This window comes from Python bivittatus, unplaced genomic scaffold (assembly GCF_059951505.1).
Source record: "Python bivittatus isolate LINGU-HERP-01145 unplaced genomic scaffold, Pbiv_v1 ctg000610_np1212, whole genome shotgun sequence".
Taxonomy (NCBI): domain Eukaryota; kingdom Metazoa; phylum Chordata; class Lepidosauria; order Squamata; family Pythonidae; genus Python; species Python bivittatus.
The window spans coordinates 48,982,755-49,126,933 of record NW_028277088.1 but is presented as its reverse complement, the minus strand read 5'-3'; the positions used below and the strand labels follow the sequence as shown (position 1 = coordinate 49,126,933).

Here is a 144,179-nt window from a genome sequence, read left to right as displayed (position 1 = left end):
ATCCAACTCAGGTGAATGGTGTAGGAATTACAACAGTTTGCATATGTGCCTCCCACTTGTTAAGGGACCAAAAGTAATGGGACAGAATAATAATCATAAATCAAACTTTCCCTTTTTAATACTTGGTTGCAAATCCATTGCAGTCAATCACAGTCTGAAGCCTGGAACGCATAGACATCACCAGACTCTGGGTTTCGTCCCTGGTGATGCTCTGCCAGGCCTCTACTGCAACTGTCTTCAGTTCCTGCTTGTTCTTGGGGCATTTTCCCTTCAGTTTTGTCTTCAGCAAGTGAAATGCATGCTCAATGGGATTCAGGTCAGGTGATTGACTTGGCCATTGCATAACATTCCACTTCTGTCCCTTCAAAAACTCTTTGGTTGCTTTTGCAGTATGCTTTGGTCATTGTCCATCTGTACTGTGAAGCACCGTCCAATGAGTTCTGCAGCATTTGGCTGAATGTGAGCAGATAATATTGCCCGAAACACTGCAGAATTCATCCTGCTGCTTTTGTCAGCAGTCACATCATCAATAAATACAAGAGAACCAGTTCCATTGGCAGCCATACATGCCCATGCCATGACACTACCACCACCATGCTTCACTGATGAGGTGGTATGCTTAGGATCATGAGCAGTTCCTTTCCTTCTCCAAACTCTTCTCTTCCCATCACTCTGGTACAAGTTGATCTTGGTCTCATCTGTCCATAGGATGTTGTTCCAGAACTGTGAAGGCTTTTTTAGATGTCGCTTGGCAAACTCTAATCTGGCCTTCCTGTTTTTGAGGCTCACCAATGGTTTACATCTTGTGGTGAACCCTCTGTATTCACTCTGGTGAAGTCTTCTTTTGATTGTTGACTTTGACACACATACACCTACCTCCTGGAGAGTGTTCTTGATCTGGCCAACTGTTGTGAAGGGTGTTTTCTTCACCAGGGAAAGGATTCTTCGGTCATCCACCACAGTTGTTTTCCATTGTCTCCTGGGTCTTTTGGTGTTGCTGAGCTCACCGGTGCGTTCCTTCTTTTTGAGAATGTTCCAAACAGTTGTTTTGGCCACGCCTAATGTTCTTGCTATCTCTCTGATGGGTTTGTTTTGTTTCTTCAGCCTAATGATGGCTTGCTTCACTGATAGTGACAGCTCTTTGGATCTCATCTTGAGAGTTGACAGCAACAGATTCCAAATGCAAATAGCACACTTGAAATGAACTCTGGGCCTTTTATCTGCACATTGTAATTGGGGTACTGAGGGAATATCACACACCTGGCCATGGAACAGCTGAGAAGCCAATTGTCCCATTACTTTTGGTCCCTTAACAAGTGGGAGGCACATATGCAAACTGTTGTACTTCCTACACCGTTCACCTGAGTTGGATGTACATACCCTCAAATTAAAGCTGACACTCTGCAGTTAAGGCACATTGTGTTTGTTTCATTCCAAATCCATTGTGGTGGTGTATAGAGCCAAAGATGTTAGAATTGTGTCGATGTCCCAATATTTCTGGACCTGACTGTACTCACTAATCACCATTCTCATGCATTCTTGGCTTTCCAAATGGCCCAGTCACTTTTTATGTTCTTTCTCAGCTTGTTCCCACCCACTTATTCATTTCACTAAACTGAATAATTTTTCCCCCTTTGGATCTCATTCATTAAGAATATTGCACAATTTCCCCAAACCTTCTCTGTTTCTTCCATTATCATCATACACTGAAGAGTAACATGCAACTATCACCAGCTTAGGGATTCCTAGTTTCCACAGCAATTTAGATAACAGCAATTTATACTTTCTCTCTACATTTGAGACTTTTCATTGATGATTAAACCTGCACCTTCACTAGCTCTATACCCCTGCAAGTATTCATCAATTCCACTCCAATATCTTCATTCAGACAGTTCCAGTCAGTTTTGGTACATTTTGGCCACTATGCCACGAGCACAACCAAAGCTCAGTTTTACTCAAAGCATGCTCATTGTGCAAACTAATAGTTCTAATGCAGGTTCAAATCCAGTGTATCACTGCATATATTTGCATGAAAGAGCTACTCTAGAAAAAGCAGATGCCTTTGTGCCTCACTAAGACCCTGTCCCTCCCAGTGGATTATTACCTTGACGTGATGGAAAGGCTCAGTAACTTCTGTGACCCTGGAAGTAATGCTGTCAAGACCATGAGCTCCTGGTAGGGTTGTCTTTGCCTATGAAGTCAAAAGGGTGAAGCTAAGAGTAATCCAAAGCAGGGATGAGAGCTTGTGGGGGTCTGCAGGCATGAGGAAACCCAACCTATCTAGGAGACAGCACACCAAAATCAAACACAAAAGGTGTTTACAAACAACATCTGTATTGTTGGTAAGAAAACTAAATGACTGAAACTTTTAGACAAGTCTGAGTGATGGATGAGGAGATCTCTAGGTTGGGAGGCACTCTTCTAATTACTTTGGAAGAACACTAAACTGTCACAAGGAGATCCAGAAATAATGAACTGGCTAGTCCAAAGCTGTAAAGAACTCTGGTCATACTGTATATTTTGGCAGTACTGAAAAAGGAACTCCTTGTTTTACAAAGACACAAATAACTGGAACCCTGGAATGTGGAAAGCATGAACCAAGAAAAACTTGAAGTGTAAAATGAAGTGTACTAAATTGGATGTTTTAGGAATACTGTAAGTAGATTTAGGTGGACTGGAATGGGCCATTTTAAATCAGGTGATTCAGGGCATAGAACAAAGGAGTCAAGTGTCATAGGTATTGCTCAGCCTACTTGGCAATAGCTCAATAAACAACATGTTAATATCTATTAGAATTACTGGATAACCAGTGAATGTCAATAGAACCGTTGTGCCAACAAGATTTGATATGGAGGACATACAGTCAGAATATAAGAGCAATGTAAAGAACAGATTAAATGTACTTAACTAATGTGAAAAACAACCTGAGAATCTATGAGAAGAGGTAAGAAGCATCAAGAAAATCAAACCACCAAAACACACACACACACACAGAGAAAAAGATCCAAGTGACTTTCAGAACATGTTATCATAATAGCCAGATAAACACAGAGGATGAATGCCAAGTTAACAGGGACAAACTTGCAAGTAAAGTAAGAAAGATGTATCAGTCAAGAATATCAACAAATAAAGAAAAATTGCAAGAAATCAGAGGTATTTTTATGAAGGTTAGAGAAATAACAGGTAAAATCACTTAAGGTAGCAATATTCAAGGTAATTGTGGAAGAGATCTAATAGAGGCAAGTGAGACTAAAGGAAGGTGGAAAAAATATTGAAACCTTTTACAAATGAGATTATAGGTGACAGAAGCATCTGGAGAAAGACAATGTTTTCAGAAACCAACTCCACTAGAAAGTAAAGAATATAGGAATAGATCATATGTCAAAGGAAAGCGCCAGGCATAGATGAAACACTCACTAAAATAGTTAAAGCTGCAGGATTCGAGGAAAAGACGCAGCTCAAACTGCTGCCCACTCAAAATGATTCTGTGTGGTGAACAGATGCTATGTTTATGCCCCTGTATGCTCCAAAGCACTTTTTCCTAACCATTCCCAAAATGTTCCATAGCCCTAATGGCTAACATCAAATAGTGGAGAAAACAAGAAAATATCAGAAGGTTTACCTTTGTTGGCTGAAGACTTAGAAGGGTAATGATGAAAGTAAGAAAATAAAGAATCTAGATTTATCTGGAGAAGTAGATTAATCCTAAGGGAGAAAGCAATTATAAACTTAGAAAAGTGTGTGAAGGATCAATGAGAAGAAAGATCAAAATACTTAAAGCAGTATTTCCAGCAGAAATATAGTACATGAGCTGTGAAAGTGGGACATAGAGAAGGGAGGAAAAAAAAGAAGGATATCTCTAAATTATGGCTCTGGAGGAAGTTATTAAGAATACCATAGATTGCAAGAAAAATCAACTAATCAATCTTTGACCAGATAAAGACTGACAGCTCCCTTGAGGCAATTATTAGCAAACAGAAACTTTCATACTTTGGACATCTGACACAAGCAGATGATGCATTAGAAGAAGTGACCATGCTTGGCAGGGTTGAAAGAAATAGGAGAATGGATACAATAAATGGATACAATAGATGAATTTTCATAAATGGCTACAATAGATGAACAGGATGAAATAAATTACAGGATTGTCCCTGGATGAGCTACATTTCTAGAGGTATGTTAAAAGATAGCAAGCATTCTTCACACAGTCATCAGGAGTTGAGCCTGTCTTGATGACACCTAGGTAACTAAGGGCTTCCTAGAAACCTCTGATAGGTCACTATGGGAAGCAAGAAATTGTCCTAGGTTCAATAGAGGTGAATATGTGTAGCTCAGGGTTGAACTGTGGAGTCCTTGGGATTCTCTGAGCTTGGTTCTTTTCTTGCAAATGTTTCATTATCCAGCTAGGTAACATCTTCAGTGCTAAAATGGGATGGGGTTTGCTCTCTCTTTATGTGCTGTGGCCTGCCTTGCCAGTGCTGGTAAGGGTGGGGGTTTTGTTTTGCTCCTCTGGTAGTTCTTTGTCCTAGGTTCTTCTGAACTTCAACACCCATCAGTTCCAGCCTACATGGCCAATGGAAGGGATTGCTGGAATTGTGGTTTAAAATATCAACTTGCCTACCTCAGAAGCACATGGACCTTTCATGTGATCCAGCAAGATATTTCTTCTGATCATATATTTTAAATATACAGTAAATATACAGTTTCCAAGTTACAATCTCATATTAAGTTAGGAAGTGTCTCCTAATAATAAACAAATCTATTTGTATATTTTTAAAGCCCTAACACTGATTCTTTTTCCTGTTCTTAGTAGATAAGAAAAACAATTGTTTTTCCAATTTTATTTTCATTGACTTTAAAATAAAAGACAACAAAGCACTTCTTTAAAAAAATATAAGAAAAAGGTGGACTCCATGGGTCTATGATCTGTGTATATACACACCCATACATACAGTACATACACAAACACATAAATGATATATATTTCATAGACAATGGAATAGAAATGTGGACACAACACGACATAGAAAAGAAAGCTATCATTAGCTTCTAGACATGGTGACTGTTTATCACTTCCAATAGCAAAGGCAATATATTCCTGAATATTAGTTGCTGGAGAGTATGGATAAGAAGGAAATATTGCCCTAATGTCCTCTTGTGAGCATGCTTTGGCATCAGGTAGGTCGCTATGAAAACAGGATGCTGAACTACAGTAGATGGTTGATCCAGTATGGTGCATTTTTATGGCTTTTTGTTTAGAAGCAAGTTTCATTATTAGCAATTCAAGAGTATTTCATAGTTAAGCTGGCACCTGGCAACAGTTTTATGCATATATTAATCAAAATATCAATCTGTTATATGTAGAATTCTTTTTCCAATTGCCTCTGGGCTATATAGTTTGGCTATTTTATCTAGACGTGATAACTGCAGATGACAAACAAGTGTTTTAATTCTATTGCTGTTTTTCGTCTTCCAAATACGCACTTGCTAAGTGAATTGAACATCTCTCCCTCCCTCCTTCTTTCTCTCCCAGTCTGTTCCTTGTCAATTCACATCAGTTTAAGGTCAAGAAAACTAATAGGGAACAAGGCGCTACAAGATTGGAACTCAACCTTGCTTCCCAGAGGAACGCAACTGACAATTAGCACAAGGATCAGCATCAAAAAAGAGCAACCCAGCATGAAGTCTGTCTAATTAGTCATATGAACGGAAAGCTTTCCCTCCACTTCCTCAAGGAGCACATGCCTGTCAGATCTTATATGGTAGAGGCTGCTTTCTCCCATAAGGCCAAGGAAGCTGAGAACAGGTAATGCGTGTTAAAGAATTTCATTAAACTTTTGCTTAGCATAGAATTTGGCTTACTTGCTTCTGATACATTTCCTCAACCTTGCTTTATAAAAAAGGTAAAATATATGGCAGAGAATGACAAATCTGAAAAATAAGTATTCCTCTATATCACATCTTCTCTAAGTAACCCTTCGTGTATTAACAGACAAAAGGAATAGATGAATTATTGAAGATGAAAGCTGTGCCAGATCACATAATTTCCATCTCAGTTCAAGAAAGCTTACGCATATCTGAGAGAGAGAAAGAGTGAGATTAGCGTGACAGTGGGAGTGAATAACACACTTCTCTGTACTTTGAACATTTCCATTTTCACCATTGGAGACCACATTTTACAAATTGTGGCTAAATTATTCTGGCTAAAGGCCTGGCTACAAACAACAGCATAGCTGGAGAGGCAAAGATATCATGTGTGGATTATTTAAGAAGCCATTTCTTTCAGCGACAAAATGCAAGCAACATGGCACTCCTAGAGATGTTTGACATCTTTAAACATATTATTTTACTCATTGAATGCACATTCCATGCATCTGCCCAAAAATGAGACATACATTTATGAAGGTATTATTTGATCACCTATGAAACAGTTGAGATAGGCTAGGTTGAAAGGAAGTGACTTCCCTAAGCCTGGCAGGAAAACATCCATTGGAGTTTGGCAGCTAATAAATTTGAATAAAATCATCCTCATCATCATCTTGGCAGAGCTTAAAGGAGAAACTTTGTGACCCAAATCCTAAATTTCTGAAGTTTTTTTCAGAGCACCCTGTTTAAAGCGGGGCATTTTTACTATTTCATTCCACATGGAATTAAATTATCCCTGATGTCCTGCCAAACTCCAGCATCGTGTTTAGCCTCATCACTGTTGTGTTAGATACTACCTGATGTGTAATGATATATATTGTCCACACTAGATTTTTAACAAGGGGGAAAGTATCAGTTGACAGCCAATGGAGAATATTACCAAAATATGATATTCTGTCTGATCAACAAGAGGTTGATAACTACTTCCACACCAGGCCACAATTATCTGTGGTGATTCTTATGGCAGAGGTAAACTCTGAGGTAACATATGCATACACATTGATAATTTAATCAGTCTTGGGAGAATTGTGAGATTTGTGCTCCTTGTCCATAAAAAAATATATGAAGAGAAAAATATATTACTGGTTTAAATTGCTAGGTCTGGTGGCAATTAACCTGAACAACTGGTAGTTTTCTTCGTATCATAATAAATGATTTAAAAGTTTGCACTGATACAGCAAAAAATAATCTAGGCCCACTAAAATTGCTACCCGTGAAGAGTTCACTACATGTGAGTACTCTATCCGTGCTGTGATTTCAATATGTATGCCAGCTGAAAACTTTCCAAAGGATAATATATCAAAGGGATATATAAATAATGAAGAAATATAAGGACAATCAGAGCTTAGGGCTTATAATGGCATTGGGCATATGCAACCTAATAATCAGTTTCCAATGGAAAGAGTAATTTATCAGTTCAATTATCCATTCACATTATTCCATTAATTAGAAAAAAAAATCCCTCTCTACAAAAAACCAGCAAGGAATGACATTCCTAGCAAATTTGCTGCTGAAAAGACAGCTGTCTAAATTGCCACTGGCTTTGTAGCTGTTCAGGATCCAGGCTTAAAAGTGATGATAAGGATGCCTTATCTCAATGCTCATGTGGTTTGGGAGACACTGGTGTTTTCTGCCAGCATCAGCAGTTCAAAGCAAAGCAAAGTGAGATGCAGACATTGATGGCTATATATGGAGTGAATTAAAGTGGAATGAAAGGCCAAGCGCAGTTGAGCAATATAAAGACTTGTTGAGCTTTATGGAGATTCTTTGGAATAATATAACCCATTGATTAATGGGGGAAGGACTTCAAAATAAGGAACTTATTGGTGTCCATTGGGTGTCTCATTGTTCTGATCAACATCAGTGTTACTGTCAGTGGCACATGGTTAATGGAGTTTTTTTCCCAGCATTTCCACAAGACGTTCAGGGCGATATACAGTACTCAGCACTCTGAATTATAGTTATCCACTAAAAGCCACAATGATATCATGAGTCACATAGTCATCATGCAAAGGACAAATTATATCATTTATTATATAATTATATAATTTATATCAACTGCATCATTTCTCATTTGTGTCATTTGCCCAGTGATGTCACTTCCCCCATCATCCATAGACACCCAGGATCCCAACAAGCATCAAGGGAAGTGATCATTTTGGTATAAATAGGACAATATGTAGCATCAATCCCACTGTAAAGAGAGACAGCATGCCATATAAACCACAGTAGATTTCTGGATCTGTTATGTATCTTGTGTGTGTGTGCATACACACACACACACACACACACACATGCATACACACACATACGCGCACACACATGTATGTATGATCTTGTATGCATGTATACATATACTGTCACACATATACATGATTACACAAAGAGACACATGGTTAAGTTGTGGTGGGTTGGGCTCAAAATTACAGTTATGGTAGGTCTGATATACATGCTCCTAGACAAAAAAAAAAAAAAAAGTTCATCGGTAGATCTGCAGGGAAACTATTTTTGGCTCAGTTTTCTAAAGGTTAGGTTTCCAAATTATAGAGCACAACATCCTAGGGTCTTGTAGAAGCCTATGAAAGAATTAGACATGATGGTCCAGCAGTGATCCACAGCTCCTAAAAGACAAGCACTGATTTCTTCCAAATAACTTTTCCTTTCCTTTCCTTTCCTTTCCTTTCCTTTCCTTTCCTTTCCTTTCCTTTCCTTTCCTTTCCTTTCCTTTCCTTTCCTTTCCTTTCCCCTCCCTCCCTCTCTTTCTCTCTCTCTTTCTTTCCTTTCTCTTTCTTTCTTTCCTTTCTCTTTCGTTCTTTCTTTCTCTCTCAAATTTATATAGTCATTCATCTCATCAGAAATGACTATGGGTGGCATACAACAATCAAATAAAACCATAATACAAAAACAATAAATCATTATAAAAATAAACAATCATTATTAAAAAATGTAAAATCCTTAAAAAATTAAAGGTTAATTAAAAATTAACCAATGGAGGGAGAAGTATAACAACCATGTATCACCCACAATAGGGGAGCCACCTTAAAATGCCGCTGGTTCCCTGGGACCCCCAAGCCTGGTGACATAACCAGGTCTTGAGCGACTTCCTGAACATTAACTGGGATGGAGTTAACCTAACTTTGGGGGGGAGAACACCATAACGTGGGTGCCATGGCAGAGAAGGTCTGCCTCCGAGGACCCATCACATGTAGGTCCCTCGCAGATGGAATCCGAAGCCTGCCCTCTCAGCCGGATCTAATGGGATGGGCTTTTTCTTTATTTTTTCTTTCCTATCCAGCAACTCTTTTTCCCATCTTCAGAATCCTTGTTTTTGCTTTTCTGACTTCAGGCATGAATTCTGCAAGCAGCAACAGCAAAGCCAAGATGCGACACACATAAACAACAGAGCTTTAATTGCACTGTAGTGGCCACCACTTTGAGTTGTTTTGACCATATCATGTGATCACCCCTAAGCGGGAGCCAAGAACAACAAAGTGAGAGTCATGACCAGATGCCAGAATATAGATCCCAGGATTAAAGGCAAAGGTAGAGCTCTACTCTTAAATGAAATTGGATGTAAACAAACAAACAAAAAATCAATGTCCAGGCATGTTCTGTAAGGTTTAAATAGTCCAAAACCCCCAAAAAGGCAATGCCTTTATTAGAATCAATGCAAGTGTCACACAACAGTTGAAAAGTTGTTACATTTCAGTAAAATGTTCAAGAAGAGATTCTAGCACACATAAACTTGACACCTGGATTCAACAAGAACAGTGTCTAGTTCACTATTCATCTTGTGATAAAACATACTGGTCATCCTGCTTTGCCAATTTGTTATCAGTGTAGAGAAGAACCATATGTTCTTTTGACTGGATCTTGGTTTCATTTATTTTCTGCATAGCGATATTACAAACTGTATGGCTTTCTGGACTCAATGTGCAAATACATCTCTTTCTTCTGTCTGCATTCAGTGTATACAGATATATACTTGTCTATGCTTCTGGAGGTTTCTGGGGGCTATACCCAAGACAGCTGGAGGGCCATATGTAGCTGTCAAGCCTTTTGAGGCAGACCAGACTTGAGCACCAAAATTATGAATACTAAAGCTACTTTCATTATAGGGATTCAGTAACAGAATCTTGCAACTCTGAATGTGCCTACCCCCTCTCTGCCCTAAAACTAGGGAGGATCATCTCTGAGATGCTTACTCAAATTACATTCCTCCTTTGGACTCATATTTCTCTTATCTGACTGCTACCTTGGCTGCAGCTCTTCTTGTTGTTCCTCAAGGTTGTTCTCACAGCCCATTACAGTAACTCTGTAGGCTACTATGTATCTTTGATAGGATTATCATATCTGGACTGCAATGGTAGCCCTACCTCTGGTATAAAAGATATACCTATTTACCAAATTTACCACCTTAGGCATATAAACCAGTCTTCCCCAGCTTGATGCCTTCCTGATATTTTGAGACTTTTATTCTAAAATTCCCTGGCATAGGCTCTAGTGAATAATCTAGTGGTTATTCTGGCAAATGATCTAGTGAAGAAAAAATGGTTTTGTTTTTAAAGTGCCACAAAAACTTGTTTTTGCTATAATAAATAGCAGTCTTCCACATTTCTAGACTTCAGTTTCCAGAATTCTCAATAATGACCATGTTTACTTATTGGCTGGGAGGGGTCTGTTGGAAAAAGTTGTTCTAGACATTGTAATTTCTGTTAAATTTTACTCCAGATCCATAATAATATAACTTGCATAAAACTGTAAATCAACATTGTGCCAGGAGGAAGTATGGTATATAAAGTAACTAAAAGATGGGTCATAGTAGTGATAGGAAGGGCTAAATATGTATATGTTAAATATGTATATGTATGTTAAATATGGTTAAATAAATGAATTAATAAAGGAGGAGGAAGAGGAAGAGGAGAACAAGCAAACATGACATTGTCACCCACCAAAATTGAGGAAGGAAATAAGTTACCAAAGTTAGAGTAAATTCAGATGGGAAGCCTGTATTCTGAAAGAAATATTACTAAACCCAAACAAAATGGCTGTGATTACATTTGTTACTTGTCTTATTTAGTTTGGATTTTTGAGTGAAATAAATAAAGTGAAGATGGAGCTTGTGCAAGGAACAGATAGGGTTATCACTGAGATTTACTATCAAATCCTGCTTGCCTAGCACTGCATTTCCCCCTTTCTTTACCTTGGGTTTCCAGTGTAAAGTTGCTTGCGAATTGGAACTCTGCCTATTTTGGGGACTCTTGGGATAAAAATACTGTTATCTAGCTTTTAAAGTGCTTGTTTCACTTTTACCATGTGTTTCATGAATCCAAGTAATTTATATGAGCAAAGCTAACAAAATATTCCATTTCTTGTACTCAGGAAGTCTTTAAGCTAGAAACACTAATTGTAGCAGTGAGGATGGTGCTACATTTTGTAAAAAACCTGTTTTTGGAAAGGTTTTAGGCCAACCCTTACATTGCCAATGTGAATTGTGAGCAATCTGTGCCCATTGCAGGCAATAATTGTGACCCAAGTAGAATGTTGTCAAAGAATGCAACTACAAAATTAAAACTGGGGAACAAAAGTACATAATTGCAGAGGGTTGGAGCTTCCTTTGATAAATCTGAACATTAATTCATCCATGTTGGTCCTGTTAATCCATTCCAATTATAAGCAGTTAATATATTAGTCAGCACAAGCCTTGCATAAATTGTGTTTATTGCCCAACGTTATGATGTCATTCATATAAATGGACTACTCAGGAATCGCTGTATGCATCAAGTGACAGTGAATACTATGGCTATTCTTCCATGTATACATAATGTTTACAGAAGAAAGTGTATTTAAAAAAGAAACTTGATTGCAGATTGAAATGTGTCTTCTTTAAAGGATGTGTGTGTTTGTGTGTGCACCATGCAAGGTTGTCCTTGCCTAGGATTCTTGAGGGGCTTGATAAAACTTTGCTTTGGTGAAATGCATGTGGATACACACTTTGAAAAAACAAACAAACAAGATCTTTCTCAGTACTCATGGAGCTTGGACTTTATTTTCAGAACAAACTTACTTCCATACTGAGATGAAGAATGAAGAACTGTTCATGTGCCCAAATCTGGTGCACAAAGATTGGTTTTCATTCCAGTCAGATATTAAAGCTGTTTCACTAAGTGATCTCTCAGAAAAGAGAAACTGTCTTATGGGAGCCTTGCCTTCACTCAAGGTTTTGCCAGGTGTAACTTACTCAATGAATTATTCTTTGAAAAGCCAGACAATGAATTGACTGAAATTTTCATCAATTGATGGCCTTAATTGCAAGACCAGATTAATTAAAAAAATGTTTATCCTATACAGATTAAGGGAGTGGAGGCTATAAGTTCTGAACAAGTTCCTCTCATGCCCATCTATGTTTCTACAATTTTAAAACTTGTTCATTTGTTTGCTAGATAAATAAAGGCATACTTCCTATGGGACTTTTTTTTTTTTTTTGGCAACATTACATTTGCAGTCCACCTCAATGAAATTAATTGCCAACATCCCATTCAACATAGTGGTCCTGCATATTTAAATTATATATATATATATATATATATATATATATATATATATATATATATATATAGGTGAAGGGCCATAATTCAGCATCAGAGGGCACACACAGAAAACAAACGTTCTAGATTTAACCCTTCCTATCTTCAAGCAGGGGTCAGAAAAGATTCTGCCTGAAATCATGTACAAACCAGCCTTCTCCATTGGACACTAACTCCAGTCATGCCCATCAGCACGGCCACTAGCTGGAGAAAATGGGAATATAATCCAATCTGACATGTGCAGAGACCGATCATGAGCAAGTTTGGAGTGCTCAGCTAGATGCACCAATGATCTGAGGAAAAGGTAGCAGTTACAAACAAGGTATGACCAGGTCAGTGGCAGCACCTAAGCCAATATTGGCTGATCTTGAAAAGCTAAGCAGGATCAACTGTGGTTAGTAGCAAAGTGTGGAACCATCAAGAAATATCAACGATTGTAGACTGAGCTGAGAATTCAAAAAGACAATGGCAAATCATGTTCTCTGTCTGCTAAGAAAGCTACCTGAACATATCCAAGATTTCACCAGGTTTTAAGTGCAATTTAGTCTTTATCCTTCTCTACCTATAAGCTTCTAGGACTGAGTCTCTAGAGCGTTTAAGTGGATCTAGCTAAAAGTTGGGCTGTCTCATATAACCCTGCCGTACAGTGGCTGCAAAGGCTCGGGCGACCACTAGATGGCAGGAAAGGGACACAGAACAGTCCCTTTGCTGCCATCTAATTGCCATTTAGTAGTTTTTGCAGCCCAGAATGAGTAGCAAATGGCAATAATCCAAGTGGCTCCGCAGCGTACTTCCAGCAAACGGCAGCAGCCAGCCTGAGCAGCGGCGGCTTTCGGAGGTTACAAAGAGCACGCTGGGAAAACTGTCTGCCTGTTTGGGCCCTGGGTTCGGACTTCCTAATGGGAGTAAAGCTCCTCTGGCGCCATCCTCCAAGCCCCTCCTGATAATGAGACTGATTAAACAACACAGTCAATGGGAAGGAAGGAGGAGGGAGGAAGTAGGCGCTCCACAAGCTGACATCGCAGCTGCCCAATCGCCCTGCCAACAAACCAGACGAGAACTCTGGACGCTACTGCGGCTGCGCGGCCAAATGAAAGTCGGCAGGCTGCTCCCCGCGCGCTGATTGGCTGCGGAGGCTCCCCTCTCAAGCACAATAGAAGTCACCGGCTTCCGGAAGGAACGACGCTTGCAACCGTGTGGGCGTGGATTAGAATTGGAGGGTTTCTGGGGCTACGCCGAGAAGATTTTATTCCGAAGAATGAGGAGGGGAGAAGACCCCCGTTCTTTCCCCCCACGAATGAAGCTGCTTTGGGTTTAAACAGAAATCAAGAGGGCACAACGCTCCTTTTTCCCACCCCAAAATCCTTGGAAATGCGAGTGTGTAAAAGCTTAGTCGCTCGATCTCCGATCGAGCGCAGTCAAAAATTGCGACCGTTGCTTTGCGTGAGAATAAACGCTTCGGTGGTCTCATCTTTGCTAGCGGCAGGACTTGTCGCTTAAGAATCGGTGTGTCTATTGTCGCCTTGGGATCGATTTTGGGAATGGACACTCTTTAAAATAGTGTTGTTGGTCCGTGTGCCTTAAAAATGCCATTTCTAAGGCTTTCGCTTCTTCCCTCAGACCTGTAGATGTTAAATCCATTGGGAGGAAGAGGCAGCTGCCGTCTGATTTTTGTACACTTTTAACAGCCCATGTTGATGATCTACCTGCCTTTAAAAATAAAACCTCCAATAAGTAGTTGCTACAAATTACAAATCTCCTTTTGTAATCCTGCCTTTCCCAACCCGATGGCCTTCAGGAGCATTGGGTTGCAACTTCCATTAATCCCCAACTGAGATAGGTTCAATTTGACAAAAGCAAATGTCAGTGTATTTTGCTTCCAAATAACTGTACCAGTAATTGCATCTTCCTTTAAAAAAAACACAGGCCATCCAAATAAAGATAATTTGCTTGCTTTCCCAAGGTGTATAGATCCATACATTCCTATTATATTTCCCAGGACTGAGCAGAAAGTAGATCTCAGGGGGACAAATGATAGATCACCAAAGACTTCTGATTTCTAACTGTAACAAAGTTTTCCTCACCCCCCAAATTAGATTGCTGAAAAATGACACTTGATACCAGGAATCAGTTTTGATGGGAAAGGATTTGGGAATGTGAGGAGTACCAGGCGCCAACTTACGTTGGCACCTGAGCTAGTAGTGTAAAATATAGTAAAAAATAAATGACCAAGTTTCTTCCATCAGGGACCACGCATGCAATGACAGCTGCTCCCTTCCTGAGATGCGACCATTGCATCTGCAAGGACAGAGAACCCAATCACGTTATTGGCTGCTCAGCTATCTGATCCTGGAGCACCTGCTTGCAGATGCCAATGAGCTGATGCTCCATGTGGATAAATGTGTATTAAGCATTGGCCAGTGCCAGCACTAACCCAGAACTTGAAGAGGGCCTTGACATTTCTAGAGGTGCTGGTGCTATCACATAGATCCATGCCACAGGCCCACATGAAACAATGGTGGCCAAGATGAATCACAGCTTTTATGGTTCTTGGCAACCTGCAATTGTATATCCCTGTCAAGATACATAATGTTCTGTTCAGAATTTCTCATATAGCCCCTCATTTAGAAGATGGCTCACCTAGTATGACTTGGAGGACAATGTCTTCCTCATAGACTGCAGTCCAGATCTCAGTAAGTAAATTTGAAAAAGCCATCCAGGAGCCAAGCAGAACATTGCCATCCAAAAATCAACCCAGAAACCAGCCATTAACTCCTACAAAACCAGGTACATAAGTTGTGCAAAATGTACCCACACACACACATACGCACTGGAAAATGAAATCAATCCCCCCTCCCCCATCCCAACAGAACAAGAAGGAGGAATCCATTAGGAGATTTGAACTGTCACTCCACGCCAGCAGAAGGGGGTGCGGGGGGGGGGGGAGAATCCATCCAAGAGAAATCCTTAAAAAACAAAGTAGGGAAGTTAAAACGGGGGTAAACGAGGTACTCAGAAAGAAATCCCCGCTTAACCCTTTTTTATGAGCAAAGGCAAGCTAGACCCCTGACTTTAAGAAACCACCCCATGTGTGCACACCCCACTCATCCCTCATCCCAACAGAACAGGTTCCAAATCTGGCAGAAAACCTAAAACAAACAATGTAGGAAAGTTAAACCCAAAAGAAGCAAAACACACAAAAAGCAATTTCCCCCACATACCCCCCTACCTTTTTTTGGTAGCAAAGACAAGCTAGCGCCACTGAATTTGAAAAAGCCCCACAGACTGCTCAGGGTTCCCACCTTCACCTTCCTTGGCTGGCTGGCTGGCAGAAGCCCCCAGGAACTGGCAAAGTGTGAATAATTTTCAGGGTGGCATTCACTCTGTGCAGAAGCTTTTAGCATGTTATCCACCAGCTATTGCACTATACTATAATCTAATTGTCAGCCTTCAAGTTTTAATTGAGCTTTTTCTATTTTCCACCCTCGGATTTGCATTGGAGAGATGCATAATGGGTTTAGCAATGCTTTTCTTTTTGCTGCAAGGGGAAGTGACATTGAAGATGGGTTGATGGTGAAGCTGGACACAGGATCTCCAAGGATCCTCTATTCAGGGTAACCTTTCAGAATCAGCACAGAGTCTGGATCTCTTAGATTCAAGAGTAGATAAGGACTGGGCAAGAGGCAAGCTTCTGCAAAGATCCCATTGAAAACAATGGAGGCTATGCTGGAAAGTTACTGCTGCATTGCCATTGGAGAGCTCGCATGTGATTGTCCCTCCCCAGGGCATGAGCAAATGAAGTTGTGCTTCTCATCATGCACACCTTTCAATAGTTTGACATCCGTCTTTGCCCTGAACTCACATTGGGACTATCTACAGACAGCATAACAAGTGGGACCTGCAAAAAATGTTGGCACATATTTCCACCACTTTGCAGGAGTATCCCTTTTCTGGGTGCCAGCCAGCTGGCCATGCCCTCCTCCAGCAAGCCATTCCATCCCCTCCCCAATGATTATTATCTTCCAACTATCTCTCAGGATTCTTTGGCTATCAAGCATGGCAGGCCTTCCTTTCTTCAGTTGCCTCATTAATTTAATTGCTAAGTGGCATGTTGCTTGCTTTTTTATTTCCATTTCTAATAATGTTATTAGCCTTTTAAGTCCCATTTTCTAGAAAACATGAGAAAATATTTTAGCCAAATGGAAGGGGGGAAAAAAAAAGAAAATCCAAAAAGTGAAAGTCTTGCATTTATGCTACAGATGTGTTGTCTTTCAGTGGAATCCCCGTTTGAAATAAAACACTTGTTTGCAGCTGATAGTGTATGCAGATATAAGGGGAGCGGGCTGTTTCTCTTCTCTTTCCCTTACAGTACAAGCTCAGGGCAGGAGCAAGGTGAAATGGAGGGAGAAGAGTCTGGAAGGCAGGCGCCCCTGTTTCCCCAGGGCGCTGAGACATGGCAGATAACAGAATTGGAGGACAGAGTGCTAGGAAACCCCAAAAGATGCAACTTGCTTCCAAACGGAGGAAAGAAAAATATTTCATGGACAGCCTTGTTTTCTTCTGCTAATGCAGCCAGCTACATCAGGCAACAACTTCCATCATCCTTAGCTATGCACGCTTGAGGATGATGGGAATTGCTGCCTAATGATACAGGTTAAGAACCTAATACTGACCAGATGCCAATGTCTTCCCTGTGGGGCAGTTCATCTGTGACTGGCCAGGTAGATTTGCAGCCAAGGGACTGCAGAGGTCAGTCTGTCCTCAAATTGGTCTTCTCTTCTTGGTCTTCTCTTGGTCTTCTCTTTTTGCATCCTGCTTGAAAAGGTACTGTGGGAAAAGTCATGTGAGACCGAGCCCTGTGTGTTGTCCTGAAGTTGGCCATCCAGGCATCAGCTAACAAGTAGGAGGAAGCTCCAGCCAGCCCCTACCCCAGTTTTTTTCCCTGCAATGTGTCAGCATAAGCAAATCTACCTTGAATGAGTCACTTGGAAAAATCCCATTTAAAGAGGAGGACACACAAATCTCAGTTTCCATGATTCCTGGCCAGTATTGCCAGTTACTGGGATTGATAGAACTTGTTGTCCAGCTATATTTAGTAGAGCTTGGATGAGGTGGACTTCATCTCCCAGATTTCCTGGCTAACATGGAGGGAGAGAAAAGTGGGAGATATTTTTCATTTACTGTACTTGTTTGTTTGTTTCAAGGCCTATAGAGGGAGGACATGGATATGATCTGAAGCAGTTCACAAAAATATGTCTCTCTAACCTTTTGGTTTTTCAAATCCCAAAGTTTAACATCTTGATAAGAAAATAAGGTCTCAGACACTTTCAACAGATTCTCTCTAATCCTGTTTCTTTGCTTTCTTTCTGTGATAACGGACATCACCAGACACAGAAACAGTCATGGTTGAATAAGAGGAGGTAACTGGATGGTTGGCAATAATGAAAAAGTGGAAGGGGCACCTGGTCAATAAATCAAATAAAGAATCAGATCCTGTGAAATTCAGAATAGTAAAACAGGAAAAACATTTAACAGGGAAAAAGGAGGATCATTATTGCATCAGTTTCTGCTTCACCTTGGTGTGTTCACATATTCTCCATCTGCTCGTTGCTATCTGTGTTTAAAATAAAGAACATGGACATACTCGTCTGGCACTTTTATCTGGTATATTCTGCCTGACCTTTTGGGTTCCCATTGAACTATAAGCTAACTACAAGACTGGGCTGGGTTCTCACAACAGCCTAGGTCAGTGTTGTCCAAACTTGGCCACTTTAAGATGAGTGGACTTCAACTCCCAGAATACCCCAGCCAGCCATGCTGGCTGGGGAATTCTGGGAGTTGAAGTCCACTCATCTTAAAGTGGCCAAGTTTGGACAACACTGGTCTAGGTTAAATGGCAATTTGTTGTTCAGTATGTTGTAAGAAACCAGACAATGCCCTGAAGACTGCAGACATATAACAATCTTAATGGGAATGTAAAGGGGCAAAAAAAATTGAGAGTTCCTTCCTGTTTAATGTGTAGATGGTGGGTGGGAAAGTGGGAAGTTTAGCAAAGGTATAGCATTTCAAGTTGTACCCAACTGGTATCCCTCCAAGATGTTTAGATGATAGTTGCAACATGGTCAGTTGCTGGCTGGGGATCCTGGGAACTGTAGTCCAAATATATGGGGAAGACTCCAGTCTTAAGCAAGATACCTTTTGCACACCTATTAAAAGGCTAAAGCCCACTGCTCAGTGGCATTTGGTGATCCTGCCCAAACTGTGATGTTTTCAGAATAGCAAAGGTAATATTTGTCCCATTATTTCTGTCCATGTAATGGATTAAATGCAGGTCCAGAAACATCCCCATTTGGGACACAATAATTTTGGGTTAAGTGTTGCAGACTGCCACAATACTGATCCCATCAAATTGCATTGGAGAATGTGATTCTTACCCACTGAACAGGACATATCAAGCATCCCTGAAGAACTCCTGCCACCCAGATGAACTAACTTCTCCAACTAGCTGGACATGCGCAATTGGCCAGAGACCTTCCATTTCTGCCACTGACCTCTTCAAAGGATTGGGGATGAAATGCAAGAGGCTGGCTGGCTGCAATTCTTCCTGAGGGGGCAAGGGGGGGCTTTATCCTAGTTTTCCTCCTCCAGAGGCCTTCCTGCCCATATAAGGAAAGTCAAAGATGCCTGAACAAGGGGAGTTCTGGCAGATCCTACTTCATACCAGAATTTAACTTTTGGTGATCTGTTTACTAAAGCCAGTAAGCCTGGCATTATTCTGACAAGTGAGATCCGCCTCCTGCTTGGCTCTGAAAGGGAAGCTCCATTGTGAGGTCTGTGTAATCTGAAAGGAACCAACTCCACCAGGCTGAATTAAGGCTGCAGCCATCTACCAGTGCAGGGGGACTTTGCGCAACTCTTAAAGACCAGCCTGATGCATTTTGTTGCCTGAGGCAGAGCAATAAATAGCTCATCCACCCAACTCAGTGCATTGTATCCAAAGCCCAGCCTGCTACTTTGGCAAGGTGAAGTGCCAAGGCAGATAATCTATAAATCTTGCAAGGGCTTTCACCCAAACCTGGTGGTAAAGTATAAAATGAATAACAAACAATGCATGTGCCTTTCCTTGCACTCAGAGTCTGAGTTAGCTGCCTTGTGCTATTCAAAGGATGGCCCACTCATTTCAGTGGGTGAGATTTGCAGGATTTTAGCCCTATTTCACTGGCAAAAAAATAAAAAAAATAAAATCCCTCATTGGTGGGTTCACACCACTATAATGTGGTTCAGCAGATTCAATGGTTGAACACAGCCATTGTATTTTACAAACCATAGTTTTAGAACTTAATATATGTGAATCTAGTCAAATATTTAGTCAACAAACCAGGATTAAAGGAAATCACTGGTTACAATGATGTGTGAACACAGTCGATGTGTTTGATGGACTTCCTCTTACGTAGGCATTGGCTTGCAGTCATAAAACACATGCTTCCTAATTAAGTGAATAGGATTTTTAAAAACTGCTTTAACTGAGAGAGGTCGATTCAAGCTATTGGTGAAAGCCAGTTTCCTTGCGAGTACTCAGGCTGAAGTGCATCATCAAGGCATTTGTAATTTGCAAGGGTGGGTTTCCCTTACTGAAAAGGAAATGTGGCCCCCGAAATCTCTAAGCTTTCTTGCTAGGTCTTTCAAGCCCGGCCACTGGAGACTGAGCGCCCTAGAAGTAAGCACCTTGAGAGAGTGATTCCTGTGGAAGTCAAAACGACACAGATTTGAGACAATTCATCCTTGGAAACCTCTAGTTTCTCCGGGGAGAAAGGAAGAACCGGTCGATTTCAGTCCGTGTCTCCTTTCCTCTCTTCCAAGGGCTAAATAACAAGCCCGATTCATGGCAATTAAAACATTTTGCTTTTAGACTTCATTCTGCAGGTAGAGGATTCCCCTCCATCCGGGGACCCTTTGCAATGAAAGGCAGTCCCTGTGGCTGCAGATGCCCCATTACGGAAGGCGGAGCGATTCCGAGAAGTCAGGTTGAGGCTGAAGTCCCATTAAAAGGGCCAGTTAGGAAGCAGTCTCCGTGAGCCTTTAATGCTGGATTGCTTGGGAGTAATTTAGCGCCCCAAGACAACTTGGCTAATTCATGCTTTGAACGGGTCGGACTGGAAAATACAAGTGGGAAACAAGGACAGATGCGCGGCAGTTGCGAACACAGCTGTAATTCCTTGAAATCCAAGGCATAGGGCATGACTGCTGCGTGGATCCGTTTAGCAGACAGAGACGCAGGGAGCTGCAACTCACCGGGTTTCGGGGCAAAAGAGAGGTGGTCCCATTTTCCAGAGATATTTCGAGGCACGCAGTTCAGGAAAGGAGGGAGCGCTGCTGTTCGTTGAAGGGGAGAGGGCGGTTGCGGGGAAGAGGGAGCACTTTCATTTCTCCGGATGCAACGCGTCGGGCTCTTGAGCCATTATTCTTAGCAAGGGAAGCATTCGAGCCAGCTGGGAATAGACTCAAAACTAGCATAGGGACAGTCCAGGCAGAGAAATTATATTGGTGACCGTTGTACTTTCAAGCAACACGGCAATCCTAAAACAGGCATGGGGCCGATCCCAGCGAAATTTATAGAAGGGGAACCCATTAGCTGGGCTTCGTTACTTATTAATTGAACTACGGTTTACTCGACTCACTTTTCTGCTTCGGAAGACACACCGTCCCTTTGTAGCGTATCACTGGCAAAAAAGTGGTGTGCTCATTTGAGATTCAGGGTGTCCTAGGGTGTTCTTCTAAACCGCATGCCTACGATTCCCCCACAACTTAAACAGCCCATTTCCCCGTTCTCTCCTTGGAAGTAAGTCTACTGAGTTCATTGGGTTGCTAATTCGAATAAATGTGCAAAGGATTGCAATTTAAACAGCTTGGGAGCTAGGACTGGAGTTACGTACAACTTCGGAAGTTAGTTAGATTGAAACCAAAGGGGCTTAAAAATAGTTTATTATACCAGATATAACTCAGTTAGCTGTCTTAGAAATCGCAGAATAACATCCTTTTCTAACAATTGATTTAGGAATAAGAGCCTTCTATGAAATCAAGGTCCGTATCCTGTCTAGTAGCACAGTAGAAAGTCACATTTTATTTAGTTCCTTTTCAGAACATGAGTGTTGATCACCCAAGAAGCACTTTGTTTTTGTTTAATTTATGAGTTCATTAAAAAAAATTTAAAAATGGTGATGAGGAACAATTGGCTCTTCCAATAGTCACACGTTGCTTTTTTTTTTTTTAATAAGCTAAAGCTACAGTTCAATTGTACCTTAAACTTCTGAGTATGCAGACATGATGGCCACATAGTTGGTGGTGGGAATCGAACAGAAAACATGGAGTGTTTACTTACTCTTACAGACTCGTGAAATCATATAACCCCCCCCCGCCCCCCCCCCCAAAACTCTACAGGGGGAAATTGAATCCATTTTTCTCTTTTGAAGCCAAGGACAGTACATACTTTAGGAAAAGCTTTCATTCCAATTTGGATAAGGAGTAGGGACACCACCTTGGGCAATTACTCCTGGGCTGAGTTTATGCTGCTTGTATTTCTACCCACCATAGCTAACTTAACCATGGTTAAATATGGAGTGCCAACATAACCAGGGCATTGGTAAGATTGACTCCATTCCCTTCCATAGCTGGCTTCTCACAACACTATAGGCTATGCATGGTTGTTCAGTTGGCCTAATGTGTGCTGCAAACTCCAGCATTGGTTAATTCCATAAACCAGGACTAGCATGTGTATTTGGTGCAAAGGCATCTTAGGGGAGGAAGAAGCCCTCCAAAAATGAGATCTTCAGACTGAAATCTTGGTTACTTCTTAGGCAGGAGTGGGGCATCCTTGGTTTCCATGGAAGGAGATGCAGTTTAGATCTGGCCTAAGAACTCCCGCCTTTAGGGTATGTGCGAGGTAGCAAGATCAGTCAAGAAGATGACTTGATTCTGCAAACCTCGAGCCCAGGCGCTCTTGGGCTGGAGCAAGCTGGTGGGGCTGCTTTGCATGAACAAGTTGGTTTCAGGCGCCTTCGTCAATGGAGTTCGTTCGATGGGATCCAAACAAAGCAAGTCCCAAGAGTTAATTATAGCGCAGAGTAGATTGCAGTCTTGTTGAGGAAGAGAGCAGTTAACTGAAAAGCCCCGTCCTTGCAGGAAGTCAAGTAGATTTCTGTAAAGTAGCTCTGGAACACCAGATCCACCTCTTGTCTCCAGCACGACACTAGTGGCTGACCAGACACTCTGGTCCAAAAGACCTCGCTCCACAAGCCAGTTTCGTTGCAACCAGAGCCGAGCTGAGAGCGCTCCGGCCCTCTCCCCCTCCCCTTCTGGTGGGATCAGGGAGCCCTGACGTGGCCAGGCTCTGATTGGCTGGCAGCCGATAGGATCTAGGCGGCCAGCAAATTAAGCCCAAGGAGCGAGGGGGGCCGCTCGCACTGGCTGCCCCGCTGAGTTGTCTCCAGCGCTCTTCGCCGCCGCTTCGATCCCACGCTCCGGGGCAGGATGAGCACCGCGTAACCTGCCCGCCCTCCGCCTGTCCGGCCCTCGAGGCTCGCCCCTTCGAGTGCTGCCTTTTCCGCGGGCCGGCTTTGCTCTCCTCCCTCTTGCCGGGGCTGACGCCGCACCGTCGCGGGAGAAAGGAGAAACGCTCGGGCGGGAGCTTGGCTCGGTTTTGTGGTTCTAGGCACCGCGGCCTCGGAGAGATGGAGTACACTGTGTCACCCAAACCTCAGCTGTCCTCCCGGGCGAACGCCTTCTCCATCGCGGCGCTCATGTCAAGCGGGAATCCCAAAGAGAAAGAAAGCTCCGAGAACACCATCAAGCCTCTGGGTAAGTCCAGCCTCGGGATCGCCCGGCGATCAGGGAGGGGGCGATGTGCGAGGGATTTCTGCGGGATCCAGAGGGGCTTGCTGCTGCAGAGCCCGCGGCTTTGATTGAGACCAGCTGGACGTTATTAGCTTGGCTTTTAAAGAGGGAGGATCAGAACTCCGATTGGCATCCTTATCCTAATTATGTTTGGAGCAGACCTAGAGAACCTGTGCCCCCTTAAAGACGATCTTGGACTCACTCCCATTAGACCCAGTAATATGGAGTGATGGGAGGGCTGCTTCGGTTTCTTCCCCTAATTTAGAATTTCAGATCCCCACCAACAAGCAGAATTTTAGCGAGTAGCTATTGATCCTAGCACAAACTTTCCTGAATTACATCCAAGAGATACAGATTGAGGAAAATAAATCCTATTGAACTGAAGAATTCACCTGCCCTTGATTTTAATTGTGCTAGGTACACGCAAAGGTATTTCATTTTTAAGGGCAACATTCAAAGCTTTTGTTGTTTGTATGAGTTTATTAAAATCAAAACAAAAGTTTTTATCTTTCAAAACCCAACCTAATCCTAAAACGGAGACGAGAGACCCTTGCGGGGACCCTCCTTAAGACTGATGGGAAATAAACCTTATCTACACTATGTGAAGGGGCTCCAAGCCCATACAGGCACCACTGCCACAGCAGCCAAAGAAAATAGGGTAAAAAGCAGTTTTCTTTGTCCATTTCCTTTGTAGTTCGTGCCAAGAGTCCTTATAAAATTAACCAAAGTTGGTTAATTTTGTTCTGTCCCACTGAGACTCACTGCTTATAGGATCTTATGAACTGGAAGGATGATAGTGATCCACACAACCTCCTAGATGTAGTTGTTGGGCATTCAACAGAAATGTACAACGCTGGAGTTTGGGGATCGGTGACTCCGCCATAAAAATGGCATAATCTATCCATACTTGTCTGGAATACAGTTTGATATTCCCTGGTCAACTGGTGGTGTGGGACTTAGAATGACACTGTAAATCCCATTTAAATTAGTCTTGTTACCAAATATGAAGGCACAGGATCGGACCATAATTTGACATCCGGAATAAACAAGATTTGCCCCCAGTCAGTGCCGTGACAACAAGCATCCCTGATTTCAATGGGACTAATTTCCAGCTAATTACTGGAGCTCCATTTGCGCTCTGTGTTGGTGATGGAAGAACTGAGCCCCATAGAACGAATTGGTGCGTTCATTTCTCTTGAGAAAGTGAAGCTAAGATAATTGGATTGATTCTGAACTGCAAACAATCCTGGCTGAATTCAAGGGGATTTCCTACCTAATAAACAGTTCTGGATTGGAGTTTTATATTTGCCAGTAACTACCAGATCCTTAAAGTTTTCGTTTGGAAATGCTCCCATGACTTTACGAGAAGTTGTTGCAAATCTTGAAACTTGGTGTGCAAAACTTTTAAACTTGGTGTGCACGAACTTTTAAAGAGTGGCTGAAGCTGAGCCTCAATTGCGTATGACTTTTCATAGCCAGTGTACAGAGTATTATGCATTCGCAACCTTTAATAGGTCCCTGCCCCTGAGAGATTACCTAAAGAAAAGCAACATTTCCACTAGTTATTTCCTTTAAACAATTCTTTGTCATTTTCTTTTTGAAAGCTTGCAAAAAATAAAGCCAGTTTTCTGACATAGCAGCCTTGTTTCTTTAGAGCTGTTCAAAAACATTAATGAGCAAAGAAACGATTCCTAACCTTTATTAGAAATTCTCTTCTCTGCTTCCGTTAGCCACCTCTTAACCATTACTGGAAATAATTCATTTTAGCCAAATTAAACACATTTTTCCAAAGAGAAGCAGAATTTTTTTCCTCTAAGTCTTGTGTTAAAAACTGATCATATAAACTAAATCTCTGCCCCCGTTATTTTAATGAAGAGTACAGAAGAAAAAATCTCCCTAAGCTGCCTTTCTTTTGCATTCTTGGAAATGAAGTTTTGGGAAAGTTTCTTCTCTTTTGAGGTTTGAGCTGTGACAAGTGCAGGACGGAGAGGAAACTTTGTAGTTCTTTTAGCTATAAAGGAGTGCAATCGCATGGCTGCCTTTTCTTCTGGCTCATAAGAGAAAAGTGGATCTCTTCCTTTCATCCCAGTCTTCAAATGAAAAATCAGGCGAACTTCAGAGCCAAGTTAGAACAGCCTCATTAGAGCCAAGTTATTCAGATCTACTTTAAGATCTACTACTAGACTTCATAAAAGGATCACTGGGATATGAGGTGGGATGTTCTGCTTTATTTGGGGAAGAAGCTAAGTACCGTTGAAGTCGATGGGGCTCTTGTCTGTATCCCATCCTACTTGGTCTGGGTGCGCACGATCCTTTTTTAGCTGTCGGCTTCCTCTTATTGAAAGAATTAGGCTCCACTTCGTTGTGGTTGGTCCCTTTCCCACTCTGGCATCCGGGGAATCTTGTTGGGCCAGCAGCTGATAATAGCCCAACGTTGAGATATATTGGGCCCCGCTTCCCAATGGATGTCCATTGACATCCATCCACCCAAGTTGCTCCTGTCCTATGAAGCCAAATAGACCACCGGGGCTTTATCACATTTATTTGATGGGCATGAAGTAAGTTATTTACCGCATTTCTCTAATGGGGCAACAAACGTTTCTGTCCTTTGGATCTAAGTGGCTCGGTGGCCTGATCCATTTCCTTCAACTGTTGTTAGGAGCGCTGACTGCTGAATGTCTTCAGGGTGGCACACCCGCGCAAATGCAGATCCAGTGCTGCTAGATCTTATTTAGTTTTACAATTGCTCGGGCTACCTGCAGAAGCTTTCTAGCATAACTTCTGGGTTTCTGGGTTAGAAATAGATTTCTGCTTTTCAGACTCCATCGCAATTAAGAAAGATGTGCAATTAAGGCTGAGCTGCAGGCTTGAGGAGGTCAGGAAGGTCCTGTTATTGGCTGAGTTGGGGGCGGAAGTGGGGCTCAAGAGAAGAATGTAATTTTCTTTTAAAAATCGGCCAGGGTAGCCTGCTAGAGTTCCAGAAAAATGGGCCAGGTTCATATATTAACCATTAGTTTCCTTGTGGGAGATCAGAATTATTTTTTGTTCCTGATAAATAGCAATATGGAGGGAATGTAATTTCACTCTGGATTGATTCAGACACGCTGATTTCAGGCTGTCAAAAGTGGTTCTTCGAATCGGAGGAATCTCATCCTAAGTAAAATCCTGCACAAATTGATCTGTTCAACAGCAGGGAGGCTCTGTTGCCCAGGGAAAATTGCCGCTGCCTCTCTCGTCCCTTTCAAAGCCATCCTGCCATTAAACTGTCCCGCCCTCGGCGAATCCAGCGTTTACACGGACTTGGCCAGTGAGGCGAGTTCGTATTCCAGCCGCCTGGGATTCAGTGGGCTGTTTACTCCGCAGGAGCGCAGCCCTGCGGAAATCCGGCTAAGAGTTCAGGATTGTCTTCAGCCTTGGGGACTCCCGAAAAAATCAGCCAGCCTCGGTTAGTCATTGGTCTGCTTAATCGGTGTCACAGTCTCTCTCGAAGCCCTTTATAGCGGGCCGGACGTTTTGCGGGCACTGGACATTTCCAGACTGCTGCCTGATGTGCATCTACTTGAGAAAAAGTCCCCTCAGTCTCAGCTAAATTTGCTGGGTGCTGAGAGCTGATCGTAATTTATAGCGTCGCCCAACCATTGCGTCCAGCTGAAGCTGTAAATCACTCATGAGAAAATGCCGAGGATTTTCTTGCACATTTCACCCATTTGCTTTTCTGATTCCCATGATCTAGAAACCCACGCATCTCGCGCAATGTGTTGTTAGCCAGCATGGATCCCGTTAGTCCAGGAGCCACTTTCGCTCCTCTTCTACTGCGGGGTCCCCTTCTCAGGTCCTTGCCGTTCTTGGGGAGCCCTCGAGAAATTTCTAGTTTTAAGGATGACGCTCGCCTGACAATTGGACGGTTTCCGGCGCTCTGATTTAGGTGGGCCGCCTTCTCAGCATCTGGACAATTGTTGTGGTGTTCGTATTGATTAACTCTCTCCCACCGCCCCAATTCTTTTTCTTTTAAATTGCATTTGTAGCCTGCCTTTCTTTCGGGGAGCTTGAGGCGAAGTGCGTGGTTTTCTCTCTCTGTTCCCTTTTTATCTTGATAATTCTGAAAAATAGCTTGGGCTGAAAACTAGTGACTGGTCTCCAGGTCAACTTCTGAGATTCGTGGCAGAGCCAGAATTTGAACCTGGGTTTCTCCAGACCTGGTTTTCCACTTTAAACACTATGCCACGCAGCCTCCTCTTCCTGATGAGGGGGGGGGGGGGTGTCAGCTCAGAGTAAAGTGAAATAAGGTTTTCACGAGTTTGCTTTGACGGGAAGAATGTGTCTGTTTTACTTGGGTTTAATTCTTCTGGGAAACTCAAAACTCTTTCATCTATATCAATTCTGTGAATTTTTCTTTAATGAACTCAGTGCTGGTCAGTATTTTCCATTCTACTTTTCTTTTCCTAACAATCCTGCAAGCAGATTCATGTGAAATCAGCAGCTATTGTGCTGTGTGAACCTACCCACCCTGATTAGTTTATGATTGAGCAGAGTTCCCAGAAAATTGGTCAACTAAGCCAACTGTGGTTAAATTATCAGTGAGTAAGCCTCTTCTGCAAACATAGCCACCTTTGGAGGAAGGTTGGCCACAAATTTAACAGTGCAATCTGCACCACACATTGGAATTAAAAGTCATTGAGTTCAATGGGACTGAATTCTAGAAAAGTGTGTTTAAGATGACTCCCACTGAAATTTAAAGGTTGTTAAAATGGCTTTTGGTTTGGGCTCAGTTGGGTCTGATGACAGGATTGTCTCTGCCCTGTAAAACCTCCTGCCAAATAAACCAGGTTTGCCACATTTCCAACAAGAGGTTCCTAAAGACAAATCCCACTGAATTCAATGGAACTTCTAGCCAAGATTCTGAGGATCCCCAAAATATTATTTAACACCCCCCATACTCCATCAATGAGGGATCAATGATGGCTTATTCTCCCTGTTCATTTGTTTCTCATAAGAGAAGTGGCTGCACACTGCAACTAGCTATGCGTGATCTAAAATCTTTCTGGGCAATTCATATAGGAAAACCTTTGTCTTCAAAATGATAAACCGCTGAAACTGAGTCACATCCAATAGCCATCTTCCCCACTGAAATGATTCTGAGCTCCCAGCAGTTTGTGAAGTGCTCAAACTGCTCTAGGGTTTTGTTACTGAATGCTGACCTGAGTGAATGCTTTAAATGGCAAGTACGTAGACATAGAAAACTGGTACGGTAGCTGCTCTGACAGTGTAGCTTTCTCTGTGCAAGGATAAAAACCAACCAGGAATTGCATCCAAGTACAAATGCTTTTACCTAAAGAGTTAGTGAATAAACCCAGGTTCCTGGATTTTCTGCCAGATTTTGCCAATTGTACTTCACACCCTATTGTACAATACTTTATATTGTACTTTGTACTGTACTTTTATATATAAAAGTACATGTATTTTACTTTTCTGGGGGAAAACTATGAATTCTTCTGTTCACTGGCATTGGCACTTCGCTGTTCAGGGGAATACCGTAAACTGGCCTGTTCTGAAGAAACGGGGAGCATCCCTGCAATTAAACTGATAATAGGCGTAAATATATTTAGAGAGTAGGCTCATTTTCTCCTGAATCAAATCTTGAGGAATCAGAAAAAGAAAGGCAGAATCCTCCAGATGACACGTTTCTTTTCTTTTTCTCCCCTCCTCACCCCCTTTGGTCACTTTTGATTCCCACTGTAGGAGGAGAGCCGCATTAGTCTATGGCGAGAAAAAAATAAGGAGTCTGGCAGCACATTTTCTGACTAACAAATTTTATTAAAAGTTGAGCTCACAAAAACGTATGCTTTTTAATAAAATGTGTTAATTGGAAAAGGTGCTGCGATTATGAGACACGGGAGTGGGTGTTTGTTGACTCGGGGCCCCCCTTCGTTTTCTGCAAAAGGCTAATGCAAAACCCATTTCTTTTAGTTGAGGAGATTCTAACCTAAAATCCGGGAGCACTGAATTTCTGCTTTCTGAAAGGATTGTTAATGGTCTATCATACAGGAAGAAAGGGGAGGGGGGGAGGAACAACATCCGAAGTTGAAGCCTCAATGCTCCAACAAAACTAACTCATCATTTTAGAATTTGTCAGTTTCATTTCTGGAGCTTGAAAGTCATTCCAGGCACTTGTCAGCTTCATTGCCAGTTATTGGCTTTATACAGGAATCAGTCAGTTTCATTTCTGATCCCTCCAGCCACATTCTGGGCTATTTGTTTTGGCTTTATTTAAATAAAAAGATCTATGGAACTTGACTCAAGGGACTACATGGGTAGGCAGATTACATGAGAGCACATTGCTATTAGTTTCTTATGGTAGTTTTGGTCTACTTCACAGTCTAGCCTACAGTCCTGGGATTGCAGCTTTACATGCAACCAGCGGGATCAGTTACCTGTAGCCATTCAGCCACGCAAAACCATGGCTGATCTTCTCATCAGCCTCTTGCTTTTCTTTCTGTCCTCCTTTCAGAGCAATTTGTGGAGAAGTCGTCTTGTTCTCAGCCTCTGAGTGATATGCCAAGCTTGGACACCCATGGGGATTTCAGCAGCAGTAGCAGCCCATCATCCCTCTGCACAGAGCCACTAATCCCCACCACCCCAGTTATCCCCAGTGAGGAGATGGCGAAGATCTCCTGCAGTTTGGAAACCAAGGAGCTTTGGGACAAATTCCATGAACTAGGGACTGAGATGATCATCACAAAATCAGGAAGGTAAGAATTTGGAATATGGTTGGACAGGATTTGGGGCAACCTACCCACAGCTGGTACCCTCCAAATATGTGGATCATTTCCTAAAATGATCTAGCTAGAATGGCCACTGCTGGGATTTCTGGAATTTGTAGTTCCAGCACAGCTTCAGCTAGGACAGGCTGATATACAATAAATAATGTATTTGGTTTATTTCTCTGTTTGCCCTGATACCATGGAATATGCTGCCCCAGAGCTGTGTTTAACCCTCTCACTCCTGGCATTCAGAAGAGCACAGCTTTTTTTTTTTTTTTGTAAATGGGCCTCTGATAGTGTTGAGCAACTAGATTGTTTTTATAATGACCTTGATCTGTACACTGCCTGGAGTCATGTGTTTGGAGCAGTAAAAAAAAAAAAATGGGAATAAATACATTTTTTAAAAAAGTATTATAATCTAGTTCCAAGGGGCAGCACACTCTGATATGCATCAGCTCCAAGGGAAGCATCATCAGGCAAATGGCTAAAGTCAGCTTTGAGTTGAATTTTAATGAAAATTGGACTGGCTTGATTTTATAGGAGAACACATATGCTGAGTTAGAAGTTTGAAAAAGGGTGAATTGGCTATGGACAAGCCTGCAAGGGCAGCTGGAGATTTACCCTTCTAATATTTTAAACATCCAGCCCGTGCTAGAAATCTTCCCAGGCAATGAAGTGGTGCTGATTTGTTCACCTTGTCATTGCTCTGTTACACCATAGCACTGAGTGACACACAGCTGAATGGGTGAATTGCCACCACAGAAAAGTGTTGCATTTGAGGTGTTGTCAGATAACATGATTTTTTTTGTCTGTTTTTGATCTGTGATGTCTGTTTCACACAAGCACTAATAGTCAGTTGATGTCAAAGTCTCACAGTGATAAACATGCATTGGATATTTGCCCTTGTAACCCATAGCAGCCTCTGAAAAGTTACTGTGGCTCATTAATGTATAATGCAAGCCATCAGAAATCATCTCACACTACTTTCTGTTTCAATATGAGAAGAGAGATGGAATCTATACTAAACTGGTATATTAATATGTGGTGCAAACGTTCACTTGAACTTTTATTTGGGGAAATTTTTTAAAAAATAAGGCATTTGAGGGAGAAGAAAAGTACATTTCAACTAAAACATCAAAGTGACTAAAATTAAAATCTTTGTAAAAGTAACCATAATTTTAATGGAACAAATCTAATTTATGAATAAAATTTATAAATTTTAAAAATGGGGAAGGGGAGATTGAGAGAACTTTATCATAAGCAATTTCCAGAGGAGTAGCTTTTTTAGTTTCTTGCAGTCAAAACAACAAAGAGAATTGAGGTGCTTTTGAAGACCAAAACAGCCATCCCAGACTTTAGATATGTTGACCTATTAGTCCTCTCAGCCCCAACTGGTGAGTTCATAGCAACAACCATTGCTTTTAGGATGCATTGGACTAAATAAGTTTGTTATCTGTGAGTGATGGGAATTGTAGTTCAATATGTACTCTATTTACGAACTAGGAAAGCAAGGCCAGCATTACATTTTGGAAAAATAAATTCATCAGGGTCAAGAAGCCTCTGTGTTCTGCATAGAATCATATCCAAAATGTTCATTAAATATTGGTGCCTACAGGAGACTCTGCAACACTGCTTCTACTCTGCCACTAATTATACCCCCCCCCCAAATCTGTATATAAATGGAACAGTTATGACATTGTTTAGGCCAAAATGTATAACATTAAAAAGAATGTTCACATGTTTTGTTAGATTGTTTTCTTGTTTCTGCCATTAGCATCTGCTTCATATAGGAGTCCCATCCAGACCTAAAAGAAATTGGCAGGACAACTTAATGCCCTTGTTTATTTCTCACTAGAACTTCTGCATCAGCTCAGTTTGTAACTTGACTAAGTAGCTAAATACTAGCCATGGTCTTAAATGTGATGGTAAAAACTATAAAGATTACCTTCTTTATAGTGGCCTGGCAAAAAAATAATAAAAATCAACCCATTCTAAATTAGAGACTGATATGAGAGAATGGAGTCATTCTGGGTCTTGGTTCTGTTATTTTCATCCTGCTTTTTGGTACAGTCATCCTTGCAAATCAGTGGGACTAACTAAAGAAAGGCAATCTGATGCTTTCACCTGATGTTATTAATACACCATTTTCCCTCCATGGACTCAGACTAATTCCTAACTCTTTCCTTGTCATTTTATTTTCACAATGAGTCTCCTGTAGTTCAGTTTCCTAATGTTCAACACTGGTAGGGGAAAAACTCTGTTTTTCAATAATTGCTCTGTTTTAAAAGACATTTATAGTAGTCATTAAGCCACACTAAATTAAAAGTGTAAATTACACTGCAGGTGCAAAGGATTTATTTGGTTTCTTTTTTAAAACATTTGGAAGAGGTTGCCTGAAAGATCCTTGTAAAATATTCTGGCACCCCATCCAAGCCTAACCTTGGTCACAAGTTGCTTGAGACAAATGCACCAAGTTTTAGATACTAATTATGGAAGTTCTTCACAGAGTTGTCTGACAGACATTCTTATGGTCTGCAGGAGTCATAAGATGTGTTGGCACTGCCTATTGATAACGGCATAATTCATAACAGACATGAGAACTGTAAGGAAGCCTAAGAGCTAATTAATGAAAAAGGAACATAAAGAAATGGAGTACTGTATGTTGAATTATCACCCTGATCATAAACTCTAAAGGGGGAACTGAGTTTGTGTGTTAAAACAACAGCACTGAATATTATTGTTACAATATAACCTTTAATAGTTTGGATTGCACTTCATAAATGCATCAGGTGATGCAGAGTGTGGAAGAGACAATTGTAAGCAGTGACATCAAGCTGGAGGTAAATAAAATGAAGAAATTGCAGACACAGATAATTACCTTATTAATGGTGGCCATTCTCAAAGTAGTTTGGGATTGATAATTCAAATATCTGCAAATATCTGGTAATGACTGTTGTACTTTTTGCATTTCATGTTTCTCAAATCCAACTGCTTACAATTTCCTACAGTGCCATATATATGTGTGTGTGTGTTTGTGTGTTCTAGGGCAAAATATTCTCAGGACAATATTTTATGGTTCTGATAATGTGGACTCATATTTGGAAGCAAAATTGTTTCTCACTTCCTAGGGCATCTCCAGAATTTTGTAAGACTATTTCACACATTGAACTTTTGTAAGATTATTTCACAGTGTCCAAACTCCTTAAGACACACAGCCAAGCATATCTCTCTGACAGATGTCACAAGCTACAAGAATTCCAGTATTCATACTGGAAAAAAAATGTGATGGATGAAATGACATTAGTGCAAGACAGACTGAATTGTTGCACAACAGATATATGAAATTCAGATAGCTCTTTCAAAATTTACATCTCTGAAGTAGGAAGATTGCACTTTTCAGCATTTAGAGAGCGATGGTTTCGTTATTCAGAAAATTCTAGGTTTCTCAAACAACATCTCTGTTTACTGCTTTCATTGAGGAAACCTGCTTTGTGTTAATATGAGTTGAAAGGGTTTTATGAAAACCCAGCAAATGGTGCACTGAAATTGCAAGTCTCCAATTCTACATCATTTTACTTTTTTTGAAATCTTTATTCAAAGATTTCTCTGTTTTCCCCCTTTAAAATGCTGAAGATTTTAAAAAGTAGAGGGATACACACCAAGAAAGTTGCTTCTCCTCTGCAGTTGTGGGGAAATTAGCAAGATATGAATCAAAACCAATCAATCAGATCAATAAAACATTTTTTAAATATCCAGTGCAAGTATGCTGACTCCCATCTACCTCCTGCTGTAGAAAACCTCCCTTTCATTTCTGAAGTGGAAATCAAGATAATGGGCTACTGGCACCAGATTGTTCCTCACATGTGTGCAGCACTGTGAGGGTAGAATAATTATTTGCTTCAGATGTGGTATGTCATGGAAGCTTAAATGACTTATGCTGCTGCAGTTTCTCCAAGGCCCAGAGTTACAACCATTTCTATATTGTAAGGCTAGATGTGTGGGGAAATACACAACTGATGGCAATGTTAGGCTCTGTGCCTACAAGTTGCTGCTCACCAAAAGTACCCTCTGTGTTTGCACAGTCTCTATTCCAGTGTTTCTCAACCTTGTCCACTTTAAGATGGGTGGACATCAACTCCCAGAATTCCCCTGGCTGAAGTCCACCCATCTAAAGTGGGCAAGGTTGAGAAACACTGCTCTATTCAGTTGATTGCTATATTACCTCTCTTTTGAAAGTGTCTGCAATCCCTGAGGATCCCCATTGTCTTCTGAGATGTTTACCTGCCTCCCCTCTTTTTATTTTGTGCAGTTGGCATGCCAGTAGGACTGGAAGGGACAAAGGCGGACATATGTGTCAATCAAAACACAGTCTGAGCCCATTCCCCTTATATGAATTCAAAATGTTTACAATGAATGGAATGCCTTCAGTCAGTGTATACTGCATGGTGATATGGCTTATTTTAAACATCCCCAAACAGAAAGATTACAGGCACGGTTGGAATTTCCCTCTCTCTCTCTCTGATGGCCATACTACGAGGTCTGTTTTCTTATCGGTTTTAAGGGGGTTCTCTTTTTCTTAAGTTTCTTCTTTACATATTCATTTTCTCATTGGCTTCTTTCTGTTTCAGAAGAATGTTTCCAACCATTAGGGTTTCCTTTTCTGGCGTGGATCCAGAAGCCAAGTTCATTGTGCTCATGGATATAGTTCCAGTGGACAATAAGAGATACAGATACGCCTACCATAGATCTTCCTGGCTGGTTGCTGGCAAAGCAGACCCCCCTCTGCCTGCAAGGTTAGTTCACCTGCACGTAATGTACATGCATGCAGACACACGTGCACACATACACACCTCTGCCATTAATATTTTCTTTGGCTTTAAAAACTCACAGCAGGAGCTCAACAAGCAGGAAAAAAGTGTCTATGGATACCCAATGTATTTCCATTGACATGGAAGTAGATTTTAGTGGAACAGTTGCATATACACTTCTGTCTCTCCTCAGCTATTGAAATACTTAAAATCTCTTGGCATAAGTTAACCGATAAGAAAAAGTCTTACTTCTAATATGTAAACTGAAGTAATGAATTGGTCAACTATTCTGTCCTTTCCTTAATATTTTTGTTGTATTAAAATAAGTGACCAGAAGAAGCAGGGGAAAGCATGATATGCTGTTCTTTCTAGATATTTTCCAGATCACACTTTTTAGTTATCCTTCTATTACTGTTATTTTTTAGTCTCAATTGATATGCATAACTGAGAGGCTGTTGTTTGGGTTAATTTACTGAGGAGTAATCTTTACCGAACAAGGCAGGACTTCATTGTAAAGAAAGTTGCCAGGAACAAGATGTCTTTCACAAATGTCAAAACCTTAACAAACTCTTAATGCCTTTTTCCAGTCTTTGTAGCTGCATTGATCACAGGCTCCATCATAAACACCATGGAGCATTTAGAGGGAAGACTGTTTAGGTATGCATGGTTCTGGAAAAAAAATCTTAGAAATGGTGCCTTCGGATTGCCCTCTGATTGCACTAGCCTTGACTGGTTTTAGTGTGATGTGTTTGCTCCTCCTATAACTTGAGCTTTTTGCAGATTAAACTGAAATTCTCAGTGGCTTAAACTGAAAGAACAGGGCTCTGTCCTTAAGCCCTGGGGGTTTTACATTCACCTTTCCATGATTACCATCTGGGTTCTGAAGCTCTGATTCTAAAACTCTTACTTCCAAATGTATGTTTAAAAGTGTTGAAATAGTGGTGAGCGTGGTTTGCAAATTGGTGAAATTAAATTAATTTGTTGCTCTCAGAAAGACCTGTGCATTCATTTCTTCCATAAGGGATGCTCAGAAAGAGAAAGTCACAGATGTAGGTAAGCTTTGCTGACATGCACAGCCTCGAGCGTTCCCTGCATCATCGACACAGAAATAACTTTCAGCACTACAACTGCCAACTCTGTAATGAATAAGGATTATCCAGCATCACTTGAAAGCATTTCCATTCATAAAACTTCGTCACAGATGACCATTAAATCCTTCTTTTCCTGCTGTCAACATGTGAAACAACTTTGTGTGTGTGTATGCTGTGCAGGCATGAGGTTAAAATTCTTTCAGGGAAAACAAATCTATTGTGAGTCATTGCTTAAATGGCTTTCTTAACCCAACCAAATGTTTGAAAGGCATGCCAGCCTTATAAGTTCTAGCTTGCAGGTATCTCTTCTGTCTTTTGTGACATTTTGTGTTGTAGCTTGAATGCATGTACAGAGTGTTTACTTTTTCCCTGAATGAAGCAAGCAACTCTTTGCTCTTAACAACCCATGGTAAGAGTGTTGTACAGATTGAGCTACTGCTCTGCCAAATAATTATTAGTCAACAGGGGGAAAAAGATAGTCACAACACTTTGCTCCACTTCTTGTTTATGCACTGACTGTATTGCCTATGGTTCTTGCTAGGTTGGCCCCCACCCTGCCCTTTACACCCAGCTTTTCTTTCAGTGAGTGCAAGACAACATTCATGGCTGCCCCCAGTTTGATCTTTGTAAACACCTATGAGGGTTAGAGAATGCAAGTAAGCTTTATAGACTGTCTCCCTTGTCTTTTTCCAATGCTTCTCCCAGTCTTCTTCAACCTATTTTCTCCAAGGGCGACTGGATATTGTCGGTCATAATTGGAAGGCACTTGGAGAAGGCCACTTTAACTCCTGCATCACAATGGAAAATGCTTATGTGATCTATGTGTTGTTATTTCAAGCCCTGAACAGAATAGCTGCAGGGAGAGAGAAACAGTATAGTCTATTTGGACAAAAAGATAGCAGAGAACATGCTTAATATATGGAAACATTAAGCATTCATGATGAGATAAAAATATGTCTGAGCTTCCTAAAGACCCAGGAAATAATAGCCTTAAATAGAAACATTTATTTTTGATGCAGACCAGTAGATGAAGTACTTGGTGAGTCTGTTTTATGTTGGTCATATTTATTTAGAGTTTCCTGTTAATTTCAATGGAATTCACTGGAGGTTGCTGCTCTGCAGCTTCATTTTATCCACAGTGTGCTTGTAAGCAAGCCATGCTGTGTTCAGTGAGGCATCCTCATTTGTATACAGATATGGATCTAGAATTTTATCAGAGCAAAGATATGGAATGAAGTCTTCTCTACACCCTGACCAGGATCAAAACTATGCAAGTAGAAAACACTATACTATTTTACTTCCTGAACCCTGTTTCAATTTACACGATTTCTTCTGGTTGAAAAATCTTGAGCTTTATGCAAAAAAGGCCATCTTTCAATCAGAGTCACAATAACCAGTGGTATTTGGTTTCATAATATTTTTTATGAATAATAATGTATAGATGTTTTATTGTGGATGTTTTAACTTATGTGAGCTTTGAATCAATATTTTTTGGAAATGCAAAGTGCCAGGAGTCCACTGTGAATCTGGTGTATATAAACTCAACCAACCAACCAACCAACCAATCACTGCTGGGATTGTTGGTAAAAGAAATCTGCTTGGATCATCTAATATGAAATTATTCTTCCATGATCATTTCATGAGATTGATGCATAAAGGCCACAGAATTTATATCTTAATAATCAAGTTAATGGAAAAACCATAATAGAATCACACCATAACAGAATTAGTGCTACCTACCTACACACTGCTAGGTTTCCAGATTTATAACAGGAATCTTTCCTGGAGCTTTACTTGGGCATCTTGAGCATAAAAAGAATGTGCTTTAACACTAAGCAGTGGTTGTAATCATTGTTGGAGGCACGTTGGAGGGAAATGTCTTTAATTTCATCAAACACAGGTAACTTCCCCTCTTTTTAAGCGATAATAACATACTGCAAAAAAGATTTATCTTTTCAAATCTCCACCCACCCCTGCAATTCCAAATGTGAACTAGTATTTCCTATCCAGATTAGACAAATCATCACTTGAAATTATTAAAGGATTAGGAAAGATGAGCCACAATGAAAAAGAGTAAGGAAAAATAATAAGCAGAATGCAAAAACCCAAAGAGCCAATGTTCAGAAAACTAAGATGATGATGATGATGATGATAATAATAATAATAATAATAATAGAAAAAAAGGCTATCAGCTCTGTTGTTTTTATTCAGTTCACTTGTTTGGGGCAAATATCTTGCAAAATCCAGTGGTTGAATATTTTCCCCCAGTCCCAACATGTTTCTCCACCTAAAACTAAGTGCCACTTAGATTTACATCTGTTCTTTGGCTATTTTCTTTCTTTTATATGGGATTAGAGAAGAGTCCAAACCTAGTTAGGCAAGCTGAATTAAAGCTTTGAGGGTGATGCCTACTAGTTTAAGTGCTGATGTTTTATGGAATGCATCTACCTATCTCTCTGTCTCTCTATCTGCTTTCTGGACCTTGATGGGCTCTGTTGTCTGGCTTCCCAGGCTGTATGTGCATCCAGATTCTCCATTTACAGGGGAACAATTGCTGAAGCAGATGGTATCCTTTGAAAAAGTGAAGCTAACAAACAATGAACTGGATCAGCATGGTCACGTGAGTACCTGGTCCTGTGGGAAGGGAAAACAGTGCTACACCCTCAGGCTCCTGCTGCTGCACCTGTGGAAATGCCCAAAATGGCAATGGTTGCTCCTATGATTATTAAGTAACCTTTAAGGCTGTAAAATTTCATGGATTGAAAGGAGGGGACAGGGCATGGAACTGTATCTTATACCGCAGAAAAGATTCTAGCATTTATTCTTCTGCTCTGAAACCCCATTTTAAGACCTTCTGCAACACCTAACTTATCAGTTTTCCTCCTATTTAAAGTTTCTTTCCTGAAAATAATTTTCCTGTCTCCTTTTTGTTTGATCTGTTTTGAAGAGTGATAAAATAAGTCTAAATGTTGGAACCTGCTAGTGTGCAAAGCTTGAGAATGCAACCTGCATTTGGCCCACCATAGCTTTGAGTGACAGAAGCAAGGAAGTATTAAATATATTGGGAGCAGTCATATTACATTCAGTTGAGTTTCCATATTTAATTAAACTCAGCCACAATTGTCCTGATCCTGCCCACATGTTGGCGCAGCATGTCATGTGTGACCCTTAGCCCAAAGGTTTTTGCAGCTATGATGTAAAATGCCAATCACTGTATTTTCAATCCAGGATAAATATTGTATGTCTGGTTATATCAAGAATAAATATGAGAAAATGAGAATGACCTTCTAATTTATTTCAATGGGAACTTAAGTAAAAATAATCTTACCTTTTGTTTTGAAGTGTTCTGACACCGGTATCTCTGAGACCTCCAAAACCCTGTTGGGAATCTGCTAGAGTGACAAAAACTAAGGGGGAGAAACTTGTATGCTTTTGGCTCCCCCCATTTAAAAAACCTTTAGCATCCTTCATCTTATTGAACCTAATAGAATGGAATTAATCTTTGGCAACTGGTATAGGTTAGAATGTGCCCAGGGCTGTGACCAGGACCCAACTGATCCATGGTTTCTCCTGATACTAGCCAGGTATCTGGTGTGCCTTCTTTGTCCTCTTCTAATGTAGCAGTTTTGATAGATGAGATGAGATAATTTGCTGATCAAAAGTGACTCTCTGCTTTCTCTCCTTTTCTTCTCTAGATAATATTGAATTCAATGCACAAATATCAACCTAGAGTGCATATCATCAAAAAGAAGGATCATACAGCTTCCTTGCTTAACCTGAAATCTGAAGAATTCAGGACATTTATATTCCCAGAGACAGTGTTTACAGCTGTCACTGCCTACCAAAACCAACTGGTGAGTGTTTTCATCCAGTCCACTAACTATTGTCAATGCTGTTCTTTTGTAAATTCTACCTAACTGAAATACAGAAAGAGAGGCTGAGTCATGCAAACACACTCAGAGTGGGGCAGAAAGGACAAAATGATCCCTATTCCTTTACCCACATATAAACAGAGCAATTGAGTAGGGTCTAATTTAACTAAAAATAGGCCTATAGGCTGATTTAAGGGTACTTCTAGCTTCTGTCCTTCTCCTCTTCTTGTTCCTACATGTCATACCTGACAAAAATAACATGTAGAAATACTTAGCCAGTGCAGAGCTTCAGTTCTGAGGTTCTAATTAAATATGACAGTATTAATTTAAAAAAAATATTATTGACAAGACCTTACTTCAGAATATGCTGCTGAGCTGAATCAAAATGCTACACCAATTTCTTATAAAAAAAAATAATCCCCCTCTCCCCTGCATTTGCAGTAATATTTGGAGACATAATGTTGTGTGGAAAACTGATATAGATCTCTTACACAAATCTGGAGCATGTGTCAGATTAGGGTATCATTTTTTTCTTCAGAATTAAAGTTGGGGTTCTTCTTCAGCTGCTACTGCAATTGACTAACATAAGGTGATTGTGGAGGTCAACACAAAACATTGATCATAACAAAGCCACTCAAGAAGCAGAATAGAGGCTCAGCTTTGGATGGCTATATGTTTCAGCCCTCAGAGTTTCTAACAATCTTGGATTGGAATATGTGTGTGTGTTTAACTACCCCATTTCTGCCAATTCAAGGAGACAAGGAACAGGACTGGTTTATAAAAACCAGCATGTTGTTGAGCTAATTGGAAAAGTCAATCACTTCTGATTATATGCCATAATTGCTTGCTTTCAGAGAAGATGCCTGCTGTAATCTTCCTGGATCACTTTTTGAACTATTCCCTTCCGATCAGGAGACATACCAGATTAGTAACTCCTGCAAGAACACACTAGGTAAAGTCTGCTGAAGGCACTAAAACAGGAATGGAAACCTCTGGTCCTCTTAATTTTGTTAAAATGCAACTTTTATCAACACCTACCAGGAAAACCAATGGCCAGGGATGAACTTGTAGCAACACCTGGAGGCTCACAGGTTGCCCATACATGAATTAAAACTAAATGATTTTTTAGATAGTAGATCAAAGAATGTGCCTCTTAACTGCAATCTAAAATGTGCATTTTTTTTTAAATGGGAAACTTTCTAATTCACATATATTGGCAGTGCCATATATCAGTTCCTCAGAGAAGCACATTTCCTCAGTGAGTGCTTTCAAGATGTTGGGACTGCAGCTCTTGGAATTCTTAACTAGCTGGCAGGGAAATTGGAGTGTTACAGTCCTGACACATTTGGAAATCACCCAGTTGAAGGATATTGCAGAAGACAGTGCTGAAATGTTGAAATGTGTGTAATATACAGTATAGTTCATTTTCTTTCAAATATGGAACTTTAATAACAGTTTACAATGTCTGAAGGTAAAAATCAGAGTAGTATTATTATTATTATTATTATTATTATTATTATTATTATTGCCTTCAAGGCAGTTTTTGACTCCTGGCGACTGCCTGGACAAGCCCCTGCAGTTTTCTTGGCAAGGTTTTTTGGAAGTGGTTTGCCATTGCCTCCTTCCTAGGGCTAAGAAAGAATGATCGGCCCAAGGTCATCCAACTGGCTTCGGGCCTAGGGTGGACTAAAACTCATGGTCTCCCGAGTTCTAGCCTGGTGCCTTAACCACTACACCAAACTGGCTCTCCCTTATATTATTATGCTCCTCAAAAGACCAGCATAGGGCACAAAGGGTAGAATGTTGGAGAATCTCTGTCAGCCACCAAGTTTATTAGATGTAACTTTGGGCCGCTCACCATCTCTCAGGGTGCTTCCACACTGCAACTGCTTCATCTCCTCTCTAAATAGCATTGAAGTGTTCCCTCCATTCGTACAATGTAAAAATGACAATATCTAGTGCTGAATCACTGCCAGCCTGGAGCTGTAAAACTCCCATGATCCCACAAAAGCAGAATAAGATACATTTTGCTATTGCTATTCCCTATACATGCCCTTTTGTTCATGGAATTCAATGGTTTCTTTGGCAGAAAGCTGCAAAACTAATCCATCCCTTTGCTGCATTTAAAAGAAATAGTAGCATTTTACTGTGAAACTGCAGCAGCTGAATTGTGTTTTTCTACAGAAAGAAGGAGGCTGATTTGAGTTCATGAGTCAAAAATTCTCTCCAACAGGAAAATAGACCACCAGAAGCTCAACAAAGCTAGGGCATTGCAAAGAAAACATCAACTTTACTCTGGCTTCAAATAAGCTGCATTGCAGCAACAAAAATCAATTCTTGCTCAATTTCAAAACTAGCCTATATTGTGTGTTTGCATAGGCTGTAGCTGGTTGACAACCAGCACAAATGCTGCCCATCTAACTGATCAACGCCATAGATACTGTTGTGAAATTAAAAGGGAGATGGCCTGAGATTATTTATTATAATTAATCATTTATTATAATTAAATGAATAGCCCGGTAAAATTAAAATTAAAATTATGGGCTCTTCCTAGATTCCAGATTGTAAAATTCCTGAATTCTTCATTTTGATTAATGCCATTTTTCAAAGCCTATTTAGAATTCTCTTCGTTTTCCTTAACATTTTGAATAATTTTCTAGACTGGCCCAGGAAGCAGTTTATCAACAAATATGGGGAATGCCTTCTCTTGAGCTAATTTAACTGAAACCCTCCACAGGCAGGCTTGGAATCAAGGATGTTTTTCTCCTCCCCTCTATTTTGCAAAATCTCAAAATAGATTTCTGACATACTTCCTAAGCTATGTCAGAATAACCCTTCTCTGATCCTGGATGTACTTGCATCCTAGTCATTTGGGGAGGTGTTGTTGGAGAATCACAAGACCACTACTTATATCTGAAAGAGGCAGACTTTTCCAACACCTTGCTAATATAGACAAGTCTGAGCTTTCTGATTACACAGTGAGACAGCATGCATGATCCAGCTGAAGGAGGAGGCGATACCCTGGATTTCCCCAAACCTAAGTCTGGCTTACTGGTGCAGGTAACTAGCATTAGTGAGGTCTTATTGGAAGTGGGAAGCTGTTCCAGAACCTTTCTATATTCTGGGCCTGGCACTCCTCAATATTTTCATTAATGGCTCAGAAGTAATGCTTATCAAATTTGCCACAACTGAGTGAGTTGCCTAAATTCTTTACTTAGGGAAAAGAAATCAGATGCACAAATATAGGATGGAGATACAAGGTTTGCTAATACTACATGTGAATATTTGCCTGGAACTGTAGTTGATCACAAACTGAGCATGAGTTAGCAATGTGACATGGCTATTTTAAAAATTCATAAGTAATGTTTACTATATCAATAGAGAGACTGTTTCCAAATCATCGAAAATAATAGTCCTTCTCTTTTCTACATTGGCCAGAACCCACACTGATGTTAGTTCTAGGATCCATACTTTAGAAAAGGATTTAGAGAAACTGGTGCAAAGAAGAGCATAAGGATGCTCGTGGGATTATAAACCAAATCTTAGTGATAAAACCAAGAAGCAACTGAGCATCTGTGATTTCTAAAGTAGGGATGGCAATCTGATTCTATGAATTGTCTTTGGGTGATTCCTATGCTCTTTTCCCCACCTGATTTTAATTATGTTTAAATATACTTATAATTTAAACAATATAATGGAAGTTAGCATGCACTGAAGGTATACACCAGTTTGTAGCACTAGTTTTATTTCCAAGAACAGATATTGGTCTCACATTGACCCCGTAGTGATTATTTAAACTGCAACTGGCTGCATCTTGGTTGTGGTTCGTTTGGAAATGTGCCCACCTGTCCAGAAAAAAGACAAAGAGAAATTGGGGCTTTATTTGAGATCCTGGGGGATGATAGAGTGCAATATTTTAGGGCAACTAGATTTAGATTGCAAAAATGCTAAAACCACTTATGCAGGGACAAAGAATTTGAGTTTTCTGGATTTCTTTGTTGTCCTCTAGTGATCATCCAGATTTTTGCACCAGATCTAGTGACCCTACCAGGAATGTTGTCTTATCCCAGTTTCAACAGTCCTATCAAATCCAGAGGCAGACATAATCCCTGGTTAGAATACATTTCTGTTTCCACTCCTTATGCCTGAGGTATCATCAATTTTGTTGTGTTTATTCACAGTTAAATCTCATTAAGTACATATATTTCTGCTTCTTTGGATGCCTAAAGGCATCAGGATATAGACTACAAGGAGAGAGGGCAGCGGGTTGGATTAGAAGACCTCCAAGATCCCTTTGAACCCTATGATTCTATGAGAGAGCCCTTCCTGCAAGTTGTGTCTCTTCAAGGCGCTGCCCATTGAAACCAATCCATGTCCTCATTTGTGGCCTTTAGGAAGGCCTTCAAGATTTGTTTCTTTTCCATGGCATTGGCTTTCCCCTGAGTTGTGTTTTTACAAAACTGCTGAAGACTTGGATTGCATTTTTCTTGGGTTGAAATGTTTGTTATCACTACTAGTTTTTATCCAGATTTCCCTGATGCTGATGCATTATTTTAACTTACTGGGTTTTATAACCTCAGCATAAATGTTTGAGATTAAAAGGTGCCTCTTCTAAGATGGTACCTGAGTTGTTGTTGTCTTTTTAAAAAAAACAAACAAGTGCTACAGAAAATGAATAGGTTTTAAATAAATGTAATGCCAGAGTAACAGGAAGCAACCACTTTAGTCTAACTCAGGGAGGATGGAAAACCATGATCCTTCAACTGTTGCTGCACTCGAAATCTTGGCAGCCCTCAACCAGCATGGCAAACATAAGGATGAGAGGTGTTGCAGTTCAGCAAAGTCTGGACTCACCTCCTGGTTGATATACAAATAGGGCTTCTTTATACATACTTACTCAGAAGTAAGCTGTGCCATATTTAGCTGGGGGTCAGTTCTTCTTGATACAATGGTTTTTACTTTTGAGTAAATATGCACTTTATGGTCTGCCTTATGCCACAGGGCTGCACCATTATTCAGGTATTTGAGTTCAGTGGTATCTAGTTACAACTGGATTAAGATAGTTTTCATATCTGAGACAAAGTAAAATATTGTATAATGCTTTCACCTTCAGTTCAAGGTGCAGTTATCCAAAGCCAGTCAATGTCTTTTACATCATGGGGAAAAGAAACAGTAAAATTTGTATATTCTTCCTCCCAGTAAACCCACAATGATAATGCATTAAATACTGAAAAAAATGTGTTCTTTCCTGACTTATGCTGTCCTTTCCTAATGAAGGTTTAGAGAGGACCTTTCTGACAAACTGCTGCCCTTTAGATGTGATGGGAGTATAATTCCCAGAATTCTAGTGGTCATGCTGTAATATTAACATGCCTGAACGGTGTGAGGATGAGAAGAGTAGTTCTGAACATATGGATATGGCCCATTGTTGTATGCAAGCTTTTTTGTACATATCTATAGCATTTGGAAGCCTGATTCAATACTGAAGTCTGTTTCCACATCTGGATTATCTTGGTGGGTTAGGATAATTATATTTTTAATGAGCATTACCTAAAATATTCCATGATTTCAAATATTTTATACACACGGACATGTACTGCTCCAGTTAAAAATGATGGAGTAGCCACTGCTGGTGCATATGCTGGTTCTGCAGAACAGTAGGCATTTGCCTTGATATAGCAGTTTTAAAAGTGCTGTTTTGATTCTGAAGTACATAATGTAAATACTGTTGAATTTCCCAGCGGAACTTCTCTGAAAATCCTGGAGATTGATGCTGTCATAGTATCTATGACTAATGAAGATGGAACCTCTCTTATTTTTACCATTTCTTTCAGTGCTGGTTTTAAAGGGGATGATTACATTTCTGCAGGTTATTAGATAAGGGCTAAATACATTACACTTTCAACAAACTATCTCACATTTAAGATTTAAAGGTCAGGCATTTGTTTAAACAGTCAAGCCACTGCAAGAGAGTTGAATTGTAGGTCAACTTTCATTTTGACAAGCTTTCTTGGAGATGCTTTCATCATTCATTTGGGAACTGATTTTTTTCCCTTTTCCTTTTAAGTGTGGCTTCATAAAATTGTCTGTACATTAGATAAGTGTCTGTACATTATCCAATAGCATTAACCAAACTGCTTCTTTTTCTAAAGGCAAACTGAATTTTACTATAGAATAGAACTGTTAATTTTCCCCAGTAGGTGAATAGGAATTTCTTGTCTGTAATAGCTCATTTACCATCTCTTTTACAGAAATCTCTTAATTTGTATAGCAGTTGTCAATGAACAGTACTGAATTCATGACAGTAATGCAAGCCCATTTTTCATATTATCCCCTACTGGGGAAAATTAACAGTTCTATTCTGACTGGGTGGCTTTTAGAACATTCTACCGTAAGGCCAATGATTTACTTTTATATGACCAGTTATTATGTTAGGAAAATTACGTCTTTACCCCCAAGGGGCTGAGAAATTTCTTCTGTGTATAGTGGCCTTAAAGTGCAGTATATTTCAGGCAATTCCATTCTGTTTTTATTTCACAAGGTATCTCAATCCACCATTTTGTTGACATTCTCTACATGCAAGAGAACAGTTGGTTGAATCTATTAACTTGATCTGATTTCTGGTGCATTCTGGCTATGATAAATGTACCAAGTTCCAGTTATGTTACACTGATTTACAATGGTACAAGAAAGCATACCAAGCCTTTTCACAAATCCTTACTGAAATTTGGGGAGGGCTAGATTTATTGAATTTTAGGTTTCTGTGAAATAGCTTGAATGTTTTGCCTAAACAAAGGCTGCCTTCTATGTTTGCTTTGAATAAAAGTAATTTGAATAGTCTAAGCACATGCAGCATTCCACTAAAATACTTTCCATAAGGGTTGTACATGTTTTGAAAATAATTTAAAGGAAGAAGTTTCAAACTTGTGGAAGCATAGCACAGTGTTTTAGGAATTGCATTAAGAATGGATTCTTTAAAGCAGCAGTATGTTTTTTCAGCCTTCTGCACAAAGCAGCTTTAATAATAGCAGAGGAGTGTTGCACTCATGAAAGATCCAGAGCACATCTTCCAGATAATTGTCAAACTCTGCACAGCCCCAACATTTTCTCATACTTGGCATGCATCTTCTTGAGGAGGAACTCTAACAATTGTTTCAAAATGTGCTTTAAAAACCATATTTATAGAGCAAAATAGAACAAAAACTACAAAACAGTTAAAAAGCTGATACCCTCAAAAACAAGTAAAATCAAAAGAGGAAGACCTCAGCAGAAAATAACCAACTTCCAGTCCTCATCCCTGTAAAGACAACAACCTATTATTTTCCAAAGGCTTAAGGAATAAAACAATGTTTATTGCCTTCCTTGAATGACTTAGAAATAGACCCACTGAAATGCAGATTGTTTTATTCAGGATGAATACTCATAATTGTTTCAAGGGGCTAACTCTAAGCAGGATTAAATAAGAATATATCACTAACTAGCAACAATTTTAGCTCCAGAATGGTGAACCAAATAAGCAAGTTCATTACAATTCTAGCATGAATGAAGATATAATTTGTCAGTCAGTCTCTGTCTAATAATAATCACAATTCTGCTGTAGATGGGTTAGTTTAAATAACATGCTGTAAGCTGTAAGACTTTCTTGTCTCTTTCTGTTTTTAGATAACCAAGCTGAAAATTGACAGCAACCCTTTTGCTAAAGGATTCAGGGATTCTTCCAGACTCACAGATATTGAGAGGTAATGAGGATCTGTTGTATATTTGACAGAGATAAGATCATAGAGTGATGAGCGTGGTGGAGAGTTGTCTTGGAAAATATATTTCTAGTTCCCATGAAGTTGAGCATTTGAAGTGTGCTTTGCTTTTAAGAGGACTTGGAGTCTCTATAAATAGTGCAAAAATGGAGCTATTCTGAATCTTCATTACTCTTTCCAATGTCTATGGTTCTTTCCCTACTTGGACCTCAGCACAGTACAATCATACCTTGGCAACACCTTTTTCTGCTGCATCTCCATGGCATTGCTTTCATCAGATCTCCAGTCCTTGAGTGAAGCAGCCTTATGTCATCTTTGGCTCTGTTGGTGTTAAACTAGTGTTTCTGCCCTAAGCTGATGGTATTTAATGGTGGCTGGGAGAGATATAAGATCAGTTAAATTTTACCAGCAGTTAAACTTGACCACTAGCAAGAAGATCAGAGTGCTGCTAATTCACTGTTTAAAGTTCATGTCGGCATACATCCTCCCCTTCAGTCTTTGCCCTGGTCAGCTTAGTCTGCCATCCCCCAAAGGGCAGCAGTGGCGGCGGCGGCTGCTGCTGCTGCTGCTGCTGTTGTTATTATTATTATTAATATTCCCACCTTTTTTATATATAACTCAAGGCAGAGAACATACCTAATACTCCTGCCTCTTATATTATATACACCTATGAGGTGGGTTGGGCTGAAAGTGAGTGACTGGCCCAAAGTCACTCAGCTGGCTTTCGTGCCTAAAGTGGGACTAGAACTCACAGTCTCCTGCTTTCTAGGCCAATACTTTAACCACAACATCAAAGTGGTTCTTAACAATAGCATGTCAGGGGCCTCTCAGAATTGTTCCATAGCTCTAGGGGGCTCAGCTGCAGTACTGTAAGTGCTTTAACTCTACAGCCCTTATTAGATTAGCACAAGACTGAAATAGTGGAACAACTGGATCTTCCCCTCCCCAATGACTCCTGTTCAAAGGAATCTGGAAATTGGCATTTGTAGCCCATAAAAAGAAAGGAATAGAAAGTGGGAGAAACTCTAAGCAAGCTGATTGTGAGTCTTTGTAAATTGGGTCCATTGTTGTTGGGTTATAACAACATAGGGTGTGGGAGGGGCACAGGGAGAAGTCTAGAGAAGAAAGACAGTGTCCTACAGGCAGATCTGTTCTATTCCTGCTTCAGCCCTGTGATTAGTGGATGTTTTTTCATGCCAGCTGGTGATGGGCTACAGAGGCAGGTAGCAAAACTGGAGAAACAAGCCAATCAATTTGCTTAGCACACACTGCAAAGGCATTCTCAGGACAACACTATTCAGTAATAAGTCAGAAGAGACATAATAGTGGCAGGACAGGAATCAGCAATGTATTTCATGCTGGTATAGTTTTCTGCTGACTCAAGGATGGATGGATAACACTTTAATTCAGCAGTGCAGAAAACCTCTTCGATTACCTCCCACTATTCATCTTGCCTTTGGTTGGTTGTTTATTTACTTTATTTATTTGTCCAATTTATATAGCCACCCATCTCACAAAACAAGTGACTCCGGTAGCGTACAACAAAGCTAAAACAATTCATAAATACCTAAAATTATCATTACTATTATTAAAGATATTAAAAACTATAGAAAACAAAGCTAAGACAAAGAAGGAGTAGGAGAAGGGATTTTAATAATAATGGAGCCACCTGGCTAATTCTCCAGTCCCCTGGGGTCCCCAGGCTTGATGGCAGAACCAGGTCTTGAGGGACCTGTTGAAGATCAGAAGTGATGGAGCCAGCTTACCTCAGGGGGGAGAATATTCCACAATGTGGGCACCACAGTAGAAAAGGCCTATTGCCTAAGGCCCGCCAAATGTAGCTCCTTCAACCCGTAACATGCTGTCTCTGATGGATCTGGGGCAGATGTAATTGGGGGGAGGTGGTCAGGCAACCCAGTCCCATGCCATGTAGGGCTTTAAAGGTCAACAGCAGCACCTTGAATTGGACCCAGAAAGAAACTGGTAATCAGTGCAGCCTGCAAAGCAGAGGTGTAATGTGTGTTCTACCAGAAACACACGTAACTGCGTGTGCCTCTGCATTTTGCACCAGCTGAAGTTTCTGGATACTTTTCAAGGGCAGCCCCATGTAGAGCACATTACAATAGTCCAGCTGGACTAGTCAACCAGAGCATGAGTGATCGTGAATAGGGCCTCTCAATCTTGTTTCTTGTCTAGCTTCCATACTGGCAGGTAATTATGGGGACTGTAGTCCAGAGCAAGGCACAGGACTGGGAAAGACTGCTCCAGATCTGCAACTAAACATATGCCTGATTTTGTAGAAAAATAATATTTTTTGGTTATATTTGAACCACTGATGTGTCTGTCATTTCAGTCCATTTGACCCAAGCTACTGAAATGTTCAACTACTATTATGAATGCTCAGAAAAATCACTTCATGCAGTCTTAATTAGGTACTGCAGACTCAAAATGTGTCTCATACTATAAAGTTTTCATGCACATGGAAAGGTTCTAAAGGGAATACTAAGTTGTCCCTATGTATCATTTCTGGCCTTGGCTTGCCAGCTCCTGTAGGTGTAAATCTTCCAAGTTTTCTCAGGGAACATTTTCAAAGAAATGACATATCAGTGTATGTGCTCAGTAAGTTACAATAGAAAATTGCTGCCATACAGCACTGACAATATGTATTTTCTGTAATGGGATCCTCCATGGTTAGATCAAAGTAATGTGAATGTGTTCACTGATGCATTTTGCTTGACTGCTTTTATGCAATCTGTTTATTTGCATGCATGAATAAAGAGCAGGTGAGGGCAAGCAATTTAATCACATATTTTAGGTGATAAGATTGCTGATGTGTGGTGCTGTGTAAGGTGGCTTGGCTTTGATTCAGTAAGGTGTTTTATGTCATTGAGGAAACAGAATTTTCCTCACTGAAATAAGGCAACAAGCAGTTTGTTATTTTGCATCTTCTTGCCATTCCAAGAGCTGTAAGAGGCTTCCACTCTTCCACTCGTATGTTGTACAAGTGTAGAAGCTTTTTCTGGTAACCAGCTAGAAGCATTGGAAGAAGATGCTTTGTACGCATAGCACCTAGCCAAAAACGTTGAGCTACTGACCTGCCAGAAGATGCCTTGCAGAGAAGCAATACAATGGCTTTCTTTAAGAATTAAAGGGGTGCATTAGTTCATGCAGTAGCTTGGAATGAGTGCTTGACATAAACTTCTCTTAAGCATTGCTGAGACCTTCTGCAATGTGCACATTCATAAAAAGTTCATAATTCTTGGTGTCTTAATTCCAGGAACTAACTAAGAAGTAGTGATTGCTCTTCTTATCGTATAGATTTTAGACCAAAACATAACAATAGTAGAACAAATCCAAATCGTATAAGGTAATGTTCTAATTTCTCAGTTGCATCCCCAAAAGTAAGACATCACAAAACCTTATACTGAGCATTCTTTAAAATGTACAGTGTATATAAAACACGATATTCTTTTGTATTAATCACATTTTTTGGTCATCAGAGAGTAATTTCACATTCTTTAAAATAACTGTTGCTGGTTTACAGAAATAGAACAGTCAAGGACTTTATTTCAATGGCTGCATAAATAGAATCACTTTCACCTACTTCAGCTTCTAGTAAAGATAAATTACTGGCTTAGAAGCGTCTGCTAATTTTTCCAAAATCTTTAATGAGTATGTAATTTTAAAGGTAGCAATGGCATCAGGATTTTTAAAAATGTAGATCAGAAAGGAATAAATTTCCAGTAACTACTTGGAAATAAATCTAACATAGTTTATTTATTTTATTTATTTAGGGTCCAAGACTAAGTCACAGAATTTAAAATACAGTTCACTATTAATACATGCATAAGTAATAGTAGATACATATGTAAAAAGAAGATACCCTATAAAGTTAACATTTCATTGAGGGCACCAAACGGTTTCTATAAGCTAAAGCTATAAATAAAAATTTTGCTACTGCCTTCAAAACACCTGAGTATTGATAATTTAATACCTCAGTCTCCTTGTCATGAGTGGAGTTTTAAAATTCAGCTAAAAAGAAGAGAATATTGAAATTCAGCTAAAAAGATTCTAATGCAAAAATAATCCATAAATCTAGCAAATAGGACACGGTAGGGAAGGTCTTTTCTGTGCATATATTATATGCAGTAACAATTCAATACTTTCTTTGAATGGTGGACCTTGAGGACAACTTGCAAAGCTAATAGTGTCTCAAATGCCATTTACATGACTTGGCAAAGATAGTTGGCAGATTGACTCTCACACTTTGAAAAGTAGATGTTTAAGTTGCCCTTGTAATCAGATAATCCATTTTATGAATAGGCTTCCTAAGGCAAACACACTTTTGTGTTATCAATTTTTTGGGACATTAGTTTGTTCCCTTTGCTATGCAAAACAGCCTGCAGAACTCTTATTCATCATACACAGTGAGTCTTTGGGTTGACCTAAATAGTGTCAATATGGGACAAAGCTTTGTATTTAATTTCCAGATAGTTAAGTCTGCTTTTTTCCCCCTAACTAGCCTTTAGGGAGGGAAGCAAATCAGATCAATTGATCTTTAGAGACCCAAAGAAATTAAATTAGGCTGGAGTCAGTTACTGCACTAAACCATCTAGTAATTGGATTGCTCCTTGTAACTGATTGAAAACAGCTTCCATCTGCAGCAATATAGGCTGGGCTTCCTTACAACAAATCTGAGAGAAAAACACATCTTTTTATGACATGATGACAGACATTGCACTTTTCTAGCTTAATTGAATATGGTTTTATAAATACACGACTCTAGCAATTTCAAACTTCCCATTTCAGATTTACAGTCTCAATCAAACCTTAATTTGAAGTAAGGCTCCACTCTGGAATTTTTGAGCCCACCCTATTCTCAATATCAGGGCTTAATCATGGACCACTTCAAATAATGATAAAAAGAAGAAAGTGCTCATAAGCATATCCTGAAATCTTTCCCTTCACTACTGAATATATTTTACAGATTAAAGATAAGCTGGTTCCAAACAAAATCTGCTCACAATACACAGTATAGAATTATTGTATTATCTGGAAATTTGGAAATGTCATACTTTCCATTCAGGGCTAGGTAGCATTTTGCCTGGTTCAGGTGGTGCTTGTCTCACTGGGACGCTCAGTAGAATTATTTCATTAGAATGCTTAAAGAGTACTTAGGATTTATGATAATAATTGAAAGTCCTATGTTCTTTAAAGAAATTATTTGATTTATCAGTTTGATCCAAAATAAAAAAAACCCTACACTGACAAATAACAACAATAAGCAAAGAAAAAAGAAACAAGAGGGTGAGAAACATCTCGTTTCCATCAACCTGAAATTATTTTTATTACTTCAATTTTTTTATAGCTTCTGTAATATCATAGATTCCATACTCAGTAAAGGTAATATATTCAAATTAATTATTAACTTTATCATTCTCTATTTGCATCCATGACTTGTGTATTTCTTCTTTATTTAAATTAAATGTTATAACAGATATGCTTCATAATAAAGCTTCAGGTTTGGTGTCCTTTATCCCCCTATCAACATATGGGAATAAAGAAACTTTTTTTATTTCTGAAATACAAATTCTTCCATTTTTCTTTGCCACCAAAAAAGTTGCTTTTCAGCAACTCAGCATAATAATACATAGAAAAGTAACATCATTTTTATCATAGTTATCCTGCCCTTTCGAGTTAGATCTAATTTTTCCTCATTGAGATAAATATTTAAGAATTGCAAACCAATCACTGAAGAATCTTGTCTGAAATAGTCTTGTAAGATTATTTACTATCTGAATATCCAAATATTGAAATTGCTTGTGACAATGATGAATATTCATGGTGTTTTGAAGACTTGCTGATTTTGAAGGGGAATAGGAAAGTACATAAATCCAGATTTAGCAAAATGTACTTTAATATTACTATCTCTTCAGATTCCAATAATTAATATTTTCAGGCTTCTGTTTTCAGTGGATTAGATAGCACAAGCATCATATTATTCACAATACAAATTCAACCAAGTTTCTTTAACTTGAAACAGCACCCCCCATTCCCTCATTTATTCCGTGAGCTGCACCCAAAGTTCATTAGTCAGAGTAAATAATAAAGGGCATAATAGGATGCCCTGCCTTCTACTCCTGTACAGGGATAAGGATTCAAATTATTTATCCTCATAATCATAGATACATTAAATGTGCCAGATTGGTATGCTTTTAACACATCTTTCAAATAAATACAGATTACCAAATGGCTTTATAGATATTTAAACTACAGAGAAGTAAAGAGGTTCAAGTTGGAGAATTATGTTCAGAAACTTCCAAATTAGATCAGAAATACGTATATCAGGTACAAAGTCAATTTGGTCAGTAAAATAAATTTCTGTAATTATCCATGTTGCACTGATAGCCAGAACTGAGCTAAAGAGGCCCATTAGGAAATAGAACGGTATGACTCACCAATTCATAATTTTCAGCAGTAAAGTTTTTCTCCAAATCTTGGGAAAATTATCTCTTGTCATTATATCATTGCTAATCTGAAGCAAAGATGGTTCAAAGAAAATTCTTTAGAGTGTTGATAAAATTCTACGATAAACTATCAGGCTAAGATGCTTTATTCATATATTTAAAAGCCTCCCCTAATTCTTTCTGTAGATCTATCTAGCATTGCCCTAGCTCCCATCTCCAGTGATGTAAGCTGAACTTTTGCCAATATATATTGATCTTAGATGGGTCTGAATCTTTACCCATACAGACATCTGCCTAAAACTTTGTGAGTTCTTTAATTATTCCAGGTGTATCTCTGATTATTTTCCCTGTCTATGATTATAAAACTAAGTTTGAATTAATGTTTTGCTCCAATGAGATCTGGAAAGCTCAGAGAAGCTTTGTAACCTGCCCATCCCTTTCTAAACTTCTTTTGTTCAAACTTCTTATTTTTCCCCTCTATTTTGGCATTGCAGCTCATATCAAAACAAAACAAAACAAAGCAAAAAAAAAAAAAAAAGAGCAGAGTTTCTTCTCCCAAGCCATCCCAGCCAAGGAATCATATAAGCAGTATGGCATGGAGCCAAATCAGAATGTGGGCTACACACTGTACCTTCATTCTGAAGACTTGGGTGGGGTGGGGAGGAAGGGTATATGTGTATTCTTTTCTGAAACTTTGCAAACAAAAAAAAGGGGGGGGGATGTACTATGTGTGTAAAAAAAAATCAGGTGGAGTCTAGTGGTATCTTTTCCAACTAACAAAGACATAAGCTTTTGTGAGCTCATCAGATGCATAGAGTGGCTACACTGTTGTGGGATTTAAAATGATGTGAGGCAGGGGTGGGAAAAAGAGGGGTTCTAATAAAATGTGTGAGTCAGAAAAGGTGCTATCAGACTCCTAATTTTTTGCTACCATAGACTCAAACAGCTCTCTTCCTACAGTATATATGTGTATGGATCCTGAAGCAACATACTGAATATGCAGGCTGCCTGCTTATCCCTTCTGATGCCTTACCACACTGAAAAATCTACCAGTCCTCCCAAAATTGCTGTATTTGTGTGTGTGTGTGTGGGGGGGAGATGTAATAGAAGATGAAACTTATTGAATAAATATATTCCCTACATTTATAAACTTACTTGACATTTACTTTACATGTTAGATTAGAACAATTTGTATTGTCTTGGTCCTGCCCACTTGCCCCATCCTTGGTGTAAAATCAAGAATGGTCCTTGCCCCACTCCCACTCCCTTAAATAAAGCTAGTGTTTTTCACCTGACCTAGGAAAAACAATGCATCAAACATATACTAAGAGCATGGGCTAGAAGGTGCATATAAACCTGAGTTAACAAATTATTTACATGCTTACTCACTAAACCTCTGCTGAGATGCCAAATATTGCAGCAGAAAAACGTGTGAGCAAAGTTGGTATGAGTTGCCTAGGGCTAGTGATGCTGAAGCCATCTTACAATGCTCTTGAGTGGTGGCTCTCTCAGCTAGGAAATCATCAGTGTTCACTTGGCTTACAGGCTTTTGAAAGGCATACAGCAGTGTTGCCCAAATTTGGCCACTTTAAGATGAGTGGACTTCAACTCCCAGAATTCCCCAGCCAGCCATGCTGGCTGGGGAATTCTGGGAGTTGAAGTCCACTCATCTTAAAGTGGCCAAGTTTGGACAACACTGGCATACAGCATGCCCCTTCTGGAAGTGGCTCCTGTGCACATCTTTGTGTGAAGGGAACATTTCCTTCTCCTTGACAGTGTGATTTGTTTTTATGTCAGTTGGAGATATTTTACTTGTTCCCCCCTTTTCTGTATCAAGGTGCTGGATAAGTGCATTTTTGTGCCGCCTTCAGCACCCATTTATCTGTGACTCATATCTGATGTTTTTTTTAAATCTGGGCTTTCTTCCAGATACACAAAGTAGTAGCTATATGCAAAGAAAATATTTGAAATTTACAGCTAAAGAAGTCTTTCAAGCTAGCAATTAGCAATCCATTCATTGCATATTTAGTTTGGGTTATTTTTTTTCAGGGGTGGGGCTGCCATGCATTGAATGGATAAGTATATCAGATTTGTGAATATTACTAGTTTTCTTTATTAATATCACCATTAACATGATTTTTTAAAGCAAGAACTTATGAATATGAATAAGGATTATGGCCTGGCATATTATATACCCATGACTTATTGTTCTAGTACAGAACTGTTATTTAGTTTATGAATCAAGAAACCCAAAACAAAATGATAACTAGATACAGGTAGCCCTGAGTTAATGACCGTAATTGGGACTGACAACGCTGTCACTAAGTGATGCAGTCATAAAGCGAAAAATCACGTGACCGCACTGACTTACAATGGCAGTTCCAGCAGTTCCAGTTGTGGTTGTTAAGTGCATCGTGTGTGGTCATTAAGTGTGATATTATGTGACTGTGACTTGCAATTTTACTGCTGGCTTCCCCATTGACTTTGCTTGTTGGAAGCCAGCAGTAAAGGTTGCAAATGGCGATCACGTGACTGCGAGATGCTGCAATGTCATAATTGTGAGCCAGTTGCCAAGCACTCAAATCATGATCATGTCACTGCAGAGATGCTGTGACAGCTGCACGTTCAAGGACTGGTTGTAAGTCTCCTTGTTCAGTGCCGTCATAACTTTGAATGGTCATTGAACGAGGGGTTGCTAAACAAGGACTACCTGTACTGTAGGCTTTGCAGTATTATTTTAATAATATTCCTCTTTCTGGAAATGCTATTTTTTACTTGCTATTTTTTTTAGAATGCCCAGACAGCCTGTACATAATTTTATGTATTTTCTTCCTATGTTTTGCAAACTTGATCTGTGGTACATCATTGTGTGTTTTTGGTGGGATTGGGAGAATAATAAAATCCAATTAAAGTAAACAGGCAAAGTATTACTGAGGTTTCTGAGAACTCTTTTGCCTGTAATTAAAAAGTTCCTGTTTGACACTAATGCATTGTTTCCTTTTGAGAATGTTACTGTTTATTTCCTTATCAAAATGTTAATGTTTTTCATAGTATTAATATGTGGAATCTATATGGGAAAAAAAATGGGAAATGAAGTGAAGAAATGCAATCATTACTCTGCAGTGATGCTTCCTGGCATAAATCTCAATTTAAGGAGGAACATCTCTCCATTTGTGTATGTCCACAGAGAAGCCTCCTCCATTGAAATCATGGCAAAGTCTGTGTGTGCTGGAACTCTGTGTGTATTTCAGAAGGCATACAGAACTCTGCAGTAGAAACAGTAACTTCTATCAGTTATTGGAGGAAAGATCTGTAACTATTGCTTTAAATAGGTGGTATAGCCACAATTTATCTTTTGAGAAAAATGGAATTAAATGTTAAAGGCAATGAATTCTGATTATAAACAAGCTTAAAGCTTTTCTGAGATTAAAGCAGTAATGTATAATCATTCACAACCTGAATGGTTCAATATATATCCTGTTTGAAAAATGTGCATTTGTACAACATAAAAACATCTAAATCAATTTTTTGTCTCTAACATTGACATATTTTTAGGGCCTAGAATTATAATAGCAAATATATTGATCTGTTTGTTGGTAATTTATATTTTTTTCTGTATTTATATATAAAAAATACCATTGCAGAAACTGCTTGTTTACAACTGGATCTTAAGTCCTATCCAGATATACAAAAAATGATGGCAGATCAGTGATGGTCTCATCACTAAATATTTGGAGAAGACTATAGAGCAGGGTTTCTCAGCCTTGGCAACTTTAAGACGTGTACACTTCAACTCAAAATTCCCCAACCACCATATGCTGGTTGGGGAATTCTGGGAGTTGAAGTCCACACGTCTTAAAGTTGCCAAGGCTGAGAAACCCTGCTATAGAGCTTGGATTGATTTAGTTCCCATTTGCAAGTAATTGGTATTATAGCTGACTACTGAATGGGGCTTCAATTGTTATGTTTTTCAACAATATGTAGAGTGTGCTCCCCTAACTTGGTAGATATCTAAGTTGAAGCAGACTGGTGTAGGGCCCATATGGTCTGCATTTAAATAGTACATTCAAAAGAACAACAGAGGCTATGTTTAAGAGGCTATGGTACAATTATATGGGAAGTGCACTCAGCACCGCTGTGATATAAACATAAGGAAGATGTGTAGCTGGAATAACAGTTATGAAAATGGTAAATTGACTAGCTAAATTTAATAGCAAATACAGATCATAGCAAAGGCGAAGCAGAACTTCCAACACTGTTCTTTCTTTCCTATCCCTATGCCAAAAATACAGTTTAGGGCAGGACATGGAAATGTGACTGAAGAAATAATAGAAGCTCTTAGACAACAGTTGAGCATTTTTCTTTTGTGGATTTGGGGATCTACCAGTCTAAGAATCCTTATCTGAAAACTAATGTGCTATGTGCATTTCTTGGGGGGAAAATATTCTCTGAAGAAATTATGCTTTTCAACTGGAGATTCCAAGTGGTACTGCTCACAATCAGCTCCTTTCATGCTTCTTAGATATATTTTCTGGGCTTTGGAGAAAGGGGAGGTACCATGGCAGGGACTACAGGATTGCAGCAAATGTGGCCCTGTGAGCTCTGCTTATAGCAGGCTGCAAGTAGGATTGTGTGCATCTCATGTGTTTACAAGAAACTTAGTTTCTAGAATCAAAGAAAGTAGAACAGCTCAAAAAGATCTGGTTAAGTTTGCATTTTTAACCTGAGTGAAGCTAATGTGCACTTCCTAACAACAACTTTTATTCATTCACTGAACTTGCATGTCATTCCAACACAGGCCCATAGAAATTGTTAGAACTTATGCAGGGACAGTGTTTGATAGGTTCCCCAGATCAGAGATCAATAATGAGCATTCATGGCCAATCTAGCCCTAGAGTTTTCCATCTGACTCTGTATGTGCAAGCCATAAGCAGGAGAGCAATGCGGGTAATTCTACTGCTTGCTGATAATCCAGTTTGACACACATGAGCATCATTCTGTTTGTTTCTTTCTCCCATATAAACACTGGAAACTGCTTTATGAGTAAGTCATTTATCTATCTAGCTCATTATTGTCAACAATAGCTGGCAGCAACTCTCCAAAATCTCATTAGGAATTTTATCCAGCTCTACATAGAAATGGTGAGGGTTGACTTAGGCACTTTCCATATATAATGTTGGTTCTGACCTCCTGCATATACTAGTGGCTGAACAGGTCCTGAATGATAATTGATGGGGATTTAAGCCTATTCTCCAAGTTTATATATTTCTACAAATGATATTACATACATACATGCATACATACATACATATATATAAATAAAAAATTCATTGCATGTATATTCATGTTTCTATCCTACTGTTTCAAAGCATATTCATTGCTCAGGTTATCTTACTCAAGGAGGTGGGTTATAAATTATTGAGAAAATATTTGGTGTAATTCTTTGGTATCTGGGTTAGTGACAGGGGCTGTGTTCACACAACATGTGTAACCAGGTGATACAAAGACTTAGCAGCAGCAGTTGCTCAAAATGCTTGGTTAGTATTAAACTTTGTTAAGTGCTTTGTGGCTTGGCAGGGGATATGAACCGAACCCAGTTGGTTAGTTCTTATTGTAAAAACCTGGAAAATGTAATAACCATGTTAAGAATGTTGCATGAAAGCAGTCAATGTATCTGATGTCAGGACTGTAAACTGCTAAAACTGATGAACTGTAAAGCCTTTGGCCAACATAAGCTTAATAATTCATTTTCTAAAGCTGTTTCCACTCTTGTTCTTTTTGCTTGTCTCCTTTTACTAGAAACAATGGAAACAGTCGTTCATATCCATGATGTAACCAGTGCAGTTTTTCTCTTTTTCTTTGTTATAAGATCTTCTGGAGATAACTCCAATACGGCCACTGTCTTTAATCACTTAAAAGGCAATAATTCAATTATAGTATCCTCTGAGTAGCAACTGCCATTGCCTTTCTGTTCACTTCCAGTCCCTGCAAGTAAATTACTTCAATAAGATTCCCCCTCCATTCTTTACTCACATTTTTCCCACAGAGAGTGCATATAAAATGATACTAGCAATATTGCAAGGACAAAACAATTCTGCCCTTTAGTTAGGAACAAAGGAGGGGGGCATCACTGTAATGATTTATTGCACCCCATTTTTATGCTGTACACAATACTGAATGCAAAGCATTTTTTGCCAAACTGAGTTATCAACGAGCAGGGGTGGAAGGGATATCTGCTGAATGCCAGGCTTAAATAGCTTTGGTTAACTGGATTACCTAGGATAGCAGAAATAAATTGATGTGCATATGTATTGGTTCAGATTGTTTTTGGGGAATCTTGCTAGCTAAAATGGCTTTGTTCATAAACAGGTCAACTCACTAAATAATTGCTGCTTCTTAAAAGCTGTGATTATAAGTACTGTTTGTCTCCCAATCTTTAGAGAAGCCTCATTATTCTGTTGGATCCATTTCCTTGATTCTCAAAGTCATTAATAGTCTCAGGAATATTTTTGCCCATAAGAACCTGCTTGGTAAGACAAATCATCTGGTGAAGAAAAAAGCCACCTTAAGGAGCATACACCCATTATACCTACCTGAATTCAAAGAACATCCTTTTTTCTGTAGGCTTAGGCTAAACTCACGAAGTTCAATATTGCAGGAAGCGCTGTATAGTCTACAGCAATTTGATCTAGGCTTGGAAAATTCAGAGCTAGATTTCTGTATCTTCCCTGCCATCTAATGGTTATTCAGATTTTTTCATACCTCATTCTGGTGGTCCTGCTACTGACCCCCAAATGTTGCCTATCTTAGTTTCAACAGTCTCCTCAAATCCAGAGAGAGAAATAATCCTTGATTAGAATACACTTCTGCTTCCACTCCTGATATAACATCAGTTTTGGTTTTGTTTATTCAGAGTTAGATTTCATTTTTTTTCTAAGTATAATTTCTGCTTATTCATTTGAATAAGTAAAGGCATCAGGATGTGGACTACAAGGAGAGAGAGCCTTTCCTGCAAGTTGTGTCTCTTCAAGGCGCTGCCCATTGAAGCCAATCCATGTCCTCATTTGTGGCCTTTAGGAAGGCCTTCAAGATTTGTGTCTTTTCTGTGGCATTGACTTTCCCTTGAGTTGTGTTTTTACAAAACTGCTGAAGACTTGGATTGCATGTTTCATATTTTAGGAGTTTGGGGTTGAAATGTTTGTTACTGCTATTAAGTTTTATATGTATATATATATATGTATGTATTATTTTAACTTGTTGAGTTTTGTAGCTTAAGTGTAAATGTTTGAGATTAAAAGGTTCCTCTCCTAAGATGGTACCTGAGTTGTTGTTTTTATTTTTTAAAAAAAGTGCTACAGAAAATTAACAGGTTTTAAATAAATGTACTGCCAGAGTAACAGGAAGCAACCACTTTAGTCTGACTCAGGGAGGATGGAAAACTGATCCTTCAACTGTTGCTGCAGTCAAAATCTCAGCATCCCTCAGCCAGCATGGCAAATGTGAAGGTGAGAGGCATTGCAGTTCAGCAAAGTCTAGACTCACCTCCTGGTTGATAGACTTCTTTATGCATATTTACTCAGAAGTAAGCTGTGCCATATTTAGCTGGGGATTGGTTCTTCTCGATATAATGGTTCTTACTTTTGAGTAAATATGCACTTTATGGTCTGCCTTATGTGACGAGGCTGCAGCATTATGCAGGTATTTGAGTTCAATGGTATCTAATTATAACTAGATTAAGATAGTTTTCATATCTGAGACAAAGCAAAATATAATGCTTTCAGCTCCAGTTCAATTTGCAGTTATCCAAGCCCAGTGAATGTATTTTCACACCAAGGGGAAAACTGTGGCATAGGTAATTATGGGCAGGTCTCCTTATGCCCATGTAAAATCCCCTGCTCTTTGAGTTGCCCTGGTCATTAGGCTTCCAGGTGCAAATTCAGTGCTGCTTATCACCTATAAAGCCCTACAAGGGATAGAGCCTAGTTACATGGGGAATTGTCCATCTCCAGAAGTTTCTATCCACCCTGTACAATCTGACAGAATTGGTATGCTCTGGATCCCATCAATTAAACAGGTCATCTAGCAGGATTCAGAAAGTGTGTCTTCTCTGCCACAGTACCTCGCTCTTGAATATCATCTCTGCAGAGATTCAAACTGCCCTATCCCTGCCTGCCTTAAATGAGCCTTGAAAACCTGGCTCTTCCCCCAGGCCTTGGGCCAGGGTAGTTGTTGGGCCCTTTAGATTGGGCATTGCATGGAAAAGAGTGTTTTTGTTGTTCCCTCTGGTAGCTATTGTCTTTTTAGATACATGTCTTTCCCACTTTAGCCCCCCATATTTATTTTGGAGTCAGGCGGCCCTAGAAATGTGTTTTATAAATAAAATAAATCAATTAAACAGTAAAATCCCTTTACTATTCCTCCCTACAGTAAGCCAATACCAATAATGTATTAGGTAACTAACATTTTGCTCTCTTTCATTTTGCTGCCATTCCCTAATGAAAATTTAGATGTGAAGTTTCCAGACTACTTGATGTAAACCAGTTATCCTCATATTGTATTTCCTTGCTGCCATCTAGTAGTCATCTGGAGTTATACAGCCCAGATCCAGTAGCCCTTTCAGGAAAACTTTGCATCACATGTTAATGTTAATGTGATCTTAATGCCTAACTTGGAAAGTCAAGTTATTGATTTATATGATGCTGTTCTCTGAGATAATAGATGGGTAGGCTAGACTAATTTGGTATGTTTTAATAAACACTTTTTTAAAAACACTGCTTTTTGATCATTGAATACCCAAGGCGCCCTATGTAAATTAATATAATGAATGCAAAACTTATGAACCAACAGTGTAGTTGAATTTTGCAATTGTACTAGAACTTTGAGGTGTTCAGAGAGCTTCACATAATAACTCAGAAGATAAGTTATCATTATGATCTTCTATTAAACAGATAGAATGACTGAGGTAAAGAAAATGAGAGATAGAGACATAGAGACAGGGACAAAGAGAAGAACTGCCGATGGCTGTTTGGTGAGTTCATGGCAGTGGTTAGATCTGAAGTTCAGATTTCTAGCTACTCTAGAAGTCTTATGGGCATTACCACAGCTATTATATTTTAATGGCCAAGCATTAGAAGAATAACAATGGAAAAGATTCCTTGGAAGCTAGTTATATGTTGATCCTCCTCCTTCCAATACAATATTGCACCACCCCCATAGACTGCTAGTACCAGCAAAAAACCCCTGGTGTTTGTTCCACAATGCACTATAATTCATTTGTTTTTTTGCACCACAAAGTCTAATACTTTAAAAAAATAATGAAATGGAAACATTTTGAGTAGCAGGCACAGATGACCTCAGGCAAAATTTTATCTTTGCTTTGAGAGATTAAGTGATCACACATGTACATTCTTAAAGCATTGTTTTCCAAGAACAGAAATAGTCATGTGTGAACATTTTACTGTGAGTTGGTGTAATACAAAATCACAGAAGTAGGAAGTTCAGGAAGATATTTTGCCTTTTCCAATGAAAGTGCCCTTATCAGGAGTATGGAATATCACAGTTTAACTACATGTTATGTTAATTATGTACATAGCAGTACACAGGTTGGATTCCAATAATGTGACTATTCAAGCAGTAACTAATGAAGGGCATAGGTAATTTTTCAGCTGGCCTGTGATTTAGCATGCTGTTTTGTTTTGTTTTGTTTTCTACAGAGAAAGTGTAGAGAGTCTTATACAAAAGCATTCCTATGCTCGATCCCCCATCAGAACCTATGGAGGAGAGGATGAAATTCTAGGAGATGAGAACCAAGCAACACAAAGCCGAGGTAAGAGGAAGTAAGCATGCAGTGCTCCTCAAAGGAGAGCAGGCATTCTTGGTCTGAAGATAGGGTAACCCAGAATGTGAAGAAACTGCATTTGGAAAGTAGAGGCACATCCCCACCCCATCCCACTCCACCTCCACCAAGAATGTTGCATCTCTCTGAACCTGACCATATGCAATGCCTGCCTTATGCATATTCTGTCACTGAGTCATTTACTAGCATTCTTGTCCTACCGCTATCTAATTTTTATATCAGTTCAATAGTGGACTATTTAGACAGAGTTGAACATTAGACCCATAAGCTAGCAAATAATACATGGCAATCTTCTTATAGGCAGATGACATAGTTATTCAATCATGGACCCCAACAGGTTTAAGGAAGATGATGAGGGTCTTTTGCAAGCACTTGTTACTGCAACTTAACTTTAATGAAGCTAATACTTCATACTTTTTTTTTTTACTTTTGGTTGTGCAAAAGTAAAATAAAAAGCTAGACTGGTTCATAGATGTGTGCAGGATTGAACAGGATGCTGTGTTACAAATATCAACAGGTGTTGCATTTTAAATATCAACAAGCCCAGGGGAGCATATTTCCCATTTGATCTTATGCTTCTCCCAAACTGCAAGGAGCATATTGATTAACCCTCTTTGTTCACTCAAGAGGAACTAAATATGTTCCAGCTGCTATTAACCTGTTTTAGACAAAGGCTCAAGTGCATCTCCTCAGCAGGGTTCAATTAAGCTTGTGCATTGATTTTTCTATATTTGACATTTGTAAATATGTATTTTAGAGGAAGTTGTTCCAAGCGGTGTGCCTTGTCCCAACCAAGGACACGGATCACCATCTTTAATACTTACTTAAATTTAACATTTTGTCCCAAAAGGTATGGCCATGCTAACCTTGATCTTCCTGGATGTGAAGAGTTGGACTATAAGCTATTGTGATAAATATATTTTCCCAAGACATTATTAGGCTCCTGCTATGAACAAGCCAGATTCTGAATACAGAAACTCAAACTGAATATAGAAGGATCAGTATGATGGCTGAGCTGAGAAATAATCTATGCCAGTTAGGTAGCTTGATCAGCTTATTGTACTTACAATAGTGCAGAGTCTTTGTAATACTTTGTCTTTGGCATCTTACCATCAACAGACCTGGAGGACAGATTCAGGAAGGTTCCTTATTCTAGGAGAATCTGTTCTTTCTGATTTTGACAGAGATTCTTGTAATAGGTTAATAGTGCCCCTCACTGAAATCTTTTTATGGATGACTAGATGAATTTATGTCCATTTTTGTTTTTTGTTTTTGTCTGACCAGGAATCAACAGCAATGTTTGAGGTACTTAACTTTTCTGAAATAGCTTGTAGAATGTATATACAGTCAATAGCTGATCATTTTTTCCTTGATAACTTTAACTGCCTATCTTAATATATGACTACATTTGAGCACTATAAATTATGAATGCTAATTGTTTTTTTAAGTATTTTTCTTTTATTTTATTTTTTAACTGTGCAAACTTGTACTTTATTTGTTATGTTAATCCATTGTATTGTCAGTGAATGTATCTGCCTGGTAAGCAAGCCCCAAAAAGTTATTAGTCAACCAAAATATGTACTAGCTTGATTGAAGGCTGCAGAAAAGAATGGAGATCTGTGAAAATATATTTGATTTCTAATACAGAGGAAATACAGATCTCATTGTCTGCTCTTATCCCCAGGTCTGCTCACTTGCCTATTTGGATTTCCATATACTTTACTAAATATAAGCCTGATTTCACAGCATAATCAAAGCCTATTTTCTGTTATACCTGAAAACATTCAGGGGAAAATGGCCTATATGTCTCTAGATCTGCTTGGGCCAAGATCTAGGTTCTATAATGCCATATGAACATGAATGCATCATTCATGACTGGAGCCTCTGTGTCTTCTAAGCTTGACAGCATGGGTCGGATGTTTTCCATTTTCCACACGTGATCTACTGGGAGGCATGTGCTGCAGATAAGTCTTTGGGTACTGTTTATAATGCAGTACCTAGAATTCTCTAATGACCCATATTTTTTTTCCAAATTGGATAATTTATACTTCCAAACACTTTTAAATGTGGTTGTTCGTAACATCCCACAGATATCTCTGGTTCCTGTCCAAGTAAATGCTGCCTAGATTAGTTACACTAGCTTTGACTCTATGGTTAAGAATAGACCTGTGGATTAATTTCCTGGGGATACTGATTACTGCCATTGTACTGCAGTTATTGTATTTCTGTGATCTGCTTGATATGCAGTGGCTACTTGAGGAATAGCTCTGTGTGCTGGCATCTGGCAATGTTTTTCTTTTGCTCTCAAATCTCACTTAGCGTTGCTATGGTAGTTGTGTTACAAACATCACACTACTTTGAGTTCTCTAAAAGTTGTTTTCCCTAAAAGTTCACAATGCTTCCCTTTGTTTGCAGGGTCAGCTTTTACCACATCTGATAATTTGTCCCTCAGTTCCTGGGTCTCATCCTCTTCAAGTTTTCCAGGATTCCAACATCCACAGTCCTTGACTGCTCTTGGTTCCAGCAGTGCCTCAATAGCCACACCAATTCCTCACCCAATCCAAGGATCACTGCCTCCATATAGCCGCCTGGGAATGCCTCTGACACCTTCTGCCATTGCTAGCTCAATGCAAGGAAGTGGCCCGACATTCCCATCTTTCCACATGCCCAGATACCACCATTATTTTCAGCAAGGGCCTTATGCAGCAATTCAGGGACTGCGCCATTCTTCTACGGTGATGACACCATTTGTATGACTGACCCAAATCCAAGGAGAGCCAAGATTTGAAAGAATGATGGACATCTTGCAAAGACCTGAGAAGAAATAGTAGAAGAATTCCTAAGAAAACCAGCTTGCATAAGACATGATGAAGGTATCAAAGTTACATAAAAATGTGCTGCTTGGAGTGGCTGGGAAGTCTAAATCTGATGTTGCCCAATGGATTCTGAATGTAGCAAGGTTTCTAATTAATTGCCAGATGATGTGAAGGTGCATCATAACCACTAGATAAAAGGCTGTGCTCATGCAGTGGTATATAGCTGTACTGTTTATAGATTTTCCCTCTCAACAAAGGCAAAAGAAGCAATATCGATGCAGTAACTTCATTTTTTTAGGAGAAATGGGAGAAAAAAATGAGCATATTTAGCTATTGTAGTTCCCTCTGGAAGAAACAGAGGAAAATGCTATTCACCACTCCCCTTTCCCATCCTTTTGATTCCTTTAAAATACCAATTCCTAGTTCCGTAAAGGCCATAAACCACTGGAATTCCTTCTTGTTCACTCAGCTTCATTGACTGCAGTGAATGAAAGTTGTGCAACTGCAGCATGCACTTTTGTGGAAGTAGAGCATGCATGCATGTATTATTCTTTTTAGAATTGAAAGGTTTGTATATAATTTGTTTCCAGTGGATTATCCAGTGCTTCTTAGCTCCAAACGATAAATAAATATATTCAATGACAAAACAAAAAACAGAAAATGAAAAGTTGATATTTTCTGTTTTAAGTTCACATTATTTTAGTTCAGACTCAGCATTGCAAAAGTGCACCCACATTATATACTGTACATACATACACAAAATGATACTTAGTTGAGAAACATTCCTTGGGGAATCTTGGACTGAAGAAATTTAAACATTGGCTTCCTGGAACTGAAAAAGATTTAAATCTCTTAAATGAAACCTGAATATGAAATAACTTCATATCTTACTCCAAATCATTTCACTTATCTAGCAAATCAAAATATTACATACAGCTAATTTTTATCAGAAAATTAAAGCAGTGCAAGGGGATTGTAAAACAGGGCAGATAAATCCAGAAGCAAAACTTCTAACTGAATATTTTAACTAGTGCAGGATAGACCAGATAAAGTTTACAGTAGTTTCTGAATTTTTTTTAACCAGTACTCTACTCATTCAATATGATGAACTTTCTGAAGTTTCTTTCAAAGAAGAAAATTTCAGTGAAATTCTCATGAACAGAGTGTTGTGTTCTCATAGTTACTCAGAGCAGATCTGCACTCACTAGTATGGGCCATCACTGCTTCCTGACAGCAGGAATGGATGATATGGTATTTCCACTCCCAATCCATTACAAATGCACCCTGCACTAAAGTTTTCTAGCTTTGATTCAAACTGCTGTTTTCTGATGGGACTTAAGCCCTTCAGAAGGATGGTCTTGAATGCTTCATTCCATTCTAGTAGCAGACCCAACTCCAACTGGCTGCAGTGTGTGGCATGCCCCCTCCTCCCCAGCAGCTAGTCACTTATCTGAGCAGCCATTTCTTACTGGGCTGCTATGTTCTCTGCTGGTTGGTGATTGTTTTTTGATTTTTAATAATCTTGTAATTGACCCAACAATGGCCTGATAAATGAATGAACCATTCTCAATCCTAGAAGCTCATGTTCCATTCAACCCTTCATCTTCCAGTAGGAGGTCTTTTGATTTTTGTTCCTCTTGCTTTCCAATCCCTGCGAAGCTTCCCTTCCCTTCCCTTCCCTTCCCTTCCCTTCCCTTCCCTTCCCTTCCCTTCCCTTCCCTTCCCTTCCCTTCCCTTCCCTTCCCTTCCCTTCCTTTTTTTTTTTGTGATTTGAAGTTGCAATGTAAGAACATTGGTACTTTGTTTCTATAAAGATGAATGATCAGTTCTTCCTTGCTGCAAAACTTCCATGGACCTACAGATGAATGTAGGAATGAAAGAAAATCCTGTACCTATTGCTTTGATTATTGTAGCATTAGAGCTATGATAGTATCACAAGGGAAAATTTAAAAAAAGAAAGGATCTATGCTAGCATCAAAAGAGATAATGTGGGAAAGGGAAATGAAGGCATCCATGTGTACAAATATCTGGGGAGGAAAATAATGGCACAGAGACTAGTAAAGAGGGAACAAAAGGCAGACGCTAATAGCCTGGTCTCTGCAGATTTGCCTTCCCTACATGGATGGGAAGCAGGGGAACAAATAATCAGGTGTTGTGGTGACCATAATCCAGACTGAACACCAGCCAGGCCGCATTGCCAATCCACTGTTATCTATGGGAGACAAGCAACTTAAGTTGCAGTATGGAATTGCTCTTAGTTATGAGGCAGTCAATGAAGATGTATGAATATCTTGACTTTCACTGTATCGTCTTTCAGCCAGTCTGCAGCCTTCCTGGCTTCCCAGTCTTCAATTAAAGCATCAGGGAAGCCATCACAAGGAATTTCTTCCCATTGGGCTTTTGCGGAAGTAGTGCTTCTGAGGGCTGTTACACATGGGGGCTATTCACCTACCTGACCTGCACCTGATGTCATTGCCTGTAATCTGGCAGCAACTCATAGTGAGCAGCCCCAAACTCCAGGTGCTCTGAAAGAGGTTTTCCCCTCCATTTTGGGAGGAATGTACATTTGTATCCTTGTCTCCTGTCCTTTGTTTTTTGGCTGGAAGACTAACTCCCCACCATGCCCTCTGTGTCTGAGCAAATTGTAAACTAAACCTGTAGGAGTAGCCGGGAAAATGAGAGGATGTTTGCTCTCTTTGCTTTCCAACCCAACAGGTTGGAGTTGTGACAGGTCTGCATCTTAAAGATGATAATGAGTTGGAGAAAGTGGTTGGAACATTTCTTCTTCTGCTGAAGAAATTGTCCATCCAATTTCCTTGCCAAAAAATTTAAAGAGAAATTTTGAAGGGCCCTTTGGCCAGCTCTAATTTTAAGTGAGAAGTCACTTGCTCATTTTGACTATTAATGATTATTAAGGTAACAGTGAAAAAGAACCCTACCAAATAGAGAAGCAAAGGTTAGTGCTTTCAAAAGGTGATCCTTAATAAGACCTCTTATTGGCAGTTTAATAGAATAGTAGGCCTCTTCCTCACTGCTAGATGGTATTTCTAGTCAATGCTTTGATGATTTTACAGAAAGCAGGAAGCTGAGATCAACCCATCAGGTTTCCTTTATATTCCTTTACCTCAGAATTGTAATATTTTAAACTGAAGAGTATCAAAGGCCAACAGAGTCTCCTAAATCAAAGCTTTCTTCCATTCAGGCCCTTGATGCTTTATTTGTTTCTCTAATCCTCTAGCCCAAAAGCAGAGTTGGGGCAGGTGGGAAATCAAGCTGATGGGAATGGAGTTCCTGACTCATAATTCTATTACATTTCTCCAGCGATCTTTAGGACAGGAAGAATGGGCAACCCATCCTCCCAAGCCCTTTTCTGAGGCTGCAAAGATCATGTCTCTGAAATTCAGCAGCAAAACAGTGATTAATGGCAGCACAATTTTCCATTGTTTGGTGACAAAAAAAGAAATATAGATGCATTAAGTTAGATTTAACCCTTCCCTATTTAATTAAACTCCACTTCTCCAAAATAACAAAAGGGGCCTAAAATTCTGCTCCATCTTCATTGATATCATTATGCAGAGACAATGCACCTTGTGACTTTTAGCCACCTTGACCATGAATGATGGTCTATACTGGCTCTGGAATAAGTTTTAATTCTAATTACAGTATTCATAATTTTTAAAATGCTTTCCCTTTACCTTTGGCAGAGAAAATAAAAGGTTTTAATTTTGAGAGAATAAGATCAGCACTTCATAGGTTGAGTCCATCCTTACAGTGTTTTTGTTCAGGCATTCCACCATTCCTTTCTGGCTGCTCTAAAAGATGGTGAGTTATATGGTTTTGCTGTGGATTGAACATTCCTGTGTTTGAACTGTTTGGAAATCTGTGGAAATGGTAATGGTAATTCAATGGTTGAAGGCAATGGAAAGCCATATTGGTGAGTCTCTGCTAAGTTAAATAACTCTAGTGTACTTAATTTATGCTAGATTTAGGCTAGATAAAGGCTAAATATTAGTCAAATTAATTTTGCCATTTTTGCAGTTTTATGGTTGGAATGTAGAGTTGAACTGCCTTTTTGTCAATGTTACAGAATGTTCCATGTGTTTTCCTCACACTCTGTGTGCTGAGTATTTCCCCAAATTAATTTCTTATACACCCACTGCTCAACCAGGATCTGTATAGACATCTGTATAGACAACGCTGAAAATATTGAATTAGGATTAATGTGTTTGAAAACAGTTTTGTTTAAATTATTGCAGCTTGCTTTTATTGTGAAGTCAGATTCTTTGTTTTTTGTTGCTCATTTGTTGCAGAAAATACGGTTTTGGTATTTTCCCATTTCTTAATGGGGAAGATGTGTATTTTGATAGTAATAAAATTATTTCAGGTTTTGGTTAAAAGTGTCAGGGTTTGAATTTTTTTATACTAAGCAATGATTTAAATCAATACATGCGTTTATTAATAACTTCTTTTAAAGGAATTTAGACACAAAATACAGATTGCTGTATTTTATCTCTGACATATTTTAAATTAGCATTTAGTTTCTTACTGTAGCACCAGAAATATGAGGAAAGATTTTCAGTATATGGAAACTGGAGATGGTCTCTCTTAACAGAATGTATTACCAGTCTCTTGATTGCTGTGTTAAATTGTTTTAATTAATTGTGTGAGCACATTCACCATGTAATGATGTGTGTCTGTATGTATATGGAAGATAATGGCAAATGTTTTATGAAAAAAGGAGTCAAGTACATAAATTAGAAAGCAACACCTAACAAAAAACATTTCTTTTTAAGTGCAATATATTTATTTCTGCCAAAAATATGTCAACATTATGTGTTATTTGAAGCACTAAAGGTGATTCGTAAACAGCTTAAAACAATTTATAAGCAGCTTAAAATGATTATATATCACAACATTGTACATAAGTGCAGATGTGTGGATATTCATTTTCTTTCATTAAAAAATTGGGATTTTTAAATATAATATGTATGTATTATTTGAACTTTGCACTTTGTGTTTTGAGGTTTAAATCATTTGCATGTTACAAGACTTGTACCTCCACTCCACTTCCCCTGATGCTTTCCCAGAATCCACAGTTTTCTGTATTTCTCTGTAAAAAAGAAAAAAACATTGTTAAACCCAAATAGATTTAAATACCTATTTCATTTAATTTCCTCCCAAACCTTCAAAAGCCCTCCAAGGAACTTTACAGTATTACTGCTATACTCTGTGGCCCTGCAGGCTATTAAACAATGCAGCCCTTGGTTTGACTTGGTTGTTTATCTGGTGAACTAGCCTTCACATTTCTGAAAATCCTCACCTCCTGACTTTTTGCTGAAAATGGAAAAAAATGAACTGGTGATTTATGGATTTGCTGATTAAAAAGGGTTGATTACAGGAAGAAGAGAATAATGATGTAATTTTAATGAGAGAGGAGAAAGGATAAGTTTGTTTGTAACTGCTATAAAGAATATCGGAAGTCACTTCTTTATATATCTTTTCCTTTCTTTTCTTTCTTCCATTTGTATTTCCTTTCACACTTTTCTTACTTTTTCACTTCATATCACTCTTTTTTCTTTTTCTTTTCTTTAATCTTTCTTTATATTATTTCAGGTTTATCTTTTATCTTTGAATTTTTTTTAATAATTTTTTTTTTTTAAGTGGCAGTCACATGACATCGTGTTTTACTATTGCATCGCTTAGGGACAGCAATTCCAGTCTCACTTGCCACTGTATATCAAGGACTACCTGTATTAGTATTCAGAAACTGGGTCTATACAACATGCTTACTCATGGTTAACTCAACTATGCTTTACGGTGAGCCTAAATTCTTGTAGTTATATGATACATTGAATCATAAACTAAAGAAAGGGCCTGAGTTCACATAACTATAATGTTATTGATTTGTTTATACTTTAGCATGCAGGCAAAAATACTGCTCTTTTTTTAGCTCTTGATTGGAATGTGCTTGTCAGTCATGGGTTTTCTTTACTTTGTTTTAAAGATGAAAATCAAATTACCTTATCCCTGCTCTTCAGTCAGCAGCTTTTATTATAATTAGCCACTAGGTGGCATTGCTATTCCACTGAGATTGTGTAGCTGAGTTTGAGGGAATAGCCTTCAGCTACTTATAAGGGGCTTTATTGAAGTGAAAGGATGCTCAATAAAATGCAAAGGTACACATTCTAGAATGGTTGTCTTAAACCAGAACAAACGTTTTGCTAGTTTGGCATTCTATGTCCTATACGGAACCTAAGGAAATACATAGTTAAGTGTAATAAAACTAAGCTTCTACAGGCCTTAGGTAATACCCATTATCCTTCACCAGTGGCCATAACTTGATGGCTGCATTACAAAGCCATTGTCCAGTCCATGAACCAGCACAAAAACATGTCAGCATAAAGTGTGCTGTCCTTGTTGCTGATCCCTTTTCTGCTTCATTCGTGAGATCAGAGAGTGGCGCTCTCCTTATTGTTTTAATGTGGCTCAAGTTAAAGAAAACTATTGGTAGATTCCTCTGACTTTGCTGCTTCTCCCCCTGAATATCACCTGTAAACAAGAGAAGTGACCATCAATCACTATTTTTAATAAGTGGTGAGGCGGGGATGAGCATGTGTGGGCAGATGCTTAGAATGGCTGGTTTAGCCAAATGAAGTTGCCCAGCTGAAAAGTCTGCAGGCCTATGGCCTGTCAGTCAAGCCATTTCTGAACACAGGTCCACCACTCTTCTGAAATATCAAAAATAGCTAGTTGACAGATCACAGGTATGGAGGAGAGGCCCAGGATGAAATGGGAGGCAGCAACTGATATTGAGCAAGTTCCATCCTCAGTTATTGCTGCTAGCATCATGACAGTGCTGGCAGCAAGTGGCTGTCGCCAGCCACTCTGGAAAGTAGCCCAGAGTAGTCAAAATGGTGCCATCTTCACACTAAATGAAAGCAATAAAAGTACGGTCACACAAAACCTGTTATTGTGTAAAAGCCTGTAATACAGTGACTGGTGACAGAATTAGTAACACATAGATGGCAGAGTCTGGCTCTCTTTCCCAGTTTAAAATTGACCTTCAGTGCAACACCTGACTAGTACTCTCTAGATCTGTTCTAAAAAGCACGATCTAGTGCTCTTTTAGATAAATGCTAAACCTGGGTATGTAATGAGCCTATGTAAGACTTGATAAGTGCTTTGGAATGTGAGGACCAGACATTATGCAGGCAAATGTCTTTGCAACAGCCAGGTTTGTGGGCTCCCCTATAGCCCCAGTCAAAATGGCCATGGAGTGCAGTGCCCAGCAAATGGAGGCTGGGGATGTTGATAGGGAACATAGGCTTGTATTATTTATATAATAGCTTTACTCTCTATGTATTTGTCTGTCCTTTTATTCTATTGCATTCTTCTATTCTTGCTACCCAAAGGAAGATAAAAGGGAAGAACAGGTTAAGGGGGCTGAAAAATACAGACAAAACTATCAACTGGTACCATTTTGTAGTATTAAATGGAAATAAGCTAAAGGAAACATCTATTACACCAAGCCATTATTTCCTTGAGAAAGGAACTGACTCATCATAATAAGGACAGATAGGAAACTTACTGTGAGAATTAGCATAGATGCCATAACCTGTATAATAAAAAAATAGAACTTGGCATTGAAATGTTGTTGTTGTTGTTGTTGTTACAACTCTAGAATGACTCTAGGCAGCTTATATAAAAATAGAAAAAGAAAAGATTCTATGATTCTGGACAGCTCCATATACCATAAAACATAAACAACAGAGATTCTACAAGCACCCTACCCCAAGGACTGGGAGAACAGCCAATTTTAAAGACTTTCAGAACATCATTAGGTTAGGAACTATATAATCTGGGGGGATATCATTCCAGAGGGCAGGTGCCATGACAAAGAAGGCATGGTTCCTGGGTCTCAATAGATGGCATTGTTTGATCGAGGGGACCCAAAATGTACCAGCTCTGCCAGATCTTATTAGATAAGCAGAAATCATGGGAGATAGGTGATTCCTCAAATAATCTAAGGCCATGCCATGAAGGGCTTTATATTGCACCCAGGAGTTCACTGACAATCAGTGCAGCTTGTGGAGGGGCATGCACACGTCGCTGCATTCTGGACCAGCTATAGTTTCCAAGTGGTCTTCAAGGGCATCCCCATGTAGAGCGCATTGCAATAGTCCAACCTAGAGACTAGGGCATGAGTGACCATCTGGAAGGCCGCCTGATCCAGGAACAGGCTCAACTGATACACTAGATGATGTACAGATGCCCTCTTGGCCACAGCTGCCACCTGCTTTTCAAGCAAGAGCTGTGAGTCTGAGATGACACCCAGACTGTACACCGGTCTTGAGTGGGGAAATGCAACTCCATCCAAAACTAAAGATGAAAAGAGTTAAAAACATCTGATAGGTTTCCTGCCTGACTTCTTTATATTTGGTGATCCAAATGATAATGCTCTGAATAGTGTGGTTTGATCATTAGCTACAGCAATAATTCGAAGTGGCAAGAGATTAGTGATTAAAAATGTTGGATATGGGGGAGGGGGAAGAAGGGGGGAGTTTCCAGAATCTACATTTTCAATTGCTCTTTTGATACCCTCTCCTCCTCCCCATACCTTGAAGAAGCAAATTTCTTCCATTCTACTACCATGTGTTTTTCTTCTCATCGCTTGTAACACAGTGGTGTGCTTTGACTTTCAACTAAAGATTTGATTTGGCTTTCAACTATAGGCTTGATAGAATTGCAGTCTGCCTACTTTCTGGTTCCCAAGCTTTACCATCCCATTCTCTATAGCTTCAGTTTTCATTAACACTAAGTTTGGGATTTCACAAGTATTGTTCTGAGGGTTTTAAAAATGTCCATATTTTTATACTTTTGCATACATATGATGTTTCCCGATATGCAGAATCATGTATTTCAATTGGCCCTGTTCAAACTGATGGCCACCTGAGTTATCTTTTAAAAGACTGACTAGTTGATATGCCATTCTTCCTTTTGAAGAAGCCCATTATGTTTTTCTGTGTCCCCAAGTTTTCTGATTTGGAGAGGCAGGAAAAAAAAAACTTACTTTACCCTTGGTTAAGAAGTCCCAATTCTTCAGCAAAAGGATATAAAGTTGTTCTATTAATAAGCTCTATATTGTAGAAAAATGTTAAACCTTAATGAGAAATCCATAATAAACTAAACTGAAATGATTTTCAGCCATTTAATAAATCTGTAGAGCAGAACTATTTTCTCAAATGTGTAACTGAATTATATTATTATAATATATAGTTATATATTTCACTATATTTAATAGTGCAATATAATTTAAAAAGTGAATACATATTTCTTAAATACTGGACCAATCATTCTGTATACTCACAGTGCCACCTATTGGTTACATAATCCTATTTTCATACATAGGAATAAAATTTTACCCCTGTATCTTAAAAGAATGGGGGAAAAAACACCTGTTTTTCCCAATTTTTTAACAATAGTCACAGATGATTTTTTCCCCCCTGTTTCATCTTCCTCTTTTGGTGGTGGTGGTGGCAGCAGTGGATTTATGTTAATTAAAGATAATCTTTTTGGTAGAAACAGTATCTGCTGATTGTGTTGTCTGTAACTATTTTAAACTAGATATAATTTTGCGTGTTACGTTTTCATTAAAAAAGATATTCATTTTAATTCATGAGTTGAATACGTTTCTGTATAATGCAATGACACAGCTATAACAAAATTTCTACAAGGTTCAGGCTGATATTGTCCAGATGTTGAAATATATCTGCTTGCCAGAGCTGAACATGTACTATAGAATGTTATCTATGTCACAAAGGAGAATGAGTACATCCAGTTCTCCACATAAAAAGTTGGGCATACAGAAACCATTTATTGAATATTAATTTGGTATGAGATGTTATAATCAAAACCAACTGTTGGCAGTACACAACACAGATAAAGCACAAAAACATACAGTAAGATGTAAAAAAATATAAGGCAATAAAGCAATAATAATAATGAAGCAATGAAGAACCATAGGTGCAAACCCCAATCTCAAGAGCAGCAAATTATTTTATGGAACAATTTTTTTTCCAGCCTTCCAAAATGATGCCATCTGAACCTCTGGAAGGAGGCTGTTCCATAAAATGTGGTCTTGCCACATTTCTTCACTTTATTAAAAAAAACAAGGGGAGTGATAAGGTCCTTTTTATTACTTTACTGATATGATTTATATATGCATCCTTATAGTGATTCTCTCCAGCTTTCCCCAATCTAGTGCCCTCTTGAATCAGTGAACTGCCATTTGCATCATTCCGTCAACTAATTCTTATCCTTTGGCTGAAAACTATGTAACATTGCTTACCCCAAAAGATATACATATATACACATACACACACATCATTTCTGAAAAATTCTTAGTATTAATTTTTGTATGCCATTATGGGACCCTTTTTATTCTTCCCAACAGAATGGAATATTGTAAAAATGATGTAAAGGGACTTTGGACTCTGCCTACCTACATGTTCATCATCAGCAGGATTCACCTGATGCATCTCTAGGGAGCAGGCAGTTCAGCAGCAGTTTGAAATGTTACTGATTCCTGAGTACGAGACCCGGAGTGGAGCTATTATTAATAAATTGGAAAGAATTCCAGAAGTTTTACTGAAAAGTTGCATCAAAAGACTTGAAGTAAATAAATGAGTAATACATGCTGAAGGCAATCGATTATACCATACAGCTATTTAAGTACTATTTTACTTTATTTGTGATGATAGCTCCAAACATTTGCATAACGCATCTCAAGCATTTTGCTCTATAAGTGGGGTTTCCAGTATGAAATGCCACAGGAAAATCTGCATAGCTTTTCCATAAATAATTCAGTTCCTTCTCAAGCCAGAGGATTGAATTAAGTGATTTTTTTGTTCATTTAATTATAATTTCTCCATTTATTTTTCTATACCACCATTCTGTAAAATAAACAGACCCAAAACAGTGCACTACAATTAAAATATACAAAACATTACAAAAACACCGAAAATATTCATTAAAAATATTCATTAAAATATTTGTTAAAAATCACAATGAAACATTGTAGTAGAGTCTACAATTTATTACATTTTATAATGTTCAGTTCCTGGAAGTTATATTTATCTATGCATAATCACCTAACAATCACACAGCAAACTGAACAAACATAAATTAATTTTAATACTGTGATTATTATTGCAATTAATAAATAAATATCATTATCAAGTTTGTCAGAGTAATCATTAGAGATATTTTGTTGTTGTTAATGTGAAAAAAAACCCCCAGTTCCCCTATTAAATACATAATAGAACTACGTACAATATCTGTGTTCTTTAGAAATGCATGCAGTGATTCAACAATGCCATTCCAAAAGAACAATTCAGCCTGAAAAAATTCTTCCTAAGCAAAGTATGTTTTAGAGTAAAGTTTCATGGTGTTATAGATTTGTTTTTTTAAACAGATTCAGTATAAAAGCAGGAATGATAGGAAGCTGAATATTCATGGTCACTTAATGTGGACTGTTAACTTTACCAATGCTACTGATATTTTTTCTACTTTTTGAGTGTATTATTATGGATATTGTAAGGATTTCAATTTACCTTAGTGATTATACATTCCAAGTCACTTAATAAGTAAATAAATATAAGGTGTTGTTTTATGAATTCTGGATTATGAAGCAGTTTGTTGTACAATGTCAATTATAGGACAATCTCTTCCCCGATGAGGAAGGGTCCTTCTCACTCTGCAGCAAAGCATGAAGATATGCAGCAATTGGCTTTTATAAAAAAAAAGGGGGGGGGGGAGAATGAGAGAGAAGGCTTCCTTGCATCTCCATGAAAATATCTGCAAAAACCTATCACAAAGCCAAGAGACTGTTGAATCTAGAGTTAGATGCTTAGCTAGAAAAGACTAGGATTATTTACTGATTTTTGTAGGGCTATGTAGATGCAAGGCTGGTTAAGGATAGACTCCTTAATAAAAATAAAAAGCAGCAGATGGCACTTCATATTCATAATAACGACTGGTTTGGCCTTCAAAAAAGACACCGAGCTTTATTTGTACCATTGTTAATCAGAGGACAGAGGAAACTGGATAAAGCTTCAAGAATGTAGATGTAATTGCTGAGTTTATAAAAACAGACAAATAAGAGCAAATTTGATACAATTTCTGTGACTCTTCAAAGCTCCTGAATTAAGTACATCCAAAATTCGATTTCTTTTTGAAGCACATACAAACAATCCTTCAGAATCTTGAAGTTCGTTTACTTAGGATATAGATGGCCATAAAGTAAACTGAACTTCACTACCAGGCCACTGCAATTTCCTGGCAATTTTGGTGGATTACTTAGACTTGGTGGTTGCTTGGACGAAAGAAAGCTGCATTAGTCAGATCTTTGTTTAATCCAGCACTTTAATGATATTAGTTATTTGTTGGGGGAGTCTGACTGTGCAGACAGGCTTTGGATTGGGAGGTCATGCAAGTGCATTTTTTAAAAGCATAGACTATGCAGTTGTGTGGACTCTGGTCTTTTTGATTTAGGGAATGTGGAAGAAGAAAAAGTACTGGCAGCAAACTTATTTTGAAGCCTACCTTCCTCCCTGATTGGCTACTTAAGAGCACTGGCTACCCATTTTTATCAGTTCTTTTCAACCAGCCTTCATTAGTAACAATGCAGATGTGAGGGGTAAATTTGAATTTGTGCAGCTTACTGTGAGCACCATTGCATCATTAGCTAACTGCTTGCCTACAGTGGGGTTTGTGTTTAATCTGACCTTTTGTCTACCTCTCTGTTGGTTAGTTTGTTTAATGAAATAAGTCTGTTGATTACTGAAACACAACAGTACAAATCTATATGCCAAGTTCCAGTACCACCTTGACTCATGTACCCATTTCAAACAAGGGAGAAAATGGAAGGGGGAAAGAAAAAACAACTCTTCCCATATGTGTAGCAGAAGTAGTGTCACTAGGAAGAACTGGGTAACTGGAGAAAGGACTGAAGAGCATACAGTATGGCTGATTATATCTCCAAACATTGGAGTATTGGTTGAACAGAATAAAACACAGTGCTCCAAGAATGAACCCTGCCTGTCTTTACAGCATTAGGGCAGGAAAAAAGCCTACAAAATATATTTGTCATGTGAAATTAAAAACGATGCTCCTCAGTGATTGCTTCTGAGTAATTTGACATGAGCACATTTAATTGTATGATCATAAAACCGTGCATTATATCAAGCTATTGCTTGATCTAAACCAGTATTGTCTAGTTTGGCTGGAAGGGACTCTCTAGAATCTTAGCCAGAGGAATGCAAGGGGAACCACTTATTTTGGTATATCATTTATACCTTTTGGCACTGGTGAGTACTGGTGAGATCAGTACTCAAGATAACTATTGGTATAACAGGTGCCCCAAGGTGGCATCTGTGGAGTGGCAATCTATTAAGTTCATGTCTCTTGGTACCAAACAGGTTCCCTGTCCTCCCAACTGTTTTATTTTTCCCTTATAATAAAAGGGGGGAAGTTGGCATACTAAAGAATTCCGAGCATTATTTGGAGGGCAAAGTAGGGGAGGAGGAAACAGGGTGAAAGCCAAGGCTAGGAAAGCTGGCAAGTAGAGGCTTTCTAGTAAATGAGTGCTTTCTAATTGATTTTTTGTGAATGGGTATCGTACCCAAGCAGCCATTTTGTTCGGAAAAGGCTAAGTGACCCCATAAGGCCCCAAAGGACGGGGATTCCTGTTGTGAGGAAAACTCTCTTACCCCAGAACTGGGGGGGGGGGCACTCTTTATTCCGCACTGAAAAGAGGGCTTTCGTCGTGCATATTTGCCTCAAAATCGATAGCCAGACTCTCGTTTTTCAAAGCAAGCAATAGTTTGGGACGCGACTGCAGCTGCAAAGGAACGAAAGGGATGCGCGGGAGGGGCGTCACCACTACGGCGAGGACTGGGCGCGTGCTCCGGCTGACAGTTGTCAGCGCGCGCCGTTTCTTCTCTCGGCCGTTACCTTCTCGCGTCCACGACAACCGTCGGCGCTCTCGGCGGGGGAGGAGCGACCCAGCCCACTCAGCTCAGCCCGAAGCCCAGCATCAGTGGGCTACCCCGCCTCCGTTTCCGCCCACCTGCCCCTTTGGGGCCTGGCTGCCCGTCCTTTGCTTCGGGGCAATGAGGAGAACGGGCCGGCCTAGGCGAGGCGGAGGCAAGGAGTCGCCGCCTCTCAATCCCGCCAGTGGCGGGGGCAACAGCCGCGGCAGGCGAGCTCCTCCTTCTCCTCCGCGCTTGCCACCTCAGGAAGAGAAGCAGCAGGGCCGGAGCGGAGACAGGGAGCCCGAGCGTAGCGCCAGCCAAGACGCCGTGAGCGAGCCGTCCGCCGCTGTCTTCTTGCTCCGTGGGCTGCAACAGTCGCTGGGGAGGAATCTTCCCGGTGGGGCCTCTCCCCACGCAATGAAGAGGGGAGGACCGGGCAGGAAAGGGGCCAAAAGCGACTATCAGAGGCAAGAGAAGCGGGACCACTTGGCTCACGAATTCGGCGAGTGGCAAGACTGGCTGCGCGGTGAGAGACCGTTCGGGTGGGGGGTCGGAGGGCCTGGAGTGGAGAACCAAGAACGGAGGGAAGGGCTGACTCTGCTGCGGGAGCCCTGGCTCAGTCAGATGTACTTCCTGCAGCCCGATCTTTGCCTGTCGGAATAGGCGAGAGGAACCGAGCTTGGTGGAACTTCTTCCCACGTGAGGGTGGGCTGCAGGCTAGTGGTGCTTCCTTGCGAGTCATTCGTTTGTGTGGATGTGAGGATCAGACTGCACCGCGCGCTTTCTCGGGACTCCCTGGAAGTCAGTCCGTAGAAGTTTCTGATTGCTGTTGGCGCCTCCATCAGTAGGAAGTTACACAAAACGTCGTTGGTTTGCCCCCAGGGGGTGGGGCGGGATTTTATCAAAATACTTTTCATATGTTTGACCAAATGAAAAGAATGTTGAATAGGGGATTTCCCGCCCTCCCCCTGCCCAAACCTTGCTTTTTGGTGGTCCTGGACTCCTGATTGTGAGAATAGAAGGGATGGTGGGAAGACCATGCTGTTGTACATAAACTTTAAGGATAAAAATGAAATTGATTAGTTTTATTTTACGTGCAGGCATACCTATTACACTACAGTATTCACTTTTGGGTAAGCGATGGTATGCAGGATGCAGGCAAAGAGGAAGAAGTGAGCAAAAGAGATTAAAGGTGGAAGATAAACAAGGGGTTATCTAATAGGCTAGTTTTCACCAATACCATTCATTGTACCTTTCCATTACTTTTTGTCTTTGCAAATCATCCTTGCTTCCACTTCATCTATACCCTGATTCATATATTGCCTTTTGTTTCCTAAATGAAACCTCTTTGAAAATCTCATCAACTCCATCCAGCATGAATTTCTTGTCATCTCCTTCCTCTCAGTCATTCATTATTCTTTCATACATTTGTTTAGCTATTTGATCCTCATTCATTCTCTCTGTAAACCACCTTGTATATTTTCATACTTGCCATTCACTTTTGTATTTAATCCATATTTCATTTGTTACCTATTCATTAATCCATATTTCATTTGTTACCTCTCACCTTTTGTTTTATCATACTCCCTTCTTGAGTAACACATTCCCACTGCATTCAGTGTACTTTCATATTTTTTCTTACATACCCAACTCTCACTTTCATATAACAAAGTGGACAGTACAATGCTGTTAGATGCAGACACTTTCACTTTTGGCAAGCATTCCTATCAATACACCATATATTTCCTGCACCCCATCTACCCCATCTACCAGCAAATACCAAATAGAAGTTGCTATAGAAAGGCCTTTGATTATGCAGATCATGTCATACTGTAGAATATGCTTAGAAAAATGGGAATCCCAGAGCATTTCATTGTCCTCATGTGAAACCTATACACAAGTCAGGAAGCTACAGTATGAACTGTGGTGAAGCAGACTGGCTCCAGGTTGGCAAAAGATTCAGACAAGGCTATATATGCTCCCCTTTATTCAACCTATATGCTGAATATATATTAAGGGAAGATGGATTGGAAGAAGACAAGCATGGTTTTAAAGTTGGAGAAAGAAACATCAACAACCAGTGCTGTTCTAGTGACAATACTTTGATAGCTGAAAATGCAGAGGATCTGCAAGCCCTAGTAATAAAAGTCAAGGAGACAGTGAAAGAAAATGGGATTAAAATTAAATACAAAGAATATCAAACTAATGACAACAGGTACAACAAGCAGCCTTAGAACTGATAATAAAAATATCAAAGTGGTAGAGGGCCTTTTCTGCTGTGGCTCCCGCCCTATGGAACATCTTGCCTCCCGAGGCCCGGTGTGCCCCCTCCCTCATGGCCTTCAGAAAAGGAGTTAAATCCTGGCTCTGCCAGAAGGCCTGGGGGCCGGATGGGGGCTCGCATCTGTGGAGATGGCTGGGGTGATGGGTTTGGTTCCTTCCCCAGCATCTTGAAGGGTTTAGGGCTAAAATTTACAGGGGGGGGGGGTTAGGACATTTTTAATGTATGTTTCTATTTTAATTATTTATGGATTTTAGCCATCGTTGGAGGGATTGGTGTTTTTTCCTTTTTTTGTTATTGTGAGCCGCCCAGAGTCACCCACTGGGGGAGATGGGCAGCATACAAGTTTAACAATGAATGAATGAATGAATGAATGAATGAATGAATGAATGCAGGAATGCTGCTTTATTTTTCTAGGGTACAATACCAGAATTTTGAATCTTGAAAGCCTATCAGAGTTTTGCTCTGCCCTAGCTCATACCAAATAGTATCAAAGTGGGGTTATTTTTGAGTTTTTTTCTTACAGTTTCCATTTTCCCAGGACTGAGTTGCCATTTCTTCTCCCTTTACAGATCATCCATTCCTTCACCAAGGAAATCTCTAATTCCTTTACACTCTCCCTCTTTTAATTAAAATAATTTTTGAAAGATCTAAAAAGTCAATTGCAGGCAGGAAGCCAAATGGGCACTAAGAGCTTCGGGCACATTGGTGTCCACATATTCCAGGAGTAGGTTGTGTTGTGATAGGAAGGGAGAAAATGGGAGGAGGCCCTTTCCATTAACAGCATATTATTGCCTAGTCTTCTCCCATACCACATAGACTATCCCATTTAGGAGAGTTTTCTCAACTCTCAGTATAGCATTTGAGAAGGAAGGGAGGGCTGGAAGCATTGTAATGGGAGGAAGAGTCCAGGAAAGTCTGCTTTTGTATCCTATTTAAACATAAGCTAAATCTGCTCCCAACTCTTTAAGTATATATCATCCTACTGAAAAAATGTGTTGTTATTATTAATGTTAACAAAATTTGGACTCTACATATAGTAACTCAGTTTTGGTATTACTGAGGAATACCAGATTCAATATGAGGAAGCAAAAACATTATAAAGCAGCTTTTTAGATAAAGTAACCCTTTTTGCCAGAACAATCTTTTAAAATACATTTTATAAATTCTGTTGAATGATAATATGTTAATTATGCTTATTTTCTTTTTTAATAGATGTTCTGAGAGAAACAGGAGTCTTTATTACAAGAACAGATAGCAAAATATGGCTTACACTTATAATGGGTGAGAATTTTGCAGTTCTTATTTTCTAATAATACATTCTTACAGGTAACTCTTACGTACTTCATTTGGATTTACTCCCAGATTAGAGTATATAAGATTGCACACTGAGATTCAGATGTTGATACCCTGTTGGTTCCACAGAGATAATGCAAGTAGATTACTTGGGTATATAAAGTTAAGGATATTTCTTACAAAAGCTGTAAAATATTTTCACATGGTAGCTGAGTTAGTCTCTTGCAGAAAAATACAATGAGATTTATGGCACCTTTGTCTTAATCTTGTTGTTAAGGGTCTAATATATGACAAAATAAGCATTCAGTTTTTCAAGTGATATAAAAGCCTACATATTTCATTAATAAACTGTACATATTTGCATTTATATTTGGAATTCTTAGAAGTAAAGACAGTAGTTTAAGGATAATGATTGTTGGTATTAACCTTAGATTTTTTAGCTATGAATCCAGAAATTATACATTTGAGAGTTTCCATATTTTTATTACACAGATACACCCGGACTATAAGTTTTAAAATAAGATGCAGCATTCTCATGGACTGTTGAGTTGTATTGAGTCTATCCTGCTGTTTCCTCTTCTGCACTATAGCAGAAGTTGCACTGATACTCTTGTGTATCTTTTTTTTAATGTAAAATATGCTTCATGAGAAGTTTTTTGTTAGATGTACCCTAAATACTGCATCCTAATACTTTTGAAGAATTAATATATGAATGGAATAATGCAGGTATCTATTTGATCTGTTTCACTCTGACTTGTACAATTATATATCTGAAATTAATAAAATGTACAATCTGAGTATTCTATAGAAAACATAATATGCCTTGTGCAGAGAAATATTCTAGGTTTTTGCAGCATCACATATATACATCCTTTAAGGATTGGGCTTACATTTTAAAAAATGAATTTAAAAATCATTAAACTGGTATGTTCTGTTTTATTTTTCTTTACAGCTGCTGTTGCAGGAATCCTTCACTGGTAAGTTTATGTTTAGCAGACAAAAATGCTTTATCAAAGTCCAGTTACAATGGCTTTATCTCTATAATTTATGTCTTAGGTCCCTTTTTTTTTGGTCCGCACTCAGTTGTTACCGACTCTACGGTGACTGCTTTGGACGAGTCCTTGCAGTTTTCAAAGCAATTGTTTTTTGGAAGTGGTTTGCCAGAGCTTCCTTCCTAGGGCAGAGCCCAGCTGGCGAGCGCAGGAGGTGGGTTTCTGTTGCTTTGTGCCCTTTTCGGGCCCGCATGGTTTTTTGCGCTTACCGGCAACTGCTCCCAACTCCTTTTTGCAAGGTGCCGCCAGCATTTTTCCTCCCACCGGAGTGAGAGTACCCATTTATCTACTCATGTGAGTTTTCGACCTGTTGGGTTGACAGGAACTGGGGAGGAAACAGGAGCTCACCCTGCTAACGCGAAGGCTGGACTCGAACCGCTGAAGCGTCAACCATTTCTGGCCGGCAACTTTCAGCGTCATTAAGCCGCTGCGCCACAAGTCAGAGGTTGTAAAGCAGTGATGGGTAGGGCTTTCCCCTCGTCCTCTTTCAAACTGGCCTTCTGCCTCCTCCACGGGTAGTCGTCGGGTTACAGTGCCAGTTGGGACTGGGATTGCCGTCGCTAAGCAATGTGGTCATAAAGTGTGATGTCACGTGACTGCATCGCTTATTAACAATCCTAGCAGTCTCAGTTGCCATTGTCACCCCAGAATGTGTGGTCGTTAAGTGGGAAGAGGCAGAAGTCCTAGGTGAGGAGTGTGGGGTGTGCGTGGGTGCTGCAAACAGGTGCTAGGGATTGTGGGCAGGTTGGCGGAGGCCACAGGCAGGTCGGAGTGTGGGTGGGTGGGGGGTGCTATGGAGTCTGAGATCCCAGGAATCTCGGACTCCATAGCGGGCTCCTCAAGAGAAAAGGCAGCGGGAGGACAACTTGCAACTTTCCCTGCTGGCTTCCCTACTGACTTTGCTCTCCCAACACCACCCATGTTCACTCAGCATTCTCTTCCTCTCAGTATGCAGGGAAAGGGGTGGTGGTGGTAAAACATCCTTCCTGATGAATTTAGATCTTACTGAACTGGGAATAGCTTTGGAGCCTGCCAATCCACAGTTCTTTCTAGTGCCAGTCAATAGAGAGAAGGAGGCAATTAACTATAAATTAGTGGATTTGTGGGGAGGTCACTACTAGCTCCATGCTGCACCTGGCCTAAGGTTGCATTCAGCCTTCAAGCTGTATGTATGTGATTTAGGCAGACGTTCATATGTGTTCAGTTTTTCTCTGTGTTTTTGAGGACAATCATATAACAGGCTTCCCCTCTTTACCCTATATTTTTTAACTTGCATTCACATTTTCAGTCTTTCTCTCTCAGGATTGGCTGTTTATGAACCTCAGGGAGCTGGACCCTTCCCTGATAAACTTATAGGCTGGATTCTGCCTATCTGCCTAAAACTCTCATGTCTGTAGCCTTAAATTAGCCAAATTGGGCAACATAGGGCAACAATTTTTGAACGAAGGTACTTCAAACGGGCTAACTTACAGAATGCGTCCAAAATCTGGGACCCATTGCTCCCATGGGATTGAACTTTGGGGAATTTGTGGCCACTTCAGCCCTTGGGGACATGCCAGAATAGAGAGGAGGGGTGCAGTTTTCTTCATGGTCTGTGGCTCCCTTTGTTCCACCTCCCCCCAGCAAAGTGGCAGGCAGTTCTGCTGGTCAGCTGAGGAGGAAGATAAGGAGGAGGCTTCATTGGGACTCTCCTGAGGGTTGTGAGGGAGGGCAAATGGTGCAGGCCTATACTATGTGTGGAAAAGGAGGGAGGGAGAGAAGAAGGAAGGAAGGAGGGAGGGAGGGAGGGAGGGAGGGAGGGGCAGAGGGATGGAAGGAAGGAAGGAAGGAAGGGGGAGGGAGGGAGGGAGGGAGGGAGGGAGGAAGGAAGGAAGGAAGGAAGGAAGGAAGGAAGGAAGGAAGGAAGGAAGGAAGGAAGGAAGGGATCTCTGACCTCTTTCCCACCTCTGACTCCTGTGCCCAATCGGCTGGCAGCAAGGCCCGATGGGTGAGCATCAACTGGCTGTTTTGGAACTGAGGCCGAAATTTGAAATCTCTTAACAGTGGTGGGCATTGAGGGAAGGACAAGGGAGCGACTTGGGTGCCTGATGGCAAGTTAGGGCTAGCTGGGGGGCACTGGTGGTCAATGGGTGAACCCTCTTCCTCCTCCAAGAGGGCCCTTGGGGACCCGCTGGAATGGCGAGCGGGGGTGCAGTTTTCCTCACAGTCCACGGCTCCCTTTGTTTCACCTCCCCCCAGCAAAGTGACAGGCAGTTTTGCAGGTCAGTCGAGGAGGAGGAGGTTTCACAGGGGCTCTGCAGAGGGTTGTGAGGGGAGGGCAAATGGCGTAGGCCAGGGAGGGAGGGAGGGAGGGAGGGAGGGAGGGAGGGAGGAAGGAAGGAAGGAAGGAAGGAAGGAAGGAAGGAAGGAAGGAAGGAAGGAAGGAAGGAAGGAAGGAAGGAAGGAAGGAAGGAAGATGACTGACATCTTCGAGCTTCCCACAAGGAAAGTCAGTGGGGAAGCTGGCAGCAAGTTTTAAGTCACTCCCACTCCCACTGCTTTTTTGCCCTTGGTCATTCTGTTTCTCTGTTTAGGTAAGGAAATATCTCTGAAACGATGACTCAACAGGTCATGGGTTGTCTAATATTGTTTATGGACTCCATTGTTTCATTAGAAGTATAAAGTATGCAGGTTCTCCTAATTAGCCAAAAGCTGTAGTTGCTGTAGAAATGAGGTCAGGAAAAAGTTTAATGCATGCATTTCACATATAGAGGAATAAATCCTTTTTAAAATAAAGAGCAGGACCTTCAATCCATTTTAGAATTTCCCTATATTCTTTTTAAAAAAGAATAATTCAAGAGAAGTAAACAATAACAAACTTGATTTGGTCTCTTTAATATAACATTAGCTCATTGTACTATACAGGAAGGTATTACAAGGAAGACATTCAGTTTTCAAACGGATTGTTAAATATGCAAATTGAAGGGTTCTGGAGGAAAAAGAGGCTGTTATCTTGCTGCCTGCCTATATTTGAAGCAGTAAACAATAAAACATATTGTTTCACACAGAGATAAGCCAAAAAGCTTTCTAGTTTATCTTATGCCTTTGTTGCTACTATCTTGGTAGCTCTAAACATAATGCTGTAGGTTTGCATTTTAATCCAGAAAGCACTGCTTAGAGCTATTTTCTAAAGCCAAATATAATTCAGTTGGCACAGCAACTTCCATGTTGATTAGAACTACTTCATATGTTAAACATTTAAAGTATAGGAAAAGTATAGAAGTAATGTACTCATTACTTGCACAACTCTGAATGCTTTGTACATTTTATGTTTGTTTTCTTATATGAGTGTAATTTGTATAGATTATATGAAGGATTATAGTACACCTAAGCTATAAAAAATTGTGCAAAAGATTGTAATGAAGGTGAGTAGACTCACTGGGAAGAAACAGAATGCTCTATTCCTTCCATGGCAGGATTCTGCATTTCTGTGTGACTAGCATAAAACCCAAGTAATTCCTGGAGGAGAGGTGGCGCATCCTCCAGCAACCCAATTTAAGGGCATGTGGAAGAGGGATATGACAATTCTTCCCCTGATAACCCCACTCAAGGGTAAAAACTCAGGCTAGTAATTTTTTTCAGACTGGTAAATTTTGAGGGTTCATTTACTATAATTAATTAATTACAATAATTAATTTACTATAATGGCTCCATCTTCTGATTTATTGCCAAATATGTATATTTTTTAATAGGTACCATATAACAACTCTCTTTGAAAATGATCGTCACTTTTCTCATCTTTCAACTCTGGAACGGGAAATGGCATTTCGAACTGAAATGGTTAGAACTTATAATTTAAGTGAAATTATTACTTTTAGCCCTCCTAATTTTACAGTAAAGATATCAAATAGTACTTATGTTATTTTTGATTGTTTTTTAATGCAAACTACCATGAAAGTTACTTCTTGAATCAGAAAGATATTGCAGTCATTTAGATGATTTAGAAATATTTTTTATTCTTATTCTACTATTTTAAGGCAAATACTCGTCACAGATTTTTTTACTGATGTTGGTAAATTCTCAGATAAATGCAACTTGTTTAGATTAACTCTTTACTGAATTAATTAGTCCTCTTAGAGTCATTGGAAGTCAGGCAGCCTATAAATTGTATCAATAAATTGTATCAATAAATTGTATCAATAAATTGTATCAGTAAATAAACTATATTAGCTATAAGAGATATTTTTAGTTATGCTTGGAATAGAATTTATGGAATTTAAATTAGTAATGGCTAAATGTAGGTCCAGTCATTGTATTTAATTTATTTTGTGCTAGTGATTTGGACTGTTTGGGAGATTAAGAATTCAGCACCTAGTACAAGCCAGTTAGGAATGTATTGTTTGATTCTTTAGATTCATACCCTGCCTTTCCTCCATTAGCGCAAATGGTTTATGAAGCACTTTCTTCTCTAATATATTCCACAGCAACTACCTGATGACTGGCTTCAGTGACTGAGTGTAGACTTGAACTTGGGTTTCCCCAGTTCTAGTTCCACTCCTTAACTAAGCAAGTGCTGATTTTCATGCTACATTACAGATAATTTGTTGTGGTATTTTGTTTTATTCTTGGTTTATTCTAGTTCTGATCTATAAATAGTAAAATCAATTTAATAGACACTATTTACTGTATTTATTGCTGTAACAAATTATACAACACTATTGTTTAAATATCTTCTCTTTAGGGTCTTTATTATTCCTATTTCAAGACTATAGTTGAAGCATCATCATTTTACAGTGGAGTTTGGATGATTATGAATGACAATCTAACTGAATACCCTCTTGTAATAAACACACTGAAAAGATTTAATCTCTATCCAGAGGTAAGCCACTTTTTATTTAATTTTTTTTTAGGTATTAGCCTACTACAGAATTAGATACGTACGTTTCATTGAAATAAATAATAATTTCAACACAGAATGTAACTTTTAAAAATAAATTTTGTTGACATCCAGGGACTATCAAGTGGGAAGTGAAAATATTATAAACAGAAGATCTTGGCTTCATGTAATGCCTCCACAGAAAAGAAAGAATTTCTGTGAAAAATACCTGTCAATAAAATTTCAGTGTGAATTCATGCTACCTTGTAGAAGTATTTTATTGTCTTCAGAACATTTAGTGTGCTATCTAGTTCATTGTTAAACACACGAAAACTTGCCAACATATGTATATGTTTGTTTGTTTTACAGTACACTTATTTATTGTATAGTGTCAGTTACCATTTTATAAAAATACAGTAAAACTTAAAATGAAGTTTCAGGGAGGAAAAAAAAGATCTTAGAGTGTTCAGATACTGATGAATAGCAACAGATAAGCTCTTTTAACAGATGAGATAATCTTAGACAATGTTCTTTTGAAATTATAATCCTATTTTCTGCACAGGTTGTGTTAGCCAGCTGGTACCGCATGTATACAGGGACAATGAATTTTATTGGCATTCAGACCCAAAAATGTTGGACTGTGAATAGGGGGGAAGGTCTGAGTCCTGTTGAAAGCTGTGAAGGCAAGTATTACTTATTTATTCATTTTGAACATTGCAAAAATGGAATGTGAAATAATATAAATATTCCTTTTTTAAAGGTTACTAAGAATTAGAATTTGTGCAGTATCCATTGACTGATTAAAGATTTAGTTCATCATCAATTAACATTTTAATAATTTGTGCATATTGCAGAAGTCTTAGTATAGATACCTTATTTTCAGAAAGGATAAACAACACTTGATAATAACTTGTTAAAAGAAAATAATGTAATTGATAGATATAGATATATAAATAATTTAGAAACCTAAAGTTATAAAAACACAATGTGTATGACCAAGGAAAGTAGAATATATAGATTTGAGTCCAAGCAGCATCACACTAAATACTCATGTGTCAATGGGCAGCCTTCTGTAGAACCTATTAGGCTTTTTCCTATTTGACCTTTTACTTTTTAAGTATTCTAATTTTAAACAAAATTAAATGAGAGCAAAGCATAAGTCACTCAACATTGAAGTTGAAAGGAAACACACCCAGATGGGAGCGAAGTTAGGACTTTCAGCTATAATTCAAGGGGTTTGACAAAAGTGGGACATTAACCATTTAGGAAGTACAGCCAGTGGCATACTCACACACCCATCGTTGGTGGCTCATAAGTAATAGAACAAACCAACATCATGACAAACATAAGGATCGCCTTTAATACCTGGATGAAAATCCTTTGCAGTCAATGACTGCCTGAAGTCTGGAACCCATGGACAAATGCTGAGTTTCTTCCTTCAAGATGCTTTGCCAGGCCTTAACTGCAGCTGCCTTCAGCTGGTGCTTGTTTGTGGATCTTTCTGCCTTCAGTCTTGTCTTCAGTAAGCGAAAAGCATGCTCTATTGGGTTGAGATCAGGTGACTGACTTGGCCATTGAAGAACATCCCACTTCTGGCCTCCCATCCCCTGATAATTGGCCAAATGCCAAAACAGTTATCCTTGTTCCAATATTTCTGGTCCTGACTGTGTGTGTGTATGTGTGTGTGTGTGTGTGTGTGTAGTATATTTCACATTGATGTGTTTGCTGTCTTGCAGATTTTATCTGCAATAGACTGAACAGAATAGACTGAATTGCAGACATATCAGCAACTGACCCAGCAACCTTACTTCCTGTATTTATTCATTTAAAAATTAGCCCACTAAAGGGAAAAGTTGGCACAAGAGATGTTCTGTAAAGGTGTGAGGTCCTCCTCTTTCTTACATTTAATCTAAAGTGTGGTATGGTAGCCAGCAAATCCAAGTTGTTTTGCCATATCGATTATTACACATTAACAGCTATAATAGGCATTCTTTTGAATCAGTGAAATAATATATACCTCTGAATCCCTAGCCTTTCCCCTTTATATTATATATTATATCAATATATGAAAGTATAATTTCTTAAGTGATGAAATAGCAAAAAGTAAAGTGCACCATGAATTGGATTCATATTAATTGCTCTGCATTATGCGTAGCTGTTTTACAGTGCTGTGCTTGTACTGTTTGATTAACAACTGCAGTCATAAGATAGATACAGAGAGCTATGTTAAGTAGTGACAATGCAAAAAACAGATCCCCCCCCCCAAAATAACTAATCCACAGCTGTCTTTGTTTATAGGCTATATAATATTTTCACTGAGCAAACTAACTATTTTAGATATCTGGGAGATGTATTCCCTACCTCAGATAAGAAGAAGGCTCAAGTGGAAAATGCAATACTGATATTACAGAGAAGGACTGCAGCTATTTTAACATGGGCTAAGCCACCTTTAAGAATGTCATTGCTCAGATAGAATGATACCGCAATTACTCCCTTCTAGAAATAGTGCAATTTAAATTCATGAATGATTTCAGATCCTTAAGTGTGATCTTCCTCCTTACAGATGAAAGCTGGTTTAGCATTATGCCCAAACCCATAAGGTGAACGGCTGGAGGTCTCAAACCTATCCCAGAAGCTGTCTGCATCTTCACAACCTGGCCACACTTCCTGCCTTGAGTTAGTGGTGTCGTAGTTACCACTGTGATCATGTATCTTACAGTGGGTACGTCATTTGGCCTCCCATCCCCTGATAAGGCACATACAACCTATTTTTACTTTAAAAGTTTACAAAAGTACATATAGTGTTCCAGGCAGGCCACAAGATGGTGCTAGTTTGCTAACAGTGAATTTAAGATGGCTTCCAAATTATCTTACAGTTCATAAGAAATTAATAAAGAAAAAAATAAATCTTAGACATAGCCTGAAATGAAATATTAATACAATTCTCTCTTAATACAAAAGAATAAGTACAAGAAACAAGAAAGCTTGACTTGTACCACACACACACACACATGCACAACCAAGAATCTAGTGCAGTTTCCTGGTTAGACTTTTTCCAATCTCCATAGAGATAATGTTTTTCTGAAGCAAAAGTCCTTATTTATTTGGCCTTCCCATAGATTCCTGGAAACTCCACACTTTAATCAGAAACTTTTTTGGAGGATGGTAAATCCCTTTTATCCCAGCCTTAGTCCATAGATTCTTCCTCGATTATCTCTTCAAATTCTCCTCAGTTTTAAAATGATGCAAATTTTCTAACTCCAAGAGGAAGAGACTGGGGGAATCTTCTTTTGTGTATGTGATAGAGGCCATCTCTGCTCAGGATATGTGTATTCATATAGACTGGCTAACAGATAAGATGATTTCAGCTTGCTGGCTGTGAATGTGAGGATTTGCAGGCTGCATATTATAATGGCAGGTTTATGCAATAGAAAGACTTCTGCTTTGCTGGCAGTGTTTTATTTCTGGCTAAAGCTTGACTTTTTGCCCAGTAGGTTGGCTTCCCCTAATCATTTTTAATACATTTAATTGGTCTGGAAGAAGATGCGATCAGATAAACTGCTAACCTATGACTCCTCTCTGGAGCTTTTGCTGTCTGTTGATTGATCAAGCTAAGTGCTTCTTAAACATTGAGTCCTAAATGTTGGATGGCAAAATGAGTTAAATCTAGACTTTAAGGATATTTGTTCCAGGAGATTAAATCCAAGTGTACAGCTGGCTAAATCTTACTTACTTGGAATTATCCAGCCATCACAGAACCTTCTCTCAGGCTCACTTTAAGTTCTCCTGTTTTGCTTTATTGGAAGGCAGATTTACTAGGAACCCTTATGAGGAGGGTATGTCTCAGGACAGTCAAAATGGTTTGGTGATATCTTGCTTTTTTTGTGAATTTTATGGGGATTAATGTAGTAAGCTCATGCCATTTTAGTAAACTTTCCAGGTCATCAGGTAAATTCTTGTTTCCTCTTATTTTTCAATTGGCAGCTTACTACTATCTATATCATAGCTAAATTTTGCATGATGCCACTTAACTGGGACTCCAGTAAAACTAGTAATCCATCTTCTCACTAGCTGTAGTGCATAACCTTCCATTGCCTTTAGATTACCATCTGATTTATTTTATTTTAGTTTGCATTACTATTTGTACTCTACATTTTGCAAATATTTTAAAAAGCTGGCCTTTGGCCATAATAAATATTTCTGTGTATAGCTATCTCAGTTATGCTTGTTTTTGTCCATATGACTAGGCAAAAGACTTCCAAATGTTGTTAGACTGAAAGCATTCTAAAGGAAAAGACAAAATCCATCACTTGGGGGGGTACTGATATGATATGAAACAGCCAAATACATCTTCAGAGTTCTCAGTGTTTTCTTATATTCTTTTACTACAAAGACTGTCCTGCTAGCTAACTAATCCCTCATATTCCAGTTGAAGTGGCATTTCCTCCCCCAATCGTCATAATGAAGCTTTTCAAGCATTATCTTCCTCTAAAGGAAGAGACATTTGTTTTCTAAAAAAATCCTATTTTCTGTCACCCACTTTTACTGGTTTATTATATAGAATTAATTAATGCTGAATAGTTTCATACACACAGCTGTTCCAAGATGGAGAAACAGTGGGGAAAATACAAAGATGGCAGCAAAGGAAAGAGAAGGAAGGCACTAAGACAATTGGAATAAAGGGCAAGTAGGCTGGTTGGTTATGCTGCATTTTAATTTAAGCATGATGGCAAAAGCAAAAGGAGGGAGGGATGAGGGATAATTGGTGGATGGGCTGGCACATAGGACATGTGGAGGCAGAAAGAAAGTGGCAAGGAACAACAGTCTTTTCCTATTCATTGAACAAGTCAAGTCTAGAATTCATCTTGGCCAAAATCCAGAAAATCAAGAGGCTTCAGATTTTGGTATGGCCAGATCATAATACAGCCAGATCTGGTAGAGCCCACAAGCCATACTAGATGTGTTTTGTGCATGGAATAAAGCAAATTTTTCATTTCAGTCATACCTTTAGTAAGTTGTTTTGTGAAGTTTTCTTTGAAAGTGTTGTATAAACCTGTTAAATAGATAACTTAAATAATGCAAACTTAATCATAAGCAAAATTTAATTATACAAGATATATTGATATATGCAGCATTTTTTGCACAATGGAACTTTATTTAAAAATCAAAACATGAAGCATTTTATTTTAATGTGAATTGCTATTTGATAGGATTAGGAGATCCTGCTTCTTTTTACGTGGCTATGATATTTCTTCTGAATGGATTAATGGTGTCAGTTTTCTTCTTATATGGCACATACCTAAGGTAAGATGACATGATAAAAAAGGTTTGTTTGATAAATGGATAATTGTAATTATTCTGCACTTCATTAAATATGCACTAAATGTGAAAATTCATACACCAAACTTTAAGCTACTTGAGGATGCCGGAGTTTGTGGAACATATTTTTCACAATTCTTCAATTTAATTTGTGTGGGGCAGTTTGCTGTCAGAAAATTGTGGGGCTGAGGAAAATATTTTCACAGATGTATTGATTCACCCACAGAATTTCTAGCTCATAGGCTAAGACAGAATGTGTTTTTCTTATTTTTTTATGGCGAATATTTGTCTTTTCTCCCCCAGTAATTGCAATGAAAGGCAAATTTATAATACCAGTTCCAGTCTTGTGTGGGACATGATCTTGAGCTGTTCAGAGAAATGGAGAGGATAAGAATCCAAGGCAGTCTAATCTGCATTCTGGCCCTTAACACTCTTATTGTAATGTCTTCTATCAGCTGTATCTTTCTGTCTTCAAAGTTATTTGCCTTTAGAACTATCTCCACAGTGATTGCTCCTTCTACCCATAAAGATACACCTCTGTCTTATTAAAGTTCAGCTGGCTATTATATAGGAGGTTACGATTGTGGAGTTAATGACATTTCTGCTGATGCAGTGGGACTTCTCTTTTTTTTTTTATCACTCATCAATGGCATACATCTCAATTTTTTTCTGCAGTGTGTTGCCAACTTCCCAGAGCATATTTGCACATGTGCAGGTGAAGGTGAGAAGAAGATTTTACCTAGTGACAAATACTGTTCTGCAGTAGACAGACACTTTTGCATATAACTCCTTGTCATTTCAAGATAAAAAAATAATACAAAAGCAAAATATTACTACCTTTTAACATGATTTGATAATCCTTTCACACTAGCACTTTACTTTTTGTTATTTGGTTTGACTCAGAGCTGTCACATTATTACTGTTTTTGATCATAATTATTTCATTAAATATCAGTTTAATTAAGCTCTAAGATATTAACCCAAATTTCGGTCCTTTTTTTATCAAATGAAAAACATGTCTCTTTATTTTCTTTAAGTCTGAGTGACATTTTTACTGCTTGGTATTTAATAAGTATGTTGAAACAATTCTGCTCATAGTAGAAAAAGTATCATGGGACTAAGTAAAAAAAAGTTCAATAGTTTTTATAGTATTCGAGAATATACCTGCATTATTCTTGCATTTCTCTTTGTAGTTCAGTTATTACAGTTCATTATCTCTTTTTGATTAAGCCACATTCACCCTCCCCTAAAAACTCTGTACCCCTTAAACCATTCTCAGCACTATCTTTTCTGTTGGTAGACTCATTCACATATAGGTAGTTCTTGCTTACTGACCATTTGTTCAGCATCCGTTTGAAGTTACAACAGTACTGAAAAAATAACTTTATGGCCCATTTATGACCATTTTTGACCTTCACAGCATCCCTCTGTCATGTGATTGCCATTATAGTCAGTATGCATTGTCCTGTGCCTGACCTGTGGTTTCTTCTTTCTTTCCTCCCTTGCTGTCAGGTTTAACCCAAGAAACTCCAAGAGACAATGCAAAATCAGTTCAGCTCTGTTTATTAGCTACAACCTCTAGCAAGAATCTTCCCAGACTGAAACCCCAGCTCCCAAGCCAGCCAGCCAGCCACAACACCGTGAATTCCTCAGGGAGGTGCCAGCCTCATCCTCTTGTAGTTCCCACGCTCTTTCGGTGATCTAAGAAAACGCTTATCTCCCTGAGCCTGGCCTTCATAATTCCATTCCATCACACTTGCAGAGCAGAGAGATTTGAGAGAGGGATAGTAAGCTGTTTTCTCTTCTACACATTGAAAGCAGTGTGATTGCACTTGTAGCAGGAAAGTGTCAGGCAAAGGAAAGATTGCCTACAGACATTGCTTTTTTCCCCCCTCCCCTGCGCCCAGAGCAGAGAGATTGGAGACAAAGAGATTTCAGGAGAGTAACTTGTTTGTGTAGCATGCCTGGCTCCCAGCCCCAGGCTATGGCTCCAACACATTGCTTTCATTGTGTACAAGACAATAAGCAGGCACTTCAGCATTACAAAGGGCAGGGTAGTAATTAGGAGGCAAACAAAAGCTGAAGGTGTGAAACTGAGTAGTCTTGTTTCTTTCCAGCCAAAAAGCACAGTCACAGTCATGTGATTTTCTACTTAGCAACCACTTTGCTGTTGTTGGTCCCAATTAGGGTAGTTAAGCGAGGACTACTTGTAGTTGAACATTTCTGCATGTAGGTATTCTTCAGATAGGAAATAACAAGGGAGTTTGAAACATTTTGAACTTGAAGCACACTATTTCAAATTCAAAGCAGTTGTTTCAAATTCAAAGCAAATTATTCCAACTTAGTTGGCAAGTATTCTGATGCTGTTCTAACTGTTATACTATACAGAGTCATTTTGAGGTTGAACCACTTGAATGATTAGAATAACATCAAGCATTGGTAAGAGCAGAACATTCTCTTTTGAACTGAAAACATGGTGTTTCAAGCTTGAAAGCACAACACTAACATGTTTTAATATAGATTAAATTGTAATGTGATATGTTTTACTTGCATAAAAATAATTAACAGAATATATCTTGTAACTCATAGGTAATTGTACCTTCTGTGTAAGTGTTTTGAAGTGTGCTAAATAACCTGTGGTTTCATATTTGTATAGTTATGATGGAAGTTTATATTTGCCTAAAGTCCCAGGGGTGGTCAGGCTAAAATTACTGTCAGGACACGTTTATATCAAAAATATGCATTAGAGTCAACAATGAAAACTCAGAAATTCATTCTTTTGCTTCTGAATTGTAGGTCATGATTCTAATATGTGACTATAATAGAGACTTTCATTCAGACAGTTGCACTAACTGAGGCTAAAATTTAACGCTACAGAAAGAAAGTCCACACATCTATCTTTTTTTAAAAAATGATTCTTGATACTGAAGGCCTATTGTGTATGGCTTTTCATAATATATCTAGTTACATTTTTCACTTTGCTCTTATGCAATAGAAGTATTAATATTTTCTGGGTCGAGGTGGTAGGTGAAAACTACCACCTCCTTAGTATATGTCTAAAAGTATATCAAGTTTGTTCATTTATAGTTTTAAATTACACAAGTTCCTTTCCTCTTGTATTTGGGTAATTTATCATAATTGACTAAACTTTTCACATATTTGAAAACTTCAGCAGTTTAATTGCTAAACATATTTAAAAGCTTCAACATATACCTGGATTTAGGAATGATAACATTATAAATATTCTAAAATGTTGTATGCCTCTTGAAGTTTAGAGCTTGCTATTTGGTTTGTTGGGGGGAAAAAAGCATGTTTTTTCTCTTTTTGAACCAAAATTGTTAAATTTGTATTCTGTAAATTTTATCTAATGATAGAAAGACATATTTGTAAAATACAAATTTAACACCAAAATACCTAACTGCCATTTATATACTTAGATTTAACATATGCGCTATAAATGCAATTTATTTCTTTAATTGTGCAATAAGCACCATAAATTTCCTGGGTTTTTTTTATGATGCTTCTAATTATCCCCTAGGTGGCAGTATTTGAAAAACAACTGGTTTGATTTTTTGAGAGATTAATTATTAATTTGAAACTATGATAGTTTTGAAAACACAGTATCTCTATACTGCTTTTGTTGTTTTCCAAAAACAGTTTGGTTTTGGAAGCATACAATTTCATAAAGAAAGAAACTTAAAAGAAGTACAACTTAATATGAATGAAGACTATTAGCATCTTTAGAGGACCACAAATAAGATTAATCAGTTCAATACCTATGAAAAGAACTGTATTTTTTTATATACATATTACCCAGAACTCTTCTATAAACTGGAAGAAGCAAGCAACAGTCTTCAAGGCTGAAAAAGACAAAATAAAAGCAAAAAACCCTACAAAACTCATGCTATATAATTTTCATGAGTCAGATAGGGTCCTAAACTTCTTGTCTTGTGACAATACTTGATACCTTCCCTAGCTTATGTAAATGCTTTTAGGACATCAAGTCTTTTCTTGGTGAATTGAGGCAGAGGTGAATAAGAACCAGCAAACAGAATCTAGCTTAAATAAAAATAGAATCTGTTACCAACAAATAGTGTTGCATTGTATCTGTGCCATTGGGAGCCACACCATCATTTACTTCCATCCTCTCAGAAGTTACCACATCAGATCTGTTGCAGCTTTTAGCTATTTCAGGATGAGACAACAGGTCCTACTTCAAAATGCAGCATGACCGCAATATATATTGCATATGTGCATGAAAGAATGGGAGATAGGGAATAATAGTGAGAACTATTTTTAGTTTATTTTAAGAATGTAAGAAAGCCTTGCTGAACAAATTATAAGCCCTTGTTGTCTAGTATTCTCCATCGTACAGTGGCCAACAACTGCTGGCAGCAAATTATTCATAAAGTATTTCCTGTTGACAGTCTTAAATCTATCTGCATTTAGGTTCAGCATGTGACCTCAGATTTTACCATTGTATGTGACAGAAAAAAATTAACTTAACCCAATCTGTAAATAAAGATCTAATTCTTTGAAATCATGGATTAAAAATTAGCTTACTTACTAGAATATGTAGGAATAAATGCATTGTGCAGAAAATAGTGTTGTGGACCATCAAGAAACTATGATATACAGGAATTCAAACTTCCCCTCATTTTTCTTACTTGCACTTTATAAACTGGTGTTCCAGGTTTGTGAAAATCATTACAGCTTTACAAATAGATGATGATACTGTGGCATATTTCAAGAATATTCTTGTTCTATTCACATGTAGAAAGTACAGGTATTTCCCAGTTAATGATGGTAATTGGGACTGGAATTTCCATTACTAAGTGATGCAGCTGTAAAACGTGATGTCATGTGACTGCATCACTTAGCAACAGCAATCCCTGCAGTTCCCGTTGACATCGTTTGAAGGTCATTAAGAAAGGACCTCCTTGCAACTTCCTGCCGGCTTCCAACAACCAAAGTCAGTTGGGAAGCCAGCAGAAAGTTGTAAGTCCCAGGTGGCTTGCTAGGAGCCTGGTAGGCAGGTAAGTGGCTGCTGCTGGATGGGAGAGGGAGCATGGGGGTGCATAGGTGGCTGGGGAGGTGCAGTGTGAATGTGGCAGCACTTGGGTGGCGGCTGCCTGGCAGGGGAGGCTGCATGCAGGTACATGGGTGGCCAGTGAGATGTGGCGTGAGTGCAGCAAGGCTCAGGGAGGGTGCATGGGTGGCCAGGGAGGAGCAGCGTGAGCACAATGTGGCTTGGGGAGAGTGTGCGAGTGGCTGGGGAGGTGTGCCAGTGCAGCGGGGTGGCTGCTTCCAGGAGGGGGAGTGCTCAAGGGCATACCGGCGGCCGGTGAGGTGCAGCACAAGCACAGATGGGCTAGGGGAGGGTGTGTGGGTGGGAGAGATTTACCCAAGTGACTTGAGAACTTCTGTGCCAGCTTCCCCATTGACTCAGCTTGTGGGAAGCCAGCAGGGAAGGTCGCAAATAGTGATGATGTGACCGTGGGACACTGCAGCCATTGTATGCGTGAGCTGCTTGCCAAGCTCCCAGATCACGATTGCATGCTTGCAAGGGTGCTGAGATGGCCGAAACTTCGAGGACCAATCGTAACTACCACTCAGTCAGCCCCTTTGTAACTTTGAACAATTACTACCTGAAATTACCATATTTTTCTGTCAATAAGATGGCCACATGTACAAGACGACCCCCACTTTTCCAACCCAAAATTAAGAAATCAATATTTTAAAGATAGTGCAGAACACATTTTTATTTAGTAATTAGGTAACATTTACCTGATACACTCGGTGGGAGGAGGTCCAAACCGTCTCTCTGCAGCTCTATTTCCATGCTCTTTTGCATAACTGATTACATTCAATCACGAGTGAAACTGCCAATAGCTTGTCTCTGCAAACAGACTTCCTCTAATTGGTTTGTTCAGCATCAGCTGATGTCAGTTACATAAGGCTTGTGATTGGAGGAAGTCTGTTTGCAGAGGCAGTATGGGCAGTTTCACTCATGATTGGAGGAAGCCTGTTTGCAGAGTCAAGCTATTTCACTCGTGTTTGGAGGCTAGAAATAGGAGGAAGCCTGTTTGCAGAGACAAAGTATGGGCAGTTTTGCAACCGCGCGGTTCTCTCCTCAGCTTACTTCCTTGAATAAGACGCCCTTCAATTTTTAGCGTAAGGATTTTAGAAAAAAGTATTGTCTTATAGTTGGAAAAATATGGTAATTTATAAGCTTCCAGTTGTTTGAATATCTATATCTCCTTGGACAGTTCACTAACATGGTTTCAAAATCCAGAGGAATAATCAGGTATACAAAAAACTCAGATTTCCTTTTTAAGTCTAACCATAAAAGAAGAAGTGTATAAAGTTCAGTGCCACTCTGATCTGTTCAGGTAAGCGTGTACAGGGAGAACTGATGTTTGGAGACTGATCTCAACCCCAGGAAACCTAATAATGGATGAGTTGGGAAGCATTATACTTCTAGGGATGAGTAGCTGTTTGGATCTGAAGTGGAAAAGGTGCTTGCTGCACCTGTTGGTGTCTCCTTAAATAAGCTGCACCTTTTCATGGGGTCATATGGTAGCCAGGAAAATACATGTTTGAATTAGGGGACAGTAACAGGGTATATCATACCCACTGGGACCACAAGACTACTTTTGAATCTAGGAAAAAGTGCATCTTCTTTAAGAAGGTACCAGCAGGTGCTGAAACCCCAGCTGCCACTCCTGAAACATCTTTTCTACTTCATAATCTGAATAAATGCATATTCCTAATATTTTTTATTTATCTGGCATTTTAGAGCAGATTATCATTCATAAAATTAAAAGTATTTTTATTTTGTCACTGAAGCTTGTGTGAAAAAGAAAATTTATTACATTTCTTTCTTCTCCCCTTTCTCTCCCCTCACAGTGGGAACAGATTTGGAGGGTTACTTACAGTGGCATGCTACTTTTTCAACCATGGGGAGGTATGTTTGCAAATTTAAAATCTGCCATGTAATACAGTTTATTTTAAAAACTGAATTAATATTTTACGGTTTAAATACCTTATAGTTAGCCTATCTGTTTAAAGGGTGTAGGATTGGAAATAAACTGAAATGTTCATATTCTCTTACTTGATCAAATGGATCTGGATCTATTCCAAAAAGATGCTCTGGAGCATGCAGAACACCAGTGTAGCATCTGGTTGTAACTCTTTAAATCAGCTGCACCTTTTCCTGGAATCATATAGCAAAAACACAGCTGCTTTAAAGAGTTGCAGAGAGGTGCCACAATGATGCTCCTGCATTTCCAAAACAACAAATCAAGTCTGAAGCCCCGCAGAGGTCTGCTTGCTGTGCTTCTTACATCTGTAAAACTGATTCCATTCATATTTATTTGGAAATAAGTCCAACTAAGTAAGTTAGAGTGTTCTTCTAAGTAACATTCTGTAGGGTAGGCTGGATTCTAATGGCACAGTCTGTGAGTTAATAGTATAACTTCCAAAGTATTTCTTTTTTCTGGGATATACAGTACTATGCAAATGTTTTAGGCAGGTGTGAAAAAATGCTGTAAAGTAAGAATGCTTTCAAAAATATATATTGTAATTGTTTATGTTTATCAATTTACAAAATGCAAAATGAGCAAACAGAAGAGAAATCTAAATCAAATCAATATTTGGTGTGACTACCCTTTGGCTTCAAACTAGCATCAATTCTTACACTTGCACACTTTGTACACTTGCACAAAGTCAGGGATCTTGTAGGATTAGAGTCAGGTGTATGATTAACCAATTATACCAAGCAGGTGCTCATGATCATCAATTTCATATGTAGGTTGAAACACAGTCATTAACTGAAATAGAAACAGCTGTGTAGGAGGCTTAAAACTGGGTGAGGAACAGCCAAACTCTGCTACTAAGGTGAGGCTGTGGAAGGTAGTTTCATGTTACAGGTTATACACCATGGCAAGACTGAGCACAGCAACAAGACACAAGGTAGTTCTACTGCATCAGCAAGGTCTCTCCCAGGCAAAAATTTCAAAGCAGACTGGGGTTTCAAGATGTGCTGTTCAAGCTCTTTTGAAGCAGCACAAAGAAACAGGCACCACTGAGGACTGTAGATGCAGTGGTCGGCCAAGGAAACTTACTGCAGCAGATGAAAGACACATCATGCTTACTTCCCTTCTCAAACCCATATGCTCTTATTTTTACCATGCACATTTCTTAAGTATCTCATTCCCACTGTATTCAACATATTTTTATATTTCTCCTAACATACCCAGCTGTTAGTTTTATATAACAAGGTGGGCAAACAAGCTGTTAGAGACATCTGTTTTTGCTCATTTCAGCAAATGATATTTCCTCACTACAGACCTCGTACTCCTTAGTATCTTTCTACCAGCATTTGCACATCTTACATTTCTCTATTTTCCTATCTTCAGTATAATATTCTGCCAGGATGCACATCTTCATCTACTTGCTTTAGTGTTTCATTATTTATGTATGATTTTTAATGTAAATTTATTAACAATTTTGATTATAATAATAAAATCTAATACAAACTAGAGGAAAAGAAGAGAAACAAAGGATAAAAAGTGCAAGGAAAAAGAAAAGGAGAGAAGAAAAAAGTAAGAATAATAAAGAGAAAAGAAATATATAAAGAATTGACTTCCAACCTTCATCAAACAAGAATAAACAAATTTAGTGACTCTTCATCCTCTCTAAGGTTACAAATAATAATCTCTTCATGTTATATTCCATCCCTTATCTATAGACAAATCCATAAAGCATCATCTTTTCAGTACTGATGTCAGCAGAAAGTCCATAAAGAGTTGCCAGAAATAACAGCATATCTTGTTTTAACCTGGATCAAATAAACCAACTTCCTTTTACTTCTAACAGTCTTAATCTTTAGTTCATTCAAATATTGTCATAGGATTTGATTTCACTTCATTTCTTCTTTGTCCCATCGCACAGAGTTCTTCAAAGCTTTAACAAACCTCTTTTGTATATCCAATAGGAAAAAATTGTCCAGGTCACTCTCTTGGTTTATCGTTTGTATTTCCCTTTTGAATTTTAAAACATCAGCCAATTTCTTTTGTAGATCCAGTGAAACATCCTTTTCTAAGTCATTCTTTTGGCCTGTCAGTTGTAAATCCATTTTTGATACCATCTCTATCTTGTCAGATAAAATTTGCTCTATATCTGTCATTTCTTCAATAACATCTTTTGGACATAGTCTATCCATAAACAGACATTACTTACATTGTTGATAATGTTGCTACTAATTTCTGACTCCATTCTTCAAAAATCTCCTTCAGTATTTTCATTGTTATAACATTTTGCATTTTATAGGCTTGCATTTTTTCCCTTTACCTAAAATCTTTAGTCCCCTTTAGTGTCTAGTTTTTGAATCATGAAGTTACTTATCTCTGTTAGATCTTCCAAAAACCAAAACAGAATTATTTTCGATGGGAAGCTGTTTGTTCTTTATAATTAATTCCAAAATCTTATTGTAAAAGTTTCCAAATTTATCTGGATCTTCAGTCTAATTTCTAATATCAAAATGTTATTTAGCTTCTTGCTGTTTATTTCAGATTCTTTAAGTTCTTAAGCTTATAATTATTTTTCTTTTGTCCAGAGGTGAAGATAATCTCACCCAATGAAGACTTTTCAAAGTTGTCGGTCCAAAGGTCTCTAATAGCTTTAAAATGGTTACTAAGCAATTTCCGAGAGTGATTAGAAAGTGAGGTTTGTGAACTTAGTGTCCTTTAAAAGTCTCTACCATGGTTGTGAGCAAGATGGCTAATCCCTTTGTCTCCTGGTGCTTAAACCTGCGGAAAACCACTGTCCTGAGGTCTCCTCATGAGGAGCAGCCATCCGGAGCACATGTGGGCAATCTCTTGTCGTTTCCTTATCTTGAGAGGTTCCAAGGAACTGGTCTACTCACCAGTTCCTTACTCTTTGCCACAGTTGTTGGCTCCACTTTCACCCTGAGGAAGGCTCCTTATTTAGGCCTTTTCACTAACTTCTAAAATATTGAAACTATTTCTTATGTCTCTATACTCATTTCCATCAACCTATTTTTTTTTGCAGCAGTAATTCTGTTATATACACTTTTTCTCTTCTATAGCCTCTTTTACTTTATCATTCTATCAAGCATCCTTTTTCATATATCCAGTTAGCATAACTTTACACATTTTGGTAGCATTCTGTAACATAATACTTCTTACTCTGTTACAAGCCACTTCGTCTGCTGTCATATTTCCATTAATTCTATTATGAGATTTATCTATTTTCTAGTACTTTTTGGCATAGTAAACATAATTTCTCTTTCTTCCAGTTGTGGAAGCTAGTTCTCATGCTTAAAAGTAGATAGTTTGATCCTAGATCTGGCCTTTATCAAAACAAGGAAAAAGGAATTGTCCTTCACCCCCCACAAAAGAGAGTCTCTTCTAATCCTAAATTTATCTAGACTAGTCAGGCTGTGGAGGCACAGGAATCTGAACATTGATTGCAGTAGAAATAGAACTCTCACTTGATATAAAGTAGTTGGAATTCTTTCATGATGGCCTCTTAGCTTTTCTAAAATACACAAGAAGTTCTTTTATCATTGTGTGCTTGTTTTCTAGTCCAGCTTGTCTACTTTCACTCTAGTTTCTTTTGCTTCTTTCCTTTTCTTCCATATCTATTGTTTCCTCAAGATCCACTATTGACATTGCCAAAAAATAATCTGCCCCATATTCAGTACCTCTCATCACCTTTGTACCCTTCACTAATTTTCTTGGCTTTTCATCTTAAGCAATCAAATAAATCATTATTTTAGATTTGCATTCCTTTGCCAGCAGTATGCATGAATAGACTTATGGGTAAATCAGTTATTTGAAAGAAGGAGGCCTTTTCATAAGCAGATACTCATCAAATTGTTACCAATCTTACTCATGCTTTGGTCTCTGAATGGCCCAGTCACTTTGTTTGTATTCTCTCATCTTGTTTTTCCCCTTCCAGTCATGTCATATAAGAGAATATTCTTCCTGATTTATTCAGGATGTTCCCAAAACTCATCTCTGGTTCTTCCATTATCACTATTCAATGGAGCATAAATGGAACTATCACTAACCTGTGGATTTCTATTTTCATTTAGAGTGCTGCTATTGGTCATGCCAATATTTAGCATTATTCCTGAATCTACTCAACTTGTAGAAATATCTGCTTGGTAAATGTGAATGGATTAAACTGTTTGGCTATATAATTAGGATTTTATCTGAAAAAGCTTAAGTTATCTTTTAAAACATCATTTACTAGTAAAGAAATCTGAAAATCTGATAACTTATAATCAAATCATGTAGAACACTGAATCTGGGAATTCAATTTATACTGTTTTTCTTGTCATTCAGAGCTGATCTGTTTAGTATCAATATACCTATAATGTTGCCATGGCCATTCTTTGCTGTAAATTAATCTGTTTCTTTTTGAAGTCATGTTCCCAGTTCAGAATATGGGGATTAGTGCAGGTGATTTGGAAAAATGGAATTAGAAATTCCAGGAAGAAAAGTAATGGCAATACTTACCTATAAAGTAAGACTGCAGTAGATTTTTCTTATGTTATGGACTTTTCTGTGGACAAACTTTTTTTTTTAACTTTCTATCACTGCAGCTCTAAACTCATATAAATACATTTTCTAAGGATTGATGAAGGGAAAAAAAACGTTGGAATATGTAACAAATTAACTGAGTTTTTATTTCCAGAGTACTCGTGTGATGTGGACCCCTCCTCTCCGTGAAAGCTTTTCATATCCATTCCTTGTGGTTCAGATGTTATTATTAACCTACATTCTCAGGTAGTTTCTTTTCCATTATTAAATATGAAAACAAAATCTTCAAACAAGGTATTAATTTATATATTCATAAATTATAAAATGGTATTATTACTATGTCTAGAATTTGCTTTTATTCATGGTACATAGATTTAATGACACTGATACAAAAGCAGGAAGATGAAAATGCTTTGAGAAAACTCATATTCTCTGAATCAATTTTTAGCTGCACCTTCACTTGAGAATATACTGCAGCTATCAGTCTCCTCAATCTGGTATCCTTCAGATTTGCTGAACTTCTAACTTCCATCATCCCCAAAGAAAGATGATAGGATGAGAGAGATAATTCAACATTTTTGGAGGCTGCCAGATTGGGAAAGACTAGAAACCTCATCTGTTTTTCTTTCCTTTCTCCTTGTAAGTCAGGTCTGCTAATTTTCTGTTACTGGCTCCTGGTAAGGAGTCAGAGGCTTTTCTAAATATGGATTTTCTTTTTCCATAAATGGTAATGAAGCAAATGTATTTTGTTTTTGTAATTTGTCCATAGGAAAAAATTTACTGGGAGAAAAAGAAAGTAAACGTGGCTAAATTCCAACTTCATCTCTATATAAGATCTTCCTTAAAAGCTACTATCATTTCTCCCCTTTCAAGTAAGGGATAATTTAGGATGATCTTGTATACATCTAAACCTAGTAAGAGTTTGTGTCAAAAATTATTTTCTACTCCTGATAAAAAGGAAAAGTACAGTAGTGAAAGATCTCCTGCCAGAGAAAGTGGGGAAATGAAGATCAGACTAACATTAAGTGAAAAATGTTTTGAAAAATCATGGGACTTTAAAAAAAAATCTGTGTTGACCCAAAGTTTTTGTAATTGTTATTAATATATTATACATATATAAGGCATTTTTACAAACATTTCTTTTGTCCTATGTAATGTTATGGTGTTATGGTGAGTGTATCTTTTAAATGTATAACTATCTATTTTATGGATTTTTCTATATATTATTTTGAACCTTAACCAGAGTTTCTGTATTCAAGTCTGTTTAAAAATAATTAATTCATTATTGCTATTTGGATACATTAACAGACCCATTGTTGTTAATCTAAATTACTCTCTTATTCTTTTCCCCAAGGACTCAGAATGTTAATAGAAGAAGCTTGATTGCACTATCTGTTTCTAATGTTTTTTTCATGCTTCCATGGCAGTTTGCTCAGTTTGTTCTTCTGACACAGGTAAGATAATTTCAGTAAACATGATTAGAATTTTGCATTTTTTAAATTTTTACCCCTTTATATTTATATATATTTGTTGTCTCAACTGTTGAAAGCAGGATATAGCAGTGCCAAATTATACCTAAGAACAGTGATAACCTCTGGTTTGATCAAGAATGTGCCATAACCAGGTCCAAATTAGCAGATGGATCAACTGTTTTATCAGGACACATCTCCTTCAAGGCATGAGCTGAGCATTTGGAAGCCCATTTTAGTGGCCCCAGCTGCATAACAATGTCCTGAAGATGTGCCAAGGTGGGATTTAGTGACTTTATCTGAGAACACCAAACTTATCTCTCCACTAAAAGAAGGGAAAGCTGCTGAAAAAGATCAGATATCAGAACTTTTCCAGGCCAACACAGACATATCAATTGTATACTTCAAATACTAGCTGTTTGGTGTAAAACCATTCGAGTCCCCAGTCTTTAAAAAAGGTGACTCCAAAAAAATCCATCAAACTTTTGCTCAGTTATCTTGGTGAGCACTATAAACAAGCTCCCTCTGAAGCTCAGTCTAAAACTGGTTGACTGGTTGATGCAAGGCAGTATCTTAGTAATGGAGCAAGCCAGTGTCCTCCAGCATTTAGATGAATGGTATACTTAAGTCCCCAGAAATATATTATTGAAGAAATGTCTGCCATGTTAGTTGATTGATGACACTAATCATGAAGCAGTATAAGAACAACTCTACATAAATTTGATATGGTTTCAAGAGTCCCTTGTTCTCTTTTTTTATAATAACTTTATTAAATTTTAAAGACAGAAGGATAAAAACTAACAAGAACTAATGATCAACTAAAAGAGTAGAAGAAAAGAAAGAATAAAGAAAAAAAGGAGAACAGAAGCACAGAAAAATAAAAAAACAAATACAAAAAAAGAATGACCTTACTTCTTTTGCAATAGATATAAGTAAAACATTAAACTCTTACTCTAGGATTACAATGTAACATTCATTTTTCTATAATCTATTAATTCTACTAATCATCAAACCCAAATATCATAATTTCATTTTTTTCTGTTTCCTGCAAAAAAGTCCAAAAAGGGTTTCCAATCAGCATTAAAATTAGTCAGTGTCTTTTCTCTAATCAGAGCTGTCAATTTTGCCATCTCAGCTAGCTCCATCAACTTTACCATCCATTCTTCCATTATAGGTAATATCAAGTCTCTCCACTTTGAGTATATAAAAGTCTTGCTGCAGTTACCATACATAAAAGCAAAGATCTATGAGATTTTTCCAATTGTTTATCCATCAGCCCCAAAATGAATGCCTGGTTTCGATTGTATATTAATTTTCAAAATCTTCTGAATATGTATTTGAGTCCAAAATTTTTTTAGCTTTATTACATATCTACCAAAGATAATAAAAAGTCCCTTCTTGTTCACATTTCCAACATAGATTTGAAGTCCCTTTGTACATTTTTGACAATCTTTCCAGTGATGGATACCATTAACAACATCATTTTATAAAAATTCTGTTTAAGATTGAAACATAATGTAAATTTCAACCCTTTCATCCATATATTTTTCCATTGTTCCTTTTTTATATTATATCCAAAATTTTAGCCCATTTTATCATACAATCTTTAACTTGTTCATCTTCTGTTTCAAATCTCAACAAAAGTTTATACATTTTAGCAATAAGATGTTCATCATTAGTTGTATTTCAAATTCAAACTCAATTTGAAATACAGTTTTATCACATTCAAAACCATATGTCCGTTTATCAACTTTAAATCTTTCTACTAATTGTACATGTGAAAACCATTGACACATATATCCTTCTGATTCCAAGTCTTCTCTTGATTTTATTTTAAATTCTCCCTGGCAAAACTCTAGAATGTCACTGTAAGTTAGCAATTTCTGCTTAGTTGCCATTTCTGTTCCATAATATGCTTCCTTTATCCAGCCATAAAGGTGTTTTCAGACACAGTCTAGATTTATATGTATTCCAAATTCTCAAAATGGCACGTCTAATAAAATGGTCTTTGAAATCTACATTAACCTTAACTTTGTCATACCATAAATAGCCGTGCCACCCAAATCTCAAATCATGCCCTTCCATGTCCAATAACCTGTTTCTCAGCATCACCCACTCTTTCATCCAGACTAAATAGCAAGCTGCAAGTACAGTTTCAGATCAGGTAAAGCTAAACCTCCTCTTTCTTTGGAATCTTGCAACACCTTGTATTTAACTTGCAGTTTTTTGCCTTGCCACAGAAATTTACATATATCTTTCTATCATTGTTTAAATGGTAAATCAGTAGTCAAAATTGGTATTGTCTGAAACAAAAATAACATCCTAGGCAAAACATTCATTTTTATCACAGAAATTCTTCCCAACAATGACAGTTGTAATTTCTCCCATCTTAACATGTCTTTTTTAACTCCATTCTTAACATAATTATTCTGAAACAACATGCAATCCTTATTTGTCAAATTAACACGCAAGTATTTTAATTTTTTTTCGATCTTGAAACTTGTTTTGTTCATCGATTCTATTTGATCTTGTATCTTCATATTTTTTGTTAACGTCTTGTCTTTTGTTTATTAATCTTAAAACCAGCTAGTGCACCAAACTCTTTTAATTTTCTCATTAATAGTTCTATATCTTTCACTGGCTCTTCCAACACCAACACCAGATCATCTGCCAAAGCATGTATGTCTCTTTTTTAATTTTTGCACCCATTATCCCCTCATCTTGTCTTATGTCTCTGTTCAAAACTTCCAAAACCAATATAAACAAAAGTGGAGATAATGGACATCCTTGTCTTGTTCCTTTTTGAATCTCACATGGTTTTGTTAAATCTTCATTAACAATATTTTGTGCTTTCTGTAGTGCATATATCAATTTAACCCATTTTATAAAGTTTTCTCCAAAATCCATATCTTCTAGAACTTTAAACAAAAAGGGCCAGTTAAGGTTGTCAAAAGGTTTCTCTGCATCCAAAAAAATTAATGAGGCTGTTTTTCATTATGCTGTTCCAAATATTCTATAATGTCCAATACTGTTCTAGCTTTATCTTTTAGTTGTCTTTTAGGTAAAAATCCACATTGGTCTTCATGAATGAAGTTTTATAAAGCTATTTCAGTCTATTTGCCAAAATTGTTGTAAATAATTTATAATCACTATTCAGTAATGATATTGGTCTGTAATTTTTGGTTAAGTTTAAATCTTGCCCCTCTTTAGGTTTTAGTGCAATATTAGCTTCTTTCCCAAGACTCTGGCATCCCATCTCCTTGTAAAATAAAATTCATTGTATTCTAAAGAGATTATAAAGTTTCATCCTTAAACATTTATAATAAGACTCTGGTAATCCATCTGGCCCAGGTGCTTTTCCCGGCGTAATCTTTTTTATGGCTTCTGAAACTTCCATTATTGTTACAGGCCCATTCATAGTCTGTCTTTGTATATCTGTAAACTGTTGTAAATTTTGCACATTTAGATAGTCATTTATTTTTTTTCCAGAGAAGCATCCTGTCCTTTATACAAATTAGAACAATACTGATGAAAAGCTTTTTGTATAGCCACATTGTCTGTTTAAACTGTATCTCCCTCTTGAAGCTCCAAATCATCTTTTTTTCTTTCTTCTTCCTTAATTTATAAGCTAACCATTTCCCTGATTTATTTGCAAATTCAAAGTTCTTTTGTTTAGCATAGTTCATTTTAGTTTCCATTTCTCTTACTGTTAACGTAGATAGCTGTTGCTATAGAAGTTTAATTTGATATGAAATACTTGTCGTTGCTGGCGATTTCTTTAATTCTTCCCCTTTTCTCATTATCTCCTTCCAAATAGCCTGTATTAAGAATCTCTTGTTCTCATTACTCCAATACTATAGCCATTCAGTATGGGGTAAATCACAGCTATATATTGCCCCCATCTTTTTCAACTTTTATTTAAATATATGGGTGCAAACCCTGTCAAGGCTGGAATTCCACCCACACTCGTCAGTTAATAGATATGTCTCAATTCTCTTGTGTGCAGATGATATATCCCTTCTTTCTACATCTTTAGTAGTTAGGAGGTCTTGTCCCATACTATAGACAAAATGGTCTTGACATCAGCTATGACAAAACTAAAATTCTTGTGCTCTGTAGAAATGCTCTTCCATTTCACCACTCTTGGAAGAATTTATATGGAGTATGGAGCAGCTCAAATCATTTAAATATGCCAGGGTTTTTTGGAGGTCTTAACAGCTAGAAAGATCAGAAAAGGACAGCATCCATGAAAGCCAAAAAACTTCACCAATACCATTTTCTGTTTTGCATGATGAAATGGCAGCAATCATGTCCTGGTGGCAATGAAAATATACAGAATGAAAGCTGTGAGTTGTCTAACTTATAGAATACAGCTCTGTAAATATTGCTCTGAGACAGCCCTTTTAGATCCTAGAATTTCCTCATGTATGTCCATTGCTGAGAATTCTGAGAGTAGGAGTCCACATATTTGGAAAGGCCCAAGGTTGGAAAAAACTGGTGGAAAAATAAGATACTGTAAAGTACCTATATTTCATGGAATTAGGCAATTGAATTGTGATTATTTATAATACAATTGCCACAACCAAATCTGCTGATTATAGGCTATATGATAAAAGCTGTTTAAAGTCCCTTTTCTCTTTCCATCCGCTCTATTCATTTTTACAAAATGAGTGGTTTGAAGCCTTGATACTTTTCTTTAAAATATTTTAGGTAAAATGTACTTTCAGTTACTTTATTTTTTCCAATTGCAGGTGGCATCTGTTTTTGGTATATATATATTAGGATTCATTGATTCAGCCAAACTACAGAAGATACTTTATGCACATATGGTAATATTTCATTTCCATTTTTAACAATATTTATTGGTAAAACCAGTTTCTGAATGTTTGTAGTTTTGATTATTGTGTAATGAATATTGGGTTGCTTTTTTATTCATTAGAGAATTTTATCTAACTTTTTGATCAAACAATGTAGAGTAGAAGAGAGATGATCTTGACAGAAATATGCAAGAACTGTTACATAATAAAAGAGGGCTGAAGCATTCCTTAAACCCTGGGAAGCAAGATAATATTCAGAAGAGACTCAGGCAGGCTCCTCCCTGATGGGATATAAGAGGGAGGGGAGGTAAAGCTCACTTAGGCTTGCAAGATGTTGTTGTAGCCTATCTCAACAAGGTATAGTTCTAGACTTCCTGTGGAGTCTGTGTCTTGATCTGGTCTGTCCAAAACGGCTGAAAACAGTAATCAAAGTAGTGTATACAATATAATACAAACCTAGAGCTGTAAACCTGATGACTTATTCTACCCTGGCTGATTGATGGGTTGTCATGGCAAATGCCAGCTGAATCTACATTTTCCTTTGGGCAAAAAGAAGCAATATCTTGAGTTGCTACTGGCCAGTAAATGGAGCCCTCCAACCAAGATGATGAGAAAGACAAAATATGAGATGCTTTTGTTTTCAGCTGTATAATTTAAGAGAAATTCAGAATAATAAAACTGAAGGAATTGCACAAGAAAATTATTCTTGTGTCCTGCCTCACTGTACACAGAAGTAGGCCAAATTGTATTATCTATTTATACATATAAATACATGTGTTCATATACATTCACATACATAGGCCCAAGTTCATGCTGACAATTCTTTGTGTAGTTCAGGATAGTGCACAAACTTGATGACTGAGTGTGTATGACTCAATATGATGGAACACTAAAGTTCACTTTGAAAGGAAAAGAAAACAAAAAAAACCAAAAACAAACTGTATGTATGTTTTCAAAAAGCAGGGGCAGAAAGAAGGGAAAATCTAACTAAGAAAAGACTTCAGGCTACAGAATTACAGTAACTGTTTTAGGATAGAACACAATTTGGCATAACATCTTTTGTGCTCCATTTGAGCAGATCTTTAATGGTGGTTAAAATTTGGGGTTATTCCATTCTATTCACCACCCAACTGATATCATGTTGCCATCTTCTCCCAACATCTCAAGAGGCTTTTTATGGGCTTTTTCATTACAGGTACTCCTTGCTTAACAATGGTAATTGGGACCAGCAACTCCATTGCTAAGCGGCGTGGTTGAAAAGTGCAACATCCTGTGACCACACTGAATTATGATGGCAGTTGTGGCAGTCCCAGTTGCTGTTGTTAGGCAAATCCCATGTAGTCACAGTGTCCCGCAGTCATGTGATCACCATTTGTGATCTCCTGCCAGATTCCCCACTGACTTTGCTTGTCTGAAGCCAGCAGTGAAGGTTGCAAATGGCAATCATGTGACCATGCAAGACACTGCAATGTTGTAATTGCAAGCTGGTTGCCAAGCGCCTGAATAGTGATTGCATGACCATGGGGATGCTGCAACAGTGGAACTATGAGGACCCATCATGTCCCCCTTGTTCAGTGTTGTTGTAACTTCGAATGGTCACTGAACAAGTAGTCGTTCAATGAGGACTACCTTTATGCTCATTTTTTTTCCTGTCTCCCCATCATTCCCTTTTAAGTGCTTGCCATCCAGTTGGAAGATGTTCATTTGTTTTTTAAATGAACAAATATGGTTGTTAATTCCTTTATAAATTAAAATCTGAAATATCATGATATAAAAATAGAAGTAATCTTAATTTTTTTTACAAAAATAGTTTAGATTTGTGTATCTTTTGTCCAGTGATATATTATTTAAAGTAGATGGTACAAAAGGAAATAAAGCTATCACAAGATAGCATCTTATGTTATTACTTCTAATAAACTGTAGTGTAGATGTTCTACATTTCTGTCATGCCTCTGTAATCTTAATCACTGCATTAACATATCTTCATTTATTTATGTCACCTCAGGTGTCACTTGCTGTATGTTTTGTCTTTATGTTTGGAAACTCTATGTTGATGACATCGTATTATGCTGCCTTTTTGATAGTCAGCTGGGTAAGTTGCTAAAGAAATGTCCAGTAATGATTTACTTAGTATATGATTGCAATATTCACAAATTATCTAAGATAAATATTTCATATAGCTTATACTATAAAAATATTGGTTCTGTATTTGAAGACAAGAAAGTTTTCCATTTTAGAAATAAGTTTTTTTCAGAAATGTGGAACACTGTCCGGTGGACATGAAGTATTTTTATGAACATTCCTGTTCATGGACAAAATGCCGAATATTCTGTGAGTCTGTGTACTATGCCATTAAAGCAGATGAGAAATAACTTGTCATCTCTGGAACATTACAGAATAGAATATGTTTTGAAAAGAACCTTGGAGATCATCTTGTTGAGATCCCTGCCTATTGCAGGAAACTACTACTATTTGTAGTCAAAGACAAAACATTACAAGGTTAAAAAATACCTAAAGGAATAGTAACAATTAAAATATAGATTGGTATAATAATTAACAATACTTAACCAAATAATGCACTGTTCTAAAGATATTTCTGCTGGTTAACTGCTCAGATCAGCCAGATGAGGAATACACATGCTTTCTGCTAGTGGACCTTTATTCTGAAATAATCATAAAGCTGCTAAATTCCACTCAGGAGCAACTGCTGTAAGGATACGGGTCTAATACTGGAATTATTAATCTGGAGTTTATATTGCTGTTTGTTTAGTATTATTATATAGTGTATTAATCATTCTGTTTTAATTGTTAGTACTCCTTTATGTTTATTTTTACACTGTAATGGTTTTCATCATTGACTGTAATTCAGTACATACTTTGATTTATCCTACCCAAATGTAGGACTTTATATTTGTTCCTGCTGAAAAACATCTTTTGGTTCCTGCCCATTGTTTCTGTTTGTCAAGGTCCTTCCAAACATTGATACTATTCTGTGAGGTATTTGCTGTTCTCGCATCTTTATATTCTCTACAAACTTGATAATCATATTTTCTCACACTGTATCCCCGTCTTTCATAAATACATTGAACAGAACAAGACTTAGAATGGATCATTGTGGTACATCATTTGATATTTCCTTCCAGCCTGATGTGGATCCATTGATGTGTACTTGTTGGGTACAATGGTTCAATCAACTCTATATCCATTTAATGGTAATCTAGTTCAGTCCACATTTTGATATCCTTTCTATTAAAATGTCATGGAATACTCTGTGGAATGCTTTGCTCAAGTCAAGGTATGCTTTGCTCACTGCATTCCCTTGGTCACCTAAACTGGTTACTCTATCCAAAAAAGAAATCAGGTTGGTTTGTCATAACTTATTCTTGATAAACCCATGCAGGCTCCCACCAAACAGTGCATTTTTTCCTAAATGCTCATAAACTGGCTGCTTAGTCATCTGTTTCAGAGCTTCATCCAGTGTCACCATCAGACTATCTGATCTGTAATTACCTGGATTCTCTTTTTTCCCCCTTTGAAGATAGGAACATTGATCTTTTTCCAATCCTCTGGCATTATGCCTGTTCTCCAGGATTTCTCAGATTACAGAAGATAGCTCAAAGATGATATCTGAAAGCTCCTTCAAGATTCTTGGATGTAATTATGGTGCTGGAGATTTAAACTCCTTAATGGTAGCCAGGTGGTCTATAGTAATCTCTCGACATACTTTAGATTGATATTCCCTCCTTTTATTGTTTGTTCTCCTTGGGCCTATTTGAACACAGTTTCCCTTTGAAGAGAAGACCGAAGCAAAGTAATCACTTGTTAATATCCTACCATATTCCTATAGCTATGTGTCCTTTTACTATTGATATAACCAAAAAGTTATTTTTGTTTCTTTTAACTTTCCTTGCAAACCTCAGTTCCTTTTAGGCCCCTCCCTCTCTCTTCTTTTTTTTCTTTTGTAGATATTTGCTACTTGCTCATATACTTCCTTGGAGATTACACTCATCTTCCATTTTTTTTATGTCTGTTTGTCTGTCCGTCCATTCATCCATCTGCTGTATCTCTTCTTGAAAATAGCTGTCCTAAAATCTAAAGTACATGCAGGACTATGCTCCTATGTTTTTTACAGTATCATGAATTCCAAGATGACATGGTTACTTCCTCCAAGTGTTCACACTAGTTTTACCTCTTCAACCTGCTCTTCCCTGTTGGTTGGGATCAGATCTAAGAGAACAAATCCCCTCATTTCTTCATCAACCTTCTGAAAAATTAAAGTCAGCAAGACCAGTGAAGATGTTTTGTGACTTTGCTGGTTTGGCAGAATTCATTTTCCAACAGATGTCTGGTTAACTGAAGTCTCCCTTGATTAATACCTTCCTCCTCCCTCAAAGTTCTGTAATCTGATCCATGAGAGCTTCATCTGGATCTTCTTCCTGGCTTGGTGATCTATAGTAACCCCCTACAATAATGTTTTCATGGTTTCCCTTTCCTTGTATTTGTACCCAAATATTCTTGACTGGTCCCTCTGCTCAGATTCCTGAATGTTTCTTCACATATAAAGCCACCAATTCCTCCTCCCCAACCCTGACACTGTTGTCTGGCCTACTCCTTTTGAATTTTGCTCCACCAGGTTTCAGTAAAGTCTGTTAAATCATATTGACCTTTCTGAATTAAGACTTCTTGTTCTTCTAGGTTGTTGGTTCCCCACAATCTGTGAATTTGTGTAGAGAGCCTAGAATCTCGGGGTCACATAAGTTGACCTACTCTCTCTTTTATTTATATGCTCATTTTTTGATGCCTCCATATCCTGTATACTCCTAGCAATATAGTGTCACACTATATCCTGGCTGTCTTCTTTTTCCTCCAGAGGATTTCATTAGAGCCCTCTGGTTCACATTTATTTGTAAGATTTCTTCTAAATACATTCTTCTCAGTCTTTGTAAGGTATAACCAGCCTCTTACCAGGTGCCCTTTATGCCAGGAAGGTATCACAGTATCAAAAATATAATATGTTTCTAGATGCTCTCTTCTTCACAGGTAGTCCTCGCTTAAGGACCACTTAATGATGGTTCAAAGTTATGACAGTCTCAGAAAGGGTGCTTTACAGCCTGTAAAGCACTTCTGGCTGTTGTAAAACGTTCCCCCTCCCAATCACATGGCCACATTTTGGGTGCTTGATGACCAGCTCACATTTATGACCAGTTGCCAAGCACCCTGCGATCATGTGATTGCCATTTGCCATCTTCTCTTCTGGCTTCCCCAGAAAATCAATGCAGGGGAGATTGCAAGTGGAGGAGATGGAGGGAAACCTCTTGGTGGTGTGCAGGAATGGAGTTCAAATCCTGAAGATTTGAGCTCCATTCCTCCAGCCCCACGAATGATTTCCCCTCCATCCACAGACGGGAGGGCAAGCCCTTTGGCAGGCTTTAGGAATCTTTGAGAGTGAAAGGGCTGCCTGCTGGGAGGATTTCAGCTCCATGCGGAGCTGAAACTGTCCAGCAGGCAGCCCTTTCGCTCTTAAAGAGCTGCCTGCCAGGAGGGAGCTGAAGTCCTTCAGCAGACAACTCTTTTGCCCTGTCCGCTTAACAACCTGGGAGATCACTTAACGACCGCAACCAGGAGTGCTCAGATTGTGGTTGTTGAGTAAAGCAGTCACGTGGGCATCTCACTTAATGACCACTTTCCTCACCGATTGAGATTATGGTCCCAATTGTGGTTGTTAGGCAAGGACTACCTGTATTAGTTCGATTGAGATTATGGTCCCAATTGTGGTTGTTAGGCAAGGACTACCTGTATTAGTTCGGTGAGCCAAATGTGCTTCAGAGTCTCTACAAAATTATTTCTAGCCTCAGTTGTAATACCTTCTGAATGTCATGCGTTTACAGAAAATGATGCTAGTTTCGTAATGTAGTGATAAAATCATTAGCCTAATGTTAATGTTTAAAAGATTATTTAAGATTAATGTATAGTTAAGAAAGGCTTGGATAGGCTAAGGGAAGACTACAAGTTGAATTTCAAGTTAAATTAAGACGACAGCAAAATATCATGATAGTAGGCTTCCTGAAGTTCTCAACTTTCATTATGAATGAATGTGGATGTGCTATGGATGTGCTTGAAAAAATGTAAGCATTATTAACCCAGCTTTTGTTTTCATATTTCCTGTAGTTAATTGCTTTTATACATTACAAAATGGAACACTGGGTCTGTCAGACTACACGATATGCAAATTGTTTATAGTAAAATGCCATAGAATTGTGCCAACCTAGTTGAGTGACTCAGTCTCTAAGAAGTTGAAATAGTACTGGTAATGGGTGTCAGTTTATGCAGTAATCAGTTTGGCAACGGGGATACATTTATAGTTTTACAATGCTTTTTGCTTCATCTTCTGAATCACAGTTTACAGAAATATTGTGGAACTAATGCTGACGCTATAAGTGTTAATGTAATAATTTCCTTATTTTAGAGTATTCTTGAACTGGGCCCTAAGTACCTGAAAGTGTATACCAAAAATATTCCTTCATGGGTAAGGTTTCCTCTTTTATTACATGAATATTATCAGATATTTTGATCAGTAATATAATTTTTAAACTTCATAAATATTAATAGTGTTATATTGGATGTTTCAAAGAAATTTTATTATGTAATCTGCCCTTTTTATTGTTCTACCTGTTTTAATAGCTGTAATTTGATTATGTTTCTTGTTACTTTTCTAGGATTTGTTTATCATCCCCACTTCTGCTTGTTTCAACTGTGTTTTACATCATTCTTCTGATACTTACAAGATTATTTTAGTACAGCCACTCCTAGTTTAGCGATTACCTTGGTTAACGACCATTTGCAAATACGACAGTAATAAACTAATAAAAAAATTCATTTTCTGACCAATGCATGCATTTATGACCATATTTTGTGCCCCTGACAACAAAAGCCTTCAGTGTGAAACTGATTTATGTCTGGTCAGTTTCAGGCAGCAGTGGCTGGAGGGTTCTAATCAACTAATTAAGGTCACAGAGCTGAACTTGTTAACTTGCTCTTAGCACTTTTTAGAGATGCCCTGTGCTGAGGAGAAAAGCAGCTCAGAAAGAGATAGCTTGTTTAAGCAATCTCTCCGCTCTGTGAGGGGGCAAAAAAAGGGAAAAAGAGTCAGGCACAGAACACTGAACAAGCAAATTTTATCTGAATGAGACAGCAGCAACCTGTGATCTTTGCAGCGTCTGTCTGTCTGTCTCTCTCTCTCAGTCATACGTTCACTTAGTGACCATTTCACTTAACAACCAAGTTGTTGGAACAGAATGCAGTCACTAAAGAAGGAGAGGGTGTATATTCTGAGGTCAGTAGGCTACTCATCAATGTAATAGATTTTACAAAGCATGATATTATAAGCACAGGCAGAGCAAAATATCTGGCTTGCATGCTGCTTTTCCTTCTACCCAAATACTCAACAGACTTCCTATTTGTGGATAAAGTACAGGTTGCTATTGCATCTCATTGCAGCAAAGGCCTCAAGTTATTATTAGCTCTTAAATCAGGGTAAAATCATGACTTGCAATTAGATTTAAGAATGAAAGAATGGCTGAGAAAATAATTTGGAGCATTCAGATAAGCTTAAGTGAAAATCTTTATTCAGTTCCTTGTAGCACATCCTGAATGAAAGTTTCCTGTTGTATTTAAATTTAGAATATGGTTCAGAACAAACAATCATGTAAAATTAAAGTGGCTGTTCTGTAACAGTTACAGTTGTACTTATGTCGGACTCTTTCCAATATATACTTTCACTAATACTGGTCAATTTTTTAAAAAAGTATTTCTTTTGTACTTTAGACAGTTGTGACTGAATATTTTCTGCAGAAAAAAATGAAAAAAATTGTTGGATAAAAAAAAATCAAATAAAGATGCTGGATTTATTGCTGTAGCTGAATCAAATTTTGCCCCTCCCATTCTTAGGGCTTGGTTTTCTAGCCTCTTGCAGTTTGGGAGCAGAATAAATGTACTTATTGTAAGCATAGTTTATGGAAATTGCAGTCAAATGTAACTGATCCAATTTGGAGAAAGTTGCCCCTGTTCCATCTGTTCCTATCCTATAGGCTTTGGAAGGATTATCTTGCCTCTTTGGGACAATTACCTTGAAATTCTTGATGAGTCTAATATTTGGAATATCTGATGATGTAAGTTAAAATTTTGTTGTTTTATGTTTACTATCAGAATAATGATTCTTTGTATATTGTATATATTCTCTTCTGGTGATATGTATAATGTTAAAATTTCATATTGGATGCCATAATTTTATTTGAAGTCGTAAAGATATACTTGAGAATTATGCCCATGAATAGAGTATTGTAATATACTTTAAAGAGTAAATTGATAGTAAGTTTAGATCTATTAGTTACTCATCATCCTTGAACAACTTTATCTTCTACTGGGTGTGTCACACCTGAAGAAAATTATGGTACACAGCAGTCATTATGTGGTAGTAGGTAATCTGACAGCTTATAGATGTTTTAAACTAGGGTGCATCAGGTATAGTCTCCCAGTGGTACAGCTGAGGCTGCCAGAGTGCTTCCTCTGAACTTTGAAGCAAGCAGCAAGTAATATATGCCTTGATCCTTGGAATGAAAAGCTCTAAGCCTCTGTTTGTCACTGATACCCAGAAGCTACTGAAATTCTTGCAGGGGTGTTCTGGCCCTTCTTCCTTCTATCTTTGTATCCTGGTGGAGATGCTGGGGATTATGTAGGCTGCACACTGTTCTCAGTGAATTGCAGAAATGTCTAGTTAATAAAAATAAAGAGTAGGAGATATTTATATTGAATGATACTATGGTGGGAATAATTAATCAAAAGCTGTTTAATAAATAATTAATGAGAATAGGAGGCATAGTAGAAGTCTAAATTACAAAATAAAAGGAAAAAACAATACATTGTTTTATTTGTTATGACAGTAAATGTGAGTGATTACTAGAAGTATTTTAACCATCATTAAATTATTTATTTATTTAGCAGCATTTCTAGACCATTCAAATCCTGAATTGTCTGGGTGACCAAAAATCAAATTCAAAATAACAGTGTAATTAGTACAATAAAACAATAAATCATAAAAATCATAAAATCTGTTTTGCCCTCCAATCAGCTGAAGCCAAAGTCTTGCTGGAAAAAGATACTTCCAGGGGGAGAAGATTCCCTCAAGTGGAGGCTGCTATTGAGAAGACTTGCTGGCTTGCTGACACCCATGTACCTCACAAACGGCAGGGATTCTTAGCAGGCCATCTCTAGGAGACCAGACTGGGTGGGCAGATTGTATTCTGGTAAAATACTGTCTCACATAACCCAGTGCAATGCTGTATAGGGCTTTAAAGGTAACAGTACTTGAATATGCATGGAAGCCTACTGGTAATCAATGCACAGATTTTAAAATAGGTTTATTCTATAGACTGGCAGAGTTGTCCCACTAGCAATCTTGCCACAATATTTTGTATTAGCTGTAGCTTCCAGGTCATCTCCAAAGGCAAATAGTGATCTAGGCATGAGTTTCTGTTGCATGGAAAGGGGACATAAATAATGAGGAAGTAAATGCAATGAAGCATGCATGCCTTCCACTTTCCTGATCCTTTTTTTGAGTTCTGCCCACTTCTTGCAGTATATCATGATACGATGAACAAAACTGAATGTGGCTATCAGCCATTAATGGTTACTCCCCCATTTTACGCTAGAACTCCCATACATAGTCTTAGCAGTACTTGCTGTCCTTTGTCTGAAACAGAGGTGGTGAATTGGTGACCTTCTGGATGTTGTTGAATTACTACTACTGAAAATCACCAAGCAGCATGGCCAATGATGAAGGTGGCTGTTAGGATTTGTTTTGTTTTAATTTTCAAACTCTTTAGGCTAGTAGCACTACTCAGAAGAGTATTTATCTCTTTTATATAATGTAACTTAATTTTAAAAACCCTTGAGGTAATTTATCTAACAAACATTTCACTGTCATTTTTCAATTAGGCTCATATAAGTAATCTGTTAAAAGCAAAACTTACCGGTTATAGAGATTTTGATACATCAATGTACACTTGTGCTGTGGAGTTTGATTTCATGGAAAAAGAGGTAAGTAACACATATTCATTCATTCATTCATTCATTCATTCATTCATTCATTCATTCAATACATTTCTATCCTTTTGCAATCAAAAAGACTTTTGGCAGCTAACATAGAAATCCATTGATAGTTAAAATAGCTCTTTAAAACTTAAATAATTTTGATCTGTCTTTTCTCTACTTTGCCAACTCACCTGCATCCAAAAAGACGTTTTGGCTAGATTGAGGGTGCGTGTGTATTTGTGTGTATGCAAAAGCGGAGGCGCTTGTAAAAGTCCTGTTTAGGCACTATCCCGAGTAATTATCTTAGCACATGAATGAAAAAGTGTTCATTTCCCACACCCGTGGAAGAGATATGCATTAAGGCTAAAGTTAAGAGAATGCTGTTCAATTTCTCTGCTTACTACTTTCTTGATGACTAGCTAAAGCTTGTTTAGGTTCTTGCATCATTGTTTTTGCAGCTAGACAGAACCATTATGATTGGCCATATAGTCCAGAGCCCTCCTGTTCTGTAGCATAATAGCTTTCTTACAGCAAAAATATGTACACTTGGAGGAATATTAAGCAAAATCACTTATTTGAAAATGAATTAAATTTTGAGCACCATTATTTCAGAACAAGTCTCACTGAACATAATGGAAACATATTTATTTGTTACAGTCCAAAGACTTTCCAGTCCAAACCAAAACAGTTGCTCCATGAGATGAATTGAAGAATCTGTACTGTTGACTTGATAGGCATAAATATGAATTATTTCTGAATGGGAAGTGATCACTTAACTGTACAAGATAATCCATATGAACTCAGTGGAGGACCCTATGTAGACAGAGGATTCTAAAGCCTATGATGAGTTCATATGATGACTTTCAAGAATGATTTTCTTAATGCAAAAAATTATAAATTCAACTTAAGTTTCATTTTAAACCAAGGAATTTTATAAAATAAATTTACACATGAGCCTAGGTGAGACAGAGGATTTAAGTGGAAGGTGGAGAGATGTATAGATGTGACAGTTGAAAATGCCAGACAAAATAAAGTATTGGCTTATTGGGAGTAATAAGCGTAGTAATAAAATACTATTTTCTAAAAATGAAACTTTTTTTTTACAGTTTTATCATCAAGTTTCTATACATAAAACTTAATTTAATTTCAGACTCCAGTAAGATATATGAAGACATTCTTGCTTCCGGTAGTTCTTATTGTTTTTTCAGTAATTGTTGTAAAGGTAAGTCACTGCTATTTTTTACTGTTTTACTTTTAGCATGTGTGTCATATCTTAAAACAAGACAGGTCTTGGGACTCAAATTCAAGGTCCAATTTTCAGCTGCCCAGTTTTGGTGGTGCAATTCCAGGGATCTTACCAGCCACAGAAAATGGGTTGAGAGGCTGTATGTAACCTGTGTATTGGCAGCTCGTGTTATTCATGAATGCAAATGAACAGCACCATCTTGAAAACATTGAGTAGCATCCACTGTTATGCAGAAAAACACCACGATGGGTCTTTGCATCTTCTCCTGCTCTGAATAGCCTCCCTGAAGTATTATACAGAGGTTTATAGAACTACAGGTAGTCCTCATTTAGTGACTGCAGTTTGTTCTGGGAAAATGGTCGCTAACTGAACCATGTGGCAGTGAGAGAGATGCTGTGAAGATCACTTGTTGCTGTCCTCTCGTTCAGATAAAGTTCTCTTGTACAGTGTTCTGTGCCTGACCTGTTTCTTTCCCTTTTTTTGCCCCCTTGCAGCTATCTCTTCCTGAGTTGCTTTTCTCTGCACTGCAGCATTTTCCTAAACAGTTCTAACTGCAAGTTAACAAGCTGAGCTCTGTGACCTAATTAATTGATTAGAACCCTCCAGCTGGCAGTTGCTGCCTGAAACTGACCAGACCTTAATCAGTTTCACACTGATGGCTTTTGTTGTGGTAAATGCTGGCATTGGTCAGAAAATGAATTTTTTATTACTGTTTATTACTGTTGTATTTGCAAATGGTCACTAAATGAAGACTACTTGTACAGAGGTTTACAAAATGTGTGAAATGAAGGAATTGTTTGAAATCATATATCTTGTGCAAAATGCTTTTACTAATTTTAGATGTTTCTCCCCGCCCCCCCAATTACTACTGAAATCAAGAAGGTCACATTTCATACTTTTTGTCTGATGCTCTAGAGAAGCTTTTCAGGGGATATAAAGAGATGCAGCAAGGGAGAAGAAGGGAAGAAAAAAATTACTTGCACACGTTTGCCTTCCACTCATATCTCACTGTATGTCTAATTGATTTATTTAGCCTTTGTGCAGTAACTATTGACAAAACAGATCCTTGTCCATTCAGATATGAATGACCAAGTTAAGGTCTAAGGTAATTAACAGTGCATGTCTACATGACTAACCAGCAGTATGTATCTATGCAGATGTAAAACATACATGATGCTTAGTGCAAAAGGTGTTAACATGTTTACTTTTTAATCAATGTTTCATAGGCATTTCAACACGTTATGCTTAAAAAGAAATCCTCAGAAAGGTAAATATATTTTAAGTGAAGATCTAAGCAGTGGATTATTATCAGTAATGTTGTGTATCTATATAAAGGTATAAAGTACTCTTCGACCTTTAACGTCAATTTGTCATTTCCTCTAGAAATCAACCACAGAGGGACTGATTTCTCTTTTTAATGTTACCAGATCTTGCACACAGTAAAATGGACTTCATTTCTTGGCTCTTGGCTTATAAGACCATTCTTGACAACAGAAAAATATCATGCAGGCATGAAATTACCTATTCTGAAAACTGGTTTGGATGTTCTTGTATTACAGAAGGACTTGAAAGCTTATTGTTGTATAGAACAGTAGGAAAAATTATAGAATTATATTCTGAGGTTTGTGAAAAGCAATTGTTTAATGAAATATAAATACTCTGCTTTGTATTATGTCATACAAAGCTAGAGCATTATTGTTAATAATATACTATACAGATACAGCTAGGGCATTATATATTCAGTATGCAACATTTAAATCTTCCATAGTCTCTCATGATGTGATATAGGTAGTTGATTACTGTTTTCATTTTTTAAAATGTATTTATGGCCAAAAGACCCAAATAGCAAAGTACAGATATAATCGAAAATTTGGCATTAGGTAAAATAGTTTAACAAATAAAATAAATGGATAAATATTACAGAAAGCATTTAAAATTCAAATTTATTTATGTGTTACTAATTTGATGTGTTTTTATAGCCATTGTTAAAATTTTGGCTGTTGTTGCTGTAATTTATCAGATTTTTGTCTGAAATTTTAACATATTCAGAAATATCTCCTCCTTTTGAATATACCACAGTCACTTCTGAGATGTATTTTTTTTATCTGCTTTGTATTAGCTTTTTTAATGTAACCTTGATGGCACAGATGCTATGAAAAAACTCAGTCATTCATCAGAAACCATTCTTACTGCTTTTGTGTACAGGTTGTCCTCCCTTAACGACTGTTCGTTTAACAACGGTTTGGAGTTACGATGGCCTTGGAAAGGGTGTTTTACGACCCGCAAAGCACTTCCAGCCATTGTAAAATGTCGTGCTGCCCCCCCGTCACATGGCCGCATTTTGGGTGTTTGGCAACCAGCTCACATATACGACCAGTTGCCAAGCACCCTGCAGTCATGTGATCGCCATTTACAATCTTCTCTTCTAGCTTCCCCAGAAAGTCAACGCAGGGAAGGTTGCAAGTGGAGGGGACAGAGGGAAGTCTCTCGGTGGTGTGTAGGAACAGAGCTCAAATCCTGAAGATTTGAGCTCTGTTCCTGCACACTGCTGAGAGAAAGGAGGGGAAAGAGGATGAAGTGGAAGAGCTGTCTGCTGAACGATTTTGCTCCATCTGTTTAACAACTCGGGACTGTCCAGATTGCGGTCGTTGAGTGAAGCAGTCATGTAGACGTCTTGCTTAACGACCACTTTGCTCAATAATAGAGGTTCCGGTCCCAATTATGGTCATTAGGTGAGGATTACCTGTACAGAGGAACAATCTTTTATGTTTAAACTGTGTAAATGAATCGGACATTACAGCAGCAGTAAAATAAGATAGCTGTTTGGCATAAAATTTGTCATTTTTAAAAAATCTATACTGCTATCAAGTGATGTATACATTTTATTTCAAGGATGGAAAATATGGTAAAGTCAGCATCTTAAAAAGATTTCTTAACATCCAGATTATATGCATCTCTGTTTAAGTTGATCTTTTTAGAAAAATGAGAGAAAAATAACACTTATGCTGATTTAAAGAATGAGAAATAGAAGTATGCTTACATTATATACTTGAAATTTAACCTGAGACACTATTGCTATTTTCTTGATAAAATGTTCAACTGTATCTCTCCAAATGCATTTTACAAAAATTTTTTGATTTTCTTAACATTAGTGCTTGATTAGTTGTTGTATGACTAATTAGAAAAGCAAAATTCTATTTTGAGTAACAGCATACCATTCATACCACTCTATTTCAGCATTAATTTGAATAAAGATAGTTTGTTTGATTCCAATGAATGTTTATCCTAAATAAAATTATTGGTATCATTTTCCAAAGAATTGTTTAATTGTTCCTCTTAAAGTTCATGTTTACTACCAATATTGGGTTCCAAATTGATTGTATATATACAATCCAAATTGGTGTGTATATGAGGTTTTTTTCACTAACTTTTGTTTCGTATTGATCATTCCTGATCATTATTAACAGTAAGATAAAAATGCTTGTGCCTTGTACATGTAAGTGATTATAATTACAATGAATACAGCTTCTGCAAGTGAAAACTTCACTTCAGAAACATACAAAAAGTACACATTTTATGGAGTACTTTTAATAGAGCTCCTGCAAATGGCAGTCATTTTAACCTTTCTTAAAAAAGAAATATAGGAACAGTGATGTCATAATTTCAGTCACTTAAAGGACTATATAACCTCAAAATAGTTGCTTTGTAAAAAGATGTATTCCACAATTTTATTATATATTAAAAGTGTTTTTATTGAACTTCTCACTGACAAACCTGAAGTAGCTCAGATAATTAGTGTAATTAATAAAAAAAACAATTAGAGTAAAGTTTTAACAATCCTTAGAAAGATAAACGTTGGGAGAATTAATGACTGGGAAAGGCCAACATAAAAAGGTTATTTTAAAAAAAGGTGCCTAAAAATTTCAGCATTGCAGTCTAATGTACTACAGAGGGGAGGATCTCACAGGCAAGACCTACAGATCAGATTCATTTTTATGACACCAAATGGCAATCTGCAAACTATAGCCTGAAGCATAGAATGTCACCTGGAGATAGTAGATGTCTTGACTGAAACATTTAAGATAACTTGCAGTTTAGGGCTTTGTTTATAATTGCATAGGCAAATTGATTATGTTTGTTTCTTTTGTTCCAGACAAAATGATTGTTTTGATCATGGTGAGGTAAGGATCTCATTCTATGTACTTTCTTCCACTATGCTATTAAGGTTTGTTCCCCACAGTATTTTCTTCCAAAAATATTGATTTAAAATAAGAGATGGAATTCTATGTGTTTTTTAAAAAGTTAATGTCAAATTAAAGCAAGTAAGAAAACATACAATATTAAGTATTAGGTAATCCAGTTGTTTGCAGAGCTGCTTTTATGACCCTAGATGCATTTTATGGGTTTAACAGTATATTTAATTGTTTCTGTAGGGTTTAATATTCTTGACACTTTTCTGTCCTTGTTGCTGCTTTTTTCTAAAATGTATAATTTTTACAAAAAAAACCCTACTTCAAACTACAAAAAAGTTTACATTTTAAAAATTACAGCACGCCCAGGAGAACAGGGTTCAGATTAAAAGGTAGGTCTTTCTTAATGCTTAAATACAGTACACCCCATTTAAAAACAATTGTGTTTTCTTATTCTCTCCTTTATTTGCAGATAGTATACCATGCATTGCAGCTAATTTTTTTTACAATACTTGCTGTTTTAATTATGAGACTAAAGCTGTTTCTGACACCACATATGTGCATTATGGCATCCCTGATATGCTCAAAACAGGTAAATTATTGTTTCCTTGTCATACTATTACCAGTGTAGTGAATAACATATTTTATCAAGTAAGTAATAAAGCATGTTAATATGCAAAATTTTAAAGTTTCAATTGCCTTTGTAATTACAGTACATCCTCTCCTCATTTAGTGACTGCAATTCATTCCCTAAATCAGAAGTGAAATGGTTACTAAGCAAATCATGTGACAGAGAGAGAGAGAGAGAGAGAGACTGCAAAGACCACTGGTTGCTGCCATCTCATTTAGAGAAAGTTCTCGTGCAGCAATGTCAGCGTTACTCTCACTCCAGTGTGTGTTGTTATTAGGCACACAAATTTGATTGAAAGCATGCACATAGGTTGGAAAATGATTTTTTTAAAAGTTATTATTAGTGTTGTATTTGCGCACAGTTGCTAAACAAGGTAGCCGCTAAATGAGGAATGGCTGTATATAAATGTAGTGCATGGACAGAATAGTATCTGTACATACTTCGGTACCATTTCTTTCACATTGTGCATGGTACTAAAAACTGAACAAATTTCTTTCCCATTTTAAGGGACAGGTAAAATTGTTTTCAACCCACCTACAGGGATTCTAATAAAGAGATAAAAGTGCTAACGCTTGTGTACTCTAATTCTATGCTTGTGTACTCTAATTTTATGCAAAGCCTGGTGTGGCCCTTAAACCAGTGGAAGTTGCACATTACTGCCTTATTCTATTTGTGTGGCATATAGTATGTGTATTACCACTGTTTCATATATAACACATTATGATACATAGTCTTCCTACAGGTAGTCCTCACTTAACAACCATTCATTTAACGATAGTTCAAAGTTATGATGGCCTTGGAAAAAGTGCTTTACAACCTGTATTCATGCTTACAACCATCGCAAACCATTGCACACACCCCACGGTCACGTGATTGTGATTTGTGGCCTTTTTTATGATGGCTGTTAAGTGAATTCCGACAAAAAAAGTCCATTGGGGAAGCTGGATTCACTTAACGACCATGTGATTTGCCTAACAACCACGGTGATTCACTTAAAAACCATTGTAAAAATGTTTGCAAAATTGGGTCCGGTAACATGGTGATTCACTTAACAACTGCCCCACTTAACAACCAATTTTCTGATCCCAATTGTGGCTGTTAAGTGAGGACTACCTTTATGTATTTGCAACACTCAAACAAGAAAAAACTTAGACCCACTCACATAGTAAAGAAAACTCATTTATTACGAAACAAACAACAGAAAGAAAATAGTCATTTTGAAGGGAATGGGGAGAATAAAAAGAAGTGATTGCAGTGACTGTAAGTTGAAGAACTATAGATCAGTTTGAATACAAAAATGAATAGGGAGTATACTGCAGGATAGATATAGATCTGAGAAAGGTAGAGGATCATATGGAAAAAAGAAACTAGGTTGTTTTTTTTTAAAGCAGAATATATCTGAGTCCACTTTCTTTCCCTACCTCCTGTTTCAATAGATTCTAATAAAGGAGTGAGGTATAAATAACGTGTCACTCCTGCATTCCCCCAAAGATTAAGGAGATGATAAAACTTATTAGCCAAACATATGTCAATATCAGAGAGCCCATCATACCATGCAATCCTTCCTCTGCTTTTCCATATAAGAAAGGAAAACTGTAATAAACTTTGAGATTCTGCAAATCAGAAAGCACCAGAAAAACCGAAAAATCTCCAGCATTTTAAAACAACTTGATTTGATTTGATTGGAAGAGGTGATTCAACAAACCTCCATCTAATTGAATCATCCCTTCAAAGTTACACAGCTGTGCAATCTAGTCCATTGTTCCATGGCACTTCCACCCAGTACTATTTCCACTCTTCAATCCTTCCAAACCATTTTGAATTGGGTTATGATTTTCAGAATGCAAGAACAGACAGGAAATATAGGCCAATCAGTACCCTACCTCCAGGGAACAAGAGGAGAGGTCAAAAAAACCCAATTTAATCAGTGCCTTTTAAGCTGTTGCAAGTCCTGGAGCAAAAAACAACAACCCTCAAAGTCCTCCTCTACTCTCCACACAGAATGAAAATAGAAAATTGCTATTCCCTACCCCCACACCCAGCTTTTCAGAACACATTCTCTGCATTTGTCTGGCCATTTGCAGAAAGATCTGAGCAGTTACTATAAAAGGATAGTTGTGAAGCCATCAAGTTATCATTCTACTGTATTTTGTTTAAAAGTGTATTGCTAGCTGAGATTGTAAAAGCATGCTTCAGTATTATAGCCAGGCATTTTTTCCAGTAAACCACAATTGCATTTGCTTCAGTGGCTGAAGTAGAAGAGAGGGGAAGATACACTATAGATAGGCACCATTAGCAAGAGAAAGAGCAACAGTTCTCTCCCTGCCTGATCCAAAATAAAAGAAATTACCATCTATGAAGCATGTACATTTATCCAATCATGGACAAAGAAGTCTAAGCAGTGAATGTATTTATTTAAATTTATATGGCTGCCCACTAAACATATGACTCTGAGCTGCTTACAGTCAGTTAAAAATTATCAGTAATAAAGACAACAACTTAAAAGATAATTTAAAGAAACACAAGTGCTTGGAGCAATTCAACAACATAATCCCAGGAACACCAAGACAGGCTCACTCAACAGCCTGGCCCAATGCTTGGGGGAAGTATCAGATTTTCAGCACTTTACAAAAAGCCATCAGTGTTGTGCCTTTAAGTTAATGTGAATGAGGATCTGCTAACTCATCAAGAGATCACTTAACTAAGCTAGAAATTACTTGGCTAAGTTGCCAAACCCAGATGAAAGCCTAGGAACCATAGCTCTGGAATTGATTTTGGAGCAGTGCAAAAATTATATGTGAAAGTGACCTGTATTGTACAACTAGATGTATCAAGAAGCTCATAAACAGAACATGAAGAAGATGATTCCCTTCCATTGTTGCCCCTTAGCAACTGATATTTATGGCATGCTATCTTTGATTTTCAACAGAGTATTTAGCTATCAGAATTGATCACCATAATTAGGCCTATTCTGTGTGATTTGGCCCAGTCCCCTTTAAAAGCTGCTTAAATTGGCAGGCATGCATTGTGTAAAGAAGTAGTACTTTTTTTAAAAGTAGACCTGAAACTATCATTTTGCTCCTTGCTGTTTTGACTTAGTTTAGCACGTTTCATTATTGATACTGTTTTATTTATCCCATCTTTTGAAAAAGTGATATTAAATAAAAACCTTGAGTGTCTGTTTATTTTCTTGCACAGCTGTTTGCATGGGTTTTTTACAAAATCCAGCCTGGAACACTTGTTCTTGCAATTTTGGCAATGATGGCATTTGAAGGAATAGCAAATCTTCAAAAAGAATGGAGTATTGTGGGAGAATTTAGCAATTTGCCCCAGGAAGAACTACTGCTATGGATAAAAGCAAACACCAAGCCAGGTAAGACAAGAGTAGAACAACTCCCCTTACTGCAATATTGGATGTAATATATACTAAAAGGCTAGTACTTTTAACACTTTAAACGTTTTTCCCTGATGTCTTGATTTATTGTGACTGCCATATAAGTGCTACAGTTTAAGGAAGAACTGTCTTTATAAATATTGTCATATGGAATTGTAAAATTTTTATTTATTTATTTATTTATTTATTTGATTGATTGATTGATTGATTGATTTCTCTCCCGCCCATCTCCCCTACAATAGGGGACTCTGGGCGGGTTACAGAGAGAATAAAACTATAAATATACATAAAATACACACCATAAATACAATTAAAACAATACTAAAAACAAAAAATCCAAGAAGATGAAAAATCAGGGCGGGGACAGCCAGCCACTATGGGGCTAGCCATCTCCCTGCTTGAGCTGTTCCCTCCCCACCCCAGGCCAAGTGGCAGAACCAGGTCTTCAAGGTCCTTCGGAAGGCCAGGAGTGAGGGGGCCAATCGCACCTCTGGGGGCAGAATGTTCCAAAGAGCGGGGGCTACCGCAGAGAAGGCCCGCCTTCTGGACCCCGCTAGATGGAGTTCTTTTACTGAGGGTATCTGAAGCATGCCCTCTCTGTGTGACCGGGTGGGACAGGTTGAAGTCATAGGGGAGAGGCAGTCCCTTAGGTAACCTGGTCCCATGCCATGTAGGGCTTTAAAGGTGATAACCAACACCTTGAATTGGACCCGGAAGCAAATTGGTACCCAGTGTAGCTCAAGGAGCAATGGTGTTACATGGGCCCTTCTCAGGGCTCCAAAAATAGCCTGCGCGGCCGCATTCTGGACCAGCTGTAGCTTCCAGATACTCTTCAAGGGTAGCCCCATGTAGAGCACATTGCAATAGTCTATCTGGGAGATAACAAGGGCATGAGTGACTGTTCGAAGGGCTTCCCAATCCAGGAAAGGGCGTAACATGCACAACCCGAAGTTGTGCAAAGGCCCTCCTTGCCACGGCTGCCACCTGCTCTTTAAGCAGGAGCCGTGAGTCTAGGAGGACCCCCAGATTACGCGCTGGGTCTGTCTGGGGTAGTGCCACCCCATCGAGCACCAAAGATGATGAAGTCCCGGATACAGAGGAGCCATTAACCCACAGCCACTCCATCTTACCAGGGTTCAGCCGAAGCCTGTTGCTCCCCATCCAGACCCTTACAGCCTCCGGGCACCGAGAAAGGGCAGCCACGGCATCACTTACTTCACCCGGGATGGAGATGTATAATTGCGTATCATCAGCATACTGATAATACCTCATCCCATGGTGACAGATGATCTCACCCAACGGCTTCATGTAGATGTTGAAAAGGAGTGGGGAGAGAACCGAACCCCGCGGCACCCCACACAGGAGGGGCCGAGGATGGGACCTCTCGCTCCCTATCAACACCGATTGGAATCGGCCCTGAAGAAAGGAGGCGAACCAGCACAATACTGTGTCGCCCACCCCCAGTTCCCTGAGCCGTCCCAACAGGATACTGTGGTCGACAGTATCAAAAGCTGCTGAGAGATCAAGGAGAGCAAGGATGGTCGCACTTCCATCATCCCGCTCCCGCCAGAGATCATCCATAAGTGCGACCAATGCCGTTTCCATTCCATAACCGGGCCTGAAACCCGACTGAAAAGGGTCCAATAATCCATTTCTTCCAGAACCCTTTGGAGCTGTGAAGCCACCACTTTCTCAACCACCTTCCCCAAAAAGGGGAGGTGGAAGACTAGACAAAAATTGTCCAGTATGGTGGGATCCAGGGAGGGTTTCTTGAGGGGGTGCACCAACACCTCCTTGAAGGCAGCTGGAAGCACTCCCTCCTGCAAGGATGTAGTAACCATCGCCTGGATCCAACCACATGTCACCTCCCGAGCTGCTTTCACCAGCCAGGAAGGGCATGGGTCAAGATCACAAGTGGTGGCCTTCACAGTCCCCAGGACCCTGTCCACTTCCTCAGGAGCAACAGGATCAAACTGTTCCCAGATAACTGGGTAGGAACGGTCCCCCGGTATCTCCCCAGACCCTGCCCCACGCTCGGAGTCTAACTTGGAATGTATCCAAGCGACTTTGTCCTGCAGATGCCCTGAAAATTCCTCCGCACGGCCCTGCAAATGAACCCCCTTACCAAGGAGGGACCTAGTGATCCTAAACAGGGCCGCCGGGCAGCATTCTGTGGACGGAATAAGGGCGGAAAAGTATTGGTGCTTCGCCGCTCTTATCGCCACAATGTAGGCCTTAAAGCAGCTCTAACCTGTGTTCGGTCAGATTCAGTCTTTGTCTTTCTCCAGCGGCGCTCTAGACGTCTCTTAACCCTCTTCAGCACTCTCAACTCCTCCGTACACCACGGGGAATGTCGGGGCCAATGTGGCAAGAGAGGTCGCATAGACGTGATCCTGTCAAAGGCCCCAGCCGCCTCCCTATCCCAGGCAGCAGCCAAGGCCTCCGCTGGACCATGCAGCAGGTCCACAGGAATATTCCCCAGCTCCCTCTGAAACCGTGACGGGTCCATCAGGCACCGGGGGCGGACCAATCACATGGGTCCTGCCTCCCTGCAGAGGGGGGTGGCATAAGAGAAACTCAGGGTCACCAGGACGTGATCTGACCATGACAACAGGGAAAGCTGTAAATCTCCCCTCAGATCACTTTGCCATTGCTCCGACAAGAAAACCAAATCCGGCATGTGGCCACTGTCTCGGGTTGGGTCCCGCACCATTTGCGACAGGCCCATGGCTGCCATGGTAGCCATGAACTCCTGAGCTGCGTCCAAGGACTGCCCCAGGGATGGCAGGTTGAAGTCCCCCAGAACCATAAGCCTGGGGAACTCCACTGCCAGCCCCGCGATGGCCTCCAGCAGCTCAGGCAGGGAGGCTGCCACACAGCAGGGAGGCTGGTACAATAGCAGAACTCCCAACTGTTCACGGGAGCCCAACCTAATGAACAGTGTCTCACAGCCAGAAACTTGTGGAGCAATGCCCCTGAAGGCCACTAGAGATTCCCGGATCACAACAGCCACCCCTCCTCCCCTGCCCTGCATGCATTTAGAATGGAAAGACATGTTTTAAATAGAAAGAAAAACCTTTACAAGATTGTGTCTGTGTAAATTTTATGTAGTTTTGGAGGGAAAGATTGATTTTTAGAAGTTTGATACTACCTAAAAAATGTATGGTACAGTGGTACCTCGGGATACGAACTTAATCCATTCCGTGACTCTGGGCGTATCCCGAGTTGGTCGTAACCCGACGCAAATTTCCCCATAGGGTTCAATGTAAATCCGGTTAATCCGTTCCGCCCTCCAAATTTGGTCGCACCCTGAAGCAAATTTTCCCATAAGGTTCAATGTAATTACCGTTAATCCGTTCTGACGTCCGCGGACCGCGCGGCGGGAAAACGGCCAGGCGCTGCGCGGTGGGAAAATGGCTGGGCAAACGGCCGGGCACCACACGGCGCGGCGGGAAAATGGCCAGGCGCCACGCGGCAGGGCGGGAAAATGGCCGCGGACCACATGTCGGGTGGAAAAATGGCTGCGGACCACGTGTCAGAGTGGAAAAATGACCGTACCCCGAGGCAGAGTTCACACATCGAGGTAAATTTTTGCGGCTGGAGCTGGTCGTAACCCAAAAAATTCGTTAGTAGAGGCGTTCGTATCCCGAGGTACCACTGTACTTTCCAGTTCTTTTTTCAATTATTCCTGCATTTTTAGATATCCTGTTATTTCAGATGCTGTTTTTGCTGGTGCAATGCCTACAATGGCAAGTGTAAAATTATCTGCACAACGACCTATTGTGAATCATCCCCATTATGAGGATGCAGGTTTACGGTAAGGCTTAGTACATATTTTAAGAGTTGTTGCGATTGATGTACTGTAGGAATTTTCATAATTGTCAGTAACAATATGAAGGTATAAGTTATGTTCATAATAATGAAGTGTAGCTATATTTTTACTGCTGTATTAATTATAGGATACCCAATATGCCCATGAATACTTCTCTTGGCACCCATCAGTCTCCTGCCCCATTCTATGTTTAATATTTTAAAATATTTTAATTTTAAGCAAAATTGAAAAGGAAACAGGCACAAGTAGGTACAATTAGCGTTTTCCTTTAAGTGTGGTGGGAGGGAACATATGGAGTCCTTGGGGTTCTCTGAACTTGGTTGTTTTCTTACAGATGTTTCATTACCTGGCTAGGTAACATCTTCCCTGCTAGAAGGGAGTGATGTTAGGGTTAGGGTTACCCCCACAAACACTGACGGTGCAAGCTACTGTATATAAACAGAGAGCAAACTCCCTTTCAAAGTATGAACCCTACATTACACCTCTCTAAGAGTTCTAGGGCATTTCCAGAATTGCAGGAGATCTCTCTCCTTCCACGAAAGAGGTAAGTGAGAATGTCCTGGGGACTACACTCCCATCTTCTTTTCAAGATATTTCACCATTCACAAGAAGATCTCTGGTAGATGCATAACCTTATGTGTGAATTCATATATGACTTGCAGAATGTCAGGTACAGGCAAATAAAGTATTCTTATGTTCAGTATTCATTTTCTGATTTTCTAGCAAAAGGTTATATACTGCATTAATATATTTTCTAGTTTTCTTAGTTCTCTTCCTACTAATTTTATTTACCTCCTTTAAATTTAATACACATTTAAGTCTGTCTTATACAAATGAGAAATTATGTTCTGTAAAAATGTATGCAAGAATAAATTGTCTGTCTCTAGGGTATCACACCCATTCTATCACTTTGCTTAACTGGTATAAATATCCTTAAGTATCATTCTTCAATGGTAATTTATGGCTTTTCTGCAAAGGGCAAGAACAAAAATAGTTTATTCCATGTATAGCCGAAAGCCAGCAAAGGAAGTTAAAAGGGAATTATTAAAGATGGGAGTAAATTACTACATTTTAGAAGATTCTTGGTGCCTGAGGCGAACTAAGTAAGTATTCAGTAATAAACTGTAGTTGTTTCCACAAATGTTCAATAAGCAGAATGCTGTTCTCTAAGGCATGCTAGGAAAGTTTTAAGATCCATTTGTAACATCATCCATTTCATAAAGATTAAATTATAAGGCAACTTTGTGTGTGCCTTTGAAATACAGGTAGTCCTGATTCAGCAACCGTTCAAAGTTACAATGGTGCTGAACGAGGGGGACTTATGACTGGTCCTCAAAGTTGCAGCCATTGCAGCATCCCTGTGGTCATGTGATCACCATTTGCAACCTTCCCAGCTGGCTTCCCACAAGCAAAGTCAATGGGGAAGCTGGCAGGAGGTTGGAAGTTGCTCCTGCTCCCACTGCTTTTTCTCCCAAGGAGCCCCCGTGCTGCATGGGGATCTCATACTTTGTAGCACCTGTCTGCCCATACTCCATAGTGCTTGCCTGCCAGTAGGACAACGTTCAGCACAGCCTCCTGCATACATTAACATCCATTGGTTCATTTCTCTCATGTGATAAGAGGGAGAATTGCAGCCATATTCACTGCTTCTGCACTCTCATTACGTCTCTGTTACTGTATCCACATGCTGAGAGGAGAAAGTCTGAAGTGAGAAGGACATTTTATGTATAAACTCTACTTGTAATTTAGAACACAAGTTATAAAGAGGTCTAAAATGTACGGTCAGCGAGTATATAACAGAGAGAAGGATGCTAGTGAATGCAGCCCCATTCTTCTCACAAATGAGATGTGAAACCTGAGGCAGCTTTATTTACCTGCATAAATGTTATATAGAATTGTTTCATTGAAATGAATGTGTCTTTGTTTACTGATACTATTTATAAATATTTTTAGGCCTGGTTGCAGTATGCCAGAAATTTGGGACATAGAAGATCTTGCCAATGCTGGGAAAATTCCCTTATGCAATCTCATGTGCAAAGATTCCAGGCCATACTTCAGGACAGTGTTTAACAATAATATATTCAAAGTATTGGAAGTTACCAGGGAATGATTCTTCAGTACAGTATAGTTTTTGGCTGTATATGTTTTAAACCGGCAACTGTTTTTTAAAAAATTCTCTTTGAATTCCAAGTCCATTATAAAATAATAATCATTTTGATGTTAATTACAATGGATTGCGCTATTAGATTTGACTTGTATTCCAGAGAATTCAATACTCAGTTTTTTGTCAATTGGAGCAAGTGAAGCAGTGTCCCCATGACACTGGATGAGGTCCTCAGAAGAGGAGTCCAACTGTATTTATTGAGAAGTATGTTCACTTGAAAAAAAGATGAGAATGATTTTAGTTTGGAACTGCTGGTGTTCTAAGATACTAACTGGAATACCAGGCTTTAAAATGTGAATAGTTAAAATATACTTTGGCCCAAATTTGTCTCTTTCTGGGACAGTTGTTTAAAATTTGCTGTGCAAATGTTTATTGCATTTAAACACTTCTTAATAAATACTGATCCTAAGAAAGTGAGCAAAAATACTTGTAGAAAATAATGCCAGAATCAGTGAAATTGTGAAGGCAATGATTCCTAGCAAAGGTGGTGCAATTTTAAACCCTGAACGAATAAGAGTTGACATATTGTAGTGCAATACTTAACATTCTCTCACTTATAGTCATCATTACATTGCTAATTCCACTTTCTTTGCATGCTTCTCCTTTCTGAATAAGCATAGTTTTGTGAAGAAATTGGATCGTTTCCATGATCCTATGTCAGTGGAAATTGCTGTTTGCTTTATCAAAACTAAAGAAAGGTCACTGATGTTTTTCAATCATTTTACAACTAGTTTATTTGTTCTACATTAAAATTCTGAGTACCTTAGAATTCATATTAAGCCAGATGTACATAACAATAAGACAGAATGCTTCTAAATTCTGGCTTATCAAGATTGAGCAAGCATTCTAGTGTATGTGCCCAATCTTTCCTATTTCCTTTTTTGTAATATAATACATCCAAACTAAAATTCCTGGTTTGTTGCTTTTTTAACAAGACAAACTTAGAATCCAACATTTATTCCTGGCTTGTTTATTGGCTTGAGAATAATAATCCAAGGGATCCTTGTTTGAACAGGTTTTGTACACATTTTCATCAGCAGCAGAAGTAGTTGAGAAATAAACCAACCCAATGTAGATAGAAAGAGAATACAGTATACATACTTCAGCAGTTCCTAAAATTGGACTGCTGAAATTCATGTAAACTTACCTGAATTTTTGCTACTGTTGACATGCTATGATAAACAAAACTAAAATTATTGCATGTGTTAATCTTTTAAAAACAGAAAGTTTCCAGGAAAATCGTACTATTTTGCCTTAATGCAATAAAGGAACATTTATCCTTCTTTTAGAGAGTTTAACATGATAGGAAATAACATTTATTCCCTAAGAAATAAACTATAACCACTTGGGTGCAAATGTTTTTGTATGACTCCATTATACACCTTAGAGTTATTTCATACAACAGAGATTCCAATAGTGCAGCAAATGTTAGGTAATTTCAACCTTATTCTCATGCTCATTTCTGTAAAACCTTTAAAAACATTTTAGTCATTACAGATTAATTTTACAGATGATGCACAGCTCCAGAGCTTGGTTGCAGTTTACTTTTTTGTCTGGTACCGCAGACCATGACTGTATGCATTCTGTATGTGTAAGAACTGCTGAAAAATCTTACAATAATTTACCTGAGAACCAACTAGAAAACTGTTCAGTTATCTGCTTAACTATAACTTCTGTATGTATTGCAGTCACAGCTGTATCTACAACAATAAATTCCAAACCAGGAGATAAAATAAATTATCTAGAAGTGTGTTTGTATTAAGATAGAAGTATAAGAAAATTGAAGATTTAGGTTTTTTTCCCCAGACTAAGGAAGTACAAAAAGGTAAATTTAATATTTAAAGACATTTATTTCCTATTGAGGACTGAACAGTAAACTAAGATCCATTCAAAAAGTAGGAAATTTGAGTCTTTATTTTGTACTTAGACTATATTGAAGAACAGAAAATACTGTATTTTTATGGATTTTATGCCAATTGTTGATGTTGATGTTTAAATAAAAGCTTTGTTCATATTTGTGTTTCTGTGAAAGCATTTCACATATAGCAAATATATTTGTTATGTTATTTGCCAGAAAATCATTGAAAAACAAGTTTAATCTATTTTCAGCCCAAGAGTTGCTCACTGAAATTTATTGTATTTAGATATTAGAGAAAAGAAGAAAATTCCAGTAACTACATTCAGTTTGCATTGCTGATGTATAAACCATATTTAGTTACTCCATTTGCGGTACTTACAGTAAGCATTTACAGCTAGTCTTTTAGGAGATAAACTTTTTGAACAGACTTGATGGATTCTCTGTTTTGAGAATTTGCTAAATTAATCATGTAGGAATATATATATTAGAATAGAAGAAGAATAATTTGCTAAAGCAACAGTTTCTAACATAAATGTAAATCACATTTTAAGCACAGTGATGTTGTAATTGGAGTATGATTACTGACTCTGTGCTCTATCTTACTCCTGTTGAAGACAAATGTTCACTCATTGTACCTGAGGCATATAGGCTGCATGCTGTTCTCAATTCCTGTTAATGGAGTTAGTTCACTCTGCTTATGACAGCAGTTAAGCATACAAGAGATTAGGTGAACATTGAACTGAAGCAATCTAAACTAACCAATCCATTTCTGCTGTCAATGTGAGAAATGGTTCTATTAGCTAATATGTCCACAAAAGTTTTTACCCATAAGTTGGTGGACTCTATAATTTTTTTATGTGGCAGTCATCACGTAAATGGCAACTCTGTCTCATACAATTGAGAGAGGCAGTCATTGTGCAACATGTACTTCCTCAAATAGGTTTTAATAGCATGACATATTATAAAATAGGGTAAAACTACCAGCTCCTGTTCTTGAGATGGACTTTATATTCAGAGTATACGCAGATATCATGATCCATCCTAACTCTGGCATAGAACTGTTCTAAGGCAGGCATTTCAGCCATATTGGTGCTATTAAAAAGTGAAGCTTATCAAAGATAAAATAATGTTCACAATTTAAGATTATGAAAACTAGTTTTACTCTGCAGTGGCTGCATAAGGGGTGTTAAAATTGGCAGTATAGCAGATGGAGAGTTGGTATGCAAGATCTGCCCATTTTGAATGGGTGTGTGATGTTAATGTACTGGGGGGGAGGGGGAAATACATTGCAATACTCTTTTCCATCTTGCCAATTTTGACACACACACACACACACACATGCACACTGCTAATTCTGTTCAAATGAAGAGTTTGAACTATATCCCCAAACCTTTTGATTCAATCATGGATTGAGCAAATTGACAGAAAATGATTTTTGACCTATTGTAGAAATTTTATTTTCCTTACCAAATTAATACACAACCCAAAAGAATCAGTCTTCAGATAATTTTACCTGATCAAGAGTCAAAATGGACCTCTTACATAATGGAGGATTGAAAGACAAAGATAAAATAAATTGTGATTCTTCTATAAAGTTACTAGTTGTTCCACCCTCAGATACTTCATTAAGTATGCAGTCCATCCCTCCTATTAAGTATCCTCACTAGTCTGGTTATGTGAGCAGATATGCATGCCTATCCAGTCACATATACATTTCTTGGAACTAGATGAAACTATTCTATAGCCATTTTTGGCTATTGTTAGAAATAAGTTAAGTTCACTTGCACCTATGCTGTTCCTTTAATGCAGTGAGGTTTACTTCAGTAATCAAAGGGAATGCTTAATCAAAAAGAGAAAAACACCTATAAAAATGTGTGTATATATCTATTTGGAAAAGTTTATAAAATATATCTTTCACAACACCACAATGGTGCAATTACAAGTCATATCTTGAATGCAGTTAGAAATTCATGTGACCTATTAATTGCAACATCTTTTAAACATTTTAGGTATGAACTATTTGAGAAGCTTATAACAGCTGTAATCCTTCCTAAGAGTTGAGACAAAATTGGTGTATCTGGACCAGATACAGTGATTTCATGCTTTAAATGTGTGACTGTGGCTTTCAGAGAGAGAACAATAAATGCTTGATTTTTGTGCTGGATTAAAAATATTGTGCAGAATGCTTTAGATGAGAGACGCCTTTAATGGGTGGAATATAACTGGAGCAGTTGGTGAGAATATAGAGATGGGGTTGGAAGATAGAAGATACAAGAAAAATTGGTTTATTTTGGTACCAGAGGCAAAAGACGAACCTAAAGGAGTAGGGATGCAATCCCTCTAAATTAATTTACACTGATTAAATGTATATTGTAATTAGCATAACAAAATATTTGATTGAATTGCAATGTGTGTGTTGGTGAAGTCAGGATGGTGAAGTAATAGGATGAATATAATGGCTTTTTTAGTTGAACAAAGGAGTCTAAGAATTGTCTGTTGAGATGTTAGTTTTTCCTACATGTTCTCAAATGCCCTTGTTTCCAAGTATTTTTTCTATCCATTAGTACCTGAATAAGCATTCTGTTGTGTCTAAGTGTTTTATGGTGGGACTAACAGTTTATTTTCCCCCTGTTTTTCAGGAGTGGGTAATTTGCTTGTCTAACCTGCAGCCATATTTTCTTCTCCGTCCCTTTTTATTTTAGCTCCCCAAATTTCATGGATTTGGCTAGGCTGATGGCCTAACCCATGAAATTTGTAAATAGAGCAATTGCAGATTTCAATTAATGTGTATACTTAACACCATTATGCCCTTCCTCAATACCGTGGCCTTGAAGAAATGTTGCTGTTCACAAAGGGAAGGGAACAATCAAGAACATAAGAATAACCTGCCAGTCAGGCCAAGGGCTATTTTAGTGGAATATTTTATTTTGCAGAGCCAACCAGAAGCCTCTGGGGTACTTACAAGCAGTAGATAGAGATATACTCTCTCCCACTGTTGTTCCCCTACAACTGGTATTTGGATGCATGCTGCACCCAACCCAGAGGTTGGGTGGGCACAGTAGTTGGTGGTATATGTCTTTTCATTCCAGTCAGTCAGTGATTAAGGTGAGCTAAGCAGTGTTTGGATGTTGTAGAAAAAGGTTATTTCCCACTTTTGTCTTAGCTAGCTAGATATCTACTAGACACTTAAATCCTCACCAATGTATAACCTTCCCTTGCTGATGCCTAAATTAAGCAACTCTGGGGGTGGGAAG

At 38.4% G+C, this 144,179-nt stretch overlaps 2 protein-coding genes across 7 annotated transcripts; both read left to right on the top strand.

The window, feature by feature from the left end:
- Nucleotides 1-22,960: 22,960 nt before the first annotated feature.
- On the top strand, nt 22,961-71,031 carry TBX20 (T-box transcription factor 20). 3 transcript variants are annotated; one of them, XM_025173746.2, is made up of 8 exons: nt 22,961-23,366; nt 29,911-30,151; nt 34,795-34,956; nt 38,574-38,682; nt 39,758-39,916; nt 47,597-47,673; nt 63,869-63,981; nt 66,427-71,031. In XM_025173746.2, exons 1-8 carry the CDS (start codon nt 23,240-23,242, stop codon nt 66,765-66,767), a joined length of 1,329 nt encoding a protein of 442 aa, XP_025029514.1. In that variant the 5' UTR covers nt 22,961-23,239; the 3' UTR covers nt 66,768-71,031. The 3 variants fall into 3 exon arrangements, with proteins under 3 accessions (XP_025029514.1, XP_007439190.1, XP_007439191.1); XM_007439128.3 differs by having other exon boundaries at nt 22,962-23,366; nt 34,792-34,956; XM_007439129.3 differs by lacking the exon at nt 22,961-23,366 and adding an exon at nt 25,852-25,960 and having other exon boundaries at nt 34,792-34,956.
- Nucleotides 71,032-80,911: 9,880 nt separating this feature from the next.
- Nucleotides 80,912-141,102, top strand: DPY19L1 (dpy-19 like C-mannosyltransferase 1). Of its 4 annotated transcripts, none has more exons than XM_088149973.1 (23): nt 80,917-81,362; nt 84,357-84,425; nt 85,390-85,414; nt 89,221-89,308; nt 90,210-90,347; nt 90,907-91,027; nt 95,555-95,648; nt 102,572-102,629; nt 107,390-107,481; nt 108,590-108,689; nt 113,456-113,533; nt 115,527-115,613; nt 119,988-120,047; nt 121,609-121,689; nt 123,515-123,616; nt 124,761-124,832; nt 126,083-126,123; nt 129,010-129,037; nt 129,519-129,638; nt 132,876-133,050; nt 136,789-136,888; nt 137,881-138,006; nt 138,857-141,102. In XM_088149973.1, the coding sequence occupies exons 1-23, from the start codon at nt 80,999-81,001 to the stop codon at nt 139,011-139,013; spliced, it is 2,376 nt and encodes a 791-aa protein (XP_088006099.1). In that variant the 5' UTR covers nt 80,917-80,998; the 3' UTR covers nt 139,014-141,102. The 4 variants fall into 4 exon arrangements, 3 of the variants coding, with proteins under 3 accessions (XP_088006099.1, XP_088006098.1, XP_088006100.1); XM_088149972.1 differs by having other exon boundaries at nt 80,918-81,386; XR_015797722.1 differs by lacking the exon at nt 138,857-141,102 and having other exon boundaries at nt 80,912-81,386; nt 136,772-136,888.
- Nucleotides 141,103-144,179: the final 3,077 nt, after the last annotated feature.

Excerpts from the sequence above, each read along its gene's own strand:
- TBX20 (XM_007439128.3), top strand. The coding sequence starts at position 23,240 with ATGGAGTACACTGTGTCACCCAAACCTCAGCTGTCCTCCCGGGCGAAC. Across the intron at positions 30,152-34,791 it reads ATCATCACAAAATCAGGAAG|AAGAATGTTTCCAACCATTA; the intron begins GTAAGAATTTGG and ends TTTCTGTTTCAG. Across the intron at positions 38,683-39,757 it reads AACTGGATCAGCATGGTCAC|ATAATATTGAATTCAATGCA; the intron begins GTGAGTACCTGG and ends TTTCTTCTCTAG.
- DPY19L1 (XM_088149972.1), top strand. The coding sequence starts at position 80,999 with ATGAGGAGAACGGGCCGGCCTAGGCGAGGCGGAGGCAAGGAGTCGCCG. Across the intron at positions 107,482-108,589 it reads TTATTAACCTACATTCTCAG|GACTCAGAATGTTAATAGAA; the intron begins GTAGTTTCTTTT and ends CTTTTCCCCAAG. Across the intron at positions 115,614-119,987 it reads CCTTTTTGATAGTCAGCTGG|AGTATTCTTGAACTGGGCCC; the intron begins GTAAGTTGCTAA and ends TCCTTATTTTAG.